General features: G+C 39.2%; 4 protein-coding genes and 1 long non-coding RNA gene across 6 annotated transcripts in view; 2 read left to right on the top strand and 3 right to left on the bottom strand.

Annotated features, from left to right (window-relative positions):
• SECISBP2 (SECIS binding protein 2) overlaps positions 1 to 108 on the bottom strand; it is a 25,633-nt gene extending 25,525 nt beyond the window's left edge. The window contains exon 1 of the mRNA XM_026053418.1: positions 55 to 108. Coding sequence (XP_025909203.1) covers positions 55 to 108 — 54 coding nt within the window. The remainder of the gene's footprint in view (positions 1 to 54) is intronic.
• A 723-nt stretch (positions 109 to 831) lies between these two features.
• On the bottom strand, positions 832 to 3,317 carry CKS2 (CDC28 protein kinase regulatory subunit 2). The gene is made up of 3 exons (XM_026053292.1): positions 3,207 to 3,317; positions 2,202 to 2,329; positions 832 to 1,235 (listed from the first exon to the last, which is right to left on the bottom strand). The coding sequence occupies exons 1-3, from the start codon at positions 3,263 to 3,265 to the stop codon at positions 1,183 to 1,185; spliced, it is 240 nt and encodes a 79-aa protein (XP_025909077.1). The 5' UTR covers positions 3,266 to 3,317; the 3' UTR covers positions 832 to 1,182.
• Positions 3,318 to 30,483: 27,166 nt separating this feature from the next.
• LOC112959363 lies at positions 30,484 to 31,135 on the top strand. Its single transcript, XR_003251603.1, has 2 exons — positions 30,484 to 30,657; positions 30,771 to 31,135. It is a non-coding gene; the product is annotated as an uncharacterized LOC112959363 (long non-coding RNA).
• A 419-nt stretch (positions 31,136 to 31,554) lies between these two features.
• SHC3 (SHC adaptor protein 3) lies at positions 31,555 to 87,281 on the top strand. Of its 2 annotated transcripts, none has more exons than XM_026053223.1 (12): positions 31,555 to 32,444; positions 52,405 to 52,475; positions 63,486 to 63,549; positions 66,456 to 66,575; positions 69,553 to 69,606; positions 73,224 to 73,275; positions 76,963 to 77,089; positions 78,248 to 78,401; positions 79,309 to 79,405; positions 80,325 to 80,519; positions 82,678 to 82,973; positions 87,045 to 87,281. In XM_026053223.1, the coding sequence occupies exons 1-12, from the start codon at positions 31,905 to 31,907 to the stop codon at positions 87,171 to 87,173; spliced, it is 1,899 nt and encodes a 632-aa protein (XP_025909008.1). In that variant the 5' UTR covers positions 31,555 to 31,904; the 3' UTR covers positions 87,174 to 87,281. The 2 variants fall into 2 exon arrangements, with proteins under 2 accessions (XP_025909008.1, XP_025909016.1); XM_026053231.1 differs by lacking the exon at positions 31,555 to 32,444 and adding an exon at positions 33,158 to 33,209.
• Positions 87,282 to 96,092: 8,811 nt separating this feature from the next.
• On the bottom strand, positions 96,093 to 103,216 carry S1PR3 (sphingosine-1-phosphate receptor 3). The gene is made up of 2 exons (XM_026053419.1): positions 103,161 to 103,216; positions 96,093 to 98,783 (listed from the first exon to the last, which is right to left on the bottom strand). The coding sequence occupies exon 2, from the start codon at positions 98,602 to 98,604 to the stop codon at positions 97,459 to 97,461; it is 1,146 nt and encodes a 381-aa protein (XP_025909204.1). The 5' UTR covers positions 98,605 to 98,783; positions 103,161 to 103,216; the 3' UTR covers positions 96,093 to 97,458.

Below are 103,216 nucleotides of genomic sequence, written 5' to 3'. Positions count from 1 at the left end.
GCCGCCGCCCCTACCTCGCCGCCGCCTCCCCTACCTCGCTGCCGCCGCCCCTACCTCGCTGCCGCCGCCGCCGCCGCGGCGCGCCGCTCCCGACCGCCGCTCCGACATGTCGCCCGCGCCGCCGCCCCCACGCGCCGCGCCGCGCCGACCGATGACGTCACGGGAGGCCAGCCCCGGCCCGCCAGGGCCGTCATGGCCCCCGGGGTGCACTCCGCCGCCTAGTGTGCGCCTGCGCAGTGCGGAGGCTCGCTGCGCCCCCCCTCCAGTGCGCGCCTGCGCAGTGCGGAGGCTCGCAGCGCCCCCCAGTGTGCGCGCCGCGCGGCAGCCGGCAGGGAGGGGGAGCGGGGGCTTCCATAGGACGTAGTGTGATTAGCGTCGTGCAGTGGCTTCACAGCAGCGTTAGTTCGATTCACTGCTGGGAGAAGTAGTTATAGATACGTTATAATCCATCATTAGGGATCAAAACCTCTCCTTCCCTGACATTGGAGGCTAAATGCAGGTACTAGCTTGCTTTAAACAGCATGCCATCCACCTCATCAAACATATCATTACCACAATGCTTGGATTAGCTGGAAGCAGATGTAGAAGCCACCTTGGGTTCAAATGAGGGTCAGAAAAACAACAAGTGTAAGGTAAAAAACCAGCTCTTGTTAAGAAACAAAATAACTCCCACCGCTCCTATATCCCTCTCCCTGCTCCAGCTTTGAGATGATACCCCTTTTGTCAGCTGAATTAAAACTTTGGACACTTAAGTAACATAGAGCATTAAAATAGTTTATTTCTTTATGCTTACTACTGAACAAGTGAGCCACTGATTTGAACACGCTACACTGTTTAGCAGAAAAGCTCAGTGTGAAAGTTCTTGAACACATGGAAAAAGTGATCATTTAGTTAGAACATGCAACATGTAAACTTTAATAAACAAAGAAAAAAATCCAAGAAAAGTCAAATAGGCACTTACATTAACAGTAAAGAAATTTTCATTAATCTTTGAACACCATAGCAGCCTACTTGGAATTGCATTTGACTGAGCTTTGTTGCTGTGAATAATACAGCTCATGCACAGGTATTTGATGTATGTTTTGTACATTTTCAAGTATTCACTGAATACTACCAACATATATACACTCATATACATATAGTTCCAGAAGAAGATTTAGGAGAAGATTTTTAGAAGGTCACTCATTTTTGCTCATCCTTTGGAAGAGGTCTTCTGAAGAGAAGAATATGTGGTTCTGCGGAAACAAAATTGAACAAGCATTAGTCTGTTTCCAAGTCCTGATTGTAAGGGCTTCAGTTCAAACTCTTTTGAACAGGAACTGAAGCTTACTGTCAGATACAAAACAGTAAGAAATAAGAGACAGATTACCCATGTTCAAGAACTACTTTCCAGCATCCTTAAATAGATGTTTTCAAAGCTTTTATACAGAACTTAACAGTCCCTTAAATTTGTATTTACAGTACCTTTATAGTATTTACAGTAGGAAGACAGAAGAAAGAAAACAAAACAAACCCCACAGACACAGAGTCCTTGTACTAGTTCTGTCTGCACGCTGAACTCTTTCATGGGCTTTATTACTTTAAAAAACTAGCGATAATGGTCTCATCAGGTATATTCTTGCTATCTATAAAGAATCTACACAACCTATTTTAATTAACACAGGCAGCTCACACCACCTGTTTCAGTGTTATCTTGAATGACTGTTTTTAATACCCTGTAGTAAAGCTTTTAGCTTGTACTGTAGCTAGAGCTGATATTTTGGAGACTTTTCACAGTATTTACATAGGAACTCATTTAGGAGAGCATCTAATAGGATCTTGTGGATGTGAAAACTTACTGTTTCATGATAAAAATATGTAGTTGTGTAAAGTTTGGGGCCATCCCTCAAGATACTAGGAGATTTCAACAGAAGTTATGCTTATAGTCAGATGGAGAAAAAAAAAAAATCACATCTGGCATGTTTTGTCTAAGACTGTAGGTAGCCAGAAGTGGCTATTATTTTTACTGACCAATTCTGGGAGTGAGAAAGGGAAGTTTAGTCTAAAAGCTGCTACTTTCCCAAGAAGCTGAAGTAGCAAGCAGATAAAGAAGAGTGTAAACATCTCCTAGGAAGGTGCAATGGGATATAGAGCAAAAGCTGTTCTATACTCCAACATTCAGTTCTGGGCTATTTTAGCCTCTTTTGTTCATCTGTGCTTACCTGGTTCATGTATCATATAATGAACCCAGCCAAGGCTTTGTTGAACACCAAGTCGTCTCCATTCCTCTTCAGACATCAGATGGGTTTTTGGTACTTGTTTTGAAAGCTCTCTTGGCAGCATCACATGTCTGTAGAAGTTTAGCAGTTATTCTCACATTACATAACTCAAAGCCTGCACAGATCTATACTGAAAAATAGTTAAGCATATTCAGATATGAAAAAAAATCAACATCTCCTCTAGACTTGTGTGTGGTTGAGTACTACCAAAAAATTTAATTGGCTTGAATCTAGAAATTCACTGCCTGCAAAACATTCTATCTTCCTACTTCCTGAAGTAGGTAAGTCATTCCCTTCAATGCTGTAATTGTTCTGCCTGTAAAGAGGTACACATGCCCTTGGCTGCTAGGGGCATTTGAGGTGTATGAACTTCGCACTTTAGAGCAATTGATAAGATCACTCCTGTTAGTATATTGCAATCACAGGTGCGTTTTTCACCCCTAGGAGATTAAGGTGATGGTGGTTAGTAAACACAGAACATTAACTGCACTTAAAAGTTTCATCTGCCAGCTGCAGAGAGGCACAAAACCTGCTAAAGGTCAACTGATTAACTGACACGGTATTTCTGCATACAGAGATGAGCAAAAGCTGTTTGGTAACAACAATTTCGAGTGATCCCGAGATCCAGAGCCTGAACAGCACCAGCTAGGGAAGCAGTGCAAGGCGTTACTCGCAGCTCCGCAGGCGCTTCAGAACGCCCGGGCGCCGCCACCGGTGCCGCTGCCACGCGACCGCCGCCCGAATCTCGTTCCGGGGGTCGGATGCTCCCCGTCCCGGTGCCCAGAGGGCCTCGCCCTCCTCTCCTCTTTCGGCGCTCCCCGACGGGGTTAGCGCTGCCGCCCTCGGAGGCGGCTTAGGGCAGCACCCATCCCCTCCCCCACCGCCTCGCGCCCGCGAACTCCTCCCGTCACCCTCCAACGTCCTCATCGGCCGGAAGCCGCCGCGTACCGGTACTCGTACTGCTCGTCGAAGTACTTATCGGAGTAGTAGATCTGCTTGTGGGCCATGGCGCGAGGCGACGGTTGCGGCCGGTAACGGCTCAGCGCGCTCCCCTCACTCGCCTGCTCTCGGGCGTCAGCGCAGACTAACGGCCTCGCCGCGCCCCGCTCCGTTTGAATCGGCCAGCGCCGTGCTCATTGGTGAGCCGGCCAGCCAATGGTGCTCCGCGCCGCCGCCCCCGCCCCGCCCTCTCTCCGCTCCACCAATCCGTCACGGGAAGACGGTTGGGAAGCGGCGCGGCGGCAGCGCGCGCGCGGTGGTCCCGACGTGCGCGCGGGGCGCTGCCGCGCCATTGCCACGGCAACGGCGCCGTGCGCGAGCCCCAAGCGGCGCTCTGATTGGTCAGCTGCAGCCGGGGGCGGTGCGGCGCGGCGAGGGGCGCCGCGGGCGGTTCCAGCAGTTTCTAGAGCGCCTGGTGGCGGGATGCGCATGCGCTGTGACCCGGAGACCGTTGGGACCGTTGTAGCGGGCGGCGCAGCTCTGTGCTGTGGGAATGGCAGCGTGCGCTGTGCGGGCCTGGCCCGTGAGGGTTGCCCAGTGGAGGGAGCCGGAGTCCGCCAAGACATGCTAGTAAAGCTGGCGGTTACGTGAAATGTGCACACTGCCCCCCGTGTCAGTGACATGTTACATCTCCCAGGGGCGTAGTTGGGTTATGAACCGGGGTATGCTGAGTGCTGGCTGTTTCCACTGTTTCCATGTAAACACACCTGTGCCTCTGACGTTGTTAGGCAGTGGTTGCTGCTCAGGGCTGGAATTACAGGTTTTTTTTTTCTTGCAGTGCAGAGACTCTTGAGGGATGGTTGTGGTGTTCTGCATAGTGCTTTTGTGTTGGCCCTAGGAGCATGTTAAATAGGTAAGGAGTCAGCTTGGAGAACTACTGAAAATAAGTATGAGGGAGCCCAGACCGTTGGAGCCATGTGGCTTTTGTGGGAGCAGGTTCCCACTACTCTGAAGAGTGGAAATAGGACTCTGGGTGCCAGGAAAACAGTGTAGTTAATACTTGTGTGATAAGGTCAGAGGGCAATTTGTCAGAATTTCACTATAGGTTGCATTTTCTAGGTTTTGAATGTTATTTTTAACATGAAACGTTTTCAGTACATACATACTGGATTGTGCCCTTTTCCCAATTCAAGCGTACCGTTCTTGGATGTAACGGCCCCCTAGGCTTCGGTGAGCTCCTGTGATACGTATGTCACCACCAAGGGCGTTTATTTCTTCCTAACCTTTTGCATTCTGCACTTACAGTGGACCTCTGCTCTCCCTGTTACGCTTCTGAAGTACAGGAAGACCAGTTAAATTTTGTGTGTCTGTGTGCAGTCCCTCTGAATACATAATAGATATGGCTGAAAACAGTTTTCAGAGGCAGAAAGTCAGCTCCGCATCCACGTGAGGCTCTCTTGCTGGCACATTATCTACCCACGTTCGTGGGTGGCTGTTGTTCTTTCTAGCAGCAGCTCACTGAAAGTGGCCTTGTTGCAGCAGCCTGAATGATAAGTTAAATGCTAAAGTTTAAACATTCGCATAACCCATAAAAGGTGTTTGCTCGTCTCTAGCAGATATCACAGCCATGGGCTAGGGTTATGATTACTAGCTATGGGCTGGTGCTTCCCATAGCCCACCTGTAATACTTTTCACTGGATTCAATTCAGGATATAATTCCTAAAATTAAAACCTGGAAATGGGGATTATTTTATGAGATTACTAAAGCAAAATAATAAGCTTGCTGAATTGGATACTTTTTTTTTTTTTTCATAGTGTGTTACACATAAAGGATCTGACAGTCATCACTAAATAAAGAGCTGTCCAGAAGGAAATAGTGTTCCGTAATCTATGTGGAGAAAATGAAAGTGCGGTAAGGCACTTCAGTAAGGTAGGCTCTGGATAGATATTAGGGAACATTTCCTATCAGTATCTAATCCCAATTTAACTATATAAATAAGAACTTTTTAAAGCAACAATTTGGAAAAAAAAACATGCAGCAGAAATATTTTAAGTAAAACTGATCCTGCCTTTGATCAGTGATCTCTTTTAATCCTACTTTTCTGAGGTTATTTTAGTTAGGCCTTCCCTTTTTAACTTTTGCCTGGCTGTTATGTGTAGAGATGAGGACAATAATTGCATGTTCACATGAAGTAATTTTCTTTCTTCAGTACTCTAGAAAGATGGTTTCATCATAATTGTAGCACTGAATTTGATACTCCAAGAAGAATTAGGTTTATTAAGTGCTGGAATCAGATCCTGTTTGAGAAGTTTCACAGCTGAGGAGCCAGGAGATAAGTGAATGAACCATGAATGTCTGCATTTATCAGAGAGAAAGGCTGCGCTTCAGCTAACCCGCACTCACTCACTCATGTCTTGGCGTGCTCAAGTGGAGCCGGTGTCAAGGACCTGTGACTGGAGATGGGAGACCACTGCCAAAGAGAGCCCGTGTATCCATGTTCCGTGTCGTTGGTTGACAGAGTGCCACAAAACAAACCTCAGGAAGTTTCCTCGTGGTCTGAGGGGCATCCGTGTGTTGGGAGAGACCTGTGAGCTGTAGAGGTGGAGAGCGCACTGCTCCTCAGCATCTGTACAGCTGGCTCTTGCCGCTGGAACAGAGGATACACTGTAAAAGTGTTGGGAAGGTGAAAGGAGCTTCTTCCTCTGTTCTGTAGCTGTTTTTAGGAGTGTATAATTTTGTCTGAGGGCAATTATAGCTCTGCAAGAGCAAGAGCAGAGCTCCGCAAGATGCAAAGTTTGCCATTAATGGTTTACATTACATTTGTGATTACATTTCTCCAAAGCTTTTTTGTGTTTCATTCTACACAGTATTTGAGAAACTTGAGTTACATACACATTTACAGTGATTCTGTTTTCAAATGTATCCTCATAAAACACTAATGTAGCATACTTGAACGTGCTTTCCTCGGTAGAACAAGAGTGCAGTCAAGGAATCTTTTAAGGAATCTTCTGTACTGGCTTAATGAGTCATAGTCCTACACACCATAATTTGTGGAGAATTTAAGTGTGAATCACATTCATAACGTTTATTGATGAACTACTGTAATCAGTTCTGTTGCATTTTTAATCAGTTTCCTATGGAAACAAGGTTTAAGCAGTTGTGCTTTCTCTTAGTTTTGATCCTCAAATAGCTTTTGAACCTATTGGTTGGTTTTAGCCAAACTTGGCAGAAATGTTGATAAATAAAATCTTGCACATTTCATGATAATGGGCGTCTTGATAGAGCAGAAGCAGTTTTACTTGGGAAGTAAAATAAAAGCCAGCAAAGAATCTACATGAGACAGGGGCCTTGCAAATGCCTCAATGCTAAATATCCTTCAGCATTTGGAATGAGTGCCTGCTGGGACATGAAAGACAGTTATCCACAAAGCAGTAGAAAGTAACTCCCCATTAATTCTGATATTCTGTAAAAACATTTTATTTGTTATTTTATATACTAGTTTTAAATGATACTTGCCTTGCACTTTAAAAACTCCCCTAAACCTAAAAGCACTGGTTCCACTGATTTAAAGCAGGATACTCATGAGGCAATATGAGTATAATTAACAGTATTTGGTTTGGTTTTGCTACAAACTTGATCTTCAAGATCAATTTATCTTAATGTAGATGTGTAAATTTGGTTTTATTGCCTCATTTCAATTTGAAATAATTTTCATAAGTATTGAGTAGTTTATATGCTAATTAACTCCTCCTTAGTTAATGGAAGAAAAAAATATGGGTATTTTTGGTCTTATTTTTCAGTTCACAAATGAGAACTAAGACTTGGAAAGACTTTTTTTATGGTTTAGCCATCTTTAAATAAGCTAGTTTGATTCCTGGCAATAGTTTACCAGAATTACTGAGGATTTCCACTCAGGAAGAGGGAAACTTGACTTGAGAAATAGGCCCAGATGAAGAAGTTAACCTAGATAGGGCTAATGTGTTGGATACTCCTTCCAGTACTTGAGCTAATTTGAGAATTGGCATTTTGAAGGCATACCTGAATAAAATAGGCAGAACAGGAGCCCAGTCTACAGGTAAGGATAATGAGCCAACAACTAAAAGATCTCTAGCGTGAGAGCTAGAGATTCATTCAGGTTTAGCCTCCAGCTTGGTGGCTGGAGCCCATCTTGGTCATTTCATTGATATTTAATTCTATTTAACTCTCTTCCTATGGATTTTAATGTGAAAAAAAGTGATCAGAATCTTATCTGATTGTATCTTAAAGGAGCTATGCTGAAGTATTCCCAGCTATGCTGAAGTATTCCCATCTCAAAAAAAAATCAATAACGCTGAATTTAGGAGATGGTGATTTCCATAGCAACTGGAGCTCATACAACAAATTCAGGATGATAAGGTATAATGACTGCAGAATCAAGCACAAGATGATGCCTAAGGAGGCACAGTCCTGCGCAGATTTTTCTTGTGGATTCTGTTACATAACATCATCTCAAAGTGGTCCTGTGGAAAAAGTCACTAGTGGAATCTTACAGACTTTTTCAGTCATGGAAGTATTTGATCCAGTGATTAAATGGTTTTAATAACAGCTTTATTTTAAAACAAAAATGGCAGTGTTAGGTCTAAGAAAAAGTCCTTTCAGTCAAACATGTCAACAGCTTTTTATAATGGATGCACTTGGGAAGAGTGTAGGAATCTGGCAAGTACCTGAGGATGCCTTCTCAGATTACTGCGAGGCTCTAGTGATTACTGATCAGGGACTTTGTTACATGTAACAGCCTGAGTGTGTTTTTGTTTCTTTATCTTTTCCACTCATTTTTAGGCCTGTTTTACCCTCTGGAATTCACAATATCTTGTTGCAAGGAGTTCAGTGCTTGAACAAGTTCCTCTGTGAGAACAAGCATCTCCTTTTGTTTGTGTTAAATCCGCCACATCCTCCTCTTTTTGTTTGTTTGTTTTTGTTTTGTTCAGTATTGGAAAGGGCTGTGAATAATTTACTCATCGTGCCAGATGTCTGTAGCTTCCAGAGATACGTCTTTTATCCTAGACAGTTATAGTTTGGGACTTGAACTTGGAGAAGCCTAAAATACAGGCTTGTTTTTGCTTATGTAAGTATTTCTTCATCAATTATTGAAAAATCATTTGCATACTGAAAATTAATCTTTTGTAAGTACCATAGATAAACAGGAAAGGAACCTGTGTTGAAAATGTATGAAGTTAGCAAGTATTATAATGTTTTCTAATAGATTGCAAGAAAAGGTGCTTAGTAGTGTAGGAGAAGATGACTGGATTCAGTTAACTGAATGGGTCCTGAATGAACCATATATGAACCATATATGTACAAGTAGTTCTTAGTTACTGTAATAATGTAAGGTTTAAAATAACCACTGGAGGGCTCAGTGATTTCGTGTTAGGTGAATGATGCTCTTTGAAATTTTTTTGACAAAGATAATACTAATTGATGCATTCAACATTCATTTGAAGACTGGAGGATAACAGATTCTTTTTTTTTTTTTTTTTTTTTTTTTTATGCATGGAGAGCATATATATTTTCAGCTCAAAGAATAACACTCTTGTGATTAATACCCGTGTCACTGTGTGGGTACATTTCCAAAGACCGGGAAGGTAGGAGGATCCAGATGTCATGGAATAAACATAAAAGACCAGATTGCCCACCCCCTAGCCAGAAATGATCCCAAACAAGCATCCTGTCAGGCAGCAGGGCTTCCCCCGGCCCAGCAGCCACCCAGAACGCTGAGAGACCTTCCCCTCCTGCCCTGTTCTGAGTGCGGGCCTGGGGATGGCTCGGCCTGCGCTGTGGCCCCTTTGGAGCACCTGCAGGAGCTGGGATCAAACGCAGCACTGTCACCTCTGCTGCTCACAGCTCCTGCTGGCGTTTTGAAGCCAGTTTTGTGGCAGTGGAACAGAGCTCTGTGTCTGAAAGCTTTGGGAATGATCAGTTGTGCATACAAACTTCAGCATTTTTTTTTTTTTAATTTACCTCAGATGGATCAGCTGGAGCTTTTCCTTCGTCCGTGTTTTTGTAATCATACTCGGAACTTTAGATTATTATCTAAGTGATTCAATTTGGATTTAATAAATGGAGCCAAACGGTTTGTGTTAAATGTTTTTTGTTCCTTGCTTAAGTTCAAAGCAGCATTTATCACTTCTGTGGGGTAGGAATGTCTAGCACAAAAAATGTAGTTCCTGGGATTATTTCACCAGAAATGTGCAGGGTGTTGTCATTCTTTTTCCCTGGTGAATATGCAGTATCCCAGGCTTCTGAGTCTGATATTTCAGAGAAGTTCATTTGATTTACAGTTTTCCTGTTCTCATTTTCAGTTCTGCTGCTTTTCGAGTATTTCCCTTGAACAGAATATCCATTTAAGCTGCTTCCTGTGATTCTGAACCCTGTGTATTGCAGGCTAATTCTCTCTCTCTCTTTTTTTTTTTTTTTTTAATTCTTGCTTATGTGTCTGAACTCTCAGTGTTCCTGGCGACTCCCACCCACATTTTAGACACTAGAGCCATCATCTGTTGTAGAAGATAAGCAGAACTTTGAACCTATCAGGTGAAACTCTTGTTCTCATGCAAGGACAACATGCAAATATATGTATTTACAGTCTTAATGGTGTTTCACTCGCATCTTCCTAACAACCAGCTTTTTAGTCTTTCATTTTGAATCATTTTCTTTCTGTCACACACACTGGGTGGTTTTAAGATAAAATAACTCAAGAAAAATATCCAACAGTTAAACTCATATAACAGATTATCATTAAATACCCGTATAGAAAATAATTTAACGGTTGGAACATAGACTGGAAGAAGATTCTGCCTTGAAATAGATCTTTCAGGAATCCTCCCTCATGCCCCTCAGGCTAAATACTTTCGCCAAACTCATCTTTGCATTGCATTTCCATTGCTCTTGCAGTTTGTAGCACTATGTTGCAAATCAGGATGCAGAAAATCAGATTGCCTAACTTATGTGCATTGGAAATACACTCAGAACATGAGGCCTGGTCCGTGTTTTCCAGCTATGTTCTTGTATCTAATTAAAAGCACTGCCCCTCTTAGGCATCTTAGCCTAAGATGCCTGAGCCTTAAACCATCTCAGTGAGAAGAACATAAAGGAGCTCCTTAGTTATTGCAAGGTAGTATTGTTTCTCTGATGAATATCTGACTTGATCATACTCAAATCATACATCATTATGTACATATATTTACAGACTTATCAATATTATGGGAATACCAGGAAATATTATGGGATAGAAGCACAGGCAAACTGATTTAGCTGGCTGTAGAGGTATTAAAACTTAATGCCTTTGTCTTTAGTTGCACATCAGCAAGGTTGTCATGGATACTGAGTCAGGTCCTCTTGCCAGCTTGCAGATGTGCTAAAATGTGATTTCCCCTTCTGAATGTTCAGGACAACCATCCTTACAGTCTGGATTGAAGGTCCACTGAATTCAGCGGAAAGTCTGATCACCACTCTGAATGAATTTTGGACTTAGGTGAACAGTAGTGTTCCATTTAATGCCCCATGTTTTAATAATTATATTTATTCATCTTTGTTTATTTTTTACAATGCCTTATTCCACCGTTGAGCAGTGCGAATGTGTTTCCTGTTTTCTGTGAGCATTTTCTTGTGATGGAGCACACCAAGCTTCAAGCTTCTGCTGGCTTAGTCTTGTAGCACGGCTCCTGCAATTCCCTGTCCCTCCCATGGTAATGTATGGTGATGATGCAGGAGAGAGAACACTGACTCACACTTTCAGGACCATTGTGTTTGTAAGGGTAAGGCTAGAAGCAAGGCACATTCTGGCAGGGAATTTGAGAGGCAGTATAGTCTTAATTTCAATCAACTGATAACATATTAAAAAATATTAAAAACTGCAGGATGTTTTGCATTTGGACCCGATCAAGATCCTGTACATATGTTTATAATGTCAAATTTGTTTTGCAGCTGAATAAGCTGATATAGAGTGACGCTTAAATGGCTCCTGAAAAGGTAGCGTTCCAGGGTTAACTGGCACCATGGGGCTTTGTGCATTTTGAGTCCTGGATTCCCAAAGATTTATCAGCCAAAAGTTACAGCTGCCATCTAGTCCTGTGACTCTGGGGCTGCCTTAATGAAAACCTCTTAAAAAAAAAAAAAAAAAAAAAAGACTTTTATTCTTTTATTTTTGGGTGTAGTCTTTTCGTCAGAAGTCCAAAACATGGACTGGCAGTAGGCTTGGTAGGTGCTCACACACGCAAATATATATATATATATCTTCTGATACTTTCTGCTCAATATAAGGGCCCTGAGAGTATCTTCCCCATGCCGAGAGGGTGGCTGTGGGAGCTCGGGCCAATTGCACACAGCTTCTTTCTTTTCTTCCTTTTTAGTATATCCTGAGCTATGCAGTAATAGGAAAGGCCAAGGTACAGTATTACTGCAAAGGCCGAGCCTGACCCTTAAAACAGCATGTCAGCTGGACAGAAAAATAAGTGGAAGGATATCAGCAGTCATCTAATGGCAGTATGATGTCTGAATTTTTTTGTACAGGTAACCACTTGCTTCTGCAGGAGTTTGAGACCCTTCAACAGCCCTTATTGGCATCCTGAAATTTTAAGTCAAGAAACTTGAAGACAGTCCATGGAGTTGTAAGCATGGCCGGTGCTTCTTACAGGGGCAGTAGCTGGCAAACTGCTGCAAAAATGTCTGCAAAACAGATCAGAACTACCCTCAATTCCTCAGCTGCGATAACTTACTTCACACATTTGGATATTAAGACCATCGGTCAACCTGCTAATCAAAAACAAAATGTTCACCGCAAGCATCTGGTATGTGTAATTTCCAGCACAGTGCAATGTTAGTATCACATCTACATCTGTCTTTGGAAAGAATTGTGGATAAATATTGTCACTGCTGCTGGTGTGCAGCTACAGTAAGGCAAGGATGTAAGCCTGAAACAGTAGTCCTTAAAAAGGCTGTACAATTCACAGAACTTCTTCTGAGAGTATGCTTTGGGTTTCAGACTGAGAAATCTGTCCTGAGAGATTCTAGAATCAAGACTGGGAATGTGTGGTGTTTTTCGGGATATCAGGCAAACAAATAGTTGCTCCAGACTGATCCACAGTTGTTCTGGTTCAGTGAGTGTTACAAAAACTGCCTACCAAAATGATTATGCTTTCTGCAGTTGGTGTTACACCTCAAGTTGTGCCATGGCAAATAAAAAGCTTCTCATTTCATATTTTAGAGAAACAGATTTCTGAGACCTTTTGCTGTCAGGTCTATCACTTGAGCATATGCTTCAAATGACAAAATAATCCAAAACAACAAATCTCCGTCCTTTATTAAGATCCGGCGTACACTGGCCTGCTACAGAGATATTTGGGCGAAAGGGAGATGCAACAAAAAGCAGGTTACCTAGTAATGGATGCATTCAGACTCATTGTCCAGCCTGCAAGCAGAAGGTGGAGTTCTTCTACGTAATCTCCTATTTCTGCCTCTATTTGGCAGAAATAAACGTGAGCCCAGTGCACTGCAGGTGCATGGATTTTGTCTGGGCTGAAGGGCTGCACAGAGGATGAGCGCCTGGCCTCGATCATGCTCTGTTTCTTCCTACTCTGCCACCAATAGCTGCTACTACAAACTCTGCTAGTGTATCCGCTACCAAACCCTGCAACTGCCAGGGAACCCTCTACAAAGATGAAGGCTGGTTTGGTTTTTAATGGCATAAGGGCAGTCTAATCTTAGTGTTGATAACCTCTTTTAGGTAATTGAGAGAGGCTTCTCCAAAGGGAAGAAGTCAGTGTTCTGAATTTTCTTGTAACAGTAAATATCTTTTTTTCCTATTATTATTGATTGGAGAGGAAGTCTAGGGAATTTAATCCTCTTTGCTTCAAAGTAAGTTCTTATGAGAATCTTCTTTCTCTTCATGACATTGGCCAGTGGCATGAGTAGCTGGATATCAAGAAATGAAGTTCAGACATAACCATTGCCAGCTCCTGCTTTGAAAATGCTTCATCTTTATCTCAAACAGCAACATGTATTACATTTGTGAATACCAAATTGACTTTTATTAGAGGAAGACTTTTTTTTCCTACTGTTTGAGTATTATAATTTTTAGAATGTAAAATATATATAAATAAAAAATCTCTGAAATCTCCTGAAGTAATTTCTCTGGAGGCTTTTTTTCTGACATTAGTGTGCTTTTTTTGTATGTCTTGGTTATGCCTGAGGAGTCTGAAAACTTTCTTCAGTATGTGTTACAGTACAGCAGGCGTTACCATGGCACCTTGTAACATTTTTCCAATCAGCAGATGGAGCTACAAGGAGGAAAAAAAAATTGTGTGCAGAAATTTGGAATGGAATAATGCTAAAATAAACTCTTTATAAAAATGCTCCATATGATTGATGATAAATTAAAGCAAACAGTCCTACAATGTATCATCTGGTAGTGAAACGTGCTCTCATTTATCTGATCTGTACATAAGGAAAGACAATTAATCTGAATTAGAAAAAACAACTAATGACAGCTTTTACTTAACTTGAAGCTATTCCCCCTTATTTAAGCTCTCACCCTAATATCTGAAAGACTGGAAAAAATCACTTTTAGGAACTTTACATAAATATTTTGCATTCTCAAAGAGTGAAATTAAAATAGATGCACTAAACTTAATGTGGAAATGAGGGGGATGTGAGGATTTAAGATTTTCTTAGAGCTGGTATGTCTCTGCATTTAGCTTCCTCCTAGAGATGCACGTGTGCATGTGAGAGGAGAAAGTCTCTTCCAAAGGACATTCTTGGCTAGCAAGGTTTCTCACTAATCCATTGGTGAGACCAATCCAGTCTCACCATCACCAGCAATGGAGATGCTTCCCCAAATCCATAGTTTCCCTAAATATTTCCAAATTGCATGTCCCTTACAGCAGTCCAAACATATTATTTTGCTGTATATTAGATCAGCAGATGTTGGTTTCTTGAAGCCTCCAGGAGGTAACTAGTGTGGCTAAAAATTCATTTTGATGCTTTCAAAGTACCAAAAGAAGACAACTATCTTTTTTATTATAATCAATCATACAGTTAGATTTTTATAACAACAGCATGCTTGTTCAAGGCATACTGTTTTATCAGTACAGGCTGATGTGTATGTGGCATTTTCATCTCGTCACATAGTGAGCATTTGCTCCAACTATTGTTCAAGGTCGACATTTATTTTAGAAAACATTATACAAATAGCAATATGGATCTTACAGTCCTGTAGACCAGTGCTGAATCTTGGCACTGCAAGGAAGGAACAGTACAAATTATTCTTGTTCTTTCGTTTGCTTCACTTTTATAATGACCGAAATAAAGATAAGGGGGAGCAGTCTGAAAATAGCCTCAGTCTAAAATCATCAGTTCTTCAACCTATATTTTGGCTCCATCAGAACTTTCCGGCCTGCATGAGGCAGATTAAAAAGAAGAGCCTGGTGTTTTGTGACACTACAAATGTAACTACAAAAGTACTCCATATTTCAGCTTTAAAAATAACCACTTGAATTTTATTTTCCTTGGTCTATTCTACTGGTTACTGAGGTGCTGTTGTGTTTTGCTGTTAGGGCTCTTCTGTAGATGGGCATGGGGTTCCAGTATTCAAGGTGACAACTTTGGAAGCACTGAACGCATGTATAGAGTCACTTCCATAGCATATGTCACGAAAACATGAATAATGAAAATTATGACAATTAGAAAGGTGTGTGTGGGGGGGTGTCCTAATTTGTTTGTCAAAATGAGGCTTTTCTCTTCCTCTACTTCTGATATTACAATGAACTTCAATGTCCATTTGAATTGTGGAAAAATTAATATGCTCTCTTGATCCACAGAAGTTCAGGAGAGTGTGAGAAGAGGCTATAGAAACAAATAGCTCTCAGGGAAAGAGGAAAAAGAACTGTAGTTACGTCAAAAAGAAAACAAAAGTGAACTTTGTTCAGGTGAGCAGAAAAGATAAGAATCTAGAGATTCTGATTTGTTGAATTTTAAATGAGCCTTAAAAGCAAACTGTGCTATTTGAGCTTTGTTATTAATTAACTTGTTTCACTGGGCTTCACTGGCTTCTGAAAAGTAAAATGAATGAGAAAAGTATGTATTTGCTCCTGATCTGTTCTAAATGTACTAGAAAGAGAAGTTCGTATACTCTATCCTATTTTTTTTTAATTCTATGTTTTTGCCTTAATTTAGTCAAATATATTTTGGCTTAGAAACTTTATCATTATGTTGTATATATTAGCTAATTAGCTCCCAGTATTCATATTTTAAATTGTCTAGATAGCTGAAATGGCAACAAATGCCCTTACTTTTCCTTATTACCATTTTCCAAGACCTGTCAAATCATCCTGTGTCTTGTAAAATTGTTTTACTATAACTGACAACAAGTTCTTTGTCTGAGATTTTGCTTTTTCAGGCCACTTCTCATATTTTTTGGAGTAAAACTAATAAATCATGGGACTTTCACAGGCTTTCTTCTACTAAATGGTATATGGGACAGAGCAGAGGTTTGAATCATGGAAATAGGAGATCCTTGAGCATCTTTCAAATTATTTGTGAATTCTTGAAGTTTTTGAAGTATGCTGAGATGTGGATAATCTACTCTACCTTATTTTTTTTTTAACTCTGTTGTACTAGTCGCCTAAAAATAGAACTTATTACTCACTTGCTACCAATGGAAACAGAATGAAAAAGAAAGATCTCTTTTTAAAGATACTAAATGAAGAAGGGACTTATGATTAAAAGACCACTGAGTTGCTTTTGTACTTAGCATAAAAATAGCTTATGAGAAGATTGAATTAGGAGAGAGAAGAATACAAGTCATTTGATGATTAGATGGGACTTGTTTGTTCTGAATGCTGTTCAAATATTTGAACTGTTAATATGCAGATAGTTTCAGTATGACATATAGAGTAGGGCATTCACTGAATATAATTCAGCTCACTTAATATCTGATCAGACTTCTACAGCTGACCCTCTCTTTCTGTAGACTGAAGAGAGTGTTTAGGACTTCAAACTTAAGCACCTCCATTAAGTGATAAAGTTAGTTGGGATGAAAATATACTTGGAGAGCATGACACTCAATTGCAAAACTATCTTCGAATCTGGAAACTCCAAAATGCAATCTATATATTAACATGTTAGAAAAAAAAAGTGCTATATAGGATTGAGATAGGAAGAGTTTTGCTGTCATACTCAGGTTACATATATGCTGAGATGCAAAAATTATACCCAATAGGGCTATTCCAGGGCTATATAGACACTTTGAGTTCTCCTTAACATATGTGAACTTTCCATTCAAATACTAATAAGTCTCAATCATCATGTTTATTTCTCGTTTGTATTGGTCAGTTGGTCCCTCCTACTATGTAGAAATTAATTTTCTATGAATTTAACAAATGATAACCAGGAGTTGGATAATCTGCCTGATTTTAGTTAACGTTCTTTAACTGAAAATATTTTTATTCCTCTATTTGTCTGTGCCACTGACTTTCAGAGAATTTCTTTCGTTCATAGATGAGCAGGCAAACATCTTCATGAAATTACTGTGCCCTTCCCCAAGTCAGTTAACTTTTCTTGGTCTAAATGCTGAAATGAACTTAATATGAATTTGACCAGCATTGTATGTCCTGGCCAAGACCAACAGAGAATTAGTCTTGTGTTGTTTTTCCATTACAGCTAATCATTTTTCAGTTTTGAAGTGGTAGAGGGAAGTTAATATAGTATTCTTTATTGACATTGGGAAAACTATCTTCTCCTGCAAGAAGTCACACAGTGCTGTTAACATCACATGAACTTGAATTTACCTAGGAGCTATTTAATCTTAGATCCCTAAACTGATAATGCTTAATTATATAATAAGATTTATTACTTAGTTGCTTCACTTCCTTTTGAATGTGTACGAATATTGTACGATGTTGATAGCCATTAATACTACATCACTGGGACACAGAATATTTTATGTTGAATATTTGTACTTGGGTGACCAATGAGAGGTATAAATAAAAAGCTTTGCAATTTTGAATTTTTCATTTCAAATTCTTTCAAAACACTCATTAGTGTTTATGCTAATGGAGGAACAGTGATGCATTATCCAAGTTTTCATAGATATCAAAACTGCATCTGATAGCAGTGCTTGAAGATCATTCCAGCCATCAGAGCTTTCTCAGGCCCTAAGGATGGCACAAGTGTTTATGTAGTTGCCATTTATGAAATTGCCCAACACTTTGTTTAATGCTTTGCTGCAGTTTGCAAGCAGAGAACATTTCCTGTGTAAGCAGAAAACATTAAGGAGTGTATTGCATCTTTTATTTTTTTTACTACTCCTTGAGAATATTTAAGTGTATGTTAATAATCATAATTGCCCTGTCCATGGCAAAAAGCTGCTGTTCTTTAAAGAGTTGGGTGTTTTTAAGTTTATCAATTATTTCTGTATTAGACTTGTTATATTACAACCATTACTGCATTTCAAAATTTCTTTGGAGCCTCCTGGGACAGGGAGATTTGTTGCTAAATAATTCTAAATTCTAAATAATTCTTCAGATATGTTTCTGATCTGGTATTTTTTCTTCCTCCCTCTTCTTTCATCTTCTTCTTCTCCTTGGCTGACTGTATTTGATTTTTACCCCCTCTTTCTCTGTGAGGCATATGCTTCCCTTCATTCTTTTACTCACATGTAAAATCACATTCTGCAGATACAGCGCTTAGTTGCCTTTCTCAGGAAGGATATATAAATAACAAGACTTGCAGTTTTTTCATACTCATTTGGTTCTCTTTCTGTTTGCCTCTGTTATTGTTGGCTTGCTTATTTGTTTTCATTTGTGGTAAGAAACCCATTGATTACATTCTTTAAATGCATGTTGAACAATGTTTTCAGATGTTTGATTTCCATCAGTCATGTCAAAACAAAATATTTATTCTGATAACATTTTGACAGACCCCATGCCACCGTTTTCTAATGAAATTCTACAGTTTTTGAGACTTTCTGTAGGATCATTATTTCTCTTTGTAAATGAGAATTAAAATGTTCACCAGGCTGTCTGTGCTCGGATGGAAGATACGTAGCTTTAACATCTGCTGCTAAGAATGATGTAACTAATCTGGTATTTAAAATTGCTGGAGTGGGCAGGTAGTTGTGGGAGTTGATATGAACACTTTTAGCAAGATCCCTGCTTTCCAGTAACTATGGAGTTTATATGGGACTATAGTTAAATGGTTTTTCATTGTTTATTGGTCGGCTTCCTCACTACAGTACAATCTGAGTTGCACCTTGAATATGTGGTATACAAATATGCAAGCAAGTAAACAGTTATATTTATAGGAGTAGTTTGCAGGATATGCTGTATCAAGCCAGAGACAGAATTCACAGTGAGTAAACATGGGACATAAATAGGAATATGAAGGCGAAGGAAGCTCTTTTGGAGTTGGGAGTTGTTCTTGTCCTTCAGAAAATGTTCAGCAACACACAACAGTTTGTTTTGTTTTGTTTCTTTTGAGATAAGAGATCTTTGCTGACATTTGGATTTTGCAAGGTAGGTCTTCCTGCCTGATAGTGTTCACTTTATTGTAATAGATTGTTTCAGCAATTTTCTACCACAAATGCTAATGCTGAAATGCATTGCATTCATTTTGCTTTGCTGATTAGGGAAAGCTTTTTGGATGTGCTTTTTTTCTTTTTTGCTTTCTAATCTGGAAATAATCATTAATGGAACACATAATGATCTAACCTGAAGAGAAAATGATAGAGCCATTTCACTTTGAGGCTACTTTTTGCCATTCTTATTGCACCCAAAGAAGAAAATTCAGTGAGAAACAATATTTTTATGTGCAGTTTCAGCATTAGTCATCAGAGCTGTAACTCGTCTCATTATAACATTAACCACAGGCTATGTATACACCTACAGCATAGCATTTTGTTCTTGTATTTGAAATACTGTGCTGGTACAGTTAGAGTTCTTTCGTCTCTGCCTCTAATGCATTTCAATTCAGTCTTGGATGCTGCAGTCTTCTATTGTGGTGCAGGTCACGTAGCAGTGAATGAACAAGATTGCATGAATAATGTGCTTTTTATTCAGCGATTGGATAAAAATGAATGCCCTCAACACCTACGTACATCCAATCTCCACCACTTCCTGTGTGCTTATTCTTCCTGAAGCTTTAATTATTTATCCTTGGAGAGAATTTGACAGTTGCAAGTAGTCACGACTCAGCAGATTAACCCTGCAGATGCTAGAACCCAGTTCCACATCAAGTCAAACTCAACGTGTCAGGGAATCAAATGTTAATACTGAAGTAATATGACTCAGAACTAACATTAAAAATTAGGTATGCATGAATAAGATGTGTTTTTAAAACCAGTACTGTCCATAATGAAATTAAAATTGATTTAATATTCTTGCTAATATTAGCAGGTAATCTTTAAAGACTGAGAGTCTAATAAGCTCCAGAGACTGATATTGACACTCCACAATGAAAATGCATTTTCAGGAGATATTGGGCAGGTAATGGAGAAAACAACATTAGTTATAAGTCAGAGTATGTTCATAGTCGCCCATCAGATAGTATTGCATATTGATGAGGAAATGATTGAATTGCAGAAGGGAATGCTTGCTTATTTTGCTGTTTGCTCTCTGAAAACTGTATTCAAGTTACTCCCAAACTATACACATAGGAGTCAGATGAAAATAGCCTTAGAAATAAACTGTCTTTATAGTGATTGTAGAGAGTGAAAGGGAGGGAGATTATGTATGTATGTGTCGATGTGCGGTATATTCTTGTCTACTCGTGAGTGCAAGATCATCAAACCAATAAAATGACTTTTAATATGTACATTTGCATCATTTGCATATGAACATTGCATCAGGAGGATGTTGCCAGCAGGTCAAGGGAGGTTATTCTGCCCCTCTACTCAGCTCTGGGGTGGCCACACCTGGAGTATTGGAGGAAGTTCTGGGTTCCCTAGTATAAGAAGGATGTGCAGCTCCTAGGGAGAGTCCAGCAGAGGGCGACTGAGATGATTAAGGGATTGGAACATCTCTGGTGTCAGGAGAGACTGAGTGAATTGGGCCTGTTCAGGTTGGAGAAGGGAAGGCTGAGAGTGAGTGTGATTAACATGTATAAGTTCATGAAGGGAGAATGCAGGGGAAAAGGAGACAAGCTCTTCTCATTGGTGGCCAGTGATAGGACAAGGGGAAATGGCCATAAGTTGAAAAAAAGGAAGTTCCATCTCCATGTGAGGAAGAACTTCTTCCCTGTGAGGGTGCCAGAGCCCTGGCACAGGCTGCCCAGGGAGGTTGTGGAGTCTACTTCTCTGGAGATCTTCCAAACCCACCTGGATGCCGCCCTGTGCCCCGTGCTCTGGATGTCCCTGTTGGAGCAGGGGGCTTGGACTAGATGATCTCTAGAAGTCCCTTCCAACCTTGAAGATTCTGTAATTCTGTGTGATTCTGTGGTTTCTTTACTAAGGAGTTTTTTGTGTTGGCTTCGTTTTTAGAAACCAGTGCCAGAAAGGCCAATATTAGGATACACTGCAGTAGCTTATTCCTTGTAAACAAAAATTATAAAATTATAAAAATAAGAATTGTGTGTTATCTCCTCAGCCCTCCAAGCCCCCTGGCAATAATGCCCCGCAAGGATTCAGATTTCATTTATTCTTTAGGAGAGCTTCCATATTTTTATATAGAAATCAGAAGTAATGATGGAATATAGTGCTACTGACATAATCATGAATGGACTAGAACATCCAGAATAGCTCAGAGTCATTTGTGCTTTTAGCTGTAGGCTGCCCTTGCGGTGAAAAACATGACGATAATATCTGACTGGATGGCATGAGGCACAGGATGTCCGTGCAATTAAGTTCCATAATTTAGGAGTAAGCTCAGAACTGAAACTGCTAATGGACTGATTTAAGCTTTAGGAATTACCCAGTAAATCTGTACCTGGTACTGACCTCATCTAGCTCCGCATGCTAAGAACAGACCTGTTAAGTATAATATTTGAGGTGTTTTATATTGTGTGTTTATGCTTACAAACAGTAAACAACAGGGTAATTAATTATGGTAGCAATTTACCCAAGATTCTCACACTTTTCCATCACCAAAAATTTCTAATAAAGTCTGTTTTTTTTTGATGTTATTGTTTTTTAAGTATACATGGTCTAATGAGGAATTAGTTCATAAAAGATGTGTTCCCCGTATTATGTGAAAGAGTAGGGTAGATATGACCACAGGCTCCTTTTTGCCTTTTGTTCAAGGAACTGCTAATTCTGAATGTTAGGGTTAAGCATATTTAAAGCCTTTTGGCAAACTACTAGTTATATAACATCACATTTAGTGCTATTGAAAAGAATGTGCAACTGAACTGCTAGTGTTGGGATGAGGTTGGGGTTTGACTGAGGAACCTTGAGTTGGTGGTGGCACCAGCAATAGTAATCATAGTCATGGAGAGATGGATCTTTAGCAGGTGAACTGAACGGACTCTAGTGAATTTATGGAATTTGGCAAGCAAAGATCTTAAAAATCTAAGTGGATGTTTAACAGGAGGTATATTAACTGGAATAACCATAGTAAAAATAAGAGTGCGGAAATACAGTGACATACTGAGGTGCCATCAAGTGATTCTTCCAAATGTTTATGACAGATTTATCCCAGTCTGCAGGAAGACATGGGTAGAAAGTAGGTTGGCATATTTTTTGAGACAGCAAAAGGGCATGTGTGTTCCCAAGGATTTCAGTGAAAAGAGGACGTGATCCAAAGCTCCAAACTTAGGTTAGAAAATCATTCTTTACTTCCAAAATGTAAATACTCCTTTATAGTATAATGCAAAATCATTTCACTCCACATAATGACAGCAAAACAACTCCAGCTAACCACCTTCACTGTGATGCAGGTGTTCGGGACACTATATGTGACGTAGAAATGCTAATAGGATACCCTGTAGGAATTATAAAGCAGGGTTATCAAAAACTAGTAGTGCAAAAGGAAGAACTTACATGGCTAAGAGGAGAATTTTCAAGGCAGCAATGCAAGATGAGCTCTTGGAAGAATATTCTACTTTGGGTAAGCATATGTCTATAGGATAAAGCTATGATAGCTTTTATTGATGTCTAAATACACTCTTCAGTTAGATCTCTTTCTGTGGTGAGGACATCTACAGCCCATTTACATTCTATATAAAAATACATATGTTTTATATAGATATGTATTCCCTGTTGGTTAGACCTGATGAGGTTGGGCTCACTCTGCAGTGTCGTCCCTGCTGGGGCAATGGGCAAAATTTCTCTTCCCCCTGCTGCCCTCTCCTTGCTTATCTCCATGAATATGGAATTATTTAATATCTTTGAAATCTCCCCCTTTTTTGTTATGTTTGGCTGAAGTTGTTCAGGAGCTTCATTACTTGATGGATGGATGATATGGGCCAGTTACAGAGATAACCAAGAAACAGAAACCAGGCTCAAGTGAGGTAGGCATGAATTTGAACTCACTATTTAAGTAAAGGAAACTTTTATCCTTTCCTAGCAACTAATTTTCATTTACTTTGGCCAAAGTTCTATTCAAAGCAAGCAAATTAATGATGATTTAGAAAATCCATAAGCTTCTCAAAAGGACACTTAACAGGTCTTAATAAAGAATATTTTCATATTGGAAAAGTTGAGCAAAATCTCCGTGACTGCTGAGAGAATGTTCTGCTGGTTCAACACATTGTAATGCACTATTTTTAATAAGTGCATCTGTGCTATAAGGGCATCTGTGATACTGAGAAGTTTAAATTGTTGCTATTTTTAAGCAAAAGTTACTTGATAAAAAGTGAGAAGTTGTTACAGGGAATAGAAAAATACTTATTTTGTCCCCGATTTTCTGACAGTTACTATCCACATTGTGAATAATTTACCTCTTTCTTTTTTTCTTTCTCTCCGCTGACTAAGGCCCACAAGATAATCTTGGGGGCATAAATAATGCTGGTGGGGAAATGAACCACACAGGTGCTGCCTGCACTTGGTGTTGCTCCCTCTTGTGCTCACTGTGCGTCCCCTCCGCGCTGCCGCATGCCCCTCTGCGCATCCCTCCTCGCCGTGCCGTGCGTGCTGCAAATGCCGCCTCTCCTGCAAAGGGCCCTCTCAAGGCTGGTGGAGCTGGTTTGTCCTGGGGCGACACGTTGCAGGCTCCTTCCTTTCAAAAATGTGCTCTGTGGGGAGGAAAGGCTCCTCCTGGCTTCCTTCACTTCTTTGCACGTGTCAGTTTTGTGTCTGAGGTCTGTGGTTATGCCATGGATGTGTGTGTGCACATCAAAAATACCCCCGTGTGCTTGGAAAGGACCAGAAGCTACCTTACAGAGCAGGCAAATAGAGTTTTTGCATATGGCAAGTTTTCTTTCTAGAAGGATATACCTTTGCTACATCCTAATTTTGGGGAAATTAGGATGTTAAAATGTTAAAATTTAAAAACAAAATGCTTTTGGCAAGGTAAGGAAATCAGTCCATTAATGTTATCATCTACCCACACATCACGGCACTAAACACTTCTAACATCTTCCTTTTCTTTCATTTGGCTGTGATCATTGTGGACTCCAACACTCACATTTACATTTGAGCCACTGCACAGGGACAGACCTGCACATTTATTCCAGTATAAAATTTTATGCAAGAGAGTTATTTTGACGTTAACTATAAGAATTTGCAGTTTACCTAAGTGTGTTATAGCCACATGGCAATCCTAATGCTTTCATCTAAAACACATATTTCTGCCAACTAAGGTATGCTGGACAAGCATATATATTGGAAAGATACTGCCCAAAAGCAGGCTCTTAGTGTTACACAATTATATGCACAAAATTAACGTTTATGTTTTGTTGTAATTTCTTGCTCTTGGATGGATGACTGGCTGTACTAAGACAAAGCAGACCTGTGTAACAGAGGTAAAGCAAAAAGAGCTTTCCCTGGGCATAGCCTTGACAACTGCAGAGAGATAAAGATTGTGAGAGATTGTGTTTTAAAACACAATGCTGGTTTAAGGACAATTACTGTTTGCGATGTTCGGTAATAGCTGTCATAAGAGAGGCTTAACAGATTTCTCCGTTGCTACATAATAATCTTACAGAGGTGTAGATCTCTTTCATGCCCCGGTCAAACTGCAGAATGACAGCAGAAAATCAGCAACTGCGCGATGCAAAATGCCAGCTCCAGCAGCAGTGCCGGTTCTGCCGGTTAATCCCTCTGTGAGCTGTCACTGGAACCTGCTTTGGGTCCGCTCTGGGGCAACACGGCTGCAGTTGCCGTGTGGTGTTCCTCCGTCTGCTTCCCAGGCCGTGCAGGATTCTGCCGTCTGCGTCACTTATTGCCACCACAGCGCTCCCAGGGAGGGAACGGGGTTTGTCGGTGCCTTCTCCCTTTCTCCCCAGTGCTTCGCAGCAGGATTTGTCTGGGCCTGGCACTGCAGCGGGCTCGGAGCTCCCCGGCAGACCCCATTGCCGGCGCCTCCGGCAGAGCCCCTCTGACCCCGACACGCCGTGGACGGCTGCCGTGACTCATGTCAACACGCCTGTAATGCACAAGGCGCCCACCTTCTGAAGGAAACTTCTGCAAATAGCCCTGCACTGCTAGTATTTATCATCTGATGAGGAATTTTCAGAATTCAGTTTTCTTTTTTTTTTTCCCCCTCGGTTATTTTTCAGCCAGTTTGAGTCTCTGTACCATGACATAAATGTTTCATGCTACTGAAGCAAGGAGCAGTCTGAGCTGTTCTTGCCACTGCCACCAAATGTCCACCCTGCCTAGAGAATTTTGTTCTCAAGTGCAGCCTAAGACAAAGATACCTGTTGGTACTGTCAATTGCTATTCTTTTCTTGTCATTTGGACTTTCATAAGAGGAAGGGAACATACAAATTCAGGAAAATGCAATACTTTTAATGGGCTACTGTCTACTAAGACAAAGTACAGCTAGCATTAACTCGTACAGCTACAGCAGGAGCGCTGTTCTCTTCTCTGTGTGATGCCAATGCAGCAAGTAAGAGTTCTGCATGTGAATAGTTCTCATATCATCATCAGCCTTTTCATTGTTCTTGCCCAAATGCAGCCATCCTAGGAAAGCGTAGGTACTGGAATTAAATCTTCTAGCAATGGTAACATGTATTTGTATGTATATGTAATAAGCTGCTTTTAATATATTTAAAAAGTAATGTCGATACTATTTAAACTTTCATAAAACGTACAAAAACTTTTTGCATAGCAACTATTAAAATGTTATTTATTTTAATAACTTACACCATTTTTTCCCCAGGTTACCCAGAAAATTAAAATTCCCAAACTTTCAGTTGGGTTATGAAATCTGCAGTGAAATCATCTGGAAACTCGTGGCAATAGAACTTCACAAACAGGCTTTTTGAAAGCAACTTTCAAACTGTTTATAGGAAAACAAGCTATAAACAGAAGAAAGAGAGAACAAATGAAAATAGATCAAACACAGATACCTTATTACAAAGTAGGAAAGAGAACAACTGAATTATTAAATACATCTCATGAATTAAAAACAAAAAGATGTAGCCCTGACTACCAAATAATTGACTGGTTCCTCAACAATAGGCAGAATCCTTGCATCATTTGTCAGTGAACTGGGTTGCTGTTGCTGTTCCCTTCCTCACCTTCATTTTTTTTTTAAATTAAAGATTCTGCCTTGAACAGATCAAACATAGATCTGGATTTCTCATTTGTGTCCATTTCAGAGACAGATTTGGTTATTAGCACCAACAAATCTTATAAAGCGGCGTTTTAATTGTTGTCTTGCTGTATGGCTCCTGGTAGTTTCATAGTGGATAAATGAGAGCTTTCATGTCCTCATCCATGAGACACATCCTTACTCACCTGTCCCATCTCCTACAACTACAGCAGGCAGAGAAACTTGGACATTAACACATACAGAATGCACACAAAGGGAAGAGAACTGCCACTTCCATCAGGATGAGTGCACCACGAGGCCAGAGAGAAGAGGATGGGTCTGTTTCTCTGGAGCTGGGATAGTGCAGTTTGCCACTTGGGCAGTAGTTTGTGGAAGTGGAAGAAAACAAGACTGGGAAATACCCTGGGGGGAGCAGAAGCCTGGCCTGGTGCGAAGCCTCAGCTGGACCGTGGCTCCTGCTGTGGAGGACAAGTGGCCCCTCAAGTCCGTGCCGGCATGAGCCGTTTTCCTGCAGTCGCTCAAGAGGAACACAGGCCTGACACAAGCACCTCCCGTCCTCACTGTTCTTAGGTTAGGGGAGTCACACAGGTCTCAGGATGTCACTTCATGGCAGGCACTCAAGTTAGATGCATCGTCAGCTGCCCGTGCAGCAACTCAAGGGGCCCTGACAAGAGAAAGAAGAGTGAAAACAAACCAACAGGCGAGCAAGACACCCTCAGAGATGAGCTCAGCTAGCATTAAGGAAAGCAGTATTTTTTGAATCAGTAGTAGAAGGGGTATAGCATTTAAACGCGTTGTCAGGAAGAGAGAAAATGCCTTGCAGTTGGAGTGATCCAGGGAGGATGAGGATGAGGATGAGCAAGAGCACCTGCGAAAGACTAGGGCAGGTGGGAGCAGCCATGGCAGAGCTGGGAGCTGTCCTTAAAAATGATGGCACTTCTACATTGCTGCTGCTTTTCTCTCTCACTGCAGGGGCTAGTGTAGAGAAAGGGAGAATTTATTGTAAAAACTGCGGCTTATGTCAGAGTAGGTCCCATGCTACAGAGCTGATTTAGGGCTGGTTTGTGGATTGTAATGCTCACCCATGTCTGATCCTGCCTGGCAAAAGCTTAATGTCATGCTCTGTTTTGGGTATTATCTCAGATCCATCTGGACTCTGAACTTTTATATAATGTTGACTTTTAGCAATAGGCCCACAGGAGTAACTAATGGAGTACCAGGAGTTACGGGTTTCATTTTCTTCTGGATTTTTCATGTCATATTTCACAGGATGAAAATGTCCTTGGACAAAATAATTTCAGCATTTTCCAAGTGCTATTCCGCATGGTCAGCTTCTGGCTTAAAACACGAGCATCTCTACCAAAACGCATATGTGCCTTTGGCATTTTCACCAGCAGAGCTTTGAAAGCTGGTTGCTGATGATTGCTAATCCCTGCTTGGAAGCGGCAGTGCTTCCGCCGGTGCGGTTTTCCAGGGGAATAACTTGCAGAGCTGCAGAGACGGCGCCCACGTAGGCGCAGGGCCCACCCTTAGCAATGGGGTTGCCAGGGAAACTGCAAAACTGTGATCGCGTGAGAGATGGGGAGAGAGCGACGGGCAGATGAGGGAAATTTGCAGCAATTTTCACAAAAATAGATGCGTCTTGTTAAAATGATGTAAAAGCCACTTTTTGGAAAAAAAAACCCACATATTTTATTTTTGTAAAGGAAGAGCTACGGTCTTTTTTTTTTTTTTTTTCCATAGGTCAAACATGTCATATTAGCTTTACAGAACCTAAGGTCTGACTCAAACAGTAGGGGAAAAAATCGAAGTGATGTGATGCTTTTTTCCTGCAAAATGTTTTGAAGCAGTTTTTGCTGAAAATGTTTTGTGTGAGTCCCCCCTGAAATCAGGGGAGCAAGAAGCTGAACACTGTGCGCAGCACCCCATGAGGAAGTGAGCATACTCAAACATGTGCAAGGACTGTTAGCTACATCAAAATGATTCCAAAATTGGTCTTTCCTTGAAATAGCTACATGCCTTCTCAAGAAGATTATGTCATGGTGCTTGGCTGTTGCAGTGTTTTTTCTGCTTGCTGTAACCACATCAGCTGCAGACGTCACATAAATAAAGCTGGAGTGAGCCTGATTAATAGATGCATAAAATATTTCCAGTAAATATCTGGCCCGTGCAAAGAGGGTTGGTACTTTACTTTCTCTATTACCTGATCAAGTAAATATATATCCAAACTGGATACTGAAGGTCTTTGTGCTATTAAAATGTTGCCTTTTTGTGTAATGGATTGAACATTTTGACCCTGAGAATTCTGTGAGACCTTTTGCCAAAACAGAGCATTATTCCTTGTCTCTCTCTCTTTTTTTTTTTTTTTTTTTAAAGTTTAGTTTGGTTCAGGACCAGCCTTGCAGCACATTTTAGCAGTTTCTAGCACTTAGTTATGTGAAGTACGTATTTACCACGTACTTTTTAAGTAGAATTATTCTCCAGTTTTGAAACCATCACTTCCATGTTCAGGGGAGTTTCTTACTGAAAATCATGATACGTTTTGGTTGTAGTGGCCATGGCTCCTTTTCATGGTGATCATGAAATGCAGCCAGTTTAGCTTCTGCACTGACAGCGCCTCCTACCCTTGTGTGACTAAATGCTTAAAATCTTTTAAAATCCTATCCTAGCAGTGGAAAAAATATTTTATTTTTTCCCTTTTGCTTTCTGCACTATTGCATCCTCCATACCTGTCTTCTGCTTCCCTTTGAGATAACAAAACTTCCTTTCTTCAGGGATACAGGCTTCAGAGGTGGTCGAGACCCAGAAGGGATCTACTCATAAGGAAAAGAGGAAGGGCTGCCCCAGAGGACACTAAAAGAGTCAAGAGAAAGGAGAACCCATAAGACAACAGTGGAGGAAAGTTCAAAAAAAAATAAAAGGGGAAGAGTCAAAGGTGCAAAGCTATTAATACCACTCAGAAAAACTGCAATGCTTATCTATTATTTTGCTTTTATCAACATTGAATTTCTACCCACTGCTTCATTACCCAGTTAACAACAGACATGTTGTTCCATGGCCATTGATTCCTAATGGTGGCAATGCCTTGGACCCATATCCCTACAAAAAGTGTTTTTTTAAAACAAACAACAACCCTCCCTGCACACACGTTTTTAGCTTGGATACACTTTCCTCGCTGATCTGGTGAAATTGCAGAAGTGCAGCTCAGCTTATGGATGCAGAGACACCTGGCAGGATGAGGGCAGAATGACCTCAGTAGTTTAAGGGACTGGTATAGCATAGCATAGCACAGCACAGCACAGCACAGCACAGCACAGCATGCATGCAGTCTACCAGACTGCATTGGAAATTATTAGAAATATGTTACTAGAAATACCAAGAGAGAACTTTGAATACTCTGGCACTAGAGAGAAAGCAACTATATCCTATTTTTAATTGCAAATTATGCCTATTACAAGGCCTCTTAATTGTGATTCTAATTTTCTCAAGTTGAATTTGGACCTCTTGCCTATAGGCAATATTTTTACCTTTTCCAGGCCCAAGAGTGATAAAAGATTTTCAGAGGACCACTTCTCTCTGCTTAGGGCCAGGTGTGCAAAGGAAAATAGTTTCTAATCAGCCGCTGAAACAAGCAGCAGATTTCAAGCCTCTAGGAAAACTGCAGCTACTGCTCTGTTTTTTTTTTTTTTCCCCTCTCACAGCTACCATGGGATTTTCAGAAGAGCTGAAAATATCAGCCATGTTCAGCAGCATTTCCAGGGGCAGGAAAAAAGAGTGTGGGAAATGAACCCTTCTGCTGGTGCTTTGTGAAGCTTTAACCATAAAGTTTTCCCCTTGTATCCTTTTCAGTGTAGTGCCGATCATACTGTTCTTAAATACCCACTGTGCTAACAGTATTTGAAATTATATATTTTTATATATATATATTTATATATATGTATTTTCCTGTGGGCCGGCCTGCAAAGCCCGTGTCGCTGCCGATGGGCGCTGGCCGAGCATCCAAGCCCGCATCCCCCCGCAGCTCGTTCCCCTTCCCGTTGCCCTCCTGGACGTAACGCGGCCGCGGCGGGAAGGCGGGCAGGGAGCAGCTCCGCGGCGCCGCGCGGCGTTTTGCTGAATGAGTCACCGCCGCGCGCTGCGATTGGCTGCGCGGCGCGCATGCGTGGCGGCGCCCGCGCGACGTTCATTCACAGAATCGCGGCGGCCTCCATTGAGGCGCCTCCATTCACACGCCGCAGCGGCGGCGGCGGCAGCGCGGGGCGGGGGGAGCCGCGGGGCTTCCCCGCGCCGCGCGGCTCGTGCAAAATATACCCGGGAACGGGTGTTTTGAGCGTCCCCGCCGTGCGGGCAGCGTTGGGGGGGGTGCTGCGGGTGCATCCCCGCGCGGCGGCCGAGGGCGCCTCCGCGGAGCGCAGCCGCCGCGCGCTCCCGGGACGCTGCCTTCGGGGGCAGCGGCGCTGCGTGCGCCCTGCACCCGGCACCGTTAAATACCTGCGTTTAGGTGCTTTCGTGCACGGGTGCCGGGCGCGGGGGTGTTATACTGCAGGATTTTTTTTTTCTTTAAAACGTGCTGCAGTTAGTAACCTTTTTTTTTTTTTTTTTTTTTTTTTTAACAACTTTCCACTTTGTAGCCTCTCTGCTCTGAATTTCTTTGCAATGCAGTGCGTTGTTCTGCACCCCCAAAGATATTTTTTGCAATTAATGGATAAAGGCCATATGGTTTGTGATGGGCAGTGTCTTCCACAGTGCTGTGTACATCCTGTGTTTTTTCCAAGCAGATGTAAGAGAAGGGAATTGTCCAGTGTGTTCAGGTTCTGCTGCTCCTCAGATCAAGTTTGTGGCTGACATTTTTGCTTAATAAGACTTGGTTTTTTTTTTTTTTCCTCCCTGCAGGTTGTCAGTTTGCTGCTACATGGACTTTCTGATATTCTGTTAGTATTCTCAGTCTTTCAGAATTACACCAAATACTCCACTGAATAGAAGATTCATTTCACAGCTTTCTTGGGAGAGAATATCAGTGGTGAAAAGAAAAAAAAAGCATCTTTAAGCCTGTGATCGGACATCAGAAAAATACTTTTCTTCACACATTAGGTACTTTATGTAATCCTGTATTAAAAGAAGAAGGTTGCTGTGGAGTAACTGGAGAGAAGAATTTGTTTCTCTATCAAAAATTGGATATAACAGTTTCTGTGAGAAACAACATGGGCACAAAAGCACTTGTTAAGTCTCTGAGGTTGCTTTTGTGGAAGAAACCGTGTATATTCTTTGGTTCCCTCGTTTGTGCTTACAGTACGTGTTTATTGAGGTGTTCTGAAAACCTTGAAGGTATCTATTCTGCTGCAGGGGAGGGGGGGCAGGTGGAGGGGGGAGGAATGCCTATGTGTTCTTATTATCCAGATACCTGATATCTAATTGTCTCCATCAATTCACAAATATGTGAGGTGGAAAAACATTTAAGCAGAAGAATAAGAGTGTGATGTTTTTTTAAAAGGATGTTAAATCAGTTTTAGAGGTAATTTCCTTTGGTACCAAAAGAGGAGGGAAAAAATTAAAGGTTGGAAGGAAATATCTATTTGAGAAGATAGGAAAGGGAAATTTGAGAATTGATTGGTGCTAGTGTGCTGTAAGTGGGTGGATGGGATTTTTTTTTTTTTTGCTTTTTTTTTTTTTTTTTTGCTACAGGAAGTGATTTGCAGTGTTCACTGAGCCTTTTGTTGAAAAGGGTCCTTCTCATTTGTGTGAGTCATGCTTTTGCTGTGAGCGAGTTGGCAGCTCTAAGCAGGACTGGAATCTCTGTCATAGAAAACTGTTACTTCACCCAACGTTAACGTGGAACCATAAGAAATTTCTTTATATGTATTTTTCTTCTTCCTTATGCTCTTTGCTTTTTTTTCTTTTTTTTTTTTTTAACCCCAAAATCTTGTTGTCTGTCCGCGTTGTTATGAATCGCCTGCTATGTTAGCACAGGCATCTCCTGCGCTGGCATCAGATTTGCCAGAACATATGCAGGAAACCAGATAGAAGGGCATGCTTCAACGTACCAAGTATAACCGCTTCAGGAATGATTCGGTGACATCAGTTGATGATCTTATTCACAATTTGTCCATGAACAGCAAGGTCTCAGCAGTTGCTACGACTTCAGCGGCACCTCCATACCTGGTCTCGCCAGAGGTTCTCCGCAAGGACCAAGAAGATGGACCCACCACCCTGTGCACCCTCATCCATAAAGTGTCCCACCTGAAACTCTCTAATACAGGCAGCCTTTTGGGTATCAGAAACCTCTCCTCTGCAGTAAAGGAGCTTGCAGTCTCCAAGTTGCAGGGAAGCTCGAGTGCTTCTAGCTCGGCAGCAGGGGCTTCAGACAACATATGTAACCTTGTCTCTGCCACTTCGTGTTCTCAGCAGGACGTGAGCAAGATGAGTATGGGGAAAAAAACACGGTCAGAGGAAATGCACCCGGGAGGTGAAGACTGGAATCAAAGTAGCAGCTTTGTCAATAAACCCTCTCGAGGATGGCTGCACTTGAGTGAGAAGATCCTGGGACCTGGTGTGACGTACATTGTGAAGGTTGGTCTGATTTCTTCCATTCTCTGTTTTTATCAATGAGAAATTCTCCACTGGTTTCGGTGACAGGCTAGGCTGAAGGGATCTCTATTTGTATGCTCCTTTTTTTTTTTTTTTTTTGTGCATAATGCATGGTATGTAAATGCAGAAAGACAGGGTTGGAAAGCAGTGTTAATTTGTTATATTGGAGCAAGCCTGCAAATAGACTATCTGTCAGATAATGTTTTACAGCTATGTAAAAATATGATTTTTAAGCTCAGAGGTGATTTCCTTACTTTCTGTTGCTGGATTTTTCTTTCCTTCTTCTGAATTTAGGTTTTCAGTGTTATCTGGTATACTGTATATATCTTGGATACATAGGCTTTTGATATGTCTGGTGCAATCTACAGGAGAAAAGAAAGACTCCTTAGTGTATGCTGAGCTGTTTATCATGCATGAAATTTCTATTTGAAAATATCTTTAAGGACATATGTGTTTTTAAAGTGAAATTCTATTTGAAATCTTAGAGCAGCAAGGCAGAGAGCGCAAGTCTTATCTTGTTCCACAAATAGAAGTACTGTTGTGGGTAGAGCTGGAAAATGCAGCTTGTTTTACATAATAGGGATTCAGCTACCTTAAATGTTACTGCTCCTTTCAGTTCATTGATGCTACGTGTCAAGAACAGCAAATCTTAAGTTTCCAGAGTAATATTTTTGCATGCTTTTGAAAGAATTTTGAAAGGAACTGTAAAATTTGAGCTTCTGAGGACAGGGTATGTGCAGTAGTCAGGTAAGATTCTGGTTACACTTTCCAGCATAGTGTGCAGTAAGTGTAAAAATAGCGTTACCATCCAGAATTCATTCTCAAGTCACCATGTTTTATTTGCCTAGTGACTTTTGTATGTTTAGTGAAAAACTGTTTTGCAGAAGATGATTAGTAAGATTTCAGATCTATTTTTGTTCTCATGGTACCTTGGCTAGGAAAGTGGCAGAATGATGAAGATTATATCAGGTTGCTTTAAAATGAGTGACTGCCTTCTTGCTTCCCTTGCTTCCCCATTTCTCCCAAGTCTCCATATCAGAGGCAGAGTGCGTGTTTGACAGCTGGTGCACTGGGGAGGAAGCAGTTCTCGTTTCTGACTGTTAGTCATGGTAGATTTTGCAAGTGATGGTAGCTTGAGTAAGCTGGACAGCTCAAAGTGTTATAAAAGATGCTGTGTTTTTGCCAGCAGGAATTTGCTGGACCTGCAAGAGAGCGTCAGTGCTACCTGAACGCAAACTGCTGCTCCGCAACTGGTAGAGAAGTGGCTTTGTACAAAATGACCCACCGATGCTAGATACAGTGGTAGCGAGACTGTCCTTCTTTTGCACGGCAATATTCTGGTTGACAGAAGGTCACTTGCCATTCTCTCATTAGCTCAGGAAATTCAACTGTCTTTATCCTGTATTTGGCTTAGGACGCTGTAAGCAAGCAGGTAATGACTGTGAGAATCCACTGCTGCTGTTTGTGTTACCCAAAGTGATAATTGTGAAGCAGAGCAAACACAGTCCTCATTTTCTTGAGTTAATTTTACACTGTCCCGCTGTATGTTAGAGGAAGCTGAAATCTTTGAGCTTGAGTTGAAAAGAGCATTAAATACAAGTGGGCTTGTATTAAAGTTAATTATTAACCCCTTACTGCATCTGGGGTCAAATATTTGAAATTGTATTTTCATATAATACGTATGTTAGACTCTTTAAAAGGGGTCATTAGTATTATACAACTTTAGACTTTAGCTTTTTTTTTTTTTTTGTGTCCTTGGAATTTATAGAATCTTGCTGTTTACAATTTCTGTTAGAAATAGGGTGATATCTTCAATTTACTGCTCTCTGGCATATTGAGTCACAAAACTGTGCTGCAAATGTCAAAACAAAGGTTAAAAAGAAATATCAAGATCAATGGCTAATGTATGAATGAAAATAAGCCAGTTCCTGTTAGTTCACAATTTGCCTGTTCATTAAGTATCTCAGGATTTTTTTCCTCAGCAACTGCAGCATTCTCATAGACAAGAATAGAAGTGCAGTTCCCACATCATTAAACATTGTTAGTTCCAGGGCTTTTATGCATTCAGACCGTCAAATCAATACATAGATAATGTACACTGAAGGGAAACATTCCTTGGATACCTCATGGCTATATTGACTATCCGGGGGACTCGTACCATATTTAATTAGTACCATATGCCTTGCAGAGCATTGCATATGCCATTAGTTAAATGAGACAAAAATCAGATTTGTTGTTAACCAGCAAAGCTTTTATAATTTTGTGTGTAAATATGCAGCCAGCTACTATTCTTTTCATTAATTCACATTCAAGCCTGAAAATGCTTTGTGGGACAGGGTATATTCTCACTACTGGACAAGTTGGTATCGAGATAGCTTGAAGTAAAAGATATAAGGTTCTTATAGGCAATATATGAGTAATAATGTGAATTATTTATGACACTCGTTCTGTAAGGTTTTTTTTCCCACCAAATCCCTAGTGGTTAACAAAATAAAACTTGCAAAAGGGAAAAGTCACTGGTTTTCATTGCTTTTTTTTTTTTTTTCCTAGACTTTACTGCTTTCTCCATTTTTTCTTCACATATTGACCATTCTTGAAATGGGCAGTGTAATTGCAAAGCCTAAGAAGGAGTGTAGGGTTCTGATGTACAGGAACTGTGATTGCTATTTGTTGTGACAGGATTATTTTTGTCCATCAAACTAATGATATTTCCTGTAGTCCTTATTTTACTATGGATCTATCTAGCCATCTATTTATCTATTTATTTATTTTCCTGTAGTGACTTTTTTTCCCAAAAAAGCTAAGAAATTAGTCATGTAACAGATTAGATTTTGGCCATGGCCAGAATAGGAGACATGAAGCAGGGAGGTACTGATATTTTATTTGACACTACTGTTGATTGCTTATAAATGATCAGGCCCTCAGGAAAACACACGCACACACACATACATACATACATATATATATATATAAAATAAAAAAGTGTAGAGCTATATAATGTAACACTAATTAAAACTCTCAGAGAAATCAGTTTGTTTCCAAGGATAAATATCTACTGATGAGTTTAACTGGATAGTTGTGTAGGTTTTGTTAAAATTAAGACCACAATTGGCATTCATGATAGGAGGCAAATGCACATCTGCCTCTAGACAACCTGTGCTTGAGTTTTCTCATAGGGACTGATGAGTTTAGAACTTTGTTTTACATCAGTTAAAACTAAATAAAACCTGAAACACCCTAGTGTAATTGATAGCCTTGTATACAGCAAATCCGAAAGAGATAACCTTCTTTTAAAAAAAAGACAATGACATAGAAAAGAATATTGTAAATGTTATATTAAACAGAGGTATAAGGATTATGTCTGAAAAATAGGAAGAAAATAAAAGTTCACTTAAATGGAACATCCTAAGCTAGGCAAATAATATTTCAGTGCAAAAGCATATTAAATAAGATTATAGCAAAGTATCTAAAGAATATAACGCTTAACTGCAATTATTTCGTTAAAATTTTAACTCTTCCATGTCATGTGTGGGGAAATAACAACTTTTGATATCTGATAAGGAAAAATGACTTTTCTTTTGAAGCTGTTTGAATATATCACGAAGTGGAGGTTTCAGTTCTGCAGACATTTCTTCATGATGGTGCTTACAGGAATATTCTGACTGAAATAACTCTTACAGGAATATTCTGACTGAAAAAACTCAAGACTACTTCTATGCTGAAAGTTAAATATCAGTTTAGGGATTAGCAGAATTATTGCGTTACACACTCTTATTGCCTCCTACTGTTTTGCACTGTGGTATTCCCTTCGAAGGTATGGCCAGGACGTGTCTGGTTTTAGCAGATATCTGCAAGTAGATAGTTGATTTTACAAAATGACTTTTCTCTTTGATGGCTAGCCCAGGCCATGAAGCACAGCTTCAAATGCAGCTAACGTGGTAGAAGCAGCAGCATCTGCAACCTTCCTGTCAAGGACCTCGGAGCTCCTTGGAAGCTGCTTCTCCTTTTTCCTTCTGCTCTAACCAGATTTGGTTTCTTGTTGCAGTGTTTACAGTAAGAGCAAAACAGTGAATCTCTGTGGCTTCACGCTGTCACTCTTTGCCCACCTGCTTGAAAGGTAGACAAGGTTTCTTGAATAAAAAAGCAAGAGTTTTTTTTGCTTTCTTCTTACCTGTTCAAATGAAGTGAATGTTAGGAGCTGTGTTAGGTAGGGTTAGGGTTTTTTTGACTTTTTTTTTTTTCTTTTTGTTTTTTTAATAGCAACATTACAGCTGTTGCTAAAACTATCTAGTTTTCTTTGATTTTGCTTGATACTAAATTTATTTTAATTCTCTTCAGAAAAAAAAATGATACTTTTTTGGGAAGGAGGAGGTTAATTCACTGTTAAATTCCTGCTTTTATTTGTCATTTTGCCTTAGTATTAATGATTTAAATATGACAGCCTAAAATATTCTGAGCAAAAAACCTACTGGGTAGATTTTTGTGCATGGGATCCAAATAATTCGTAACACAGTTCCCAAGTGTGGTATCTGTAATGAGGTCTGCGTGTTTTGGAAGTGGGTTGTGTGTTCAGACATATGGCAATAACAGGACCAAATGCTGATCCTTTGCTTCACGTTCTGCCATCCCCGGCCCAAGTATCCAAACAGTGAGCAAGGGCTCAGAGAAGCAAACAAAATTGGCTTATCCCCTTGCATTTTAAAACTGCCTGCCTGTATTTAGTTAGCAAGGGAGAAGAAAAAAGTAGAAAGACAGCTTTGTTTCTAGTAATTCATTCCTTCTAGTATGCCGTATTCCTTTGCAATTACTTAGTATCCTCTGCATTTGCTTTCACTGTCATTTGGGCTATAAATGAATGATATATTGATGCTTGTTGTTTAGTTGAAAGTCTTTTTTTTTTTTTTTTTTTTTTTTTTGAGCTCCGTTGATCTGAAATGTCATGGGCCTGTTGTACACCCCACTGATATTAAAAGAGAATTACTCATAGAACTTATATCGGAAATCATACAGGAGAGTCTATAATTATAATATTCTAATTGTATGAATCAAGTGTGTTATTATTGAACAGTTGCACACATTTCAGAAAAAAAGCAGTTATTTTAGTGCTGAAGGACGGAGTTCTCAAGACGAACGTCTGATTTGAAAAATGCCATGGGAGCTTTGATATAATTTCCAAACCTGGGGTTATTTTGTAAGTGGCATAATTTGGGTGTTGTTAATGTTGATTTGAATGGTAAAGTCACAGATGTATATTTTTTTAAAGGAAAAAGTGATACAGTTTTTTTTTCCTAAGTTGTAAAATTCCCTCATAGGTTTAAGTAGGAAGTAAAACTGCATTCAGCATTTTATTTTATTTTATTTTATTTTATTTTATTTTATTTTATTTTATTTTATTTTATTTTATTTTATTTTATTTTATTTTATTTTATTTATTTTTCCTTGGAAATGGATGACTGTTTTCTTTTTTTGCCTTCAGATATTGGTTATGAGAAGAATGCTGTGTGTCCAAAGTAATTATCTACCACTGTGCAGAATGTATGGATGGACTAAGATTTTCCAGGAAAACCTATGCCTGTCTTTGCTCCTCATATCTGAGCACTTCTTTGCCTCTTCTCAGCACAACCTATTGAGAACCCTTGTTTGCATTAGCACTCCAGGTATACTTTCTCTGTAGGCTGGCTTTATTTCAGAGTAAAAAGCTGAAGTGATGCATGCACAAACTATCACTATTAAATATTCTTGGTATTTGAAATATGACAAGTTCAGGTCTGACCTGGAACTGTGTCATGGAAAAGTGATGTCTTCCCAGGCACCTGTGTTTGATCCTGAAGGGATCCCTCCCAAGCAAAGAAGCAAATCTCATAATTACAGAGGAAAATGGGCTGTGTATTTTGGTTTGTGTGGTCCTATGCAATCATATGGTATTCGTATGCTATGTGATTCTACATATTTACCATAACATATGGCATGGAGCTGGATTTGGCAGTTTCAGGTAGATCTCAGGCAGAGTCTGTCCTTCACAGTTTTGATAGGGTAGTGGTAAGACCCAATGCAACCACATCTCAGCTGTCTTACATTTCAGAGAGAGTTTGAGGAAAAATGTAATTGGATAATCTAGAGTGCTTGTTTAGTAAGACTGATAAGGTGGTAGTTCTTTAGATTTTATCAAACCATTTTTTTATAGGATCAGAAAGGATGTCAGTCTTGAAAGGCTGGCTATGAAAATTCAAGTTGTGACTGAAAATGTATAAGGACCGGAAAAAAAAAACCCACCTTTGAATTTATCCAAGATTGGTAAGCAAAAAGATGCAGATAAAAACAAATCAAAATGATGCAGGGATTTGCAAATAAAATAATGTGAGAGAAACAGAATAAATGAACTAATCCTTATTTCTGTAGCACAGTCACATTGCATTTGTTGATACAAGGCTTTTATTTTATTATCTCAGAGCAGTTCCTGAAAATTAATGCATAAATTAATGAAATATCAGAAATAATGAGAAGACTGAATGAAAGAGGGAATTCCTATCTTGGGAACTGCTCAGCACCATTGCCTTCCTGGAGATACACTGTTAGAATAACATGCCTTTATTCCTATTTTTGGCTTTTCTTAGTATAAAAACAATACAGGAGAATGCATGTTTTATTGGAAACCAGCATGCTCACTAACATTTGACACTGTGTAGCTCTGATAAAGCAGTTACAAGAAACAAGAGCTGTCTCTTTTCTTATAGACAAGTGTCTTTAATTAACCACAGACAATTTTCAAGGTGTGTTCTGCCCTTAGTCTTCATAAAGGAGACTATTTCTGAAATGTCTCTCTCGCCACCGAAGGCTGGTGCCATGTTTTATTACTACTTTCTGAGTGCTACTGATATAGTTTTATCCATTTACAGATTCTATATATATAGTATATGTGTATATATATATATATATATATATTTTTTTTTCCTTAAAAAAAAAAAAGAAGTTAAGCAAAATACCAGGGAGCTAAACTAGGGAGAGTCTCTGTCCGAACAGAAATAATTAAGTGTGAAGCTGCATTGCAAACATTAAAATAAGCTGTTGAAATCATTGGTTGAGTGTTTTGAAGCTAAAAGACTTTTAAAAGACAAAGACTTTTCTGCTGCTGGAAACTATGATGGTACTTCTCAGTATGGTTCTGTTCCTAGATGATTGCTATCCTAACTGCTTCAGGAATGCTAAAAGTCATCAGTATTGATGAGTTTTGACCAAAAGAACGGTCAAATATGAAATCAAACTTCACTGTCAGCTTTGTTGAATCTATCCATCTTAGAGCACTTTATCAATATTAAGAAGTCTATGAAGTCTGTCCTACTCTTGTGAAGGATTAATAATAATAATATTAACATTATATGATAATATAATATTATTAATGATAAAAATTTACTTTGTGATTTACTTTGCAGTGAGTTGTTCACAAGCTCAAAGCTAATGTATATGGGTGCTTTGCTGGATCAGAGTCATGAAGAGTATCATGGATCCAAGATGTGAGAGAGAGGATAAGTAATTTCCATGTTAGAGATTTGGTCTGATGTATTTTGTTAGGTTATGGTTCACTATATTTCTGAATTTATTTTTTTAGATCAGTGTTGTGAATAGCAATTCAGGCACAGTTAGGCACAATTCAGTTAGGCACAAGTGCCAGTCTCTAGTAAGTGAGAATCGCGGGGACTAGAGTTGATGCTAACCCAGTGGAGTTTGGTGGGGCGGATTTTTCTAGTTGAAACAAGGTTAAGACAGCTTACGATCCTGTGTTTTTGTACAGAATAGATTATCCTCCAATTTAACACTGTTCTCTAATTACTCTATTTTTAAGGCAGTAGTTACACAAGATAAGTGACCTGTGCATGAAACAGACACATATTGGAAGAGTCAAACTTACAGCACTGACTCCTGAAGTTGTATCTTTCTGCCGTTTTGGACCTTGTGTAAATTACTTTTATAGTCAAAAAAATAAGCAGAAAAGCACTAAGCAAACAGTAAGATCAATCTTGCCATATCTTTACTTTTGCTGGGGAGTAGCAGCAGGTGGCCGGTGCATGAGGGGTCACATCCTGGATCTAAGGGAGACCATCTGAGCTGATGTGGGGCAGTCAGGGGTCCCAGATGAGGCGATCGGGGATCCCTGGCGATGGGGCCAGCGCCACTGAGACCTGCTGGGGCCCCGTTGACTTTGGGGCCGTTTTCTAGTAGTCATCATGGCCTCAGTGACACGAGGACACTTTCTTGACATTTTTTATGCTTTAAATCAAGTCCACAGTGTCTCTTATTCTCCTTACTTTCTCTATATTCTACTTTGCAGGTGGTATTTTGGGCTTTTTTACAGGTAATTGATACTTGAGCATAAGAAAGAGGACACCTCTTTCATTTACTAGATTGATAAAGATCCAGGAAAAAGATGTATTCTAATTGCTGGACTCTTGCAATGAGGAACAGAGGCACATGTAGCACTGACATAGAGAAAAGGAATCCCTCTCTCCCTTCATTTCCCTCTCTTCCCTGTATTTCAGATATTCAGTGGTAACACTGGCATGTCTTTCCTAAATCATATCTTTAGTGTATAAGTTTAGAAGCATATTGGTAGAGCATCTCAGGGACTTAGCAAAGGCTTGTATTCAGCTTAGTGGAAAAGCACCTGTTAGAATTCCTGTCTTCAGGCTCTGAGCTTTGATAATTCCTATCAAAAAGCAGTTCTATTTGATGTCTAAGGTAGCATAAATAATATAATAAATAATTGCAGCTACAATGCCCGTATTTATGGTTTTGAATATCTCATTATGATTTCCCACTACTGAAACAAAATATTCTGTCTGCAGAAGCCTTTGCATGTTTGTGTTCAAGGAATTCTGATGCAGAGCATAAACTGCTAGAACTAATCTGCATGGCACTTTAAAAAAAATGATGCATCTTATTGGATATTCTAGGTAGCAAACAAAATGGTCTGGAAATGGTTCTCTGAATTAAAGGATGCATCGGCGAAGATGAAGCAATTCGTTTAGGATACAGGAATGCATGCTGTAAATAACTCTTCACTTTGATACCACACTGTAATGATGACGTTTACCCTGCATTACATACTTGGCAAATTATACCTAAGAAGTATTGAAGAAAAACTTTTGGAAGTGGATTTTTTTTTTCCTAAAACATTTGCCAGTCCAAAACAATGCAAAAACTGTTTGATATAATACTAGGGTAAATGATTGTCCAATATATGCACTTCTGATTCTAGCATTTCTCAGTTTCTGCATGCAAACATATACATGTGTAAGGTATAGTAAGAACATAAGAAATATTGTAGGTGAAAAGCTACTGATACTTTTTGCGGAGTCTCGTGAAAAGTCCAGTATATTAAGCATCTGTACTGTGTGAATATTTTTGAGCTTGGTTTTGGCAATCTTAATTCACGCACAGAAGAGTAAGAAATAAGAAATAGGTCTTCATTTTAAAGATGAATTGTTTTCAGCTCCATTTGTGATGAAGAAGCAAAACTATATATTACTGTATGAGTTGATTCTAATTTTTTTTTTTCTAGAATGTTTTCATAGGGGACAAATGTATAACAACTAACATCACTATTACTTTCTAGGAGATTGAGAACCACAGACAAATCCTGCTCAGTATAAACTTCTTTTCTTCATGTTGTTTATGGGATAGACTTCTTTTTTTCTTTTCTCATTGACAAGATGTCCCCTATTTTGCTGGGTGAGCTGGCAGATGTTATAGCTAAGCCTCTCACCATCATCTTCAAAAAGTCCTGGAGAACGGGGGAGGTGCCAGAGGACTGGGAGAAAGCCAACGTCAAGCCAGTCTTCCAAAAGTGCAAGAAGGAGGATCCGGGCAACTACAGGCCAGTCAGTCTCACCTCCATCCCTGGAAAAGTGATGGAACAGCTCATCCTGGCTGCTGTCTCCAAGTGCATGGAGGAGAAGAAGGTGCTCAGGAGTAGCCAGCATGGATTCACCAAGGGGAAATCCTGCTTGACTAACCTGATCGCCTTCTATGAAGGAGTGACTAGCTGGATAGATGAGGGCAGAGTGGTGGATGTCACCTATCTGGACTTGAGCAAGGCTTTTGACACCGTCCCTCACAGCATCCTCCTGGGCAAGCTCCAAAGGTGTGGGATAGATGAGTGGACAGGGAGGTGGATTGAGAACTGGCTGGATGGCAGCGCTCAGAGGGTGGTGATGAGTGGTGCTGAGTCCAGCTGGAGGCCTGTAGTTAGCGGTGTCCCGCAGGGGTCAGTTCTCGGTCCGGTCCTGTTCAACTTATTCATTAACGACCTGGCTGAAGGGATGGAGTGCTCCCTCAGCGAGTCTGCTGATGATACCGAACTGGGAGGAGTAGCTATGATTTTATTATTTTTATGCTATCTGAAGATGTCCGCAGGTACTCTAGTGTGTAACTTCAATACAGGAAAGGTAGGGAAGGCCTTAAATTCTGCTTTCTTTCAGCAAGACCAGGTGAAAATCCATTCTAGCAATAGAAGGGAAGAAAAGGAATAGGCAATAAACAGCTTGTTAAATGTGTTGACAAATTTTGTTTTTTTAAATATATATATGCACACACACACACACACACACATGCATGTCAGTTTATTAATAGAGATATGACTGCCCACCAAAACATAAAAATAGGTATAATTATTTATATACTGCATTTCAGAAATGAGAAAAAAAAGCTCTCTGTTACCATTTTATGAATCTTGATAAACTTTAAGAGCAGTGAGGCTGTATATTTGGATATACATAAAGACAATATTTAGCACTTCCAAGTCTATGTATATATACATATATATAAAAATAGTTAATATTAATTCTTCTTTATCATTTAAACAATTTAATATGAGAAAGATTCATAAAGTAGAACAAAATAAATGCCCTCCTTTGTGCAGAAGCTGATTTTTTTTCACTATCAATGGGTTAGACAAAAGTGAAGTTACTTAGCTGTAAACGTTTCCAAGTCTTTCAGTATTAATTAGTCAATGTTAGACAGTTTGCTTTTCAGTTGACACCAGAATCCTTCTGGAAGTCAATCTCCCTTTAGTTATGGCTGAAAAAACCTATATGAAAATCTTTAGGAAATGCACTGTGAAAGGATTTAAATGATTATACGCTAGGCATCTAGCAAATCTGCAGTGACTCACAGTCACACAGTGAAAACTTTAAAACATGACCTATCTTTTTTCAATTTTATACTCTGGATGCTAAACAAACACTGTTACTGTTTAGTGCAGTGAATCAAAAAAAAAAAAAATCAAAGCGCTGATATACAGAGAAAGTCTCATTTCCCTGCAGTTTCTTATGAAAATGTGTAACTCTACTGTGATAATTAAATCAAGAGCTTGTGAAGCTTACCTCTTTTTCTAAGAGACTATAATAGTATCGTTTTAACAGCATTCCTGTTATTGAAAAGCTAAGTATTCAGTTCAAAGAACAAAATAGAAAAGCAATACATTGCAAAATTGCACTTTGCCAAAACAGTATTGAATTGTGCTAAAATAGTATTTCAATTAACTAATAGGAGTATGTAAATATATAGAAGTGATTTCCAGGAGATTCTGAGCTCATACAGAAAGTGAATGCATTTATTTTCATAATACATGCCTCCTACATACCATTATTATTAGAGCTGTGCAAAACAGCCTTGAGTTCAAATAGGATATGACAGCTCATTGAAAAAACAGGCTAACAATCAATAGTTAAAAATCATTAAGGTCTACACATATAGCGGACATTTGAAAAGTATTTATACTACAGAAGATAAAAAGAGAAATTCTAGTTTTTGCTCAAAATTGGAAGTACTGTTTGGGAATACTGTGTTTTCTTCTCATCCGTTACTGAAAAAGCTACCTATGTTTAAGGCTAATGCAAACCTATTGACAGTCATATCTATCATGATTTCTACTAGTTTAGAGGGTCTGTTAGTTCACTTGTCTCTTCGAGCAATTTGTGATGATAAATATGCAGCCAAAGGGTCAAGGCTTATTTATAGCTGAACCCTAAAGAAGACATGGGTTTAGATTTTCCATTTCATTTCCATTCGATCAATCCTTACTTAGAGTTTTCTGTCTGGATTAGAACATGAAATCTTTAATGAGAAAAAACCCTTTGGGGGAAATATTGATTCACTGTAAAGCTTTATACATGATTACTTACTGATAGAAAAATTACTAACAGTAAAAGTAGGAAAGTATGGAAGAATGCCTTTCTGTTTTTCAGAGTAGCATATGTTTATGACACATTTTTAGTGTTAGATTCTGACAGCATCTAAATATAGGACGTTCTCTTCATTCAGAGCAAGGCCGCCCATGTTTCTTTCATGCAGTATTGCATGCAGTCCTAGAGCAGGTGTGCCGTGGTGCCAGTACCGTGGGAAGCGTGGCAGTGGTACAGAACATTTATCTGCCCCTGCATGCGCTGTTGGAGCCCTGAGACTTCCTTGGAGGACTCCTTTCAAAGAGTCTGGACCATGCGTGATGTCCCATGGGAAGGGACAATCCTGAGAATGTGGCATGGCTGGGAGAATCCACTGCAGTCCCTTAAGGACCTCCTTTCTTGGCTACGCCAGCCTGCTGGTCCTCCGAATTGCTATGTTGCAGAAGATTATTGTGAATATTAGTCTGGATTTTCTGAATGTGTACATGTGTAATGAGAGCTCTTAAAAATGTCGGTGTTTCTGTATGTAGCCAGGAGTGCATGTTTTACTTTACGTGAAAGATTAACAAATTTTCAAGGAACTGGGAACAGAAATGTTCTATGTTGGCTTTATAGTGTGCATGTATAGGGTAACATTCATTTGAGGGAGGAATTCAGTATCATGTTACTTGCTAACTGAATGAAGCATTCAAAGGCAAATATTTATATCCTAAGCTACCAGAGAAATTGAAATCTCTACCAGCTGACTTAAAGCTCTGTGGCTACTGTTCATACACATTTACTTCTCTTTGAATACCCAGGCTTCCTTCTGCCCACAGTTTTTTCTAATATTACAACTCACCCTGCATTAGAAATGTCAGAGAAATAGTCTTCTGTTGCATCTTCTGCTTAAATATCTACATATTCTCACACAAACCTGAATGGTTGCTCAACCGTTAGGTCTTCCTTCCGCTATGTATATGTGCATGTATATATATATATATATATATACACATATATATATATATATAATACACACACACACACATACACATATATTTAAGTATATTTGTTGTCTGCTGCTTTATGACCAGTACAAAGAGAATGCTGGTACTCTTTGCTGGAGGCACCATTTTTTTTCTTAATAAACACGTTGTGTTACCAGTAACACATACAGTGAATCCTTGCAGACCTCCGTGGTGCCAGAGCTTGGGTGGTATATTTGCTGTAACAATAGCAGGACAACATACACTGATTTTTCACTTACGAGGAAGAGGTTTACTAGCGGTTTGGCAAACATATTTGACAGGCATTAAGGTTTAAAAAATAAGAAATAGGTTATGACAAGTGCTAAGAAAACATGGCATATATTTAGAAATACAGCTATTACAGCTATACAGCTATTTTGTTCTGGTTTGGCTTCAGCGTGGTTGCCATGTGCCTCTGCAACAGCTCACTCTTGAGTCCAGAAACCTTTGCTGAGCTCCCATCAGGGTCTAGGTTCCAGTCCTGTAACCAAGCCCCATGCTTAAGTCAATGACTTGCATGCAAGAATCAGTGTATCACTGTCTTTCAGTGTAAATATGTTAGCTTAGAAGTCCTTACCGTGAGTCATGCCATTAGTTCACGTCTTAACTCTTTGTCTCCTCTGCTGATGGAGGACATATGACACAGCTTGAGTCTTTGCAATGCAGAGATATCTTGAGGATACCCCTTCTAAAACCATCTTTTTTACTGAATGTAAATTCAGAACAGAGTTCTGAATTATTATTCAGAATTATTATTTAGCCTCATTATTTAGCCTGACCATTTATCATATTTACCAATGAACCATTTACCTGTTTTGAAAGAACTCAAAGATTTTTCTACTGACTGGCATGAGTGCTTAATGCTTTGTAAATGTATAAGCACATCAAATTTTGTCTCATTCATATGGAAAATGATACAATGCAAAAATATAACAACCATAAATACAGGTCAGTATGAGCTCTTACTAGGGATTAAACATATTTGCAAAAGAGTGCAGTTACAGGTAACTTTGCTTAGATGATACTCCCCCCCAAAAGCTTGCTAGGTTAGGGGGTATTATGAAATGCATGCTCACAATTATTTAGCATATTCTCCTCTCCTCTCCTCTCCTTCTCTCCTTCTTTGCTTCTTTCCTGCTTTCTCTGTTTTTCATTTCTAATTAGACATCAAGTGGTTTGGCATTTTGCAAGTATTAGAAAAACAGGCTTTTTCTTTACCTATACATGGTCCATTCCCTGCTCAGGATGTAGAGCTATTACTCCTGTTAGAAAAAGAATTCCCATAGTTATCTGGATGCAGAACCATTCCTGCAGGCCTTCTGTGCCTCCCACGGGGATCAGATGAGCTAGCCTGATGCAGGAGGGTGAACACTATCTAAAACTCCGAACTGCTTGCATGAATGCATTATGTCCTCCTTATAAAGGCTGCCTCAGTAAGGATAGTAAAATTTGTTTGCAAAATGTAAAGCAAAAGTCTGCAAAATATCACCTTTCCCCCTTAAGATGCTGAAGGAAAAGTCCTCCTGCTATATGTCAATATATTTACAGCATTTTTTTGAGGTAAGAGCATAGTCTGTTTCTGCAGTATTTTGCTGTGGATGATTGCAAGGACAACTCTTTTAAGTATGCCAGATTTTAGGTAGAACTCCCTTCTGTTTGCTTTAAAAAAAGCAGAAAACTGTTCTCACTGTAGTTCTTTTACACGGATGTTGTACATCCCTTCTTACTGCCTCTATTAACAGATGGATACTATGAAGTGATTGTCAGCAGCTGGTTGGAGAGTTATGATATAATTTAGCAAGTACTGCATTTTAGGTTCCTCACTTTTTGTCTTCTAATAAAACTTTATTGCTTTAATGAATTATAATACTGCTAAGGTTCCAGTGTCTTCACAGAATTATTAGATCTATTGCTAAAGGGTACTATGTAGTCTATTAAATATGCATAGCTAAGCTATGATCTGCTTATGAAGTGAATAAGGGAAATGTATATTGTGAAAAGCTAGCTTCTCCTTTTGTGATCTTTTCCTGCTGATTACCTAAGTAATGTGTAGTGCATGTCTCAGTTGAATTACATATGCAAGGTAATAAATGTTCAGTTAAAGCAAGATTAAATAAATTACCAAGAATTGTAGCCTTTTGTTATTTAATTTAAATATTGTATATTTATTCTAAGGGTCAAAATTCTGATTGCAGTTCCTTGTGCTGTTTTAGTGCTGTTTTCACAAATCCCTTCCCTTAGACTGTTAATGGTGACACCTGAGAATGGAATGAACTACCATTTTAATGCATATATAAATGCATGTTGCGATAGAAGCAGGTTAATCAGAATATTAAATAAAAGCTCACATTTTGAAATAATTCTTCATACAGTTATTAGCAATAGCAGTTCATACTACCTGCCAATTTAACTTTCATGATATACTTTGATTTTTGGATGAACTTTTCTGCCACCAAGAGCAAAATGCAGAAAAAATGAATCATGAAAATGTAGAAATATGACTCTAAAAACACAAGGAACAGGTGTGGCAGATGATGCTCACTTTTTGCAATGCATACTTTGCAAATAGAAACAGAGTTTAAGCCTGAGGGTTAAGAACTTGCATTGCATTGACTGACTTATTGCATAGATCGAGCGGCTTTACAGTACACTTCACAGCTTTCTGTTTTCAAAAATTAGATCTATATATATCCCACCCAGAATCCCAGGATGCTGAAGCTATTTTTGAGCCCCCAAGCTATTACCAGCCATTGTGCAGTGCCAGAGAAGAGTTCAGATACATCAGTATTTGTAGGCATGGCTAATTTATGGCAAAGCTGTCCCAGGTGCATGTCTGTTTGCTGATACAACCATGCCCTCTCTTACTTAATTTGCAGAAGGATCTGCACATTTAAGCAAAATTAACCATATTTTCAGCCACCTAGCTTTGATGACAGTCACTGATTTGCATGTATTAAAAATGGTCTATCTTAATTCACTAGGAATAAACATATTGTTTGGTGATCTAATGAATTCTAGTATCTCAGATTCATAAATTAGAAGTCTTTACTTAATCCGAGAGCAAGTGATGGGTAGTTGTTAGCACTATCCATATTAAGGGTGTACACTCATCTGCTCTTACATATAGTAATAGATATTACATGCTCCAGGTTGGTCTATTGCAGTGCTGTATGTGACTACATTTTGCTACATTTTTATAAAAACTTTTGCTGTTCTGCCAGCTTCTGACTCAAATTGTGGAAGATTTCTTCCAGGAACTTGGTGTTCTCAATGAGCTTGTTACGAAACACAGAACAAGGCTGTTCGTGTTTGTGGATCAAAAGGCAACGCTCACAGTGCCTACTCTCATTTGCCTTTTCCCATCCCTACAAACACAAGAACATGCTCAACACTAATTTGTTCAGCCGCCTGCTTTGAATAAACACTGTTAAAGCTCAATACCCTTTGTTACATGGATTGTACTAAAATATTTGGTTGTTGAACGAGAATTTTCCAGCTAAATCTCAGAGAAGACAGAGATACCTTAGGGAATATGGAAGAAGTCTTCACTTCTGGGAAAAACTCTAGAAACTAAAGTTCTAGGCCTTCTCTTAAATGTACCTAAAGAAATTATACTAGTAAAGATACTGGAAGTTCATGCAGTAAAAAATGTTTGATTCCAGCACTATAGGACATTGTACTTCTAAATTTGCATCAACTCCCTGGAATGAAAAGTATTAGCTACAAATCTGAAATCTCTGAATAGGAACAGATTCATTTATCTGGAGAGCTGTTCCTCATGACATAATACCGTGCAGTGAAATTAACACAAGCTGGAATCAAACATAAGAAAGTAGAAGACAGAACGTTATCTAGGAGATTTTGGAACCAACAGTCCCATATTGTCTTGCTTCCGAGTGGATGCATCTTGGCCTATTTGCTTCTTGAGCAAAGAGAAGGGAATTGCTAGTGGGAGCTCAAAAATACCACAGTGTACTTTAGCTGATTATTTAGCAAATGCATTAAGTAATGGGGAAAGAGGAGTTGTTTTAGAAGTCTGTTTTATAACTATATTTTAAAAGTTTCATGGAATGCCTAAAGCAAAAGTTTTTTTTTTTTTTTAAATCAGTATATTTATTTGTTGAAATAAATGAATAATTTATTTACTTGCTATTTTGGTTGTATGTCTTCTTTCTGTGGATCCTTGTCAGGATGTACTTCAAATGGATATTTTTAGAGATCAATGTTGGTCTTGGGGAATAATTGAAGCATAGCAGTAGGTGAGTTATATGTCCCTGTAGTTGGCCTTTGGACCTTTTGAATGTCAGTATTTATAGTAATTTTGTTATTTGAAAACATGCCGTGGTGGTTAAGTGTTCACATCTTTTATCCCAATAAAAGTTGCCGTCTTTGCCTTGAGCAATCAGGAATACTGCAGCCTTACTATGTCATGTTCAGCTGTCTCCATGCTATACATAAAACAAGTACAGGATAATTTTTCCATCTGACCTTTCTTCAGTCTGGTTTTGTCTCAACTTTTGTTAATGCAGATCAGGAAGTCTGACTCAAAGGAGACTAAATGCACGCCTTATGAGTATGTTTATGGTATTTGTCTGATTATTTGTGTGTTTATTTCAAAAATGCTTTGTGTGCACATGTGTTTGTGTATTTATTTGCACGCCTGCATGTACTTGTCAGATTACCTTTCAGAGTTTGTTTCTAAAATGTTGGACCAGCTTTTAAAAATTGTTTGATTATATAGCTTTAAAAGACTTGTGGCAAATATAGATAAGGGAGGGAACAAGTATAATCCAAGAATTTTTAAGTGGTCTAAGTGAACAGGTTGAAGAAGTAAACATATCCAAACCAAATATTTCCGTAAGAATCAACATTTGAATAATTATATCAATTTAGAGCAGAAGTAATTATGAAAACATCTGAAAGGAAATACATATTTGAGAAAATTTATTAATTAAAAGATCATAGAACTAAAACAAAGTGATGCAAATGGTATAATAAAATATTTTCCATTGCTGTATATTGGCAAAGCTTCACTGAGTTCAGCTCATTGCTTCAACTGATGTTTAATGAACTTCAAGAAAATCAAATCACCTCTTCAGACTCTTAAAAACTGAGATAATGCTTTAAGTACTCAGTGAGAATAAGTATGTGTAAGAAAGGAATCTATTTTTACCAAGATACAAGGGTTTCTAAGTACATAGTTTGCACCAGTAGGAGAGAGATGTTTATCTAAAGAGGTTGAGGTTATGACCCTTAGCTTGAGAGTTTCTTGAGCCAAGATCTCTACATACAGAATGTTCCATGTTAATTTTGGGAACTTTGAAAAAAAAATGAAGATGCAAGGAGTTCTAAAAATAAAAGAAATGAATCTAAAATCCTTCCCAGAACTCCCAGAACTATAATCCAAATCTGAGGGATTTAACTAATATGAGTCACTCAGTCTTCGGTTTATTTTATTCAATGTTCTAAAGACTTGATGGTATTTGATAGGAATAAATCAAATAATAATATACACATGAAAACAAACAAGAAACTCCCTCAACTTGTGAACAGCCTGCGATAGATAAGTTTCTTTATAAAAAACATTGTTGAAATTTAGCTAGGATAGCTGGCAGTGCAATAATTCCCTAATCAAAACACTGTTAAAAAAAACAAAAAGAAACAAAAAATGGCCTCACTCAAACTTTTACAGTTTTACAGTATAGATTAAACTATGCTACAAATAAATACTACACTGGTAGTGTACAGATACATTGCTGGTACAGCATTAGGCCCATTATCAGACTAACATCTATTCCACCTAACTTCCAAAAATCAAGTGAGAAATTGAATACTTAATATGTGTAGAAAGCTTCCGTCATGGGATAGGCCAACCATGAGTTGGTTTATACAAAGGATAAATTATGGTACTAGCCACTATCCAAAATGAGATCAGTTGCAGTGTGTAGACTTTCTCACATGTGAACCATGCCTGCTTTTGGAGGCTAGATGCATAAAATGCACCTGAGTTTTTCGTAATCCGATGATGGATTTATATATATCTTAACATATTTTCTCTCATTCTCACTGGAATGTAGATCAGAAACGACTTTCTGAGACTTTTCCTAACATTGATCAACCTGTTATGTCATTCCTGTCTTGAATGACTCTGTCGAAGCCATCTCCCAGCCTGTGTTGTTGACATATTTGATTAATATCTTTCTGTATCTATATACTAGTGTCATTAATGAAGATATTACATCAGTCCCTAAGTATCTCTCAGTATCTTTAAGGAGAACCAAATTTTTGGATTGCTGCTATTCTGTTCAGCTTTCCCTGCCATGATTTACCTTTCCTGCACTAAACCCTCTTATATAACATTTTTAATTAATCCGTGCTAGATGGATTTGCTTTACCACACTTCATTTTACATTGATTTTAGTTTTATTTTGAGTAACTTTATGTCTAAAATGGATCAATTGAGATAGGTTAAAACTAACAAGCATATCTACCCATCATTATGTTTTAGGTGTATTGCAGTGATTAGATTAGACATCAAAATATATGTTGAAGCAAACTTGAGACTTAATGAAGTAAAATGTTTATGAAGCAAATCTGTGACATACAAGAACATAATGATAGAAATTTGGCTCACACTTAGGATAAATCAGATGTAAAAACAAAGACCATGAAATGCCTTTTAATGATTACTGTATTTCCTCCTAGAACTCCACAAAAACTATAGTAATGTTTATAACTGTTTGTTTTTCCCTGCAGTACTTGGGATGTATAGAAGTCTTACGCTCAATGAGATCACTTGACTTCAATACTAGAACACAGATTACAAGGTAAGGTTTGTTACTTACCTTTTGAACAAACACCCTTTCAAGTAACTTCTGAACTGGGTCTCCAAAGGGAAGCCAGGAAAATGGCAAAACATAGAGTAAATAGTTTGCTGATACCTTGTCTACTTTTCATTTTGTCTTTACAGGTAAATCTTTCACCTGATATTAGTAGAGATACGTATCATTGTACTGTTCTAAAAGCTGCACATAAATACTGTGTTCTCTTATGAAGTATTTATTAATCATTTTATTTCTAAAAGATACTTTGTGAGAATTACAGCAAATAGTGTTTTGCAGGCATTACTCATTGGTTTTAGAGGACTGTGGTGTTGACATTTTCTAACAATTGGAGACAATTTCAAATTTTCATTGTCAAATTCTGACAGCAAAGTATTGAAACAATACCTTTTGAAGGAACAAGTATAAGATAGATGTAATACTTGCCTTCTGAATTTCAGAGGCAGTGAACTTCACCTCTTCTATTTGCTTGTGGACTATCGTGAACCATTGCAATACCAATGATAGAGCTAATTATTTATAGTATTAAGTGAGAATAATTGTTGCTAGATTTAGATAACATTCTTATGGTCTCTGGGCAGAATTGTTTCATGTGTGTTCCTTTGCATTGAATTTGAATTATATTTGCCACATCAGGTTTGAATTGGACCCTACGAATCCTCACAAACCGTTAATTATTATTTTGTCAGAATGGTTCTGTGATGTACAAAAGTACAAAGATAAATGATAGGATTTTGGATTTTCCTTTTAGATAGTCTAGACTATGGAGGAAAAATATTTGAAAATTTTCCTACTGTGCTATTTTGAACTTAGCATGCATGTATGTGGTATTTGTAACAGTGACCTTTAAAAATGATTTCATGTCTAGGCAAACTTGTGGTTCCAATGCAGGTGGCACATCTGTTTTTAGCATTTAGAAGTTAAATGACACTGGCTTACAAAACAACTTTGGTAATTGCTAGTTGTGTATTCTGTACCAATTCTTGCTTTGTTTTTTTTTTTTCACAGTCTCTTTCATTGTATGCCTTCACTTCACTGGGATAGCTTTTTTTTTTTTTTCCTTAATTAGCTTAAAAGCAGAACTGTACTATTAATACTTTACCATATTAGCTGATCTAAAGCAATATGGTCTGTACTAACAAAAGTGTCTTAAAGTTCTTTCAGTACATAGACACTTTTTGGCTTTTACTGTGAAATAGACTTGGATTTTTTTTTCTGTTGAATTTATATTTGACTACATCCTTGATATTTTTGGGGCTCATCTTCCTTTGACTGCATCTAGAACACAAGATATGGCTTCCTTCTTTTTCAAAGAGGAAGCCATATTTTCCTGTTTGCTGATAACTTTGTATTTGCAATTTTCTGTTTATCATGAAATGTTTATGAATGATTTTGTTTATCATAAAATAGTTATGAACAATTATGAATAATTATGAATGCTTCTCATTTTGATCATGTGGTTGTTCATCTAAAACTCTTCTGAAGTTAGTCAGTTTTGAAGTTTGAGGTGAATTTTCAATCAGCGGCTGATATCTTAATTATTATTCATTAATTCATCTGTCTCTAGAAATGCATGTTTGAAGTTTGCTCATATGCATTAAGAAGCATAACATAAGCCGTGAGGTATGTACAAAATTAATAAAGCTGATGGTCTCATATTACGACACCAGTTCCCTCACAAGAAGACTCCTGGCACCAGCTAGTCCATTCAACCCTTCGGTTATATATAAAGCAAAAGTATCTTAAGAGTTACGTTTACTTGAGGGTGATAATGGTTTCACTGTTTGTCTATATCCATGCTAAACCCTCTTTATCAGTTTTTCTGATTAGATAAATTGGGTCTCTGTGTCCTTTAAAAGCAGACCTGCTGGGTAAGGAATTTCCACTGCTGCAGCCCACTACTAGTAAGAAAAATATATGTCCTTATAACCTGGCTGCTCAAGATCAAGTGCAACTGAGAGTCAAGTCTGCAGGTCTAGAAACCTGAGCTGTGACTGTCCACGCTGAAGAATCTGGATCCATGGATAAAAGCTGCAGTAAAAGTTTGTATCTGGAGCTGTTTAGATTTGATTGTACTGTTTCTAATAACTGGAGAAGCAGACAACTAGGCAGACCCACCCATAGCTTTGTAATTTGAATATAACTGTCACTCTTGCTTAGGCCAGTGACATTTTTACTAGGACTACCTTTACACAGCCAGGCACAGAAGAAGAGACTGATACATCTTGGGCCAACATTAATTCTGGTATTATGCACTATTAGCTAAGTATCGTGAAGAACTTTCCACTTAAGAAAGAGACACCAAGTTATCTGATTCATCATGGAAGTTGGGATATAGCTCTTCCTAATAGGCATGCTTAGTGCTTGACACATACTTGAATTCTTATGTAGAGACTTTAGTGAGAAAAATTGCCCTGACTCCTGAATGGTTTTGAAAGTGCCAGACATTATAATTAATACGTTAGGAAAATGTATGCATTTACCAGTCTGACAAGTGGAAAACTGTGAGTTCAACTCCAGGAACTTGAATGAAGCCTCAGTGTAAACAATCTGGTCAGGGATCTTTCCTTTCTTGTTACAGTCATCTAAAAATCACAGATACTCTCAATCTATGCCATTTAATGCTGCTGTACCTCACATATGACTTGTTTTTTTTTACCTTTCCACTTTTTATAAGCTTAAATATTAAAGCTTCTAACAAGAAATTTATCTTTGGATGAAAGGAATGTGCAAGCACTTTCACTTGTCGTACTCAACAACCTTGTTGGTGCCTAACGAAAAGGTATTGTTACTCTAATTTGGGGTGTGATTTGATCAAAAATGAACAGATATGGCTAATTTACAAGAATATTTTTCCTTTATCAAAGTATATTTAAGTTATAGGATTATTTAACTACAGAAAAAATAGGAGATCTGGGTTTGTGGTTATCAGTGGTATTGTACATATTATTCTTATTGTAATGAATGTCATGTCATGTGAATCTGTGAGCAAATAAGTAAATGTACAAGCCAAGGGTGAGCAGTTATGAATAATGATAAATAAAAGCCAGGTGAGTCCACATGTTGCATCATTAATTATTCACTGACAAATTTTTGGATCACAAGTATAATCTTGTTATCTTTGGATCAAGACAACTTGTTTGGGCAGCAAGATGTATGGAAGAGTTTTGTTTTCAACATAGAGGAGGAGCGGGAAGACTAGCAGGCCAGGCTCCTGAGCTAACTGCAGCTAGCAAATATTGATAAGCTCATCTGAAAACTGCCATTATCGTCACAGAAAGAGGCCACTCCTAAGGCTGTGTGGCCGGGCCATTTGGGCCCTCGGACTTTTTCACAGAAGAAAAAAATATCAGGTAAAATATTTTTTCAAGATATACAATGCTTGCAGCTTATCTAGTATGTTTGTATGCTTGTTGAGGAATCTGTATAGCATGATGAGTCTTCACCAATGTGTTGCATGCCTGAGTATGGCTATACACTGCAGTGAACTAGAATAATGTTGCATGTCATACAGCAGTGTCTGGACTGCAAGGCTGCATGTTCTCTGTTGTTCTTTCATTGAATGCAATACTAGTTTGCTGCATGCAACTCCAGAAAGCTGTACCTCCCCATGCAAAGCAAAGCATTATATTGCATGCTGTGTTAATAACAAGTAGATCCAAGGGCTGAACTACTTCATTTCAGTGATGGGCCAGAATCCAAGCCATGTTCCTAATTCTTCTCCAGAACTTTGTTGGGATGAACAATTTGAAGTGAGATTCCTTTCCCAATTTGGGGACTGAACCTATCTTTAATAAAAGTGGGAAATCAACCCCTTTTCTTTTGTACCATTGTCCCACCGTCTTTGGAGGGGAGATAGATAGTGCAAATCCCAGAGCTGGGTTCAAGTCCACCACTAAAACCAGCATGAATTAAATTAATTTATTATAGCATTTCCTTCAGCCATATCTGTATTCTTTGCAGAAATTCACTTTCAAGGAGCATCAGTGAGGAAGGAGAACAGTGGGAGTGAAGAATGGCTTGCTTTGAGTTAGGAAGACAGGTAACATATGTTATCTGCAATGAATTCCATACATTTGCTCAACCTCTTCCATAATATATACACTGTCCTGGAAGGTGAGTGTGGTTCAGCTCTTCTTTCTGCTACATGACTTGGGGACACCTGACCGTTGGTGCTTGAGGAGTGCAGAACACACAAATGCAGGCTGCACTGAGCAAGAATCTGCTTTCGTTTTGCACAGTTTCTTCAGGCAAGCAAGGAGTGCTGGCTGTTGCTTCCAGGGAAGGGGATTCAAAAAAGTGGATAGGTCAAGCTTTTAAGTCCTACAGCATTTAGTGGGGCAATGGCAAAATGTGACTGGTACTACCAGGGAATAACGTATGTTTGCTTGTTTAGGTCTGACTCAGTGGCACAGAAATGGGTTAGAATAAACAGACTTTTGTGTGCTTAACATTTAAATCTTTCATTTTCAATGTATTATTAATAGGAAAACTGTTAACTAGTATTTGGATTAATTTGACTAATATATGGTAATGCAATGCCTGAATGAGAATAATTAACTGAGCTGCTACATTCCACTTGCCTTTGTGAGAGAGCAGAGAGTCTCTCAGGGGACAGGGAAAAAGAAGATTTGAAAGCCAAATAGTCACTGAAGCAGATATGGGCATAGCCCTGCCCTGGGTTTTCAGAAACCTGATGAATTCATGTAGCTCTACAGAAGCAGAAGGTTTGAAGAACAGGGGTCTTAATGTGTTTTAAACACAAATCTTAACACATGGTCAACAATTGCCTTGCTCCTTGGCAGCAGAGATGCTTTGAAATTCTTCTGCTGATTGGACCTAGAGACTTTGATTACAGATAGGAACCCAGGCAATTTGTTTGACTTTTGGGCAGTATATTTAATCACACCAGACAGTTTGTTGTCAGTCTACAGTCCTTGGCAAAGAAGGCTTGTAAATCCATATGGCAAAAATGCCATATATCTTACAGGGCAATATGAAAGGTCAGTGTTAGAGCTTTAATCCTCTAATAAAAAAAGGTTTAAAAGTATTAGAAATACTTGTCCCCAAAGTCATACTTTGAAGGCCTTTAGGAGTTAGAGAAAAATATTCCTTGGACAATGCCTTTTGAATGTTACCTTCTACGAGTTTTCCCATGTTTTCCTCTGAAATAGCTATTATGTGGTATTTTCAGAGAGAGAATATTATACTGAATGACCTCAGGCTGGACCCAGTTTGGAGGCTATGATCCTGATTTAGCTTGTATATCTCTCTGTCCATTTCCCTGACCACTACTTGACTAAACAACTAGAATGCAGAACTCCCAAAGACCCCTAGAAGAGATTAAAGGAATAGAGATCCATTTAACAGATCCAGACCACCAAATACCTTTTTATTTAGTTTGTTGGCATCAGTGATGTTATTTTTCACAGATGCAGGGTAGTGCATGAGGAAGATTTTTGTAGGTTCACATTCAGCTTTCCATTTATCTTCACAAAAGCTGCAAATAGTATTTTAAGAGCTTTTCTCTTTGAAAAATATGCTTAGCTTTGAACTGTGATTTTCAGAGCCTAAGTAATGGCTAATCATGTGGATAAAACTGTGTTCTCTTCAGTGGAGAAAGTTGTATGCATGTTTGACCATGCACATTTGCCATAGCTGAGAAAAAAATTGGTGTGTTTGCTCCAGCTTTGCCAAGTGCAAAACTGTGTACATAAAGTAAATGGCTGCATATCTAAATAAGGTGTATTCTTAGATGCACAGTTTCTGCCCACCTCTCTGAAATCAGAACATGATTTTGACCATGTTAAAAGAAACTGCCAAGAGCAGATAGGTCCCTCTGGTGATGAATAAAACAGAATTTCTCAACTTTTGCATAAGGAAAGAAGTTACAGACTGAACTCAAATTGCCTCAAATATCACCTAAAGTTGCATTATTTATGCAAAGTGGGAACAGAACTCTCATTAAGCATACCAATAGCTGAAAAGTTGCTTTTGCAGTGAAAGCTAAAGATGCTTCTTGAGTATATTGACTTCTGTTAGCATTTTAATGCAAGACCTGCAGTGAAGACTTACGAGAGTTAAGATAACTAAGTTGCCCTTGCTAGAATCACTAGTGGAAAAATACTCCTTCTATCTAACAGTTGCCAAAGATAGCTTTACTATTGTGTAAAGGCTATTAAATACACCAAAAAGGAAATTGGTTAGCTTTTTTTTTTTTTTTTTTTTTTTTAAATAGATATTCTGCATATAAAAAGAAACAAAATGAGGACCTTTGAGGAGGGACAGAAGGAACTGTCTTCTACTTGCTCCACAAATCAACAATAGCTTGTTTGACACATCTGCCAAGGTTGCCTTGTTCCGCAAGCCTTTTCTTCCCTGCTTCCCATCACACATACAGCAGGACAGACTCCAGTTCTGGGAGTCTGCCATGAAAAAGTGGCATCATGAGGTCTCTCCAGCACCTTCTCAGTGGTCCACCTGCAGGCCTCCAGGTTAAATTAGAGGCACTAATTACTTCTCATAGCCACCCTTCTGCCCTTTCTTTCCTCATTTGCTGATATATTTTCATTAGCTCCTTTTTTAGCCTCTCTTCCAGCCATTGTCGATTCGCCTGATGGTGTCTAAAGTTTTGTAAATAGCAGTATGTTACCCTGGTCCTCTGAGTCTGTGAATGTCTCCTTTCCTTCCTCAAAAAGTGCATATTTGTCTTACCTGCTATGTAAATGAACAATTGATATTTCACTTATTAAATGATTTTATAAAAAGGTCTTTTAGTCTCTTTTTTTTTTTCAGAACCAAGTTTTTTTTTTTTTAATTTCAGTGTAGACTTTGTTTCTCTTCAAAAAATATAAATGCCGTATACAGTTATGAACTGTTAAAAATGGCAAGAGTTTAATTCTTTCAAATAACTACCAAAGACATTCTGTACAATTCTTCTGGATATGTCATTCATTAATAAAATCTATCTTTTCATGTCTATTTTGTGAACATTTTTGTTATCTAGCTATGACGCCCCTACCTTTGAAGTTGGCAAAGGTAAACTTGGGAACTGTAAGATACTAAAACATGTGAAGAAAAGAATGTTGATGTTTTTTGGTGTGGTCATACAAAACATTTCCGAGCAACAGCTTGTCATGGTTCCTAGTCTTAATGTCAGAGATAGCTATTCTTTTTCCAAACATGTTGATAAAGTTCTGTGCAATTCATATGTATCTGTAATTGCCTTGATAGATTAGTTCCAGATTTCTGTTTTCTTAATCAATTAAATGGTTTTAATTAAAAAACGTCAACAACAAAACCCAATCACAGCCAAAAACTCACTGAAACTACAAGAAGAGGGAGTATTTTCATGTGACGGTGTTTCTTAAATGAACAGATTTCAGCTTCTTGAGTGGGCTACTTTATACCACATCCAGAATAAAATATAAGGAAGTTATGAAAAGTATCAGAACATTAGCCTTTTTAATAGAACAAAATGCCAATCTAAAGTGCCTCTTCTTTTGTTTCACAGAGATGTCAAGGCACTTTAAAGCAGAACAGGTCTGCTTGGGAAAATGCATTTTGATAACTCTTCACTGGATACATTTGAATGCTGAAATCTATATTCAAATATACAATGTGTTTTGTGCCAAGAAAATGACTCCACATCATGACCATCTGCAAAGCAGAAAATACTCTTGGACAGATTTGGAACTCAGCATGTGGTCCCTGCTGCAGACTGCACAGTAGCTAATTTTACAAGAGATCAAGATAACTTTACACCGGTATTTCTCTGAGATCACTGCCTAGCCAATGAAATGGCACATAGCATAGGAAAGTGTGGCAGGCATCTATGTCAAATAGCTTCCTTATTGAAAAGGAAGAAAATGTAGAGACATTCAACTTTTCCAAAGTCCATGCAACTGTTTAGCCATGCAAGTATGTCCAAAATTTCTGTTTTTGCATTGATTTCTTAGACACGTGCCAGCATTTGCTTGCACAATTGCACAACTTGACCTAGTAGCTATTTCTGGGTCTGATTTTGATGTTCAGGTATTTATGCTGCATAAGCATGTGCAAATTTGTCTTGCTGCAAAAGGAAATGTCATCTCTGTCCTGCCTAGCAATGCAAACTAGAAATAAGCTTTAGGATGTTTTCTCCCTATCACCAGACTATGTGCAAAACCCTCTGCCAAAGTTGGTCTGGAATATTCTTAACATGGAAATTCAGGAACCTTCCCCCAGAAAAGTGCATATGACAGGATATCCAGCTGACATTTTTATTCCCATATTCATCAGATCCTTCTGTAAGACTCCGTAACTCCTAGTTGGAGAAAGTACTGCACTTTTTATTGCAGGTACGTGAGGGATTGCTGCTGAGAAAGCCATCTCTGGGCTTGGCAGATTACTCTCATCTTGCATGGACAGTCTTGCTTTCAAAATATCTTTTCTAAAGTTGCTGGCATTTTTGCCAGAAGTTGTCTGAGTACATTTATTACTCAGAATTCCCAGAAACAAAGCAATTGTCCAGTGTAAGTGCCTTATATGAGTAGCAATGAGTCATCACCTTTTTCAGGTCTTTCTTCCATTTTCAGTGCTTGTGCACACTTCTTGAGCGCTGAGTTGGCTTAAATTGTGGTGTTTACTGCCATGGACACCCAGAACTAGAAAATCTGTGCTTTGCACTTAGTACTGAGCACAAGGTCATGTGGCTGTGAATTGCTTTCTGCTCACCTTGCTCTTTGGAGATGGGTTTACAGTAATGTGGAGTTGTGGAGTCGACTTCTCTGGAGATCTTCTAAACCCAACCGTATGCAACATGCTCTGGGTGACTGTGCTTGTGCAGGTGTTTGGACTAGGTGATCTCCAGAGATGCCTTCCAACCTCACCATTGTGTGATTCTGCAACGGCAATCAAGGTGCCTTGCTAACCTGGTGATGGGATTCAGCCTCTTGTGGCAGCACCTTTACTGTCCTGGCCTCAGATGACTGTTTTGTTCAGCAATATCCTTGAATAAGATTGGTCTAACAAGCTTTGTAATTCTGGTAATCAGGAGAATCCTACAGACAGAAGGCGTAGGAGCGAAAAGAAGAACATTGCAAGCACCAGCCATGCACCAGAAGTACAGCAAGCTCTTAAGCTCTATTTGTCAGGAAAACCAGAAAATTTGACTTGCAGTTGCAAGTAGAAAATGATGGAGGCAAGTAGGAAGAAAAAGGAAATTGCAAGCAAATATGTCTGTCAAATGTCATGTCCCTGAAATCCATGTCACTTCTTGTGAGAGGCAAAACTTGGAGGTCATCATAATATATGAAGCAGAGCGCTGGTGGGAACAGAGGTAAAGGCATGAGAGGAGGAGACACAGAGCATGAAGAGCTGAATATCTTGTCCAGTTATCATATTGATAAGTAGGTGTGTTGTTTGCCCTATTATTTGTCTAAGATTCATCAGGACTTCTTTAAACCAAACTATTCTAAACCTCTGTGCAAGAAACTCCAGTAACTACTTTTACTAGACACTTGCTTGAATTCAAAGGGGCATTGTGGTGATTTGAACAGGGATGGGGCCCTAGTTTAAAAGCACCTAAAGCTTAATTATGTTGTGACTACTGATAACTCTGTCACGTCATTTGTTGAGCCACTGTGTATTATTCCTAGTACATACGACCTCTTCTTCCTGACTCCTTTGATAATCCCATGTATTCACCTAGAAGGTAGATAAAATACTATCCCTCTCATAGCATTAAATTTAAGTCATTTTCTTATTTCTAGCAAGGTGTCATTTCAAGGTTTGGATTATTTTGACAGCTCTTCAGCTTGGAGTTCATCATCTTATATTCTATTTTTTGTTTGTTTTTTATTTTCATAAAGTACATGTTCCTTGCTTGCTAATATAGCGTTAATGGTTTGCATTCTCAATCAATATTTATAACAGGTAAACAATAGTTTGTAGTTACCCTTACCGATCCCTATGGAGCCATTCTGTCTTACAGTATCAGTTAATGAAACAGATCTATTACAGCAGTGTTGCTAATTGTGACAAGAATGTCTGTGCATGCACTGTAGCAATTTTTAACTAGTGATCAGCTTAGCTACTTGTTTAATCTATTTTTACATCCTGAAATGATGTAAAAGATTTGTTTGTAGTTTTGAATGGTTGGAAATTTTGGCCATATGTAGCTATTTTCCTAATTCAAATTCATTTTCAATGTGCATTTCTTCACTTGGGCTATTAGCATAACAGGAAGAGTGAAGCAATATTGGAAAACTAAAAGAAAATGTTAATGGCATTCATTTTCTTAACCATGTAAAATTATGGCCACAAAGGCAAATACAAAGGCAAATATATGTCACAGATATGTATGTCACAGATGTCATGGGAATGGATCACAGTGAACAAATATATAACCTTTTAACGGTTTTGTTTCAAAACATTTGTCAAATGTATCACATTTCTTTCTATCAGGATGATTTTAGGGTTCTAGTATTATGTCATGGCAGGAGACTTTGCTCTGGCTATGCAAGTGTACAGTAAATAGGAAAAAAAGTACACTCTTTTTAATATTACTAAAAAGGTCTAGAGGAATGTTTCTTGAAAATATCGCTTACTATCAGATTCCCCATGAATTTAATACATTTTTCCTCTCTCATTTTTTAAATAGAAAATCTATCATCTGTCATTTTGTAGATACAAAAATGAGAGTGGGAAGAAGATATTAAAAATAAATACTCTAATTTACAGTTAGAGAAGTTCTTTTGGATGTTGTCATCTCACAGTGTGTTCCTTACACTAACATTGACCATTAACTGTCTTCTGTGTTAGGCTGAGGTAATCTAAATGTGAATGAAGCCTGTTAGTGGTGAGGAGAGAGCTAAATGACCCACTCCTTGTTCTCAACCCTGAATACAAACTTGTCTGGAGCCGCTCTCCTCCAACGTATTTCAGCAGTAAAATGGAGAAAGCCACACATCTTCTTGCTATAAAGGGTTTTTTTTTTTTTTTCTTTCTCTTCAGGGAAGCAATCAGTCGTGTTTGTGAAGCTGTACCTGGTGCCAAAGGAGCCTTCAAGAAACGAAAGGTATTTTTCTTTTAGTGCAGTTGACCATATTTTCTTAGTTCAACACAGAGGAGACTGGGCACAGCAGGCAGGTGAGTTTAAAAGTAGCTTTGAGAATTGCAGATCATTAATCTTTTGAAGTATAGGCTGTTTTCATCCACTGTATGTAGCCTGTCACCCTTTTGGTCAGGATCTTCTTTTATAGGTGACTAGAACTTTGAGTATATTTAGGAAATGTTTGTGTCTTGCCTTTATGTTGCCTCCTGCAGAAAATCCCTGCTTGCCTGTGTAGGCTGTTGGTAAAAGGCTCAAAACCATCTAAAGGGGATACTTCTTCTTACAGTGCATGAGTAAATTGTGAAAAATGCTTCTGGAAGCTTTTGTAGAAGCCAAAAATATAAATAGCTTTGCAAGTGATTCATTCAGAGCATGGTGGATAGCCCTACTCTTGATGATTATTAAACACTTTAGGAAGCTCCTGAGCTGCTGGTTTCTGGAAACAGAGAGAAGGTACCAGGTGATTCTCAGGTGAAACCAGGTGATTTCTGATGCTATTTTCATAAGCATGTGCTGCCAGCCGTTCAGAAGATACTCCAGCTATGCCCATAACTCCCACCTTGCCTTGGCCACTTTAGGCTCATTTTCTTCTCCCATAGCCATCTTTGGCTGCCCGCATTTCCACAAGGCAATGCCAGGAGTTGGTTTGCAGCAAGTCTAAGGGGAGCATGTAGAATGCAATTAATTGTAGCTGCTGTGTTGTTAATGGCTGTTGGATGCAGAAAGAAAGTAGGTAAAGGAAAATGCCTGCTTGCTTTCCTACCTGCCTGGCTATTTAGGCAGGATCCTAGGACAAAAGGTGAGACAGTCACCGGGTTTGTGCACCTGGCCCCCGGCTGAATAAGGTGATGGAGCAACATATATGTTATAGCATAATGGAAACCTTCTCAGAAATTACAGGGAGTCCACCTCCCTGCAGATATACCCCATGGCATTTTTAGGTTCTTTGCTTGGTTTTGCTTTTTAAATCTGACAGTAAAGGTGAAATTTTTATTTTCCTTGAAATGCAAAAATGATGCAAGGCATGACTGTAAAAGTAGGTTAAAAGAGAGTCCCAAGTGCCTAAAGAGGCACCTTGCTGTATTACTGTTTTCATAAGCAGGACTGATTATCTGTTGCAGAAAAGGGATGCTGTTTTTAAAATAATCCTGTTGCTGAAACTGGGAATAAACCTAACACCAATGTAGCATTAAGAAGTAGTTATTCTCTTTTTTGCGGTACTGGATACGTGGGGGATAGCTCCTCCTATCGTGCATGCTGTAAGTTGCATTAAGCAAAGCTTATATTTTTCTGTTATCTACATATGCATAAAATTTCCCAGAATGATCATACATATTCATTCTGTATCCTGGAACTAATTACAACATACCCCACCCTCACACGTGTGCACCCTCTGTCCCTTTGGTGGCCCCTGGCACTCATTCTGAGGCCACTGGTGCTCATCTTTCAGAGTCCTTCTGATGATGAACTCTGTTAACCCACTTCCATAGATGGTCTCATTTTGTCTCAGGGAGCCCTATTTTGGCCCCATTGCCCAGTCTGAGCAGGATCCTTGAAGATACCATGGTCCTTATCTTCGTCGTTAGCCGATGTTTGCTGTTTTTTTCCATAGTCTCTCATGATGTACCAGCAGCAGCTGCTGTTTTGCCCGTCCTCTCTCATGATGTACTAGCAACAGCAGTGAAAATTATGTCCTTGGGTGCATTCTTGTCTGGGGCTTCTCATAACAAGCCTACTGTTTGCCGAGAAATTTTGCCTAGCAACAGGATTACAGCTAAATCTTAAAGACAGGTGGCTTTTGCACTTTCATCACTCTCTGGGTTTCCTTACGAATGTGGTTAAAGTGAAATGTTCTTCTCTGGGGTAGTTTTGCACAGCTTGTTTCTTGCACTGGGGAGAGGAGATCCTCAGGCAGGAGTGCAGAGCCGAGGTGGATTAAGGAAGAGCTCTAGAGAAACAGCATTGTTGAGAAGGGCTTGCATTAAAGAGAAGTTAAGGAATATACTAGCTCTGGATGTATGTTTAGCATTAGTACAGAACAGATATTGCATTTCTACACCTACGTACAAGAAGTATTCAAGTAGTGTATTTTTAATAAACAGAAAGAAAAGAAGCTGGAGCTGCATCTATGTGAGCTGGAAGGTGTAGAGTGGCACATATGTGTCCAGCCTTTTAGTAGTGACAAATCTTTCTAAGGCTATGGGCAGCTTGTCGCCAATGCAAATTTGATGAAAGGCCTGCAAAGTTGTAAGTCTTATTGCAACCCCTCTGTCTTCCCACACTTTGTACTTACTCCCAATTAGGAGTGATCATTAGCTGCGTGGGGGACCCACATACGCAGATATTTGCTAATACTGACTGCTGAGAAGGCGACAAGTATAGTGACACTGTGATTAACTATTTGTGACTGTCCCATCAATATCCCCTTCACAGGAGTCCCACTTTCCATGTGGAGAGGGGATAGAGCAGTCGATAAATGCAGAGAAAGCAACCGTTTTTTTTTTCCTCAGGGTCTGAATTGTTTTTTTCCAGGGTAAGAACATCTAGTTTTAATATACTGACTTAAGACATTTATCTTGGTCTACTTGTTTGTCTCCCATGAATTTAACACTTGTTATTTCATTCAGATCATACCTACTGAGGCCAATGAGGCCATGCATACCTGTTTATTCATTATCTTTATTATTGTGACTATTATTTTTTAGAAAGAATGATATCCAAAAAAGATACAGCAGTTCCAGTGAAATGATCTTTGGAAAGTCAGCAACTTTATAGGAGCCTATAGTAATTCAGATAACTCTGCATAGCATAGATGTTCATCCCAAATATATAGAGAACAAAAAATGTGCTTTTTCTTTTCCCCTTCACAGCCTCCAAGTAAAGTTCTTTCCAGCATCTTGGGAAAGAGCAATCTTCAGTTCGCAGGAATGAGCATAATGCTGAATATCTCCACCACCAGCTTAAATCTAATGACACCTGACACAAAACAGGTGAGTTGAACTGCCATAGTAGTTAGTAAAGCTTTTGATGAATAGCCTGTTGAACAGTTACATTCTGCCTGCCAAAACACTCAGTTGCTCAAAATACTATTCCTGAATAACATTTATAGAGTGAATGAAAAGAGATTATGAAATGTAGTAGGAGTCACCACTGTTTAAGTATTCAAAATAGCGTAGATGAATTATTTTCTTTTGTCTATGTTTCAAGTAACTCTGTTTTTCTGTAAACAGACCTACAATATAAAATGGCATTTTCTGAGGACAGGAGCTTTTGTTTGACTGCAATTGCAAACTTTCATAGGGCTAAGGATGGAGTAGGTGACTGAAGAAATGAATGAGTATCCCCAATTTGTCGTTCATTCTTTCCCTTTAGAGTCTTAAAGGGCAATCTGTTCCTAGGGTGCTGCTAAAAATACAGCCACAGGGATTTTTCAGTGCAGTGAAATGCCCTGTATTTTAGAAATACAAGGCAGCCGTTCTCAAACAGCCCTTTTCTCCTTCTTCTTCTTTGTGCTGAAGGTACATACCGACTTTGGGGAATCACTGCAGTGGATTGTGAATGATGTATGAGATGAGAGTAAAAAAAAATCCTTGCTCAGGGTATATATAAAGAGAGAGCAGGCAGACTTGCGTAGTCACTGCTGTGCTATTTGCTGTGAGCTACATGCTGCGTTAAGGCACGCAACTTTCTGCCCAGATACAGCTAGTGAGGGGAAAAAAAAAAGAAAAGGAGGGAAGGATGAAAGACAAAAAAATCCTGCTGTCCTCAGAAGCCTCAGGATGAAAGGATACGAAAGACTACACATGACATATTTAAAAGCTTGCTGTTTATAATGATGTTTCTACTGATGTGTTTTTTCTTCATTTTTGTTCTCATTTAGAAAATGTTGTAATCTTCTGCAGGGAAAGCACAGAGACTGTGCGAGCAGCAGTATGGCTGGTGTAATGGTGTGGGGGTGTTTGCTAAGGCATCCGCACAGTAGGGTTTTTTGTGAGGACACTTGCCCCCAGCCAGCAGCACAGGAGCTAGATGGCAAAAAGATCTATTAAAGAAGCACCAAACCCTGAAAGTGGCCTTGTTCTTCATCTGGAAATGGAGTTAAAACTGATTTATTCCAGGGAAGGATTTTCCCATAAATGCTTTGGCTTTTCTCAGGGAGAGGTGAAGTAATTTCCAGTGAACTGAAATACAAGAGAGTGTTTCTCTCACATTGTTCGTTCTGAGATAGACTGCATCTGTATGCTGGAGGACTGGGGAACATCTTGTTCCTCAAAGATCCCCAGGCTAGCCCTGATCTCCCCTCTTTCTTTTTCCTGCCAAACATTTGCTTACTCTCTGAACTGCTAAGGCACAAGGTCCCAGCAGCTCTGTCCTTCAAGGCCCGCTCAGGAAAGACAGCCTGGACTTCTGCAATATCCACTTGTTCCTAGTAGAGGTGGAAGAAGGGGCAACACTGGGCTGTTGTTCCTTGGGCACTGGGAGCGACACTGCACTTCACAGAAGCTTTGGGACCTTGGTAGGGATGGATGAACAGAGGCTTTTAGTGTGTGTACCCCTGGCTCTGGGGTTGCATTAAAAAAATTGCTTGACTTGAACTGATAGTTTAAAAAAATCTTTTGGTTTCCTTAACATTTGGAAAATTGATTTTTAAAACAATCTGAAATAATTTCATTTTTTTAATTCTGCTAAATAGAAATCTACACGATTCATTTTTGACGTTAAGATCACATATTCTTTATAAGAAAAAAACATGCGAGGGAAATCCCCATTGAGGAGTAAGGGAATAATGGTCCTCTGCTGAGCATTTAAAAATTAGCTGTGTCTTCTGAGGCTGTTGTGAGATAAGAAGGAGCATTAATAAGGAACTTTATATGAAAGCTTATTCTCTATTTTTTTTCTAACTGCATGAGATGGCAAAAGCCAGAGAAATTCATGTAAGACTTTTTTTTATCTTCGAGGAAAAAAGTGGATATTTCAGGACTTTAAGATGCAGAATGGGAAAAGAGACTAGAGAATATTTTTTATAATGTTTTTTTCTTTCCCTAAACTAGGTTTCCTATGGTATACATTATCTTCTTCAAAAGAAACAATTATGATCCAAATGATTAGTGTCACATAGTCTAGATTTCTAATTAAGGACCCTCTCCTATAGTAAGTGAATTACTTAGTATCATTCCTATGACTTAAACGATGAAGCAAACTTTTCTTTAGAATGACCTTTTCATTCTCATTTGTTGCATGATTTTATTATTAAAAGAGTTTGTAAGTTAAGTCTCAAAATAGGAATACATTACAGCTATTCTCCTTGTATTAGAGATTCCTGACAAATTTTCTCTTTTCAGAGAAATAGTGTGTTGGTTAAAACTCTACATAAGCAAATTGAATTTTGGCATTTCAAATGCCCTAGGGTGTGCCTGAGATTGCGACTGTAATCCTAGATTTGCAGCTAGATTCAAAGTTCTGTTTGTATATTGCAAACATGTTTATGTTTAACATCTCAAGCATAAAATGGCACAGTAGGTGCTGGAAGCAATGGTAGGGTGTGCAGGTTGGCACAATTTCATTGATTCCACCCAGGTGGCATCAGCAGAAAAGTGTTCTGATGAATAGGACCCTTTCCTCCATTCATCACTAGCTGTAATAAAGAAAGTGAGCCCTAGCAGATTAAAATTTCTCCAAAGATACCTATATGACAGAGCTGTATGATTTACTGGAGCTCTGAGTACATTTAACAATCTCCTGATAGGTTTCAAGGAACAGTAGATTAAAAACTTTCATCCTTAAGTTTGTTTATATTATCATGCTACTCTTTACACTCCTTGTTGGTGAAATGTAGGAGTTATTTTGATCTTCGTTTTGAATTTCCACCCCCCACACAAACCAAAAAAAAAGAAACCAAAAGGGTAAACTGTATGAGAAAACCTACTAACTTGTTCTTTTTTTTTTTTTTTTTTTTTGATCACACAGATCATAGCAAATCACCATATGCAGTCTATTTCCTTTGCATCTGGAGGTGATCCGGTAAGCATTTCTTCAAAGCTTTCCCTAATAGATACGGCTTTATGACGACTGTTTGCCAAAATTTATTGCATAGCTTACTGAAAGGAAAATATAGCCACAATAGTTTCTGCTTCTTGTTTCATAAATTCTTCTTGACTGTTGCCATCAAGCTCTTCTTGAGGAAACCACTGACAAGCAGTCATAAATCCTCCTCCTTGAATGACTGAAATGAAAAGTATGGAAGGTCTGTGAGCATTCATATAATAAGTGATAAGCAGCTCTGTTTTTCAGAGCAATGTCAGATAGATTTCAGGTGAATTTTCATCTCAGCTGTTTTTCTTTTTGTCCTATTTGCAATAATAGACCTTTTGCAGTTATTTTTATAGCAACGTATGTATTTTTTTTTCTTTTAATCTTTAACTGCGCATTGAGCACAATGTACTAAGTACTGCCTTCGGGTGCATTCATAACCCACATGAAGACCAGCTTTCGGAAGAAACCCGGATTTTTATTTCTGATTTTGCCAAGCTTTCAGATACACCTACATGTTTGTTTCATGCACAGCAAAGGGCAGACCTTGACTTGTATATTTTTATGAGTAATCTACCTAAAATCATATTGACTGGCCTTCAAAAGTCCTTTCTCACCCTTGAAGAAATGGAAGAATTTAAAAATATGGACAATGCTCACCTCATACCCTAGAGCATTGATAGCTTTTAAATCCTAGCTTAATTGAATGAATCTGCATTTTCATCAGTCATATAATTATCTGTCATTAATCAGTCATGTAATACAAATACAGCAATTCTAGCCTGCCCTGCGAGTTATTTCTCTCAGCTTAATTCCACTGCGTTGAAGACCTTTGGCAACTTCTCCCTTCATTTTACTACCCTCAGTAAACATAAGGGCAAAGTTCAGTCCTGGGATAACTCTGCTGAAGTCAGTGAAGGTCTAGAACGGAAAAAGAAAGACAACACATGATAATAATTTGGGGAAGAAAAAATGGATCAGCAGCAGCTTCAAAATACAACAGATTGCCACAGGATGCTGTAAATGAACAATTCCTGAAGTGGGCAGAGGAGTGATTAGCACAGTTCCCTGCCTCCGTAAGAAGATTCTTCACTCCCCATCTGCCATCCCAAATGCTGAGTCCTGGAATCACCATAGCACGCTGCCCACTGATGGAGTGATTTACCATGGAAGAGGAGCAGCGGCAGTAGCAGTAGCAATTGGATTTGGAGTAAATATGCTCTCCCAAATGTTTTAGAGAGAGAAAAATCATGCTAATGAGTCAGTGACTATCAGAGAAATCAAACTGCGTCGTGGAAAGGAGCTGATAAAAAGAGACAGTGAAACTATAAAGCAGCATTCCCAAAAAGACCACTGCAGGGTGATCTCATCCCAGGGGTGGAGAGGGTAGGTGTGAGTATCTAATGACACCCTGCAGGCTTGTCTCTGCGGGCTTGTATCTGGCACAACTTAAATCAAAAAAAGCTTTTTCAAAAAGCAGGTGGTTCCTTTTTCCCTAATGTGCAGGAAAGAAGAGAGTGCAAGGGACGTGATTTAAATTGCACCTTCATTAACCCATCTGAGGACTATGCAGACATGACTTCCATCAACCCGAAGTCATTTCCACTTAGTGGAGGACTGCTGTCACAAAATTCATCTCCGAAAATGTCCCTGTTTATTCTATAGATGATCTCCAGCTCATTCCCTTATTTCAAGTTTAAAGTGGAAGGAGAAAGGCCTTCTGAGGCCGTATGAGAAGTCGGATCAGTTCCCAAATTTTACTGTGGGAGACTTCCCTTACATTGCATTTTGAGGCCTGTTTTATCTGGAAGCTAGACTCTCCTAGTTCCTCTCCACATCCAATTTTTAATTCTCTGAGTATCTGCCACACACTGGTGCCAGCAATTAGCTTTGCAACTTTCCTCCCACTCCCTAAGCATTAATTACCTTCATCATTCAAAATATATCCACCGGAGAAGCGTTCCCAGTCTTGGAGAACAGCTTGAGTACCACATATATTTCTACAATATTCCCTGCTGCAATGAGTCAGATAGTTTCAGGCTTTGTCACTACATGCAAGCTTAAAATGGCTCTTTCAAAACCTTTTTTGTGCCATTTCAGAATTGTTTTTAGTTTACTTCCAAGACAGTGTTTGGATTTGCTCTAATTTACTCTCCAGCCTCCCTTATGATACACCAAACATTTTTCATCCATGATCATTTCAATTGGCAGTTTCCAGGCTGCTAAACAAGACTTCCTTCCTTCCTTCCTTCCTTCCTTCCTTCCTTCCTTCCTTCCTTCCTTCCTTCCTTCCTTCCTTCTTTCCTTCCTTCCTTCCTTCCTTCCTTCCTTCCTTCCTTCCTTCCTTCCTTCCTGCCTGCCTGCCTTCCTGCCTTCCTTCCTCACTCCCTCCCTCCATTCCCTCCCTTCCCTTCCTCCCTTCCTTCCTTTCCTTCGTTTCCTTCCTTTCCTTCCTTCACTAATCTCATTATTGCTATGTCTGCATGCCTTTTAATAGTACATTATACACTTGTCATCAGAAACATAAATGTGCTTCATCCTTTCCATTACAGTCTCCTTAGGAAGGGAGCTGTGTATGTAGCACAGGGGTTTGTTTTGGTAGTAGCACATGTGCTCTTGTGTTAGAGAAGGGTAAGTTAAAGGAAATCTGTCTTTAAATTCAAAATTGATAGATGTTGTGGTATCAGATCATGAGGTATTACGTTCATTGGTCTTAGACCAGTTCATTGGAAATAATTTGCGTAGATTTGCATTGCCAAATGCAGTGCATCTTTTGCTTGTCTAAGCTAACTTTAGATAGACACAACTATCCAGGCATGTCAGGAAATCATGGATCTGACCAACTTTCTAGTTGAATCAAGTCTACCTGGCATTTTCCACTTCTCCCAGTAAACCTGACATTTCCCAAGAGCACTGGCCTTACCTTTTCATCTGCAGGATGATACAAGTCTGCCTTGGTTGTGCAAAGGAATGGGAGCAAGAAATCACCAGAGAGCCCATGAGCTCATCATGTGATGCCTGTGTTTTCAGGAAAGCCTGTGGGAATGGGAGCAGCCCTTGGGATAGGGAGAGTGTCTTGGAGAGGGTACCTCTCACAGCCAAGCAGAGACGTGGCTCATGGCACCTGTGTGCCAAGCAAACACACCTGCTTGTCACACATAAATAAAACCAATTCTTCCTCATTTCAGAGGAGCATGGCTGTTAATCCTGCTGTCTCTGCCAGACAATCAGTCAATTACTTTATATTCTGAACCAAAATCTCTGGGTATGTTTTTTTTAAAACAACTTGAAAATTCTACTCTCTGAATGAGGCCTGATCCATATCCTATTAAATTTCTTAAATGGATTTTCAAGGCAGTGGAAGAGATTTACAAATTATGCTGGAATAGATTCACATTCTGGGATCCATACCCAAACTAATAAACCTTTTTTTTCTTTTACAGTAAATGAGAAGTTGCAGGTTTCTAAGCAGTAGATAACCGTAGTGATAGACATATGATATTGAGATCCTACCCAGAAGAACATGTATGCTGTGGACTATGATATTTTCCAATGATCAGTGCAAACATCTTTTTTCATTCACTATAGATATATTAATTTTTTGACAGGATACAACTGACTATGTTGCATATGTAGCTAAGGACCCTGTTAATCGTCGAGGTAAGTTAGAATGTCTATTCTTTTTTTTCCTTTGAAAAACATGAATTATTCATAGTATAATTTACTCCTTTTTTTTTTTTTTTCCCTTTTCAGAAAAAAAATAAGCACAGCTCAATATAAAGATTGCCTTCAGTAGAATCATTAAACAGAGTGGCAATAAGGAACAGCCATGCACACCTTAGTTCTTGGCTATGGTTCATCTCCAAATATCATTTAGACTTTCTTCGTGTCTTAAATCAAGGGCTTGTTAGTCATGGCAATGTGACCTTCTAGGCAACAGCTATCTCATACCTAACTTAATCAAGATGCAAAAACTAAGCAGTCCTCTGATTAAGTCCTCTGATTAAGAGGCTGAATCTGTTAGGTCTTCTCAGCATATGCCTAATTCTTCCTGACAGCATCAGATTCCTTATCACATTGTGAGCTTTCTAGCCAAGTTGCTGGAGGCTGTCCTCTCTCTCAGTAAAATTTTATTCAAGGATAAGCCTAGTTCTATTATTTTCATGACAGCAGTCACGAATCAGGCACTTCTTGTTGATTGCTTTTAAAGACTGAGATTCTGTTCATATTCCCCCCAAATAAAGGTAAATTATAAAAGTGTATAGTCTGAAATAATAGATACATAAAACACTCTGCTTGAAATGCAAAAAACATCAGTATGTCTTGATTCAAGGTGCAGATTATTGTATAATGTACCTGAGAGTCTGTTTATTATTCATGAATTCATGGAAAAAAAAAAGAAACTAGCTCCAAAAAAAGACTTTAGCACTTCCAGTGGGATTTCTACAGAATTTAGACAGTTTAACTCCAAAATCCCAACTCCATGAATCCCTGGCTGCCACCAAACCATACGTATGACTAGCTCAATAGCTCCCACATTCTGTGACCTTTAATTACTTACTTAGATAACGAACTGTTGCACCCATATGAAGAAATGTCCAGTCTCAGGAGTATTAGCTGATAGAGAATACCTGCACTAAACATACTAACATGTTGAATGTGAGTAAGTCAAACGATTAGAAAACTTATGAGGTAATGAAGATGGGGAGATGGTCCAATTCCTTGCCATGCTTCTGTGTTTCAGCCTCCTACGTGTTTTGTTAAAAAGGATCAGGCACCAGACTGTAGACTGTACTGTGTGTAGCTGCTCTGAACTCCTTTTCTTCAGCTGTACCCTTCTCCAAAACAGAAGATTAATTTAGTCACGTCAAGAAATCTCAGTAGCAACCTAGAGAGCCAGCATCACAGACCAGACGCGGGCACTGTCTGGAGTCTGGAGGAGCTCTGTGTTCTGTCTGCTCTTCCTATATGAATGGGCTTTTAGTAAAAACTGCTTGCGGACTGCATTCCTTATAGCTATTTTGAATTTGTCAGCCTTAGCTTCTTGCCACTTTTTTCATTACTATGCTCTATCCTAGATCAAAAAGTCGAAGTTTAAGCACTTCGTACTATCTTTCCGTGGATTTTATTGGTGAATTTTCTAGGTCTCCAATTGTAGTGCCTGTCCTCGATCTCTAATCATTTTTGTTCCTCCATCTTAAAATTTCTGCATTGTTTTCAAAATGCAGATCAATGCTAGTTATGTTTACAGTTATCTAGTATTAGCCTCAGCAATCTGTGGTAGAGATTGCACCTGCCTGTTTTTACTTTTGTGCTCTTCATTAGCCAGTTTTCTCATTACCAATTTGTGCTGCAGAATAGCCCTTTATTCTCATGTGAAATTCTCTTATGCTTCCATCCTTAATCCTTCAGAGTTAGAGCTTTACATGACAGATTTTTCCTATGAGGGTGTATATCAGTGATGTGCAGACCTGTGACTTTGCATATGTCTGGTATTAAAATGCATTTTTTTTTTAAGGAATTTAGCTTACCAAGGGATTCTTGCCATCTTTGCACCATCACTGGCCACTTGGTCAGTCTTGGTGTTGCCTGCACAACGTGCTAGAAGTGAGTTCCATTAGTTCAAATTTACTTCCACATCTGGTGAAGATATTACTGCTGCTATTATTAATATCACAACTCATGCTGTACTAGAGCTTGCAATGCCATTAGATGGATTTCTTCCCACAGGTGGGAAGGTTCTATTCTGCACTAAGGTAAGCTAAAGGCTGTCTGTCTTCTGCTGTAACATCTACATGAGAAAGCATCTCCAAGTGAGCCAGACCTGCTTGCTCTTTTACAAGAAGCAGATCTCTTACCTGCCAAAAGTCCATTCACGTATCCAAGGAAACAAGTTATTCATTATATCACCTACTGAAACTACTTAAAAAAAAAATGACTCATGCTTCATTTCAGCTCCAGGCAGATTTAGCAGTGAGCAATGTAAGTTCTTTAAATATCCACTTCTGTTACAGGGTAGAAGAAAATCATAGTTCTGACCTAACTTCTTTGAATCCACATTCATGAAGATTTGTCTGCACCTTATCTTGGGGTGGATTGTACAGCCCTGTGCCAAGGGCAGCTTAGGGAGGGCAAACAGCAAATAGCTAGCCAGCAGTGTGAGCCTTTAAATCCACTTTCAACCTGCAGTCAGGGACATTTCTCCCAAACCAGATGCTGTCTCATCCTGCTGCTGGGCACAGCAAATGCTTGAAGGTGAGACCATCCCTGGATCTGTTCAGCAAGCAGCTCTGTGCCTGGTGCCTTCTCGTGCTACCTCTGATGCTGCTAATGAAGGAGTGACAGCTTGGTGCCTTTGTCACTCTCTACCTGCATAGCTGCACACTTCTTGGCCCTTAATTCTGGCCTTTTTGGAAGTCCATCCAGCACTCGGCCTCTGGGAACCATTGCTAAACCTCCTCACTTGCTATATTGCTTTAACTGACAAAATTACGTAGCTGCAGCCCTTATGTGTAAGACATTAGCATCCAAAGCTCTTGATTCAAGTGAACTGGTAACTGTATATTAAATTAAGTACCTATATTCAAACTAATAAAATGGTCAGGGGAGACAGAGGTTTGAATAAGATCCCATGATACTATCGTAAGACCTAGAGAACAACCAGATTCTCCTTGGTGATCTAGGCTCTATCAGCAGGCCGTATTTTTGTCCAGCAATTAATATAGAATATGAACTCACTTGGGCTTTTCTTAATGTCACTGAGACATTAATTTAGCATTTTACCTTCCATCTCTTTACAACTATGTACATTCCTACACGTTTAGGTGAAACTTTCATGAGTGTCTGAGTTATGTATCCTACCTGAGCCTGTATTTTGGGAAGTTTTGGGAAATTTGGAGGAAGTGAAGGCCTTGCTAACTTGGGATGATTAGCTTTTAAAACTAATGTGGAAGTAAAATTAAGGAAAGCAAAGAAAGCTTGTGTAGTTGAATTTTTTTGACATTATTGACTAATATCTTTATAAGCTCAATTTAAAGCTCCAAGGTTTCATATAACCTATTGCATTCAGGGAATAATGAGTGCAATTTTATGAGGTTTCCTGTCTTAATATGCCTGTCAAAATTGTGGAACTGATTTCTGATCTCACCTACTGCAGCTATAAATCATAGCAATCCTATTTAACCTTTAAAGGCCTTATTGTCTGAAATTTGTTGTAGCTGATTTGAGCTTTACTGAACTATGCACACTGTGAATAGTACAGCTACACTCGACGGTCTTTTGCCATAGGGTCGTGTACCCAGCCGTAACATAAGTAATGATTTGCATGCGCCAATCTTTCCTGTTTAGCTTGCCATATCCTGGAATGCTGCGATGGCCTGGCACAGGACGTCATCAGCACCATCGGGCAAGCCTTTGAGCTCCGGTTTAAGCAATATTTACGATGTCCCTCTAAGATGCCCACTTTCCAGGACAGGTGGGTACAGAAGACTGCTAGAGAAATGGCTTTAGGTTTCCATTTAATTAGCAAAATGCACTCTGGACAAAGTGCTGGAGATGGCCAGGAATTAAAAACTTCCGCAAGAGCTTTCTGCTGAATTGGCAAAGCAAATTAGAGTTTGCCTAATGAATATGAATATGAAAAGAGTACAGGCACTTTAAAAGAATGTTTAAATATGGATTTTACAGTGAACTTATTGGCACTTCATGCATTTTCCATTGTAGTTAGTAGACAGTGTTAGTAGACAGTAGACATCCAGGAATGGATGCTTTGTGTATCACTTAGACCTTGTTATTGTCATAAAAATTCTGTCAATTTAGATTCAGTAAACTGGATTTACTGAGCTTTCAAGATGCCTGGTGATGTTTAAATATTCCTAATATTAACCAGGGTGAAACTTTTAGGAATATAATATGTTGTAGACAGACTTCATCTCCAGTCCTCTCTGGAAGATATGAAAGCTACCTGTTTATATATGTATGTATAAAAGTCTGGGGTATAACCTTTTCTTTAGTGAGTTGTGGTTTGGAATGCCTTTGTATATGCTCACTACATTCAATGAGCTGGTACCCTATGTGATTTCTTAACTGAAAGTAAACACTTCTTACCTGAATGCATGGTAAATATAAAATGCTACTTATTTTCACCTGGAAAAATTCTGTACTCCCTTTGGGCTGGTGTAAATGACTGTTAAATATAGAGTGAAACTGCAAATCTGATCTCTCAGCTTCATGGAGTTCTTCCAGATTTACATCTGTGTTAGAGCAGCCATAATTAAAGACAATGTTTTAGAATTTAATCAGTCAATCAAGTAACAATATTACAAAGGCTGCAGTAAGGTTAAATACAATAGTTGGTTAATTCAGTTTTTAATGGCACTTATTACGGCTGAGTGAAAACATCCTTTAGTCAGCATAAAGAAATTAATCTGTTGCAAAAGAGAGCCTTGCTTAAGATTGTCTAAACAGAGAGGGTCTGCTGTCTGATCCATCATTCCTTCCTGATTTCTAAGTGTAGCTGAATTTTCAAAATAATATGCAATAGTCACCCCCTGACAGACAGTCCTAACATGCTACAAGCGCTTGTGAGCACTTGGCAAGCAATGTGCAAAATAAAGCAGTCCCTTTCTTACAGGATGCAGAGTTTTGATGAGCCGTGGATGGAGGAAGAGGGAGAGGTAGCTGAGCATGCCTATTACAACAACATCCCCAACAAAATGCCCCCTCCTGGAGGCTTCATTGATGCCAGACTCAAAGCAAGGCTTCCCACCGCTGCAGATACAGCTCAGGTCAGTGCAATTGCACCTCTGCCCTCCTGCTGCTAATCCAGAATTGAAAAGCGATGTGTATCTTTGGATGGATGCACTGGGAACATTTATAGCTCGCAGCTCTTCACGCGTGGCCTCTTGAATGAGGGAGCATCAGTGATCTAGGGGTGACAAATTAGGCAGGTCCAGGATAAGCAAAAGGAGGTGAGTTCTTTATCTCACTAAAAGGTTACACAGATTCAGGGAAGAGAAGCCCACTGAGGGTTACCACCTTTATATCAGTTTGCTCTGTGAGTTTCAAATGATGTCTGGGAGAATATATGGGAGATCCTTCATATGTCTTTGCCCTGCTCTTTCATTTATTTTGGCCACTCTAGGAAACAGGATATTGAGCTAGGAAAAAAAATAGAAGAAAGAGAAGAAAAGTGATGTTTTATTCTGTGTAAGTAGAATCAGCCATGGTGGGGTAGGAAGGAGCTGGGAGAATCGAAGGCTCCTGCATTCCTACAGAGATTTGCTAGGTGGAAGGAGTTGATGGTTAATATCTACTAATTCTTGTCATTACTTATAGGACTTTGAAGGTCCTCTGTCCCTCTGGAGGGTGCTTGGGACATCTTGGAGCACTTGTCCCAGGTATGGTTTGTCAAGTCTCACTATGTGAAGACAACCATACTGAAGGAAGTGATGTGTCATTTGGGATTGCAGGGGTTAGTAAAAGCAGGAAGGAGAGAAATTTATATGAAGGTAACCAGCGTTACCTTACTCCTACACAAATGCATTCATGAAATACATATTCTGACACCACGATGAATCAGAAATGAAGAGTGGGTGTACACAGAATACAACCGAGGAAGTCATCAAAACCACTCATAATATATCACAGTGTTTTAAAGGTAATTGAAGATTTCTTTGTGTGTGTCCATTCTAGTCTGCAGCAGGAGTGGAAAGAGAGCAAACTTATTATCAGAGTCGACACCTGGGAGACAAGTTTGGTGAAGACTGGCATCATGGGGCTGTTAAACAAGGTGAGTTTCGCTACTTATAGGTGCTAATAATGCAGGTGGTCTTGGGTGGGTAAAGGACCGGAAAGCCTGATGCCTCAACATCTTTACGTAATGACCTATATTTTGTTTATGATACATTTACTTTGTCATGAAACTTTGTGTTAGTTTCAGTGGAAACTGTTTGCTAGTTTCACTCTAGACACTTTTTTTTGTTTTTAGTGCACACTTTAATAAAAGCTTAAATTTTACAGAAAGGTTCATAATTTGTGTAGCCCCCAACCTTCAGCTTTCTCTGAACTTTTTCTCGTTTGCCATATCTTAAAAGCTCATGGTACTTAATGAGAGACTATTTGGTCCATTCTGGAAATCTCACTTGTTATGGTAGATTAAGATTAATTTTAGCCTTTCTCAAAATGTAGAAAAGTGCTTGTGTGTTTGCACCATGTCCTACAATTGACTTGTAAATACCAAATCACATATATTTTTCTGGTTGTTATTGTGTATGAACTATAAGCAAATCATGTCAGTTAAATCATCTCCATTAAATTTCACCCATTCCACACTTACTTGATGGCGTTGCTGTGTTTCTGGGTCACTTTCTTTTCTAGTGCCAAAATTTGTTCTCTTTCACTGATCTGCATGAATCTGGGGATTTTATTCCATGTCTTTCTCTCACGACTCCAACACAACATAAGCTTTGAAATTCACAATCTGTATTTTTTAAAATTCACTTCCTTTATGGAAAAAAAAAATGTATGAGACACATAGTTCTTTCTTCATTCATCAGTAGTTTTCTTCAGCTAGACCCAGCAGTTGTTGTCTTTTCATGTTCCATTCCAGGGAATTTTAAAACTGCAATGATGTGATATGTTGTGGTCATTCTAAAAACAATGTTCTATCAAATATAGGAAAAGAAAAAAAAATCTTTTGAATTTTCTAGACTCTTTGGATATTTATAACATGCCAGAAGGGAAATCAGAAGTAAATCCGACAGCCGAGATGCCAACATACGTGAACACCCAGCATATAAATATGGAGGCTCTCCTGGCACTTCAGGCAGATGCTGAAAGTGCTTTCAGTGGAACAACAGATAATGCCAAAGAGAGCAGCCCAGGAAAGGACCTCTTTGACATGAGTGAGTTCCCTCCCTGTTCATTCCATTCTTATAAAAGAGACCCAATATTTTTACAGATTTATTTTGGCATCAAGGAATTCAGAATCTCACGCAGAGGAATTTCCTGGGGGAAATCCTGGGGGATTCATGATGAATTTTGGATTTTGTGGTGGTTTCTCATCTCTGACTTCAAAATAAGGGTGGCAAAAGATTTGAAGCTAGTTTGTATTATTTGTGTGATAAGCTGAGTTGCAGCCTGTATTAACCTTCTAATGACAACACGTCAGAAGGAAATAAGATCAGGAACCTTCACATGAACTGGAATGGAGGACTGAGTGCCAATATACTAAAAGGAAATAAATCTATGTGATAGAGACTTCGTGCAATAAAGAAACTGGAAGGGAATTTATAAAAACTTTTTATCCTATGCCAAAGTCCCATTTAGCTTTCTGTTTTAACTTTGAAGTTAGCTGTTAGGAAATAAATATCATAGCTATAGCCTTAGAATAATGTTTTAAGCATCAGTCGTAACTTAATTTTGGTGCTATACTGTTCTCAGCTATGAACAGATCATATTTAGCAAAAAGGATTGGGAAAGCAGAAACTTGCCCAGTTGTTCCACTGTTCGTGCCTCCAATCTTTTGCTGACACATTATTTATTTATGTATGTTAATTCAGTTCACATAGCTAAAAGGAAGTGAGACAAAGCAGTTGGTACCTGTATATTATGTGTAAAATAACATATCTACATTTCTGTTATTTCTTTATGTTAATGCTGCCGTCTGGAAATATTTTTCCGAAATGTGCCTAGCAGTGCTTTCTAGTGGGAGGGAGGGCACCTTCCTGTGAAGAGTGACCTGCAGTGAGAAAAGTTTGGTCTGTGAAATGAGAGAGGGATGTTAACTTTGATTTCAGGCATTCATCATCCTTAAAATATATATGTTTGCCTTCACATTCTTTTCCTAAAAATAAGGAAAATAATTTTTTCTCTTTCTCTTTCTCTTTAATCTTTATTAATCATGAGTTTGCAAGAGAAAAATGGCACTAGAAAATGCATCAGTTAGCCCAATGTTAATGGAATTTGTCAAGTTAAAGGTGTTGGGCAGCAGTGTAGTAGAGACAAAGTGTAGCTGGATTTAAACAGTCAGCTGAAGTGCCAACAAGCTGGGACAACATAGTGTTTACCCTATTTCTCTGAGCTACATTAACCCTTATGTGGCCCCACACCACCACTGTGTATACTCTTAGAACCTTAGTGGCGTATTTAGAGCTAGTTTATTGCTTTTGGAATAAGCTGCTCTGTAGATGTCCTCTGGCAAGTCTAATGGGTGTAAAACAACATATTTTTTAATATTAGCTAATCAGATGAAAGTCTGGTTGTGGAAGTCTGAAAGTGAAAATAGCTCTTGATAGGTCAGTGCAGCACATGATTAAGCATACACTGACCTATTTCTGCAAGATTTTGGGGAAATTTAATGATGTACTTTTCCATTCCAATCTGGAGAAAGTAATATTGAGTTCAGAGGTCAGCTGAGGTTTAAAAGATACTTCCTCAAGGATGATTTCAGTTAGCTAAATCAAAGTAAAGCCTGTGTCCGTCAGGAAGATGAGTAAGATGAGTAGTAAAGACTACTGATCCTTCCAGACATTGCCTTAGGGTAGAGACTCACTAATGCATAATTGGTAAATGAATATGTTTTTTGACAAGTGGCCAGATATGAGCATAACAACTTTGGCTACCCATATTATGCAATTTATTTGAAATTAAATTGTCTGACGTAAGTGGCAAGACAAAACGAGAATTCTGCCCTGTACCAGCGCCTATAAATACAAGTGTTGACAATATGTTATTTTTGCCATTACTAAAAGAGAATCAGTACTTTTCATCAGTACCTTACATGAGTACTTTTCAGAAGGTTGTATCAAGGTTGGCTTTGATTTTTAGCAGCACTTTTCTGTGGATAGTGTGTACTTTTAACATTTTGCATTCTTTGCTCTTAATATATTCTATAAATTGGAGGGCCTAACAGCACATCTTCCTTTAGTTTTTCATACAGGTAAAAGGAAGTGGCTATTACACAAAATAAATCCAGTTAAAAACACCTGGAATATCACTTTCTTGCAATGTAATATATTTATCTCTGAATGATCTTGCACTTGTTTTTGTGTCTATAACCAGAACCATTTGAAGATGCTCTCAAGAGCCAAACGTCTGAGCCAGTGCTGAGTAAGGCCACCTCCATTGAATGCACCAGTCCTCTTTTATCCAGAGCAGCAGACCGGACTAAGATGGAGGAGCTGGCTACCGAACCTTGGTATCAAGGAGAAATGAGTAGGAAAGAAGCAGAACAACTGCTCAAGAAATGTGGAGACTTCCTCGTTAGGAAAAGTACTACAAATCCCGGCTCCTATGTGTTGACTGGCATGCATAATGGACAAGCCAAGCATCTTCTGTTGGTGGATCCAGAAGGAACTGTAAGTGCTGACTCCCAAATCACAGAATCACAGAATGATTGAGGCTGGAAGGGAGCTCTAGAGATCATCTAATCCAACCTTTGCTCGAGCAGGGACACCCAGAGGCACAGGGTTTGCCAGGCGAGTTAGGAAGATCTCCAGAGAAGGAGACTCCACAGCCTCCCTGGACAGCCTGTGCCAGGGCTCTGTCACCATCACAGGAAAGAAGTTCTTACTCACATGGAGATGGAACAACTTCTGTTTTAATTTGTACCCATTGCCCCTTGTCCTACCACTGGCCACCACTGCGAAGAGTTTGGCCCCATCTTCTTATAATTTCTCCTCAGGTACTCATACATATTGATCAGATCTCCTCTCAATCTTCTCTAGACTAAACAGGCCCACCTCGCTTAGTCTTTCCTCCTAAGATAGATGCTCCAGTCCCCTAATCATTTTTGTTGCTCTACACTGGACCCTCTCTAAAATAATACTCTCTATAATAATACTGGAATAATACTGTGGAAGGCTTCTGACTTGACTTATTTTCTCTAAATATGTTTAATCTTGCTTATAGCTTATTCACACCTGGCCATTATCACAGCCTCATCTAAGGTGACATCACATCTCAAATTCTGTCCCCAATGTTTAGCATATCTGCTGCCCGATTTCCGCCGGTTGCAGGGAACGTTAGGAGCTGTGTTGCTATGAAGGCCAAACTTTGTCAAGACAATAAAGCCCTGGCCTTCCAAAAGTGTAGCTAAGTCACTTTTTTAACCTTCTGGCTGAGACGCTCTTGATGGGATCACTGATAGGGCAGCCTCTGTGTCTGAAATTTCGACATACTCTCTGTCAGTCAGAATACAGACTGTGTGCTCTAGGCCATTTAGTTTTCCCTGCTCTTAGCCTGGACAAGAACTCTCTGTTGCTTTGGAGTGCAAGGTCTCCCTTAGGCAAGAAAGGGAGCTATTGTCTGCAGAATTTTGTGGGCAGAGAAACTCCAGCTTCTGCAGCTCTGCTGCCCTGGTGCTGCAGAGGCTTAGCCTCCTCTGAGGCAGCCTAAAGCATAGCCACAAATTTTGTTCTTGGCACCTGGTTGCAGACAGCTGTCAACTTCTCTTCTTTGTAAAGTACAAGCCTCAGAGCAACTGAGATGCTCCAGGAAGGGAGCTGCTACTGGCATCCATTTCAGCTGAGAAGCTTGCAGAAAACCTGCAGAATTATGTCAATGCTGCAGAGTAGAAATGCTGCAATGAAGAAAAGACCATGACACTTACCTGAATTACGTTTGCCACAAGAGGGCAGTCAAATGCTGGTTTTTTTTGCACTTCATATACTTTCCATAATAACTGCATAGTGCTAGGCTTTACTGAGACAACAGCCTGGGAATGTGAGTGCCAAGCAAGCCTCTTGGAGAAGCACCTCATTTGCTAAAATTTTGCCAGCCTTTTCCCAACTTTTTCAGTAGGACCTCTTAAATCTCCCTTCAAAATAAATACTTGAAGTAGCTGTTGCAGCCCACCACCCAATGGCCACTACTCTGAAAACTCAGAAGATATATATGCCTTATGCTGTCCTTACAGATGTGAAGTACCAAATCTTTGTGAATCCTGGGCCATTTTTGTGATGCAGGTAAAGGATAGAGACCCTTGTCTTTTTTCCATTGCTTCTAAGGGCGGCACTTTTTGTCTCTCTTCAGTGCAGGCCCTGAAACTCAAACTAGATAAAGAACTAAAGTGCTTTCCAGACCCAAGTAGCTGTCCTTCTAGCAGGTTCTTTATGTCCCTGAGGTGAAGCTCTGGAGGAAGTGGGCTATGCAGCACCTTGCACGATCTTGCACAACAGGTGCCGCCAATTTGTGGGAGCTCCAAAGACCCTGCTTTTACAGGAATCCATGTAAAGAGGCACAACTTGAAAAGACTAAGATTCCTATGGCACCGTATAGGTCAGTATAGGTCAGCTGTGCCTCTAGATGGAGATCCATGCACTATTGACAGCTTTATTTGTGACTTAGCAGAGCAGAGCATAGTTAATAAAATGCAAGGTTCATCAGGCCTGAGCAGTGTGCCAGTGGCTTGCATTTCTTCCATGTGGCCTTGGCATAAGTACGCAGGAAACTCAGGCATACAAAGAGTGATGGCCATTCATTAACACACACAAAAAATAGCCAGTGGTATGTTACAACACTTAAACCTTCCTTTCAGAGCAGAGTTAACTCTCCTGTTGCATCTACCCTCATCCATCTCACAAAAAGAGCCTCTCCTTCAAGGTAAGTGATGCTTCAAACTGAAGAGTTCAAGCTTTCTACTGGATTTAGAATTAGATCTTGAACTTCAGAAATGGCAGAGCAGTGAGGACACACTCAGTGAACTGAGCTGACTTAAAAAGTATTCATGTGAATTCAGACGATGTTTTAGAGATATCCTTTAATTTGAAAAATACGGGTTCAAATATTTCAGAATATTTCAGAATATTTCAGAATATTTAAGGTTGGAAGGGACCTCTACAGATCATCTAGTCCAACCTTCCTGCTCAAGCAGGCACACCTAGAGCACGTGGCACAGGGCGGCATCCAGGCGGGTTTTGAAGACCTCCAGAGAAGGAGACTCCACAACCTCCCTGGGCAGCCTGTTCCACTGCTCTGTCACCCTAACAGTAAAGAAGTTCCTCCTCACCTGGAGACGGAACTTCYTRTGYTYCAGCTTGTGGCCATTACCCCTCGTCYTRTCGCTGGCCACCAGTGAGAACAGCCTGTCCCCTTCCTCCCTGCATTCTCCCTTCCTGAACTTGTACATATTAATCATATCCCCTCTGAGCCGCCTCTTCTCCAGAGAAAACAGGCCCAGCTCGCTCAGCCTCTCTTCATACGAGAGATGTTCCATTCCCTTAATCATCCTGGTAAAATAAAAATATGGTAAAATAAAATAAATATATGCAATGATGTTTCAGAGGTATGTTTCAGAAACCATGTGAACCTAATGGTTTTCTTCAATGATATTGCTAATGTTTACCAAGCTAATAGTATCATTTGGCGTCAAGGTTGGTTGTTTTTTATTTTTCCTATGCCAGCCTGTCCTAAGTTGCTAATAGTTTTGCAAGCATTTATTTGTGGGGACATATTTCAGGAGATGTGTCTGCTGCAGTGTAAAGTTCTTACCTCTTGATAAAAGTTGAAGGAGAACAGATGATATCCCCCATTTTATATAAGTGTTCATATGCTTTTTTTTTCTGGGACCTTCTAGAATCTTCTCAGCATGAACCTTTAGTGGGGCATGACATTGGTGTGAGAGAGACTATTCCTTCTGGGGAAGCTCTGTGTTCTTTCACTCACTCTGAACAGAGGAAGCAATTTTTTGTGAAGATGTGGTTATACCATTCAAGTTTGTTTTCTATGATGAATTAGTTTTTGGCCCGCTCTAACCTTTGACTGCTCGACCTTGCAATATCAGTGTTGTCTTTTCATGGATGTAATAATTTGCTTAGCAGGATGCCAGTGCAGAGTGCTAGTAAATGTGATGGAAACATGCTGTTCCCTTCTCTGAAGGGCTTGAATTTCAGAAGCTCAAGTGGGTACTGTGCAGCACAGGGCAAACAGAAGCAAGCCAAACAGAAGTGACAACTGCAGCACTTCTGGGAGAAGCGAATTTTCAGGCAGAAGTGAAGCAAGTCTTTCAGCCTCTGAAGAAGGTCTTTATAAGGAGACATGAGACATGGCAAGAAGAATCATGGTCTCTTTGAAGGGACAGCTCTTTCTCATAACAAAAAAAAAAAAAAAAAAAAAAAAAAAAAAAGAGTGAATATACTTCAAAGCAGCAGGTCAGTTTTCAGGTAGGCCTCTTGTGGCAGCCTGGCTCATAGATAGCAAGCAAACTGTCCATTTGGAGAGAATAGAGCGAGCAAAGCACAGAAGAGTTTGCTGAAAAAGCAGCCAAACTCCTGCAGATTTTGATGATATCAGTCTCTTAAAACTGGGGATAAAAAACAAAGTTATGATTAACTGTTTTATTTTATTCTTAGAGAATTTTAATGCAGAGGTAAAGGAAAAAAGTATTTTGCTCTTTCTTTAATGTTTTCTCTTGCATCCTTTCTTTAAAGGTTCGTACAAAAGATCGTGTTTTTGACAGCATAAGTCATCTCATCAACCACCACCTTGAGAATAATTTGCCAATAGTTTCTTCGGGGAGTGAACTCTGCCTGCAGCAGCCTGCTGAGAGGAAACACTGACTCTAGCTGACTTTAGCTTTTGCAACTTGCAAGCTATCGCTGGTGAAAATTGCAGATCTGAAAACATGCAAATTAAAGAAAAAAAGCATATTCGTATATATTTCACCAGTATGTTTACGTTAGGTTTAAGAATCCCCATTTAACATGGTACACTTGAAAATTCTTGTTGCTTTATGTGAACATGAAGTCACAACAGAAGGCTTTCTAAAAACGTAATTTCAATAAAATTATTCTGATTCTCTAATGTGAATATTGATAGTGTATATATACACATTATATATAAATACAGTATATATTTATATTTTTCAAGTCAGTCTGTTTGAAGGTATGGAACTAATCTTCTGTGCCAAGTGTTTTTAACAGAAGAAACATGCCAATTGTGATTGCTCAGATGAAAATAGCATTCAGCAGTCTCAATTCCTTGAGAAACTAAATATTGGGAGTCTTATTTATAACTTTATCTAAAAAGCACAATAATAGGGAGAACATAGAACAGAGTACATTGGTTAAATACCAAGGAGTTTGAATTCAGCAGTATTCCAATGTGGAAATATAGCATAAAATGGTTTTTAAAAGCATTATTCAGTGTCACTGATTTAAAAAGTATTTTATCTTTCTAATGTCAAGTTTGAATTCTTATATGATGCTATTCAAAACATTTGTAACTTGCTTTAACAATGACTTGGTGTGATCTCTCTGTGTATGAGGTATGTGCATTTGATTTTTTCTAACAATTATATAACTTAATATTCTGCAGTTTTATTAATCTGAGTGCTAAGATTATTTACAAGTAATTCTCTGCTTATGGTGAAAGTTTAGATGTCCTTGACTACCAGTCTACAATGAGATGTTATGTTCTGATTAGACCAGTTCAAATGACTTGTGTTTAATAGATTTAATACAGGCTAGATTTAACATGGTTAGTTAAAGACATAGTTGGAAAATCTTTTCTTCTTACCAACAGTAGAAACTATCATGACACAGTGATCAGTTTTGCAAATGATGTCACTTGGATCTACTTAGTTACTGTATGCTTCTTCTCACCATTTGAAGCTGGCCTTGAGCACATGCTAGATATTACAAATGTACTGATCATCTCTGTCAAGTTGGAAAAATATTTTTAGCAGAAATATCCTTGGCTTTTGTTCTGGGAAGTTTTTTCCTCACCATTTGTGCTATTCAAGAACAGCACTGCATGATTTTACTTCCGTATTGTCTGAAGCTTACTTCTTATTTATGTATTTCAACAAGAGCCAAATTCAATTTACAGTTTGATGAACAGTTTTCTGTAAAGGCAGAGTCTGTGCCAGAGTAACTATCATCCAAATTTATTTTTTGTGCTTAGATCTTCTCTGGCACAAATAGCTCAAATCAGATCTTTGTATCTGATCCAGAAAGGCTGAGACTTAGCAGGATGAGTCTTTGTTAAGCACTTGCCTATCTTCAAGAAGTCACCAGGGCAATGTAAAGTTAGGTTTCGATTTTAGAATCACTTAAGAATTCACTTAAGATCCAATTCTCTTAAGAATTCAGGTAGGATTGTTGTGATGAATTTCTAAACTAATTTTCTTGTACTTTCTGCTTTAAAGTAGAGCAGATTTGTAACTTTGGAAATTTGGTTTTGGTTGATCTCACAAACAAAAAATGATTAAGGTAAGTAAGACAAATCATGTGACTCATGCAATAAAAATACATTTACTTCTGTGATCAGAACATTCAGAAGTCAAACTAGGACATTCAATGAACCAGGTGTTTCTGATTCATTTTATTACAGATGATTTGATATTTCAAGATTTGGGTGGGCACTGAGAGTGAAGGAAAGAAAATAAATGCTGCATTGCGACCCTAGTTAGTATAGCAGTGGGATGAATTTGTATTTTCAAAGTTGTTTAAGCTTTTATTAGTTTGGAAATTGCAAGGAAAAGTGAGGAGATCTTACACTCCGAAAGTTGTAGCTGTCCAACTGTTGTGGCCCTGATGGTAGGAAGTAAAATATTTTATTCTGCTAAGTGTGCTAACACTATGAAAAGTGACACCACTAAGAGAGGCACCTTGTTAGGCCTGGATCACTGTCCTGAATCTTTTTTCTCCTGATTTGTTTTTCACCCATGAAGGCCAGAATTCCAATATTTAATAGAACCAAGAGGATTCTGGTTTATCTGTTTCATTATATTAACTAGGGACTTTTGCATCTTCCTGCTGTTGTTCAGAGATCCATATTTTCATCTATCTTGTTCATATTGACAAATTTTCCCTTTTCTCTCTTTTTTTTTTTTTTTAAATTAAAGCTACAATTTCTAACCTTAGATCTGGGAAACTGAGAAGTTGGGCCAGGTGCTTTTGTTGCCATCAGTAGGAAAAGACTGAAGTAAAAGACTGAAAAATTGAGCATGTTTGTTTTCTGTTAGAAAGTAGAATTTCAGAAATGGTAAGATTTTGTGTGGGGGAAAAAAATAATAGTTCACATTTCTGTGGAAGAACCTAAATAATAAATTTTGTTTTGGGTCTGCATGCTGAAATAAAATATTTTGAAGGGAAAATATCTAATTAAAAAGTGGTAGTTTGTTAAATAGGAAAAATGTGGACTTTGAGTCCACATTTATGCTTCTAAATATTACAGAAATTTACTGCTTCGGGAATTGTTTTTGAGGTTTCATCTTTCCATTCTCATGCATACTGGAAGCTAGTGAAATATAGTGCAGCATGTAAATTCAGTTTTCAAACTTCAAACCAAAAAAGTGCTCTTTTTTATCACTTTTCCCTGATATTTGTTATATCACTAAGTAAACCTAATTCTAAAAATCATATATATGTGGATGTAAGTATGTGAGCTCTATGCCTAAGTAGCTTTCAGTTATGTTTATAATGAAACTTGCCTATTTAGCTTCACAAAAACACAGATTCTCACCAAAACAACCAAATAATAGTATGTTATTATGCATCCAATGGTTCATTGGTTCATGAATCCAATGGTACAGATTGACCACCTGGAAATTTTAACATGCCTGATGCACTTCATTTAAAAAACATCTATGTATCATTACACTTCAGTTTGGAACATTTTGGTTCCTACCTTTTTCTGCATATAAAACACTTTTCTTGCCATGTCCCCACCTGTACAGCCATGGCCTGTTAAGTTATCAGGGTGGTACTGCTAACTACAAAAGAAGGCCTTTCTGGTACTTAAAATATTGTTACGTATCACTTCAGTAAGTGCTGTGTTACTAACTAGCTCAGATGCCATTAAAATCCCACTTTCTGCCTGTCTGCTTTAGATTTCTAAATGCTCTCTCAGGGCAGGCACTTAAGCAGGTGGCAAGGAAGCACAAAATAGCATTCTCTGTGATGTAAAACTTGGCAGAAACATCACATTTTCCAAAGTAGACTTTAGAAACTCTGCCTCCCAGGAAAATTTATGTATTTTAAGCTGCTCTCTCAGCATTTCTAGTCTTCCCCAGCTGGTAGGTGGGTGCAATGGTAACATAGGATACCCTAATAGTGACTAATTTTAGTGAGTTTTACTGAGTCTTGTACATTTACTGTTTCAATGAAATCTCATCTTCTGGAGTTTTGGTACCAAACAATCATCCTATTTTTAAAACTGCTAAGTGCATTGATACTACAACAAACAACTGAGAAGACAGAACTGATTAAGAAACATCCAATGTCTTGCAAAACTGTGTAATTCAAGTTTGAAGTGAAGAGAGATAAAATCTGATTATCATTGTTTCCAGTTGTGTTGCAACTATGTGAATCACAGGCACTGAAAATGCATTGGATCCTTTAAATAGGATATAGGCTTTAATAGGCTTTTAAAAATGGAATGGATGCTTCTGATTCATTGCAGACATATAGCAATTATTGGGTTAAAATGAATTTTCCAGTGAGGTTGGCAGTGACAGCTCTGACAATCTCCAGCAGTCACTCTTTCAAATTTTCAGTCATTTCAGTCATTTCACAAGCAATGGAAACCTCAAAGGTAGAAAATGTGAACTGAAAGCTGGATTTGCTTTGGACTTCATTGAGAGTTTGGGCAGCTTGAGGACCCCTAGACTCCTTTCACTAGTGCAAAAAGAGAACATTCAAATTGGCCATGCCTAGGTGGAGAATGAGGTCCAGTTTCCGTGGCTTAGTGCCTGGGCATTTGCACATGAGTTAGAACACAGAGTTATACAACGGTTGTCCTCCACTTCCAGCCTGACAGGATTCCCAGTGTGAGTTACCACTTGCTCTGCCAGAAACCTCTCTGCACCTCATGCTTGTTCAATAAAAGCTTAAGTGAAGAATGTAGGCCTGGGATAAGGATTTGAGTACAGAACAGGTACATGAAGAAAATGTAGATGTTTACTAACAATCTGGTAAGTATCATCTGCCAACCCTAAATTTTCTGTATTTGGGGATCTTTTATTTTTCTTCTCTGCAGAATAAAACACTCGTTATGGTCCCCAAGCATCATGTTGTGCCGTAGCAAGAGGAGAATTCATAAAATTTATATCACAGTGCAATTGTTGCTGGCACATTAAGATCCAGATGCCAGCTACAATGTATTCATAACAGAATCTATGCATATTTATATATCTGTAAGTAATAAATGCTCCATTTGAAAGCTAGCTCAGTTTTGTAGCCTCCAGGAAATTTGCAGCTCCAGAGGAGAAATTTGCAATTTGTGAATGTTTCCCCATCAGGTTACCAATCCAGCTTTCGAGTCTTTGTTCTCAGCAGCCAATGTCTACATTAAGTAAGTGGTAGCACCAAGGATGTATGTTTAGCAAGGCATATTTGCATAAACAAAATCTGTGCTGAAGTAACTGACATGCTTCCATGTTTAGCTTTCAGATTTTTGTTGTTTTTTAAGTAGTATTTTTTAAAAAATATGTATCATTGAATATACAAGCTGCTCATGACAATAGAGAAAGTTAAAGTTAAAGAGAAAGTTAAAGTTAAAAGTTAAAGTTAAAGTTAAAGAGAAAGTTAAAGTTAAAAGTGATTCATTCTGCTACCCTACTTTCTGGGAGAAAGATGACTCAAACAGTAGCGGTAATCTCAGGTTTTGAGAGTAAGATTTACAGTTTATATGGTTATCATGGAAGTTTGACAGTTTTTTCCTTTTTCTCCAGAGAGGCAGAGCCCACGAAAACCACTCATAAATATTCATTCAGAAAAAGAAAAAAAAATCATATAAGATAACATGAGGATTAATTCATATGAGGATGTGAAGACTGTAATTGGTTGAAGATGTATATTTGTGTCCTTTGTGGCTGAATTGGTGTGATGGCTGCTTCTAAGTAAAGTATTGCAGAGTTGAACCTAAAAAAAAAAAGTCAAGTTTCTTCTTTTGAAGTGAATGCGTTTTCTTTGCACCATGTAGACAGCAAAAACAAACAAGTGACTATTTTGCTGTAAAGGAATTTCAGCTGTACATTTGGTATTTATTAGCATTTATTACTTGAAGAACATTTTAAACAGCGAATTGCAGGAAAAAGTGTGTGTAGAAGTATTGTGATCATTTATATTCCCAGCAGCTTTTGTGACTCGGGACTTGAAACATGTTGTGAGATACTTTACTAAATCTCAAGTTTTTGCCAGTTTGCTGATTGTTGTATTTTGATTGTAGAGGCAAATTTTGTCTCCAGAGAAGCCCTTGAGCAACACAATTTGAAGTATACATGTCATGGAACTGTTTTTTGATTCTTTTCCATCTGTATTTGAGTAACAGAAGTAATAAAATAACTGATACTACTACTGAATCTAAATGTACAGAAAGTGGGCCTGCTTCTGTTCTCCTGCATCCAGGTTCCGTAACAGCCTACTTTTTTTTTTTTTTTTTTTTTTTTTTTTTTTTTTTTTTTTTTTTTTTTAATTTTTTTTTTTTTTTTTTTTTTTTTTGTATATATATGATTGAAGCAATGGCTGCTTTGAAGCAGAACAAGACTTCCTTGGCCATTAAGTAAGTCAATGAATTTCTCATCTTAGTTGAAAAAGGAACCAAAAATGACAAGGGACCAAATAAAATATGACGTGCTATACCTCAGTTACACTGATTTTGTACTAAAGGAGCCCCCAATGACATTGACAGAGGTGATTTTCCTTTCCAAGAGTTCCGCTTTGCCAAAATGCTGTTTTTCAGATGTGAGTAATTGCTCCCAGGCACCAGCCTGACCTGGAAAGGTGGCTCTCCTAGGTGTCTTGCTGCATGGAGAGGGTGGCTGCCTGTGTAGCCTCTCCTCAGTGGCTGGTGGCACGGACGTTCCCGGCAAGGACTGCTGTGCCAAGGAGCTGGGAGCCCCTTTTCCCTGCTGGGAAGCTCAGCCGGGTTGATGCCTCCAAACTGTCTCCCTACCAGTCTCCCCATGGAAGCCTCTGGTCTCCTGCAGGGCTACGACAGAGCAGAAATCCCCTGAGTGCTGCTGCCGTGCTGACCCCCCATGAGCAGAGCTCCCGGTGGGAGCTGGGTCTGCAGCTCCTGGTGGAACTGACAGGTGACTAGTGCTGTTAATTATATTGGTGGAAATTCAGAATTATATGGCACCAGCAAAGCCATATTTTGAGGCAAATGTTGATGCTAGCAACACTTGGCGAGGATTGACCACCTGCTCTTAGGATCCTGGTTTTTTTAGCTCTTAGTGTTTTGTTGTTGTTTTTGTTTTTTTTTCAACTACCTTACAGGAGCATTTTGGAATGACAAAATTAGTAGACACTGCTGCACCCTCCATTGCAGTTGCTTATTGTAAAAATGTGCCTTTCTTAGGGAACAGCCGAGCGCATTGCTGCATGTGGAGCAGGTAAGTCTAGAGTACAAGCCTGCTCCCAGGAAATCAGAGCCAAAACCCACCTCTGACTTCAACTGTGGCCGACTCAGCATCCATGTGCTGTGCGCGGTTGGCATAACATTCTTGTGGACAGTGCGTTGAGGCACTTGGAGATACCTGTAATTTAAACGTCTACTTTCTATTGATAGCCAAAACCTTGTTGCATTTCTATGAAAGGTTGCTGCTACATGACCACTTTGGTTCAAAGGTTTGAGATTTAAATGAAAGTTTTCTAAGTGTTTATGTTACCTGTGAGTTGAGAATACTCTGTAAGACTGTTTGCAATAAAGCCTCTTGTGAAAGCTTTTGTTCTTCCTTAGGTGGTTGCTTTTGCATTTCTTTTGTAATCCAGAACAAAAGCAGACATTCTGATTCATGAAATAATATGAATGAGATGTTTGCCTGCTTTGTAGCTTTTGTTCCTCATAAAGCAAATAAGTTAGCTACTTAAAGGGAAAACCAATTGAGACTTCCTCTAGGATCAGATCAGTGCAGCTGATTAACAATTTGGATTCTCAATTGTATTTTAAGAATTTTATAATATTTTTGAAGGGGAAAAAAGTTCCTTCACAAGCTCCGGAAAGAAGGTGCTTCTCCAGCCTTCTCCAGGTTCAATATTAGAACATCCTTCGGTTCTTTATGGGGCCACTGCTGTTAAGCCCTTGATGTGTCATTCTCTGAAATTTTACTCTGAAAATTTTGCTCTTTCTAAATCCAGCTTTCACCTAGTATGTCTTAGTAGGATATATCCACTGAAAAGTGCGCATCCGTAATAGATTTTTTTCTCTTCACTCAGAAATACTTTGTGTATTATAGCAGCTTTGTATGTTAACCCATGAGCATAAGGAGCCAGCTGTCAAGTAAACATCGTAGTGAACTGCCCAAAAAATACAGGTACAAAATACCTGGTATTTTATGTGGTACATGGTAGAAGTCAAGGCAGAGAAAAGGTTTTTGTGTTAATCAAGGGTCATGTGGCATAAAAGAGCAGAGCTGCTTGCATTGCTTGCACCCTTAGATCAAGGCTAGTAACAGCCAGGGCTAGGAGCCTACTGTCACAACCTACTTTTATGGCCATGCCCTTGGAGACTGTCTATTACACTCTTTCATTTTAATTTGTCATCTTGAATATGGGGAGTTATGTAAAACATCCTTAACCTGAAAGTTGGTACTGAGTTTGATACACTATTTTTACAAATAGCTACATTGCTAAGGCTCTTCTCATTCACTAGAGCAAGAAATGCTGCTGTGCACCATCACCTCTTGAGCTGACATTTAGAAACACATAGGCATTTAAGCAGGCAGTTTTCAGATAAATCATTGCAGGGAAGAGCTGAAACATGGCCAAAAAACAGTCTAAGATCTAAAAACCTAAACCATGACAATGCAATGCAATCACTATTTCTAAACAAACCATGGAGCTGATGACTGAGCCTATATTCTTGCAGTCCTCACTTGTATATTGTGCTTAGCTTAGCTTGCTCTTTTTCTCTATGTGCACCACTTTTCAACATTTTTGGTTGAAATTATTTCATATTTATTACTATCTTGTAGTTGTTTCTTTCAAATGCAGCTTTGTTTTTGTTCTTATATTTTTCTAATAGCATAAAACTTACAAGTAGATTGTTACCACATAAAGGATAATGACAATGCAAACCTCTACATTTTAAAGGCTTTGCTACATACATTACATGATTTATACACGGTACATACTTTGAAAGAGTCTTTTAATGTTGTTGCTTTAAATGATTGAGATAGGAATAAAGCTAAGGATCAACTTTTACAAGTGTGAACTTAAAAAACCCTCAACTTTCGATTGTGCATAAGGCAAGGTGTGGCTTGAGACATTACACAGGAATCTTCACAAGAGCCCCAAAAAGTTGGAGGGTAACATGCCTATCACAAGACAATGGGAATTCATTTGAGCATTTCCCTTCAGCCTCCACTGAAGCCTTCAGTCCTGTTGATGTAATTACCACAGACTATGTTGCTGGCGACTGATCGCAGATGTTTATGATGTCTTGACCCTTATAAGTCACTAGAGCCTCCTCCGAAATGGACCCCCATCCTTAACGGAGCCCAATAAGGCAGTGATGAACCCTGGAGCTTGCATAGAGGTTTCTCTAGAATAGCCACTGAAAAGTGTTAAGTTTGGGGCTCCAGGATGGTAGAAGGTCTTCCAAACTGAATAGGTTCTCATTCCAGATCCAAAGCAGGGTTATGGTATATAAGGAGATGTTTATCTCGCTGTGATCCTGTCTTGTTTCTTCCTTCTCGTGTCTGCAAAAGCACACAGAGAAAAGTGTAGGGTCCCACGGGCAGACTGGATTTTTTTTTTCTGTTGGTGGCTATTCCTCCTTGACTGATTCCATAATATGATCCCATGTCACAGCATTGCCTGGAGAAAAACCTAGGAACTCTCCAGAGCACATTGTTGTGGTTTGTTGCTTTCTGAAATGATGCTTCTTCCTTTCAGGACTGAAGAATCTCAGCTTAGGTAGTGCATTTACAATATACACAGGTTTACATGAGATTGACATACATTTTTAAATACATTGAAAATAGTAAGTAAAAATATATGCATTGAAATAGTACATACACTTAATATATGTCTATTGTTGGGTCACATTTTGCTATTTTAAGTAACAAACTGTATATATCCTTTCTCAGTTTTTATTTGCTACTGTTATTTTCTACTATTTGTTTATAAGTTGTGAAATGTCACTGTGACAACTGTCATGTTGTCTTTTTTGAACATGAAACTTTTGAGTAACAGCAAAGAAAAAAAATACTGCATTGATATGGCATGTTAAAGTTCCTCTGTCAGTATAAAGCTACTTCTTCATACATTTTCAAACACTCTCTTTGAAACATATCTACCTACTTATATAATTGGTCATCTTACACTGTATACTGCAGTACAATGTTTAGCATATTGTAAACTCTTGCCATACAATGACTTTTTAATAAAGAATGTGTACTTCTAAGCTGTGTAGAAGTACACAGCTATTTATCCCCCATACATGTAAGGCCATTAACAGAACAGCACGATACATATTGAGAACTATAATATCCCACATATATAATAAGCCTTTTTTTCCCAGTCAGGAATAGTTTGGCTCATTTTCTGATCATCAGCAATGCTTAGTGAATAATGATGATTCTGATAGATTTTAGAGATGTCTTGCAAGGTCAGGCAGCCCATATATAGTCATATATATGCAATATCATCAGGGTGTACAATGTTGCTGGACATGCCTGCACGCTGCCCCAGGTGTTGGGTGAGTAGCACAAAGTTTTTCTCAGTCAGATGTGTTGCTGAATGAATACCCAAAGCAAAGGTCTGCTGATAAATAAGTCCTCAAAGTTAAATAAGTGGTTAGTGTTTTCCCCTATGATTTAAGTGCATGAACATTGGAACTCCACTGTAGTTTAACGCTAAAAAACACGGAAAAGTCCATGTCTGGAGGAGTCCTTTATTTACAGAAGGTTCCGTTCTGAAATGAAGATTCATTTTTCTCAATGATACATGAGGGAACATTCATCTGTGGGAAGTCATCCTTTGGCTTCTGGGTATTGCTGCTGCTGGATTTACTTCGACTTTGATCTGGCGTGGGCTGAATAGGCAAGGATCTGGCAACTTTGGATTTCACCAGGCACCCACAAACAAGGCGAAAGAAAGCCCGACGCATTTCCTTACTGGCCAAGGTGTAGATGATGGGATTCATTGCAGAATTGATGACAGCCAAAGCAATAAACCAGTTGGCTTTGTACAAGACAGAGCATTCCTTGACTCTGCAGGCTACGTCAATAAGGAACAGAATAAAGAGAGGTGACCAACAAGCAATGAAGACACCAACGACAATCACAACAGTCCTAAGGAGAGCCATGGAGCGCTCTGAGTTGCTGTGGTTAGTGACGTTGCGGCTACTTGACTTCACAAGGATGTAGATACGTGCATAAAGGATAACAATAGCTACCAAAATGGCTATGAAGATACTTATGCAGAATGCAACATACTTCTTGGAGTAAAGAGGCAAAATCGTTGAGCAATCTGATAAGTTGTTTATACAGTTCCAGCCGAGGATGGGCAAGGCACCCAAGGACACTGAGATCAGCCAGCACGTTCCAATGAGTAGGAACACTCGGTATTTCTTGTTTGCATCGTAAGGCCTCATTTTAATCATAGTCAAATGCCGCTCAATAGCTATTGCTAATAAGCTGAAAGTGGAAGCTCCTAGAGCAACAAACATGCTGCCTTCCCTAATGAACCAGATTGTGGAGGATAAGCTCAGAGTTTTCTTCCCGGACATTAGTATGTTTACTTTGTAAACGATCCCAGCTAGAAGATCACAGAGAGCTAGATTGCCAATAAAAAAGTACATGCGGTTGTGAAATTTATTGTTTTTCCAAATGGCAATCAACACCATCAAGTTTTCAAGGACAATAAAGCTACACAAGATGAGAAACGCAATAGTTGGCAGGTCTATCTTATCAGTTGCCTTTTCTCTTAGAATAAGCTTTCCTGTGTAATTGTAATGCAGTACTATCAGTGAGTCCATCTCCTCGGCTCCTTGGGGACCACCGAGAGCAGCAGGTGTCATGGTGACATCTGCCATCATTTGTCAGTCAGCGCGGCTCTTTGCCTCTTTTAGTAACGCACGAACTTAGTTCCAGTAATTTTCCACAAGAGGGAGATCAAGTCACGCTTGTCCAAGCACTCCTCTGGGCAGGCAGCTGGGACCCCAGGTTCCAGCGCTTCTTGCATGGTAATTCGGGAAGGCGTCTCTCAAAACTGGCCCTGCAAATAAGCACAGCAGACAGACACATCAGTCTCACTGGCATCTGATGCCACCTGCAAACCATGAGGCACAGCAAGCTGCAAACCGCCAGCATAGCAAGGGGGACACAGACTTGCGTGTCCATTGAGGTGACCCCAGGTAGGCTGTCCATCATGGTCTACATGGGAAACTGCTTAGCAGTACAAAATTGGGCTGTTTGTAATTAAGGAGATCCTCTGAAATGCAGTCACCACAAAACTGATCCCACGTGCAACTCAAATAAGGTGGCTTTCTCTGGCCATTGCTCAAACAAACATACGAAGTCACATCTTTGGAAGTATCACCCAGATATAAAGTAATTTCATAACACTGGGCTTTTTGGTCAACCATTTTTTTCCCCTTTGCTTTTGTATACAAGATGTCTATTTAATATTTTCAAAAGGAGCATGTTATAACATCTCCACTTGTCTTTTTTGGTTTACTTTTGTTTTTCTTTAAATTATGTCTCGGTCCAACCGCAAAGTTTTCCCATGGACTTTGATATATTTCATTTTCCCAGCAGTTTCTCCTAGTTGTCTTTTTTTACCATTGCCATATATAAATATTGGAAGAAATCTGCACAGCTTAGCAAAAATATGCCATGTCAAAACCAATTAAAATCTTACAAGAAATGTTGACAGTTTAGATGCTGCACACTCCAAAAAGAATCAGCGCTCATTCCACTCCTCAAACTGTGAGAATGAATGAACAGCCAAATTTCTAGATAGGAAAATTAAACTAGAATGGGGATGAAGAGAGAATTAGTTTCATCTGAACCAAATTTGTAAATGTTTTATTCTTTTTCTGGGGAAATAAATAAATAAATAAATAAATAAATAAAAAGTTGTGCTGGGTCAGGGGAATGTTTTCTGATGGTCCAAAATGAAAGAGCTTATTTTGGGGAACTCTTTAAGAGATAAAGTTCTTGATCCCATCTTGCTATTTACATAGCAGTAACCTGCATTTTGTAAGCATCTGCCTTCAAAGGAACTGTATTGAGAGAAGAACTTTAGACACCTCAGCATCCCAGGGGTACAGCACAATAACAATATTCAGCCTATTGTCTCTCCATCCTAAGGAATCTCTGAATTACTGTAGGTAACAGAGACAAGCAAGCTTACTGTCACCAGGCTTAAATTTACAACATAAGTGAATTTTCACTGGAAAATAGAGCTTTTGAAGATCACAAGAAAAATCATAATAATGAGATCATAAAAACAAAAGATGTTAGTCTAGCATCCTGATCTGGACCCTTGAAAAGTGGCGTTTTCCAGATTGCTTTCTGGAAGAGAGGAAGAGCACACCACAACTCATACGAAAGGTAAGGAGGCAGAAAGGGTGACCCACAGGCTTTTTTCCTGCTCTTCCTTTTCCTGCATTCTCTCCTTTGGCAAAGAAATAATTTGACAAAAGCCTATAGTGACCTGCTTTGAACTCACGAATACGTTCAAGTTTTAAAATTATTTCCTGAGAGAGTAATTTACCTATTACTATATTTTGCCCATTCAAAGTGTTGGGCCCTAGCTTCTGTGGTGAAGAGACCTCTGAGATGAGGTCCATATTATCCAATAAATGCAACTTAAGTTTTGTGTCCCAGGTTGCCTCTCTAGCCATTATACAACCCTTCGCTGACACTTTTTATGGAGCATTTCTGTAGTTCTTCAGCAGAGCGGCTTCACCTCAGCTGAAGTTCAGCGCAGTTGTAATTCAGTCACAATCTGCCTACTCTTACCACAGAAATGATCACAGCCTCTCATTGTATTGGTTTATAACAAAATGTCAGTGTAACCCTATGAATTGCAAGTGTTTCCCCTTGTGCAGTAAACAATTATATTTGACCAGGAAAGTATTTGTGGCTCAAGCAGCCTCATTCATCAGACTAGCTGACGGCTGCATAACAGAGTCATATGCAGTGTCATTTAAGAGCAGTACATACAACAACATATCTACTTCAGTAAGTCTTCTCCAAGCTGAGTCAGCCTATTGTGAGATGAAGGGACAAAGGTTTTTCTTTCTGTGAAAAAAAAACAATATTCCAGGCATTGGCCAGAAATATCATTGCTTTACTAATGGCAATGGCACTCGACCAGCTCCCCCAGCTGAAGGCCGAGGGACACTGGTCTCTTCTCCTGTGATTCTAAAGACTTCTGTTAACATGCAGCAATTGCAGTAAGTAAAAGTAAATCTTCCTTGGATAGTCTTGTGGCAAGGCATAGGAGATCAAAACAGCTCTACAAGGTTCTTGCTGCCCACCACCTGCAAGAAGCACCATCACCCACTGGGAATCTAGGAGAATGGGTCTCTCTGGCAGGTCAGTGGAAAGTTAATATAAATAACAATGTAATAACAGTGTAAGTTAGTCTTCTCCACCAACAGTATTTCAAGATAATATTTTTCTGGCACATCATTTTTTTTAAACAATGCTTTCAATTTTTCCTGCTATGTAACCAACAGCCCAAGAGAACCACACATTTTGAATAGTAAGCAAAATTAAAGTTGGCTGTGTATTATGATAACAAGACATTTACCAGCCAGCTCCAGCATATTTGTGCCATTGCTTCCTGACTGCTCTACAGCTTATTCCTCAAAATGTCTTTGTTCTAGTCACACTCAAAGGACTGGTCACTATCTGCAACCTCAACCTATGCCCTTGAAAAGGGGCCTGAAAAGCGTGTATGTGGCCCATTGTGTTCTGAGCATTGCCTTGGTTAGCTACATCAGTACACCAAGCCCTCAATATTGCTGGAAACCAGCTTTATTTGCGCTAAAGCAAGTGGGAACATCCCTACTGCTGCTCCCCTCGGGACCGCAGGGTATGAAACAGAGCAGGAGCTGCCTATGCTTCCTCACGGATGCTGTGGCCAAATGTGTGCGTGCCAAATCACTCAAATAAAGGAAGCTGTGCCCCATGAGGGGCAACTCAACCTTCTCCCACCATGATTTGTCTGACCCCAGTGCTCCCTGCAGCCAGGATGGAGGACAGTGGAGCGAAGCCCTTCATGGGTCCTGGGAATCCTCCCCTCCATCAGCTTTGTGCTCCCTGCAGCTGCTGGGGGCTCTGGGGCTGCTGGGGCACCCACCCCCCCACAGGATGGCCTCCCAGCACTGCAGAGAGGGCAGGCAGCCGAGCCAGCCCACAGCCATCCTTCTGGAATGTGCAATTCCCATTGCCCAGCTGGGGCACTAACACTGAGCCCCTTGCTCAGTAAACCCTGAAGAATCCAGAACCCAGCAGAAACTGGAGCCCCAGTAGAAGCCCCCTGGTGAGCCCAGGACTTGTCTGACCATCTCACCGCAGGCACTTGGAATTTTCCAGTAAGGAGAGCCCAGAGCAACTTGCTTCTAAAGCCAAACTGCTCTCAATTTTCCCTCACGCTGAAGTCAAAGCAATCTGAAGGGTGAGAGAACAGGATTGAACTTTTCTCTTTTTGTCCACACCAGGCCATGTTACAGCACTCACACAGCACACCCTACTGCAACTTAACTATAAATCAGCTGCAAACTGCATTTGCCTCCCTACCAAGCATCAATGGGAAGATCTAAACAAGGCAACCAAGCCTATCCCAGTGCACACACATTCTTGTTCTCCCTTCTCCACCAACAATCCTATCCTGTGGCAACTAATGAAAACTTCAAGAAAAGCAAAGCAGGGGGACAAGCACGCATATTCTTCAAAGACAAGCTTGTGTATATTGCCTTTATTTCTAAAGCATTTTCTGATGAAAAGTAAATACGCAAATTTTTTCAGGCCTGTCTTTGCATTGTTGGACTTAAGAACAGAAAGGGCTTTGGAGAACAACAGTCTGAATCAATGTGCATTTCCACCCCAAAACCAAGCTGTGCTGGAAGCAAACAGAGTTCAGACAACAAACAGCTGCTGCAGAACAATGTCTAGGACAACTCAAATAAACTTTTTTTCTTTTTTTTTTTTTTTAATTTAATTATTTATTTTAAATGAATGTGCTGGCAATTTACAGCCTAAGAAAAGCTTTTAGTAAACGACTATTTTTCTTGGCTGGTGGATTTTGGACATCATCAGCCTGCATTTTGTAATCCTGAGGGGTGCATGTGCGTATGTCTCACACAGGAGTCCCTGGCTGATCTTCTGTACGTTTAAGCACGTTAAAGAAAGGCGCATTCATCACCCCTTGCCTCGCACCGCTCCCGGCGCTCCCCACCTCTTTCGCCTCACCGGCAAAACCGAGCACTGGGTTTGCAAACCGGCTGCGGAGCTTCCCGCGCTGCCCGAGCCATTCAGGCAGCACATCCACCCGCGACGGCTCCGCGCGAAAACCCCCGCTCCACTGCCCGAGCTGTCCCGGGCAGCCCAGCTCCGGCGCCTCCGTGTGCATCCTCACCTCGCCCTTCTCCCAGCAACTTCCCAGCTGCCCCGACGTGCGGGATCGAGCGGCGC

The sequence above is a fragment of the Nothoprocta perdicaria genome, unplaced genomic scaffold, assembly GCF_003342845.1.
Source record: "Nothoprocta perdicaria isolate Ctin4 unplaced genomic scaffold, notPer1 scaffold_114, whole genome shotgun sequence".
NCBI classification, from domain to species: domain Eukaryota; kingdom Metazoa; phylum Chordata; class Aves; order Tinamiformes; family Tinamidae; genus Nothoprocta; species Nothoprocta perdicaria.
This window is presented reverse-complemented; position numbering and strand designations above follow the sequence as displayed.

Excerpts from the sequence above, each read along its gene's own strand:
- CKS2 (XM_026053292.1), bottom strand. The coding sequence starts at position 3,265 with ATGGCCCACAAGCAGATCTACTACTCCGATAAGTACTTCGACGAGCAG. Across the intron at positions 2,330-3,206 it reads GACGAGCAGTACGAGTACCG|ACATGTGATGCTGCCAAGAG; the intron begins GTACGCGGCGGC and ends AAACTTCTACAG. Across the intron at positions 1,236-2,201 it reads TTATATGATACATGAACCAG|AACCACATATTCTTCTCTTC; the intron begins GTAAGCACAGAT and ends TTGTTTCCGCAG.
- S1PR3 (XM_026053419.1), bottom strand. The coding sequence starts at position 98,604 with ATGATGGCAGATGTCACCATGACACCTGCTGCTCTCGGTGGTCCCCAA.
- SHC3 (XM_026053223.1), top strand. The coding sequence starts at position 31,905 with ATGCTTCAACGTACCAAGTATAACCGCTTCAGGAATGATTCGGTGACA. Across the intron at positions 63,550-66,455 it reads GAGCCTTCAAGAAACGAAAG|CCTCCAAGTAAAGTTCTTTC; the intron begins GTATTTTTCTTT and ends TCCCCTTCACAG. Across the intron at positions 78,402-79,308 it reads CCGCTGCAGATACAGCTCAG|TCTGCAGCAGGAGTGGAAAG; the intron begins GTCAGTGCAATT and ends TGTCCATTCTAG.